General features: G+C 42.4%; 1 protein-coding gene across 1 annotated transcript; it reads left to right on the forward strand.

The window, feature by feature from the left end:
• The first annotated feature begins 1252 nt into the window (after nt 1-1252).
• GNA12 (G protein subunit alpha 12) lies at nt 1253-117368 on the forward strand. The gene is made up of 4 exons (XM_038762272.1): nt 1253-1546; nt 37455-37670; nt 109190-109240; nt 110306-117368. The coding sequence occupies exons 1-4, from the start codon at nt 1253-1255 to the stop codon at nt 110873-110875; spliced, it is 1131 nt and encodes a 376-aa protein (XP_038618200.1). The 3' UTR covers nt 110876-117368.
• The last annotated feature ends 10491 nt before the right edge of the window (nt 117369-127859 follow it).

Below are 127859 nucleotides of genomic sequence, written 5' to 3' on the forward strand. Positions count from 1 at the left end.
CGCGCACAGCGGGCCCGCCCCGCCCCCTAGCAACCAGCGATCCAATCAGAAGTCGCGAGCGATGACCCTTTTAGACTGTGAGCCCACTGTTGGGTAGGGACCTTCTCTCTATGTTGCCGACTTGGACTTCCCAAGCGCTTAGTCCAGCGCTCTGCCCACAGTAAGCGCTCAATAAATACGATCGATTGATTGATTGATTGATGATTGATTGATTGATGTACGTATTTATTACTCTATTTATTTATTTATTTATTTATTTGACTTGTACATTTCTATCCTACTTATTTTATTTTGTTGGTATGTTTGGTTCTGTTCTCTGTCTCCCCCTTTTAGACTGTGAGCCCACTGTTGGGTAGGGACTGTCTCTATGTGATGCCAATTTGTACTTCCCAAGCGCTTAGTACAGTGCTCTGCACATAGTAAGCGCTCAATAAATACGATTGATTGATTGATTGATTGATTGATTGATTGATGAAAACGTCGCGCACAGCGGGCCCACCCCTCCGACGCCCCGCCCCCTAGCAACCAGCGATCCAATCAGAAGTCGCGAACGATGATCCTTTTAGACTGTGAGCCCACCGTTGGGTAGGGACCGTCTCTCTATGTTGCCAATTTGTACTTCCCAAGCGCTTAGTACAGCGCTCTGCACACAGTAAGCGCTCAATAAATACGATCGATTGATTGATTGATTGATGTAAACGTCAAGCACAGCTGGCCCACCCTGCCGACGCCCCGCCCCCTAGCAACCAGCGATCCAATCAGAAGTCGCGAGCGATGATCCTTTTAGACTGTGAGCCCACCGTTGGGTAGGGACCGTCTCTCTATGTTGCCAATTTGTACTTCCCAAGCGCTTAGTCCAGCGCTCTGCCCACAGTAAGCGCTCAATAAATACGATTGATTGATTGATTGATTGATCGATTGATTGATTGATGAAAACGTCACGCACAGCGGGCCCACCCTTCCGACGCCCCGCCCCCTAGCAACGGGCGGTCCAATCAGCGGTCGCGCGCGACGACGGGGGCGTCCCTCCTCGGGGCCCCGCCTCCCTTTCGTCCTCGGCTACTCGGGAGAGCCAATGAGAACGGCGGAGAGGGGAGTGACGCGCGGCGGGCCAATGGGAGGGCGCGGCGGGGGATGGACGGACAGGCCGCCGGCCAATGGGGGCGCGGCGGGGTGTTGCAAACCGCTCCCCGTCCGGAGCTCGGAGGAGTGCGGAGGAGAGGCGGCGGTGGTGGTGGTGGTGGTGGGAGCGATGTCGGGGGTGGTGCGGAGCCTGAGCCGCTGCCTGCTGCCGGCCGAGGCCGGCGGGCGTCCCGGGGGGGTCCGCGGGTCGGAGCGGGAGGCCCGGCGGCGCAGCCGGGAGATCGACGCGCTGCTGGCCCGGGAGCGCCGCGCCGTGCGCCGCCTGGTGAAGATCCTCCTCCTGGGCGCCGGCGAGAGCGGCAAGTCCACCTTCCTCAAGCAGATGCGCATCATCCACGGCCGCGAGTTCGACCAGAAGGCGCTGCTCGAGTTCCGGGACACCATCTTCGAGAACGTCCTCAAGGTGAGCCGCCGCGGGGGGGGAGGGGGGGGGTCAATCCCCCTCTTAATCAATCAATCAATCAATCGTATGTACTGAGCGCTTACTATGTGCAGAGCGCTTGGGAAGTCCAAGTTGGCTTGGGAAGTCCTCGTCCCCCTCTCCATCCCCCCACCTTACCTCCTTCCCTTCCCCACAGCACCTGTATATATGTATATATGGTTGTACAGATTGATTCCTCTATTTATTTATTTATTTTACTTGTACGTTTCTTTCCTATTTATTTTCTTTTGTTGGTATGTTTGGTTCTGTTCTCTGTCTCCCCCTTTTAGACTGTGAGCCCACTGTTGGGTAGGGACTGTCTCTATGTGTTGCCAATTTGTACTTCCCAAGCGCTTAGTCCAGTGCTCTGCACATAGTAAGCGCTCAATAAATACGATTGACTGATTGATTGATTGATTGGCAACATCTACCCAACAGTGGGCTCACAATCAATCATCAATCAATCGTATTTACTGAGCGCTTACTATGTGCAGAGCGCTTGGGAAGTCCAAGTTGGCTTGGGAAGTCCTCGTCCCCCTCTCCATCCCCCCATCTTACCTCCTTCCCTTCCCCACAGCACCTGTATATATGTATATATGGTTGTACAGATTTATTCCTCTATTTATTTATTTATTTTACTTGTACATTTCTTTCCTATTTATTTTATTTTGTTGGTATGTTTGGTTCTGTTCTCTGTCTCCCCCTTCTAGCCTGTGAGCCCACTGTTGGGTAGGGACTGTCTCTATGTGTTGCCAGTTTGTACTTCCCAAGCGCTTAGTCCAGTGCTCTGCACATAGTAAGCGCTCAATAAATACGATTGATTGATTGATTGATTGGCAACATCTACCCAACAGTGGGCTCACAATCAATCATCAATCAATCGTATTTATTGAGCGCTTACTGTGTGCAGAGCGCTGGACTAAGCGCTTGGGAAGTACAAATTGGCATCACGTAGAGACGGTCCCTACCCAACAGTGGGCTCACAGTCTAAAAGACTCACAGTCTAAAAGGGGGAGACAGAGAACAGAACCAAACGCACCCACAAAATAAAATAAATAGGATCGAAATGTACAAGTAAGATAAATAAATGAATAGAGTAATAAATATGTACAACCATATGCTGTGGGGAAGGGAAGGAGGTAAGATGGGGGGTGGAGAGGGGGACGAGGGGGAGAGGAGGGAAGGGGCTCAGTCTGGGAAGGCCTCCTGGAGGAGGTGAGCGCTCAGCAGGGCCTAATACTTTTAGACTGGGAGCCCGCTGTTGGGTAGGGACTGTCTCTATATGTTGCCAGTTTGTACTTCCCAAGCGCTTAGTACGGTGCTCTGTGCAGAGTAAGCACTCAATAAATACGATTGATGAGGATGATCAATCATCGATCAATCGTATTTATTGAGCGCTTCCTGTGTGCAGAGCGCTGGACTGAGCGCTTGGGAAGTCCAAGTTGGCAACATATACCCAACAGTGGGCTCACAGTCTAAAAGGGGGAGACAGAGAACAGAACCAAACGCACCCACAAAATAAAATAAATAGGATAGAAATGTACAAGTAAGATAAATAAATGAATAGAGTAATAAATATGTACAACCATATGCTGTGGGGAAGGGAAGGAGGTAAGATGGGGGGATGGAGAGGGGGACGAGGGGGAGAGGAGGGAAGGGGCTCAGTCTGGGAAGGCCTCCTGGAGGAGGTGAGCTCTCAGCAGGGCCTAATACTTTTAGACTGGGAGCCCGCTGTTGGGTAGGGACTGTCTCTATATGTTGCCAGTTTGTACTTCCCAAGCGCTTAGTACGGCGCTCTGCGCAGAGTAAGCAGTCAATAAATACGATTGATGGGGATGATCAATCATCAATCAATCGTATTTATTGAGCGCTGACTGTGCGCAGAGCGCTGGGCTGAGCGCTTGGGAAGGACAAGTTGGCCACACTGACCCACACCCTACCTCTGGACTCCAGCGCCCTCCCTCCTGAAATCTGCCAGACAATTACTCTCAATCATCATAATCATCACCATCAATCGTATTTATTGAGCACTTACTATGTGCAGAGCACTGGACTAAGCGCTTCGGAAGTACAAATTGGCAACATATAGAGACAGTCCCTACCCAACAGTGGGCTCACAGTCTCAATCAATCAATCGTATTTATTGAGCGCTTACTTTGTGCAGAGCGCTGTGCTAAGCACTTGGGGAGGACAAGTTGGCAACACTGACCCACATCCTACCTCTGGACTCCAACGCCCTCCCTCCTCAAATCTGCCAGACAATTACTCTCAATCAATCAATCAATCAATCGTATTTATTGAGCGCTTCCTGTGCGCAGAGCGCTGTGCTAATCGCTTGGGACTGACCCACATCCTACCTCTGGACTCCAACGCCCTCCCTCCTCAAATCTGCCAGACAATTACTCTCCATCAATCAATCGTATTTATTGAGCGCTTACTGTGCGCAGAGCACTGTGCTAAGCGCTTGGGAAGTACAAGTTGGCAACACTGACCCACACCCTACCTCTGGACTCCAGCGCCCTCTCTCCTCAAATCTGCCAGACAATTACTCTCAATCAGTCAATCGTATTTATTGAGCGCTTCCTGTGTGCAGAGCACTGTGCTAAGCGCTTGGGAAGGACAAGTTGGCAACACTGACCCACATCCTACCTCTGGACTCCAACGCCCTCCCTCCTCAAATCTGCCAGACAATTACTCTCAATCAGTCAATCAGTCATATTTATTGAGCGCTTACTGTGTGCAGAGCGCTGTGCTAAGCGCTTGGGAAGTCCAAGTTGGCAACACAGGCAGTCCCTACCCAACAGTGGGTTAAGGCCGCTCACTCAGTCCAATTTGCAACTGTGAGCCCGCTGTTGGGTAGGGACTGCCTCTCTATGTTGCCAACTTGGACTTCCCAAGCGCTTAGTACAGTGCTCTGCACACAGTAAGCGCTCAATAAATACGATTGATTGATAGGGACCGTCTCCATATGTTGCCCCCCACGCCTTACCTCCTTCCCTTCCCCACAGCACCCGTATATATGTTTGTACATATTTATTACTCTATTTTACTTGTTCATACCTATTCTACTTATTTTATTTTGTTAGTATGTTTGGTTTTGTTCTCTGTCTCCCCCTTCTAGACTGTGAGCCCGCTGTTGGGTAGGGACCGTCTCTATATGTTGGCCCCCCCGCCGCCTTACCTCCTTCCCTTTCCCACACCACCTGTATATATATATTTTTAGACTGTGAGCCCACTGTTGGGTAGGGACTGTCTCTCTATGTTGCCAACTTGTACTTCCCAAGCACTTAGTACAGTGCTCTGCACACAGTAAGCACTCAGTAAATACAATTGATTGGGACCGTCTCTATATGTTGTTCCCCCGCCTTACCTCCTTCCCTTCCCCACAGCACCTGTATATATGTTTGTACATATTTATTACTCTATTTTACTTGTTCATATCTATTTTATTTATTTTATTTTGTTAATATGTTTGGTTTTGTTCTTTGTCTCCCCCTTCTAGACTGTGAGCCCGCTGTTGGGTAGGGACTGTCTATGTTGCCAACTTGTACTTCCCAAGCGCTTAGTCCAGTGCTCTGCACACAGTAAGCGCTCAATAAATACGATTGATTGATTGGGACCGTCTCTATTTGTTGCTCCCCCGCCTTACCTCCTTCCCTTCCCCACAGCACCTGTATATATGTTTGTACATATTTATTACTCTATTTTACTTGTTCATATCTATTTTATTTATTTTATTTTGTTAATATGTTTGGTTTTGTTCTTTGTCTCCCCCTTCTAGACTGTGAGCCCGCTGTTGGGTAGGGACTGTCTCTCTATGTTGCCAACTTGTACTTCCCAAGCGCTTAGTACACTGCACACAGTAAGCGCTCAGTAAATACGATTGATTGATGATTGATTGATAGGGACCGTCTCTATATGTTGCCCCCCCGCCTTACCTCCTTCCCTTCCCCACAGCACCTGTATATATGTTTGTACATATTTATTACTCTATTTATTTTACTTGTTCATACCTATTCTATTTATTTTATTTTGTTAATATGTTTGGTTTTGTTCTCTGTCTCCCCCTTCTAGACTGTGAGCCCACTGTTGGGTAGGGACCGTCTCTATATGTTGCCCCCTGCCTTACCTCCTTCCCTTCCCCACAGCACCTGTATATATGTATATATGTTTGTACATATTTATTACACTATTTATGTATTTATTTTACTTGTTCATATCTATTCTATTTATTTTATTTTGTTAATATGTTTGGTTTTGTTCTTTGTCTCCCCCTTCTAGACTGTGAGCCTGCTGTTGGGTAGGGACCGTCTCTATATGTTGCCCCCCGCCTTACCTCCTTCCCTTCCCCACAGCACCTGTATATGTGTATATATGTTTGTACATATTCATTACTCTATTTATTTTACTTGTTCATATCTATTCTATTTATTTTATTTTGTTAATATGTTTGGTTTTGTTCTCTGTCTCCCCCTTCTAGACTGTGAGCCTGCTGTTGGGTAGGGACCGTCTCTATATGTTGCCCCCCCGCCTTACCTCCTTCCCTTCCCCACAGCACCTGTATATGTGTATATATGTTTGTACATATTCATTACTCTATTTTACTTGTTCATATCTATTCTATTTATTTTATTTTGTTAATATGTTTGGTTTTGTTCTCTGTCTCCCCCTTCTAGACTGAGCCCACTGTTGGGTAGGGACCATCTCTATATGTTGCCCCCCCTCCATCCCCCCCGCCTTACCTCCTTCCCTTCCCCACAGCCCCTGTATCTATGTATATGTCTTTGTGCATATTTATTACTCTATTTATTTATTTATTTTACTTGTACATATCTAGTCTATTTTATTTTGTTAATATGTTTGGTTTTGTTCTCTGTCTCCCCCTTCTAGACTGTGAGCCCGCTGTTGGGTAGGGACTGTCTCTATATGTTGCCAACTTGTACTTCCCAAGCGCTTAGTACGGTGCTCTGCACGCAGTAAGCGCTCAATAAGTATGATTGATTGATTCCCAAGCACTTAGTACAGTGCTCAGCACACAGTAAGTGCTCAAGAAATACGATTGATTGATGATGATGATGATAATAATAATGGCATTTGTTAAGCGCTTACTATGTGCAAAGCACTGTTCCAAGCGCTGGGGAGGATACAAGGTGATCAGGTTGCCCCACGTGGGGCTCACAGTCTTCATCCCCATTTTACAGATGAGGGAACTGAGGCACGGAGAAGTTAAGTGACTTGCCGAAAGTCACACAGCTGACAAGAGAAGCAGCGTGGCTCAGTGGAAAGAGTCCGGGCTTTGGAGTCAGAGGTCATGGGTTCAAATCCCTGCTCCGCCAACTGTCAGCTTTGTGACTTTGGTCAAGTCACTTAACTTCCCTGGGCCTCAGTTACCTCATCTGTAAAATGGGGAGGGGATTAAATTTGTGTGACCCCCCTGTGGGACAACCTGATCACCTTGTAACCTCCCCAGCGCTTAGAACAGTGCTTGGCACATAGTAAGCGCTTTACAAATACCAACATTATTATTATTAATTGGCAGAGCCGGGATTTGAACCTATGGTGATGATGGCGTTTGTTCATTCATTCATTCAATCGTATTTATTGAGCGCTTACTGTGTGCAGAGCACTGTACTAAGCGCTTGGGAAGTACAAGTTGGCAACATATAGAGACGGTCCCTACCCAACAGCGGGCTCACAGTCTAGAAGGGAGACTAGACTGGGAGCCCCTTGTTGGGTAAGGACCGTCTCTTTTAAGCCCTTACTATGTGCAATGCACTGCTCTAAGCACTGGGAGGGGATACAAGGTGCTAAGGTTGTCCCTCGTGGAGCTCCCAGTCCTAATCCCCATTTTACAGATTAGGTAATTGAGGCCCAGAGAAGTGACTTTCCCAAGGTCACCCAGCTGACAAGCGGTGGGGCCGGGATTAGAACCCACGACCTCTGGCTCCCAAGCCCGGGCTCTTTCCACTGAGCCACGGGTGCAGAGCACTAGGCGAAGCACTGGGGAAGTAAATCAGTAAGCTGTCGGTCATAGAGATTGGAGAAGCAGTGTGGATCAGAGTCAGAGGTCGTGATTCTAATCCCGGCTCCGCCGCTTATCAGCTGGGTGACCTTGGGCAAGTCACTTCACTTCTGTGTGCCTCAGTTCCCTCATCTGTAAAATGGGGATTAATAATAATGGTACTAATAATCGTATTTGTTAAGCGCTTACTATGTGCAAAACACTGTGACTGGGACAACCTGATCTGTGTGCCTCAGTTCCCTCATCTGTAAAGTGGGGATTGACTGTGAGCCCGACGTGGGACAACCTGATTACCTTGTATCCCCCCCAGCGCTTAGAACAGTGCTTGGCACATAGTAAGTGCTTAACAAATGCCATCATTATTATTATTATAATCCCGGCTCCACTGCTTGTCAGCTGGGTGACTTTGGGCAAGTCACTTCTCTGTGCCCCAGTTCCCTCATCTGTAAAATGGGAATTGACTGTGAGCCCCACGTGGGACAACCTGATCACCTTGTATCCCCCCCCCCCAGCGCTTAGAACAGTGCTTTGCACATAGTAAGTGCTTAGCAAATGCCATCATTATTAATAATAATGGCATTTATTAAGCTCTTGCTATGTGCAAAGCACTATTATTCATTCAGTCGTATTTACTGAGCGCTTACTGTGTGCAGAGCACTGGACTAAGCACTTGGGAAGTACAAGTCGGCAACAGAGACGGTCCCTACCCAACAGTGGGCTCACAGTGTAGAAGGGGGAGACAGACAACAAAACAAGTAGACAGGTCGTATTTATTGAGTCATATTCTCCCCCTTCTAGACTGGGAGCCCGTTGTTGGGTAGGGACCATCTCTGTTGCCAATTTGTACTTCCCAAGTGCTTGTCCAGTGCACTGCACATGGTAAGTGCTCAATAAATACAATTAAATGAGTGAATGGAGTGCCGAGTGTGTGCACGGCACTGGGCTCAGCACTTGGAAAAGACAAGTGTCGATGTCAACTTCTAGTTCACCATTAATTGTAGTTCTTTCTTCCACTTCCCTCATGGTTTATGGAGGTAGGAGCGGGTCCAGTGACTGAGTATTTTAAAGCCAGTAGTAAGGAGTTTTTGTTTGATGCGGAGGTGGATGGGCAACCACTTGAGGAGTGGGGAAGCATGGCCTGAATGTGTTTGTAGAAGAATGATCCGGGTAGCAGAAGGAAGTATAGACTGGAGTGGGGTGACACAGGAGACAGGGCAGTCAGCAAGGAGGCTGGTACAGTAATCAAGGTGAGATAGGTGAAGTGATTGAATAAACATGGTAGCAGTTTGGATGGAGAGGAAAACCTGGATTGTAGTGATGTTGTGAAGGTGGAACTCATGGGATTTAGTGATAGATTGAATATTTGGGCTGAATGAGGGAGAGGAGTCAAGGTTATGGGCTTGTAAGACAGAAAGGGTGGTGGTGATGAGAAAGTCATGGGGAGGACAAGGTTTGGGTGGGAAGATAAGGTGCTCTTTTTTGAACGTGTTAAGTTTGAGGTGATGGGAGGACATCCGCATAGAGATGTCTTGAAGGCGGGAGCAAATGCGAGGCTGCAGAGAGGGAGAGAGATCCAGGCTGGTGATGTAAATTTGGGCATCATCCACACAGAGGTGGTAATTGAAGCCGTGTGGGCGAATGAGTTCTCCAAGGGACTGGGTGTAGATGGAGAATAGAATAGAACTTCCGCGTTTACAACAGTTTTTGTATCCAGCAGTAGTCGGCTTTTGTTTTTACCCCTTTCCTTTCTTCAAAGTATCCAGAAGTCCAAGATTGATAGAGAGGTTTAAGTTATGGATGAAGTTTGTCATTCCGAGGAACCTACCTGAGACGCGGTGGCCTATGGATTTCGGGTTGCGTGCCGCGGGCTTCTTATTAAGGGCTAGCTTTTAGTAAGTATGGTATTTCTAGGACCTTAGTTGGTAATCAAGAAACGATAAGCAGCCAATTCTTCTCTATCTCCTCCTTCAGCATATTGTCAGAGTCTAGCAAGTGGTTAAATGTAGAGGTTAGGTGTCTGACCCAACTGCCACGATCTCTACTGTAGGTGGTATTATTGGTATGAATTAACACAAGTGCTCTGGGGTGACTGGTAGAATGATATGACCAAGGGAGATGAGGATGTCTTGGGAAATGCCCTTCAAAGGAGGGAAGGAACAAATCCCAGCTCCAGCGTTTGTCTGCTGTGTGGCCTTGGGCAAGTCACCTCACTTTTCAGTGCCTGTTACCTCATCTGTAAAATGGGGATTAAAATTGTGAGTCCCGTGCAGGACAGGGACTGTGTCCAACCCGATATGCTTGTATCCACCCCAGTGCTTAGTGCAGTGCCTGGCACATAGTAAGCACTTAATAAATACCACAATTATTCTAATTATTTGGTGCCTTTGACGTGGGAGGGAATTCCAGGTAAGGAAGGGAAAGGTATGCAAAATGGGTCAGAGGCGAGGAAGTTGAGAGAAGGGGACAGTTGGGAAGGAGCCAAGTGTGCCTGGGGGTATAGTGGGTGAGTAGAGTGAAAAGGTAAGAAGATGACTGACACTTTAGGAAGTTAATCCAGGCAACTTAATGTAGGATAAACTGAAGAAGGAAGGGGCTCGAGGCAGGGAAGCCTACAGTAGATGGTTGCAGTAATCCAACCCTTGTCCCCAAGGGTTAAGAGGAAAGGGTGGATATGGGAAATACTGTAGAGGAAGAATTGCCAGGATTTAGAGACAGATTGAATATGGGAGAAAAAAAAGAAGTCAGAGGGAAAAGTTTATCTTTGGTCTCTGACTCTGTACTATAAAACTACCAGATTTTAATTTTGTTCCTTTTGTCCTGATGTGCTGATACAGAAATATGTGATTTGGTTTATTGCTGGTAATTGCCCATCTTCCCAGTCTCTTCAAAATCAGAAGCTTTTTGACAGTGTTTTAGATCTTCTTGTAAGTTGAGGAGAGCCAGCTAAATGAATTTCATCTATTTTTGAGAGTCCAAGCCTATGTTTATTGACTTGTAGGAACCACCAGTGTTTGCTTGGTCTTTTCCAGCTTTGCAGTTGCAAGCTAACAGAGCAGTCTTGACTTGATGTGGATGAGATGCTCATCCTGAATTATTTAAGAAGCCATAAGCAAGTCTCCTAGAAAAAGTAAAGTAGCTGCAAAATGGGTGTAACTTCCTCCTGTGACATATCTTCTACTTGTGGAAAGAGTGTTTTATTCCATCTGTTCTGTGGCTTCCTAGAAGTAGGTTTTATTGTTCATCAAAGTAGTGATGTTAAAGATCTCAGCAAGATTATTTTTCCCTTCTGTTTTGATCCCTTTTAAAATGTGAAAATGAGAACTTTCATATCTCTGGGAAGAGCACATTAGAAGTAAAATGGACAGAGGAAGTAAATGAGTACTTCAAAATTGATTTTTAGATTTTTCAAGAGGATTTACTAAGTTTCTTTGGCTTCTCTAGTATTTGTGAAGAACCTTAAAATTCAGGTTGGATGCCATTGGCAGTGAGTTGCCCCTGTTTGATCAGCTTGCTGCTGTTAGGTTTCAAAGCAAATTTTGTCCATTTACCTTTCAAGCCCAGAAAAGAAGCTAAGGGAAGCTTTGGAGGTTCTTGTTACCTTTGATGGAATTCATCCACTACTAGCTGGACCAGTCTTTTTTTAAGATTGTTATTCCCCCACATGTTGGACAGTGTAAATGTGATCAGGTTAATATATGCTTTTGGTGTCATAAGGCCCTGGTGAAATCAGACTCTGCCTGAAACCTTTGTTATCAGAGGTTTCTAGCCTTTCCTCTATTAGTGACAGTCCCTTATAAACTCTGATTAAGGACTGGGGTACAGGAAGCTTTGTTTATCAGACTTTCTGAATCTAAATGGTATATTGTCATCATCATGGTATATATTGAGTGCTTATTATATCTTGTATATCTCTACTCTCCCATGTGCCTAATATAGTGCTCATCACACAGTAAGTACTCAATAAATATGACTGATATCTGGAATATTTGAGTCATAACACCAAGAATGCCTCTAAACCTGTCTTATAGCATATTCAAATGTTTTACTATTTAGAGAAACCTTTCATATTTGCTCTGGCTGTTTGAATGGAGCTCCTTCCAAATTTAGTCTCCCCAGGCCCATCTATATATGGAAACAGTTACAGTAACCCCTAACACTAAGACTAAACCTGTGCCAGCATGCTCCCAGATCACTTCAGAAAGAAAAATCTGTAAATTAAATAGTGCTATTAAAAGCAACATCGGTGGTAAGCGGATGCTGGAAGACTTTCTGACCAATTTTCCTTGTCTGAATGGGAAGTGCAAAACAGCCAATAGTAGACCTGTGGATGGAGAGACTGTGGTGTGCTTATAAAATGGGGCTTTCTAAAATGCTCATCTCTTCTGAATTGTTGAACCAGGTGAAAGGTATAATAATAATAATGATGGCATTTATTAAGCGCTTACTATGTGCAAAGCACTGTTCTAGGTTTTACCTCTTCTTAAGAGAATATAAGAGGAGGATTTGCAGCAGATTTTTCTGGGTATTTGAAAGCGTAAACCTCATTGCCGATTTGTACTTCCCAAGCTCTTAGTACAGTGCTCTGCACACAGTAAGTGCTCAATAAATACGATTGAATGAACGAATAAATTGCCCTTTCTTCTGTCAAACGTGCATACCACTTTCTGCTTGAACATCAAGAATCAGGGCAGACTGAAGGGGTTCCCAAGCATTTAGTACAGTGCTCTGCACACAGTAAGCGCTCACTAAATACGATTGAATGAATGAATAAATTGCTCTTCTGCCAAACATGCACACCACTTTCTGCTTGAACATCAAGAATCAGGGCAGACTGAAGGAGTTCACATTTATAGTTTTGGAGCCTGGGATCCGTAGGGCTTTTTAAAGTCCTTGCCACAAATTGCATTTGTGAGCAAGCTAATTTTTCTACTTTGGCACACTTAAATGATTCCCTTAATACATTGCCAGGCACATAGTAAGTGCTTAACAAATACCATAACTATTATTAAGGAAAGATTATTTTCCAGAGAGAGACCACAGTCAGTATAGGAGGCTCTGTAACAGATTTATGCGTTAGATTTTCTGTGCAGCCTTTAAGTTGGTATTTAGGTAATTTCAATAATATTAATTTCACATTAGCAATATTTGATTTCTGTTGTCTGTCATGTTGAGTTGTGAAAACTGCATTTGATGCTACTATGATCTGTTGCCAACAATTCATAATTATTTTCTCTAGTATTGCATAGCTGGAATGGATAGGATCATTTTAGTGGAACTGGAATAAAAACCTAAGCACTAGATTTAATTACAGGGTGATCTTTGAACTAAAAAAGCTAATGTTGCATAATAGACTTAAGTGCTAAACTTGTATTACTACCTGAGGCAAAAGCATATCTTCCAGCCCAGCGTGTATTTTATTTCTCACTAAAAATATTAAAAGTTCTGATTTTTCAAAAGTTCCAGTTTATTCATTGGAGGTCATCGTTTTAGAAAGTCAGGGTTTTGAAATAAAGGAAAAGAATGCTCTGACATTTTCTGCTGCAGCAAAAAAGTGTAAAACAGTGTTATCTTAATTTAGTGGAGTTGTCCTTCATTCCAGTGTTGATCTGCAGTCCTGAGAATGAATGCCTTTGAGAGAGTCACTTGCACACTTTGTCAAAGAAAATGCACTAATGCACCTTTTCTGGCCATGGTTAAGACGGGGCACTCGCTAGAGACGATTTACAGCCATGGTGATGATTTGCAGCAGTGGTCATTCGATCAGTTCTATTTATTGAGCAGTTACCGTATGCAGAGCCCCGAACTAAGCTCCTGGGAGAGTTCACTTGAACAATATAACAGAGTCAGTAGCCGTGTTCCCTGCCCTCAGTGCGTGTACAGTCTACGGGGGAGTGATGGGGATGATTTGCATTGAGTCATCCACACTCTTGCCTGGTGGCTCTGTTCCCAGTGGCACACAGGGAATAATATTATTATTATTGAGACCTTTCCCGACTAAGCTCTCGTTTCCTCTACTCCCCTTGCCTTCTGCCTCACCTATGCACTTGGATCTGTAACCTTTAAGCACTTGATAGTCACCCCAGCCCCACAACACTTACAAACATATCTCTAATTTATTTTAGTGCCTCTCCCCTCTAGATTGTTAAGTCCTTTTGGGCAGGGAATGTGCCTATCTACTCTGTTGTGCCTCAGTTCCCTCATCTGTAAAATGGGGATTAAGACTGTGAGCCCCCCGTGGGACAACCTGATCACCTTGTATCCCCCCAGCGCTTAGAACAGTGCTTTGCACATAGTAAGCGCTTAATAAATGCCATTATTATTATTATTATTATTATTATTACACAGTGCAGGGCACCTGGTAGGGAGTCTGTGGTTCAATCTGGAGTCTCAGAACAGCTCTTGGGATCTCAAGAGCAGCAGGCACTGCGGTGCCCTCATACATTTGCAAAGACATTATTGAGTATGTTAGCATGGTCTACTAAGGTTTGAGGGAGAGAGGACCTTTCCTGCCAACTCGGGAAAATCAGGGGACTGTGAGCTCATTGTGGGCAGGGAACACATCTACCAACTCTCTTATACTCTCCTAATCGCCTAGTCCAGTGCTCCGCACACCATAAGGGATCAATAAATACCACTGATTGAAAAGCCCACATGCATGAGAGAAAACAAACATGGTTTCCACCATTTAATGGGCTTGGGGAAAATAATTGTTTGTTGGGTTTTTTCCCCCTTCTGGGAAGCACTGAATCATCACAAGCCCCTACAGTAGCTTTGGCTGAAGTCATCTTTTTCACAGTATCAGTAACAATTCCTTCATCCTTCAATCCTTCCCATCTCCACCACTCCTCAAAAAGCTGGGAGAGGACAAGAAGTGGGCAGACCTGGACAGTGATGGACTCTCCTTAGGTTTTAGTTTTTCGGTTTTTGTCTTTTTTTTTTTTAAAGTTCAGAGTTCGGCTAAGACTGTGGTGTTTTTGCTAATGCAACTTGTAAAAAAACCCCAAAACTATAGAATGGCCTAATAGCATCTGTTTCAGCGATGGTATTTTTTACATTCCCATATGGAGATGGCCCTTTTCGGTCAAAAACAGCACATTTTGATTGCATCACTGCACTTGATGAGGTAGTTTTGTGAAAATTTTCTATCAATACAGTATTTTCATGTTGTCAGCCTTTTAGAATGAGGCTTAGGTTGTGGATGGAACTATTTGGTTATATCCATCTCCAAAAATCAGCATTTTATGGGTTAGTCCATCTGCACTTGGAAAAGCTGGCATTGGTTTAATTCACCTGGCTGGATCAATATGGAAGTTGTGGTTTGGAAGTATGCAACCTACTCTTGGTAGAGATAATAAAAGAAAAGTTTGTCAATTGTTTGGTAAAACAGAAAGATTTGAGCATGTTGGAGAAGCTTAATTAGGGTCATCCTGTATTTCATACATAAAAGGTTTTTAAAATTTACTGCCCACTGTAGTAATGTCTTCAGATTCTGCTGGCTCAGAATAAGTGGAGTTATCTAAAATGTATTAGTCTTCAAAGAAAAGTCAGAGTGTTTACCATTCAAGGTGATGTAGTTGGTTAAGTAGTAATCTAGAAATCAAATAGCAAAGTTTACATTTAATTTTTGCCTCTTTTAAAAATAATGAGAGATGATGGCTCAGAGTTCCTACTAATGAAAAAACTTGTTGACCTTCCTCACCTGGTCTTGTTAAGAAAGAATGTAAAACAATTAACACCCCATTGCAATGCATATTTGCTAATCATAAGGCTGTCTGAATTTTAAGTAGTCTCCTCAGATTTATGGTTGATAAAACTGTTCTTTCTATCTACTAAATGGTTGTCTTCATGTTTGTGTGCATGTAGGCTGTTATGTGCTTTTTGAAAGTGCTGAAAGTGGTATTTTATTGTAATTTTCCTTTGATTTGTTCATCTCATGTGTGTATGTAATAGTCTAGAAACCAAGATAAGAAAGTTTAGATTTTAATTTTGCCTCTTAAAAAATTCTAAGTGGTGATTTATATATCCATAGATATTTATATATCTGTGTATACGCACACACACACACACACACACACACATCTACTCACACATATAAATGTCTATTATACACACACATATCTAAAGTTGGAGTTTCTCAGCAACAGCTTGCTGGCTTGGGTTCACATGAGGAATCTGGTGGGGACAGGTTTAATAAACACTCCCTTTGAGACTTCTCTTTGGCTAGGTGTGGTTGTTATTCTCATCAAAATATTTAATGAACATCCACTTTGTGCATGACACTATCCTGTACTTTTAGTATAAACCAAGATTTAAATACTTTATAGCCTATTTTAATAGAACGCTGTTGACGTTTTCTGTTGCAGCAGAGAAATGTAAAACTGTAATACACTAGCTCTGTCTCAAAGGTTTGATCCAATTTCTGAAGATCATCAGGGATGAAGATGACACTTCCTCCAGTCTGTTTAGCCTTTGGTTTCCCTGACAATCAGTAAATTGCTTCCTTATTTCTAAACTGATATTTCTTGTTTAAATTTAAGGCCAATTTCTTTAGTTTTATCCTCCGTGGAGATAGAGAACAAGAAGTCATTGTCTTCCTTCCATTGTCCTTCAGATTATTAATGATGGTTACTGGGTCAGCTTGCCTTTGTAACCCTCTATTGCGGGGTAGGGAGCAAATGGAGTTTTGTTGAAAGCACACTTGCTTGAAAGGATGATGAAGCACTGTTGCCTAGCAGAAAGAGCATGGGGCTGGGAATCAGAGAACCTGGGTTCTAATTACGGCTCTACCGAGTCTGCTGTGTGGCCTTGGGTAAGTCATTTAACATCTCTTTGCCTCAGTTACCTCATCTGTAAAATGAGGATAAGACTGTGAATCCCATGTGGGACATGGACTGTGATCAACGTGATTATTTTGTATCTACCCCAGTGCTCATAGTAAGCACTTACCAAATACCGTTTTAAAAAAAAAGGTAAATTCCATGTCATATAATGTCATACATTGTAAAAATTAGTATTGCATATTCCGTCTTACCATAAATGCCATGTCCTTGAGGAAGTATAGTCCTAACTTTTCCTAACTTGTTCTGAGGAAAAAATCAATAAATTATAATTTTGACTTGTCAGGAATCCCTTTTGACAAATTGCATAGCACGTTTCTCCCAATGAAACAATCTTTTGGCAAATTAAAGTAGGATCCTCTCACTTAAGTGACCATGCTACTGTAATTTACATTTGTTAAGGTCCTGGTGTTTATAACTCTGAGATGTAACTAAAAGCGTTGCTCATGGAATTTATAGTTCTGTACTTGTCTTTGAGTCCACTGACTATAAGTCCTTTCAATTCAATTTCCTTTGTGGTTTTTAGATAAACTTGACGTAAACCGAGGAGTCTGCAAAAGAAGGACGTCTTTTTTGCCAGTTATAAGGTCAATTTATGCATTTTCTAGTCCAAAATTTATGGATGAATTGGCCTATTTTATTCCCCTGTGTCTCTTTAAATGGGAATGTTACACGCATATGAGGAAGCTCTTAGATCAATGGCTTCTTACCAGAGGGCTGTACTAAAGCGGTCGGGTCTGGCAACATTTGATGGCTGCTGAAGATGAAAACATTAAATGTGGGGGAAAGATGATGATTCCTCATCTCATCTTCCCTTTTCTCAAAACCCTCCAATGGACCCATTTCCCTCCACTTCAAAGCAAGCACTCAGGAAGACGAGCTACTAAGCTCTCCCTCAACTTTCCCCATCTCACATACCAGCCCACTTCACCCCAGCTCCTACTCACTCTCTCCATTCCTCCGGAGCTGCCCTTCTGCCTGCATCCCACTCTTCATTCATTCATTCAATCGTATTTATTGAGCGCTTACTGTGTGCAGAGCACTGTACTAAGCGCTTGGGAAGTACAAATCGGCAACATATAGAGACGGTCCCTACCCAACAACGGGTTTATGGTCTAGAAGGGGGAGACAGACAACAAAACAAAACAGGTAGACAGGTGTCAATACCATAGTGGCTCAGTGGAAAGAGCCCGGGCTTTGGAGTCAGAGGTCATGGGTTCAAATCCCAGCTCCGCCAATTGTCAGCTGTGTGACTTTGGGCAAGTCACTTAACTTCCCTGTGCCTCATCTGTAAAATGGGAATTAAGACTGTGAGCCCCCAGTGGGACAACCTGATCACCTTGTGACCTCGCCAGTGCTTAGAACACATAGTAAGTGCTTAATAAATGCCATCATCAGAAGAATAGAATTATAGCTATATACACATCATCAATAAAATAGAGTAATAAATATGTACAAATATACATAAGTGATGTGGGGAGGGGAAGGGGGGTAGGACAGAGGGAGGAAGGGGGACGAAGAGGAGGAGAGGAGAAGGGGAGGAGGAGAGGAAAAGGGGGGGCTCAGTCTGGAAAGGCCTCCTGGAGGAGGTGAGCTCTCCACTCTTGACTAATGTACCTCTGTTCCCTCACTCCTGTTGTTCCACCAGCCTGGAACACCTACCCATCCACAATCCGACAGACCCCCCACACTCTCCCCACCTTCAAAGCCCTCCTAAAATCCCAACCTCTCCAACAAGCCTTCCCCGAAAAACTCGCAACACCTCAGGTCACCCTGTCCTGTCAGTAGTCTCAAGGACATGTATTTCTTTATACTTTCCCTCGGCACTCAACTTATATATGTGTAACAAATTGTGTAGTCTTCCATTAGCATAGAAATTCCTTGTGGGGCAGGTCACATGTTTCATGCTTCTAATGTTCTTTCCCAAGTGCTTAGTACTGTACCTTGCACCAGGTGAGTGCTCAATAATCAATCAATCAATCAATCGTATTTATTGAGCGCTTACTGTGCGCAGAACACTGTACTAAGTGCTTGGGAAGTACAAGTTGGCAACAATAAGTATCTTTACTACTAGATGTGTGATAACGGGAATCTGCAATCAATAATCAATCAATCAATAAATGATGTCTTTATGGCTTTCATATTATAACACATTCTGAATAAGGGAGTGTAAGATGATTCCTTTTCTGTTAAATCCCATTCTAATTGCCCAGCATTATCATCTGTGAATTTGTGGATGTTTTATTGTGAACTCTGTTGTGGTTTTAACCCTGTCTCAGATGCCAAGTAAAATGGCATATTCTCAAAGTATGTAAAAATATACCAAGCTGGCCACAGCATCTCCAGCTTACTCATTAGAAACACATCCTGACTATTAATTTCCCCTCTCTTAGTTGCCCTGGGCAGTCAGAAAGAAATCTATTAGCTGTTTCTCTGAAATGGTAGACTGAAATGTATTCCTATTGAAGACTGAACTTTGCTGACTAGAAAACTTTAACAAATATAAAATTAATTCAGACTTGGCTAGAATAAGATGACCTACATTAACATCTTATTTACAGTGCTCTGCAATAGTAAGCGCTCAATAAATGCGATTGATGATCTTATTTCATCTCTTTACATCAAGTTTGATGTGACGATGTCTGGGTTCCCGCCCGCCTGTGCTCTGACCCTGTCCCACTCTCTCTTTCCTGTCACTGTGGACAACACCACAGTCCTCCCTACCTCACAAGCCCATAATCTTGGCATTGTCCTCAACTCATCTGTCTCATTTCTACCACATATTCAATCTGTCACTAAATCCTGTGGGTTCTACCTTCTCAACATTGCTAAAATCCATCCTTTCCTCTCCATCCAAACTGCTACCGTGATGATCTAAGGACTTAACCTATCCCGTCATGACTACTTCATCTGCCTCCTCACTGACCTCCCAGCCTCCTGTCTCTCCCCACACCAGTCTGTACTTAACTCTGCTGCATGAATCATTTATCAACAAAAACATCCAGTGCAAGTCTCCCCACTCCCCAAGAACCTCCAGTGGCTTCCTATCCATCACCATATCAAACAGAAACTCCTTACCATTGGTTTTAAAGCAGTCAATCAGCTTGCCCCATCCTACTTCACCTCACTAATCTCCTACTGCAGCCCAGCCCACACTCTCTGCTCCTCTAGCACCAGCTCACTCACTGTACCCTGATCTCATCTGTCCTAACGCCGACCCCTTTCCCACGCCCTCCCCCTGGCCAGAACTCCCTCTGACTCCATATACACCAGACCACCCTTCTGTCCACCTTCAAATAATACTAATTATAATTATGGTATTTAAGCACTTACTATGTGCCATTCAATTGTATTGAGCGCTTTCTGTGTACAGAACCCTGTACTAAGCGCTTGGGAAGTACAAATCGGCAACATATAGAGACAGTCCCTTCCCAACAACGGGCTCACAGTCTAGAAGTGGCAGACAGACAACAAAACAAAATATGTAGACAGGTCTCAAAATCGTCAGAACAAATAGAATTAAAGCCATATGCACATCATTAACAAAATAAATAGTAAATATGTACAAGTAAAATAGAGTAATAAATCTGTACAAGTATATATACAGGTGCTGTGGGGAGGGGAAGGAGGCAGGGTGGGAGGGATGGGGAGGAGGAGGGAAAAAGGGGGCTCAGTCTGGGAAGGCCTCCTGGAGGAGGTGAGCTCTCAGTAGGGCTTTGAAGGGAGGAAGAGAGCTAGCTTGGCGGATGTGTGGAGGGAGGGCATTCCAGGCCGGGGAAGGATGTGGGCCGGGGGTCGACGGCGGGACAGGCGAGAACGAGGTACAGTGAGGAGGTTAGTGGCAGAGGAGTGGAGGGTGCGTGCTGGGCTGTTGAAGGAGAGAAAGGAGGTGAGGTGGGGGGGATGAGGTGATGGAGAGCCTTGAAGCCGAGAGTGAGGAGTTTTTGCTTGATTCGTAGGTTGCCAGGCAGCCACTGGAGATTTTTGAGGAGGGGAGTAACATGCCCAGAGTGTTTCTGCCAGGCACTGTACTAAGCGCTGGGGTGGATACAAGCAAATAGGGTTGGACACAGTCCCTGACCCACACAGGATTCACAGTCTTCATCCCCATTTTACAGATGAGGTAGCTGAGGCCCAGAGAAGTGAGCATTGACAAGGTTGCATCTCCTCCAAGAAGCCTTCCCTAATTAAGCCCCCTTTTCCCCAGCTCACTCTCCCTTCTGTGTCATCTGCACACTTCAATCTGTGACCTTTGAACATTTGCTATTCGCCCCACACCCAAACCCACAGCACTTATGTATGTGTCTTTAAATCATATAATATAAATTACTTATATTAATGCCTGTTTCCCCCTCTAGACTGAAAACTCATTATGGGCCAGGAATGTGTCTGCTTACTCTTTTGTGTTATCTCCCAAGCACGTAGTATGGTGCTGTGCACATAGTAAGTGCTCAATAAATACGATTGATTGATTGACACTGGTTACCTTTACCTCCGATTACTGCAGACCGAAGTTCATTCATTCAATCGTTTTTATTGAGCGCTTACTGTGTGCAGAGCGCTGTACTAAGCACTTGGGAAGTACAGGTTGGCAACATATAGAGACGGTCGCTACCCAACAGTGGGCTCACAGTCTAGAAGGGGGAGACAGACAACAAAACAAAACGTATTAACAAAATAAAATAAATAGAATAAATATGTACAAGTAAAATAGAGTAATAAATATGTACAAACATACATACATATATACAGGTGCTGTGGGGAGGGGAAGGAGGTAAGGTGGGGGGGGGGTGAGGAAGGGGAGAGGAAGAAGGGGGCTCAGTCTGTGGTTCCAATCACCACCCCCACCTGCACCCACTGAGGAATGCCTCAGACATACACACACACACACACACACACACACACACACACGCATGCCCACACACCTTCAGACACGCATACTCACACAGGTGATCTTGTAACGTATCTGTGGGTGTCTGACCCTTTCTAATGTGTACCATTTGTCTTAATATCACCTCTCTAGAGTAGTTTTTATGATACTAAAGTTCTTTGCCTTTCTAGCCAAAGCTTGAGGAGAGGTACACTAAACAAAGTATGATTATTGAGGGTTTTTTAAAAAAATGCATTACTTCTCAAAGCTGACCATCAATCATTTAGACACTCTCAGGTAATGTGTAGCTTAATGTGTATCTACTGTGGTTAATTTATACTATGTTATCATTGCTTTTTAATGTTTTGATCAGTGCTTGTTTTTTCCTTGTAAGTAATCATATTTTATGAACTCAATCCTCTGATTTATTGAAATGTTTGTGAAGATTACATAAACAGTTAAATTTGCAAACCTACCTGCAAATTCAAAGTGCTCATGAAAATTTAAAAAGTGACCATTGGAATAGAAAAGAGGAATATTCCTTGGGTGTTCCTTGTGAGCAGGAACTTCCTTATTCTGTACATCCTCAGCAACTAGTGTAAGGCCCTGAACCAAGGGGGTCCTCAATAAATGCTATCACTAGGAATGGCAATATAAAAATCTAAGGACAGGGAGCAATTTTCAGGTTTCACTTGTCCAGAACGAATTGACACAGATGATTACCAAGTCTACCTCTCCAGCCCCAAACTCTCTTTTCTGCAGTCTTGCATATTCTCTTGCCTTCAGTACAGCTCTACTTGGATATACCACCAACACCTGATATTTAACATGTCCACAACAGAGCTCCTCATCTTCCCGAACTCCTCATCTTCCCATCAGGTTTCAGGTTTAACTTGTCCAGGACGAACTGACACAGATGATTACCAAGTCTACCTCTCCAGCCCCAACCTCTCTTTTCTGAAATCTTGCATATTCTCCTGCCTTCAGGACAGCTCTACTCTACCACCAATGTCTGAAATTTAACATGTCCACAACAGAACTCCTCATCTTCCCATCCAAACTCTGGCCTCCCCCTGGCTTTCCCATCACTGTAGACAACACCACCGTGCTCCCTGATTCACAAACTTGTGACGTTGGCATTGTCCTCATCTCGTCTCTTTCAACCCTCATATTCAATCTGTCACCAAATTCTGTTGGTTCTATCCTCACAACATCTCTAGAATTCACTCTTTCTTCTCCATCCATGCTGTAATCATGCTGATCCAAGTACTTATTTCTTACCTTGACTTCTACATCAGCCTTCTCTCTGGCATCCCTCCTTTGTCTCTCCCTACTCCAGACCATACTTCACTCTGATTCCTGGATTATCTTTCTAAAAGTATTCAGTGTATATCTCCCCAAAACCTCCAATGGTTGCCCACCCACCTCCTCATCAAACAGAAACTCCTAACCATCGACTTCAAGGCACTCAATCAGCTCCCCACTCCTACTTTACCTTGCTGGTCTCCTGCTATGATCTAGCCCACAGACTTCACTCCCTTAACACCTGCCTAGTCTCTATACCTCAATCTCATCTATTTCGCCGCCAACATCCTCCCTCTAGCCGGGAACTCCCTTCCCCTTTGTATGTGACAAGACCACCAGTCTCTCCGCCTTCAAACCCATCTTAAAATCACATCTCGTCAAGAGGCCTTCCCAGACAAAGCCCTTGTTTCTCCTACTTGTTCTCCTGTCTGTGGCATTGTACTTGGACCTGTACCCTTAAGTACTTGAACTTGATATTCACCCCACAACCCTTTTGTGCATACCCTTATCCTCTGCCATTTCCCCTATCTACAGTTTGTTTTAATGACGGTCTCCTCCTCCTCTAAACTGTAAACTCCTTGTGGGCAGGGAAGCAGCGTGGCTCAGTGGAAAGAGCCCGGGCTCGGGAGTCAGAGGTCATGGGTTCTAACCTTGGCTCCGCCGCTTATCAGCTGCGTGACTTTGGGCAAGTCACTTAACTTCTCTGTGCCTCAGTTACCTCATCTGTAAAAAGGGGATTAAGACTGAGCCCCACATGGGGCAACCTGATCACCTTGTATCCTCCCCAGCACTTAGAGCAGTGCTTTGCACAAAGTAAGCGCTTAACAAATGCCATTATTATTATTGTCTACTAACTCTATTTTATTCTACTCCCCTACACACAGTAGCACTCAATAAATACCAATGAATTATTGATCCATGGGTATAAGATTGAACTTCTGTAAGAATCAGAAAACGCTACTGTGCTGGCTAAAGCTACCTGGAAAATAAACTGAACCTACTTTTGATCAGAACATGCATATACATACACCACTCCCCCTCACCCCCCCAGATACCCTCCTTGCTGCCCATTCAGTGAAATCCAAAAGGAGCCAGAATTTCCCATCATATTTTTAATTATGCAGAATTTAAAAAAACACCAGCAATAAGTAGAGATAATACAATAAAAGCTATAAACAAAAAACTTGAAGCAGTTTAATAGTGACCTTAGATTATAAATTAATTCAAAACAAATAAGAAAGTTTGAAATAAAAATACTTCAAAAATTGTGTTCTCTTCATTTTGCCCTATTGTAAGTCCACACCAATCCTCTTTATAGACAACAATGATTCTCCATATATTAACTGCCCATCAGTGGGTTAAAGAAATCCCTTTTACTTGTTATTTTTGTCCATTTTTTTCTTTTGTGTGTGTGTGTGTTCCTTGAACCCCACTTTCCAAATAAAGATTTCCTACTCTTCTGTTAATATCCCCATTTGGAAGGCAGCCCTTTACCGTCACTGATATCTTCTGTTAATTATACCAGTAATTATTGTTGTGATGTTTAAGCAGGCACAATGTGCTGAGTCCTGGGGTAGAGACTGTATAGTTAAATCACACACACTCCCAGCCTCCCTTGAAGGGCACAGTCTCAGGAATTGGTTGGTGAGAACTGGTATTTAGTTCCCATTTTACAGATGAAAAAACTGAGAAACGAAGTAGGTAACTTACCCAAAACATTGGGCAAGTGGTAGAGTCAGGTTAGAACCCAGATGTCCTGGCTCCCAGTCCTGTGCTCTTTCCAGTAAGCCATGCTGCTTTTCAGTGAGTGATATATTTACACCTTTCCTTTCTCTGAATATATATAGGAAAATGAGACTTCGAGATGCTCATGCTGCACTGAGAAAAAGTATAGTTTGTTATATTGTAAAATGTTCTGTGTTTACAGTAAGCGTAGATGTCCCCCCTAACAAAGTCAACCTCAGATGCCTAATTAGGAACCAGGTATTTCACTCCTTACAAATAATGGATGAATAATAACTGAGAAGCAAAATTACTTCAGCGTCGTAGTAGTGGTTGGTGGCTGTAGTGTTCTTGAAAGACTTATTGTGTTTGATCTCTTCAACTGTAGTGAAACTCATAATATTCCAGTAAATATGAAGTCAAGGAGTACACATAAAGAATTTTGAAACCATAAATTCACACGGCGAATTTTGATCATTTGTATCCTATTAGTTTTGCTCAGTGGACAAAGCAGACCATGCTGGTATTGTGTATGCTAAACTTTGGCTAAACTCTTTGATCTCAGCCAGGTCTCTCTTCTCTGCATGTGTCTTTTTCTGCTCAACAGGAGAAGGTCCCTTCCAACTCAGAAATTTATGAGGCAGAGTGAGATTTAGCCACAATAGGAGCTTTTTCTAAAGCTAATATATTTTTATGTGCCCATGGCAAGTCTTCAGTAGCCTGACCAAAGCAGGTAGTTTGTCCGAATAATTTGAACTTAGTTGGCACTTTGAGTAACATATGGAAAGTGAAGTGTATCATTGAGGTAATTGTCATAATAAACTAAACCAAAATATGCAGTCCTGAAATGCCTGAATTATAATTTGAGATAGAGTATATTTTGGGGCAAGAATAACCCAAACACAGTCTGTTCTCCTACGATGTAAAGGTAGTGTTCCTAGAGACCCTCACATTAAGAAGTCACACTGCCATAGTAATTACGTGGTATCTGATGCAGCAGACGTGCTTAAATCCCTTTTCATCCAACACTATGGCATTGTATCCAGACAGGCTCACATTGTTGGAAGAACGTTCTTACCAAAACATGGAGAGAAAGCACACATTATGGCAGAACAAATGTTTTTTATAAGACCATCCTTCTCTTGAAGCAGTCCTGTGAATTGAGTGGAGACCCGAAGAGCGGGTGATCGTATTCCCATTGTCAAATGGGGAGCTTTTCACTTGTGAGTTGCCTTGCCTTTAAGGCCACCCAGTGTGGCGAAGCTGTGTGTTTTGTTTCCTCTTGTAAATCAGTCATGTAATTTGGAAATTTCATAAGGAGGTGGCAAAAGCAATTTTTTATTCACTGTACTGTGCAGCTGTGGGCACTTGAGTATAATTTCTCTCTGCCCTCAGATGGAGGTCTTACAACTCTTATTTTCTCACATCATCCCAATACATTTAACACAGAAAGGAATGCTAGCATGGTTAATTCCTTCACATGATCTTCCTTCATGGGTCAGCACTGAGGCTTGGGCACTCAGCCACAAGAAGCAAAGTTTCTTACCAGTGACAGGACAAGAGAGCTCCAATGCTGAAATTAAGCTGTGGTCTCTAGCCAATTGATTTCATCCGCCCATCTTTATAGGACAGCTGTAATCCCCAGAATCTCACAAAAATCTTTAGAAAGCAAAGCATCCATCAATAGAACCACTGACCATTCTGGCATACTTTATCACTTTTAAACAATAAGTGTTTTCTAATGTAAGAAAGTGATTTACGAGGGCCTTGGTTCGTGGGAATTAAAATGTATTAAAAAGCTATTTCACCCTAAAGGTATTGGAAAGAAGTTGTGTTGTGACTAAAAGGAAGTCACAGGAAAATAGGCAATCAGTAGATTCTTTGTTAGTGTCTGCATCTCTTCTTTTAGCACTTCTGATCAGCTTTGGGTGCCATTTCTGAATCCAGCATTTTCCTGCCTATTAACTCTTTATTTTTTTATGCTATTAATATATGTGGAGTTCTTCCATCAAATTAGCCAAAGAAACTATTGATCCTGAGGATACTACCCCCCTGCCCCCCCAGCTTTCCTCTCTGTCTTTAAAACATGCACCTCATTTGTTTGATTTTTCCAATCTGTGAGCATGTGCAGTTTGCAAACAGGAGTTTGTGCCAAAGGCATGATTAGTAAATGTGGAGCACCATATGAACATATTAAGGAACCAGTCAGTGGTATTTGAGTGCCTACTCTGTGAAGCAGTGTATACTAAGCACTTGGGAGAATACAACATAGCCTGTAGACACATTTCCTTCCCACAGGGTGAAGGAGAGGGAGGGAGAGAGAGAAAAAATATTTTGATTAGGTACGTAAGTGCTGAGGTGCTAAAAGGGCACAGATCCAAGTCCACAGGTGATGCAGAAAGGAGAGGGAGTAGGGGAAAAGAAGGTTCAGTAAAGAAAGGCCTCTTGGAGGAAATGTGATTTTAAGATGGCTTTGAAGCTGGAGAGAGTGGTGATCATATATGGTTTGTGATATGTTTTGCTTTGACCACATATTTTCGGTACCTAGACACAGCACGTGGTTCTTTGCCTGTAAAGATGGATTAGCATCAGAAGACAGCTCTGTCAGTAGGCATGAGGTGAGAACTTTGTCTTAAATAAGGAGACAGTGAACTTCAAAGACTGGACCCGTTTTGTTTCTTGAGGAGAGTTTGAGTCAGTGGCAGTCAGAGTCTGAATCCTGTGTAACATTTGGAGTTCAAACATCCAGTTGCAACTAGAGGACCGTATAGCCAGTTGGAGCATGCATTCTTTCATTTTGAGGGTTCAGTTTTTCCTTAATGGTGAGCCTTTTTTAGCTGATGTGTGAAAAGCAGCTCTAGCGAGGATGCTATGAATCCAGATTCCATGAGACATTGCAGCAAATGAATGCACAGTTGTTCTGGAAGAGTGTTGGGTCTTGTATGAGGATGATATTTAATGAACAGGTAATTGAGCAGAGGTGAATTTTTTTCAGACAGGAGAGTACATTTTGATTTTAAACTTCCACTGGCTGGCTTTGCCAAATCTGCATTTTCTATCTGGGAATGATTCAGGAAGTTAAAACTATTCCTGTGCCTTCAATTACTCAATATGAGGGGCTACCATTTCCCTACTCCATTTGTCAAATAAAAACTCCACTCCATTTTGTAGCCCAGTATGTTTGACCCAGGTCCCTTTTGGCAAAGGAGAGAGGACAGTGGAGGAGAAAAATAAGGAAGAAGGATGAGAAGGGCTAAGCAACAGTTGTCCCACATCAGTCAGTGCTATATAATGAGTGCTAACTGGGTGCAGAGCCCTGTACTAAGTGCTTAGAAGACACAATCCCTGCCCCCAAAGAACTCACAGCCTTTTCTTCATCCTAATGGTATTTATTGAGCACCTACTGAGTGTGAAGCACTGCACTAAAGATTTGGAATATTACAACAGAAGCAAGACACATGATGACTGCCCTCCAGGTGTGTAAAGCCTCACTTATCCCAGGTCTCGGACAAAACCTGGGAGTTCCAAATCAGGTCGAGAAGACGTAAAGTGGTGGGTTTCTGGTCTATTTGGTCTTTGGTCAGTCAATCAGTTGTATTTATTGAGCACTTACTGTGTGCAGAGCATTGTTCTAAGTGTTTGGGAGAGTACAATATAACAGTTGGTAGCAACAAGTTTACAGTCTAGATGGGGAGACAGACATTAATATAAATAAATTACAGATATGTACAGAGGTGCTGTGCAGCTGAGGGAGGGGTGAGTAACTGGTGCAAATGCAAGAGCCACGGAGAATGGCGTGGGAGAAGAGGAAATGAGGGCCTTGTTGGGAAAGGCCTCTTGGAGGAGGTGTGCCTTCAATTTGACTTTAAAAGTGGAGAGGGTGATCATCTGTTGGTTATGAAAAGGGAGGGCTTTCTGGGCCAGAGACAGGACATGGTCAAGAGTTTGGCGGCGAGATAGAGGAGATTGAGGTACATTGAGTAGGTTGGCATAAGAAGAGTGAAGCGTTACAAGCTGGTTTGTAGTAGGAAAGCAGTAAGGTAAGGTAGACGAAGGCAGAGTAATTGAATGCTTTAAGGCCTTTGGGTTAAGGAGTTTCTGTTTGATGCCATGGTGGATGGACAGCAACTGGAGGTTCTTGAGGGATGGGGAAATATGGGCTGAATGGTTTTGTAAAAAATGATCTGGGCAGCAGCATGAAGTATGGACAGGAGTGGAGAGAGACAGGAGACAGGGAGGTCAGCAAGGAGGCTGATGTAGTAATCGAGGCAGGATAGGATAAATTCTTGGATTAACGTGGTAATGTTTGGATAGATAGGAAAGGGTCAAGTTTAGCTGTGTTATGAAGGCTGACCCAATAGCATTTGGTGACAGATTGAATATGTGAGTTGAATAAGAGAAATGAGGAAAGGATAACGCCAAGGTTAAGGGCTTGTGAGACAGGGAGGATAGTGGTGTTGTCTACCGTGACAGGAAAATCGGAGGGAGGACAGGGTTTAAAAGGGCAGATAAGAAGTTTTGTTTTGGACATGCTAAGCTTGAGGTGTCAGTGGTACATCCAAATAGAGATGTCCTGCAGGCAGGGAGAAATATGAGACTGCAGAGGAGAGAGAGTTTTCTAAAGGAGTAGGTGTAGATGGAGAATAGAAGGGCACCCAGAGTCTGTCCTTTCCCAGTCCCCCTTAAGTCTGTACCCCTTTTTCATCCTGGCACTGAAAAGTAGGCACTTTTTGGTCAGGAATAAAGTTAAGGGGACTAGTGAACAGTCATAAGCAAATAGAGGGTAGAGCAGGGAGTCCACGGGAGAGGCACTTTCTAATCCAGAGTGGGGCAAGGTCACAGATTTGCAAGGTGTGGCGGTGGGGAAGGAAAGAAGGAAACATAAGGTGGGGGATAGAGGAGAAGGTGGAGTCAAAATTGGGTGGGAAAGGCAAAGAGAGAGTGGGTGGGAGAAGTTTGAGAGAGCCCAAAGACTGGAGAAAGAGAAGTGAAGGGAAAGCATGAAGGACCGACAGGTATTGTCCCTCTACTACCCTTGCAGGTGGAGGAATTAGTCAAAGGAATAGAAATGAGAGGGGAACACTTTCCACATCTACAAAGAGATAAAATTACATCTTAATGATTTTTTTTTTTGGTACTGTTGTTTTTTCAAGTTGCTGAACCTGGTCAATTTCAAGGCCACAGTTGAAGGTTCAAGATCATAGTAGCCTAATGATACTAAAGCTGTGGTGCTAAATTACAAGGTTAGTTTTTGCAGTAACTGTCTGAAATGGTAGAAAATTTTGGTCATTTTAGCTGTGGGTTTTCCAGATATCACTTTGTGATCTAAGACCTCCAAATTTACAGCAAAACTGGAAGGCTGGAGTTGTATGCCATTAAAATCCAGGGCAATGATATGAAAGTTTTCTAAAACCATCCTTCTCGCCTAATCCATTTTCTATGGTCCTAGCACCTCTACTCAAAATTCCTCCTGAACTCTTATTTAGTTTATCACAATCCTAGCTACTTGTTTGATTTGGGCTGTAGAAGGTACACAAAGTTGGGGTTTGAGCAAATGCTTTTTCAAGAATCTAGCCTTTGGGGACATATTGGCCGTCACTTGTATTTTTGATGAAGACTTTTGGCTCATAGTATTACTTTATTCTCAAGTTTCTGTAACTCTTTTTCCATAGCATTTTGTTGGTGGTGGTCCTTTTCCATCGGTACCATTGGACTGTTTATATAACCTTAAAGCATGTAAATGCTAAAGCAGTTTTTACACCCATTCTCGACCCACTTGCTAAAATTGACAGTATTCTCAGTTGTATTTGGATTTCTTTTCTTTAATTTTGGGATATTAACGAAGGCAAATCTTTAGCATTGACCTTTCTATAGTACTGTATGGTATAGCATTTTGGGACTTGGTTCTAGAGTCACCTTCGATTATCCATACTAATGTGGAGTAGAGGTAGCATAGGTCACTGAAGTTCAGAGATAATCTAATTGTTGTATTTTATCCAATAATTTCCACCTCCTCTCCCACCAAGCACTGCATCAGAGCTGCTAGTTTGCTAAATCAGTCAATGGTATTAAGCGCTAACTGATACGAGATACTGTACTAGGTGCTTGGGATTCTCTGCCTTCAAAGAGCTTACAACTTTATGGGAGAGACCAATCAAAATGATGTACAAATAATGAAAACTGGAGAAAGAACAAGGATAAAGCAGGAGAACACATCAGGATGAGACAGCTGAACAAATAAGTGAATTTACAGATAATATATAATTAGGGTCTGTAAAAAACTGCATATATGTAGGATGCTTGGCACAAGTGCTAGGAGTGAGTGTTTGGCTGCCTTAACTAGGTTATTGATGAATTAATCAGGAAAGAGCTCCTCATTCTCCTATCCACACCCAGTCCTCTCCCTGACTTTCCCATCACCGTAAACAACACCGTCTTCCCTGACTCACCAGCCCATAATCAGGCATTATCCTTGACTCATCTCTCTCATTCAATCCACCCACTGTCACCAAATCCTGTCAGTTTTGTGTTCACTACAGTTCTAGAATCTGCCCTTTCCTCTCCATCCAAACTGGTACCAAGCACGTATCATATCCTGCGTTGACTACTAAATCAGCCTCTTCATCGACCTCCCTGTCTCATCTCTCTCCTCCACTAGTCCATACTTACCTCAGCTGCCTGGATCATTTTTTCTAAAAAAATTCAGTCCACATTTCCCCACTTCTCAGAAACCTCCAATAGTTACCCATCCACTTCCACATCAAACAGAAACTCTTTACCAATTGGTTTTAATCAAAGGTAAGTATTGAACACTTACCATGTGCAGAGTACTGAACTAAGCTCTTGGGAGAGTACAGTAAAACAAAGTTAGTAGACAGGTTCCCTGTCCACAAGGAGCTTACAGGTAAAACGCACCCCCCTCCTACTTTACTTCACTGGTCTCCTACTTCAACTCAGTCCATACACTTCACTCCTCTAGTGCCAACTTCCTTGTTATTATTATTATTATTATTATTATGGTATTTTTAAAGGGCTTACTATATGTCAAGCACTGTTCTAAACACTGTGTAGATCAATCAATCAGTGGTATTTGAGTGCTTACTGCGCGCAGAGCACTGTATTAAGCACTTGGAAGAGTATAGCACAACAGAATTGGTAGTCCCATTCCCTGTCCACAATAAACTTATAGTCTAGAAGGGGAGACAGATGCTAATATAAATAGTGTTGGGGAAAAGAGGGCTTAGTCAAGTCAGATTCCTTGTCCCTTGTCCCTCAAGTGACTTACAATCTAAGTTGTAAATCTGACATATTTCCACTTTTCCCTCCTTTAGAGCCTTCCTAAAATCCCATTTCCTCCAAGAGGCCTTCGTGACTAAGCCCACTCTTCTCCCCTACTTACCCTTTCTTCCGCTTCGCCTGTGTACTTGGATCAGTACCCTTTAAGCACTTGATACCCAACCCTCAGCTCCACAGCACTTATGTACATATCCTTATACTCTGCTATTTTCCATAGCTGTAATTTATTTTAGTGTCTTTCTCCCCCTCTAAACTGTAAGATCCTTGTGGGCATGGACTGTGTCTGCCAGCTCTGTTGTACTCTCTGAAGCAGTACAATGTTCTGCCTGGCATAAGAACTCAATAAATAACATCAATTGGAGAAAGCCTTCCTGGAGTGTGAAGGTGTTGATGAGCAAATGAGATGTTCCTGGGCAGGCAGCAGAAGTCAGAAATGAGGATAATTAAAAAGCTGGTATTCTGCCCCTGAATTACCAAGAGTAGACTGTATAAAATAGGTTCAGTTTATCCAGGCTGGAAACTTTCACTCAGGATTGTGTGAAACAGTGCTTAAGATCTCAGGTGCAGGGTAAAAGAGGAATCCAAAACAAAGTATTCTGCTGTATGTGCTTCCTTTTAGTTTTAAAATGTTTCTAGTTGGGATGGAACATCATAATAATAATAATAATAATAATAGAATTTATTGAGCGCTTACTATGTGCAAAGCACTATTCTAAGCACTGGGGAATTTATTGAGTGCTTACTATGTGCAAAGCACTGTTCTAAGCGCTGGGGAGGTTACAAGGTAATCAGTTTGTCCCACGGGAGGCTCACAGTCTTAATCCCTTTTTACAGATGACGGAACTGAGGCACAGAGAAGTTGTGATTTGCCCCAAAGTCACACAGCTGACAACTGGCAGAGTTGGGATTCGAACCCATGTCCTCTGACTCCAAAGCCCGTGTTCTTTACACTAAGCCACACTGCTTCTCTAACATAATCATGAAGTGGCAGAATACTGTAAACAAGCACTTAGTACAGTGCACAGCACACAGTAAGCGCTCAGTAAATACAGTTGAATGAAGAAAAAAACAACAACAGAGCAGGCACTGCTTCCCAGCTTTAAAAATCACCCCATTCCATTAGGGGCTAACGAAATTTTTACTCTGAGGCCCCTCTGGAGAGCGGTTGTGGGTAGTCCTGCTAATCAGAGCAGGGAGTCTGTAGGCCATACTGAAGCTGTAAGCTGTTTTTAGGTTTACATAGTTCAGTATGCAGTGGAAGAAAGATGAAAGCTCGTGTCAGTGTCTTGAGAGGGACAGCTTCAGAAAACTAGAGCTCAAGTAGGTAAAAGGTCAGGATGAGAGAGGCTAGACTACTCCAGGCAACCCAAGTTCCCAGGCATGTGGAAGAAGGGAAAACACTAACAATTAGTTGTAATGTGATAGAGGTGGCTTCCCTGAAAGGAGTTTAGTGAGCTGCCATTTATATTTAAAAGGTACCTGTTTTAAAAGGGTTGAGGTGGAAAGCAAATTTCGAAAACCGTTCATTGTATTAAGCCTGAGAATCTTGGCTGTTAATTTGTCTCTTTATAGCTTCCTTTCCTCACTTCTTTCCCCAAAAGAATGGCCTTTCATATTGTAGTTAGCACCTCAGCTTTTAGAGAAAACATTAGAGCAAGCTGTTTGTCTTTAGTCTTTGAATTCATTAATTTCAAGGAATATATCCTGTTTACATTAATGACAGCATATCTTGTATTTGGATGATTGCCAGAGGAGTACTGCATTTAGGCTAAGTGAATTTTAAAGAATATGGCTGCCTTCCTACCACACTGCTTCTGTGAAACTGTAAAATCTTTTTATTCTCTGTCTAATATGGCACTTTTTTGTTATTCAGTAGAATGTAAAATTATGGCTTAAAGCCTTTATGTCTGTCCCTAGCCTAGTTAAGTATTTATTATGGGAAAGTTTTAACAGAAAGTGACAGCTATAGAAAGATTTAGTTTGATTAGGGGCTAAACTAACAAAATATATTTTGAAATGAGATAACAGAAAGAACTTGCAGTTTTTGGTCACCATCCAGTAAAATGGAAAAATCCCAAGTACATAGCCTCAGTAGACAGGACATCTATTCTTTGATTAGAAGTTTAAACTGTTCAGTTGTTCCACTTTATTCTTTCTGTTTTCAAAATGTGCTCTTTGTTCTATTTGAAATTTACCTTGTAAGTGAAGTAGACTGCTAAACAGTTTACTTAAGGAAACAATTCTAAATGTAGGTTATTTTGTTTTTAAATTAAAATGTCTTCAGAAACAGCATTAGGAGAAAGTGTACATCATTTAAAGACATTTCAAAGCCACTTGAGCATTCTTAAATTGTTATTTTCCAACCTGAAATATCTTATACTATTTTGAATCCAGAATATGGGGGTTGTCCAGTAGTAGGGGAGAGGATGTAGTTTAGACTTTTTTAGGCAGCATTTGGCTAGTTAAAATTACTGAAAGAAAGAAAAGAAAGCAACCATTCAGCTTTAAGATTTTTTAAATCTGATTGACGATTGTTGCCTTTTTCAATATTTTGCCTTTAAAACCTGAGCATTTCTAGTAGTGCAGGGAACTAAACACTTTAGCATAGTAACTTTAACATATGTAGCAAATGTATCTGATTGGATTGCTTTTAAATAAACGTTAATGCTGTTAAACTAAAGTCCCTGCATTGAGGAGTTCGGAGCTTACTCTCGGCATCTCAAACCCTTCTGATTTTGAGCTGTGTCCTAAAATAGAAGTCTGCCTTTGACTTGAAGAATCAGGGCAGAGTTCTTAGTTGGCAGGGAGAGTTTCAGACAACCAGAGTAATCTGAAAAGTTTGTTTTGCTTAGGTTTTTAGGCAAAAGAAGAAAAAGAAGAAAAATGTCCTTCTGTCACTCTGATTAGTTCATGTAAGGCAGAGTTTGGAAATGAAGCGGTCCTGAATCTACATCCGTTCTTGAAAACAAGGAGTTGAAGTCTCTTCTTCCTTTTTGGGAGAAGTTGGTTTTTTCTAACTTCAACAGCTTAGCTGGCAGTGTGCCAATTGAACCTTGATTGCTTTTTGGACCAGAAAAGCCACCTGGTAGCCAAATTGTATGCACCCTAAAAATTGAAAAGGTTGGGTTTTTGCAATCCTGTTCTTGGTAAACGGTAGATGAATATTCATGTCTCCCATGCTCCATGTCAGTACACTACCTTCTCCTATGTTTAGTATAAACATACAACTCCCAAGGGATCCCCAGGGGCAGTTTAATTTAAGAACGAGGGTGTGTTCTCTGCAAAGCAGGACTTCAACATGTAAAAATAGCACATGAAAAGATGTTCCTTGTCTTTCAGACGCTATGTACAGTGTTCATGGTGAATGGCACTAAAGGAAATTTAGTGTAATAAACCAGTTCTTTGCTCAGATCAAGGTGAAATGTGATTTGGGGGGCGGGGTCATTAATACTCTGGATAATGTGTGACCTTGTTGGTTCCCTCATTTTGAGGTAAGGGAATGAACGGTTTTGCCGTAGAGTTGTCCATTTTGAGACTGCTTGAGACTTGCCAGTGCACTGAAATGGAGTATATGCTGATGTCTGATGAGGGAATCCATTTAATAATCTCTAATTCAATATTCCCAGTTAGGCCCAGGAATTTTTGCAATTTCCTCTGGAGTAGGTAAGATGTAGGCAGTAACAGCTCTGGCATGCAGTACCCCTAAGTGGCTCTAAACCAAAAGTGAAGAAACTGGTTTCCAGCTGAAACTATGGTAAAGGTATGAGGGAACAAAAATCTAAATTGGCCTGGATACACAAGGCATCATGCTGAGCCATTTTAAGGCACTGATTAATCAGGCACCATCACCAATGGAAAATAATTACATAACATGTTACTTGTACTGTCTTGGGCCCTTAGGTGATAGTGAATAAATTCTTCTTACATGTGTCTACATTATTTACATACAGCCTGATATTCATTCATTCATTCAATTACAGTTATTGAGCGCTTACTGTGTTCAGAGCACTGTACTAAGTGCTTGGGCAGTACAAGTCGGCAACATACAGAGACGGTCCCTACCCAACAGCAGGCCCACGGTCTAGAAGAGGGAGACAGACAACAAAACAAAACATGTAGACAGGTGTCAAAATCGTCAGAACAAAAGAGAATTAAAGGTATATGCATATCATTAACAAAATAAATAGAATAGTAAATATGTACAAGTAAAATAGAGTAATAAATCTGTACAAATATATACAAATGCTGTGGGGAGGGGAAGGAGGTAGGGCGGGGGGATAGGGAAGAGGAGAGGAAAAAGGGGGCTCAGTCTGGGAAGGCCTCCTTGAGGAGGTGAGCTCTCAGGAGGTGAAGGGAGGAAGGGATCTAGCTTGGCGGATGTAGTTAGTGTATTTCCGTCAGACCTTCAAAATATTTTGTAGCTATCAATCAATTTCAAATTGAGAAGCAGTAGGGCCTAGTAGATAGAGCATGGGCCTGGGAGTTAAAAGGACCTGGGTTCTAATCCTGGCTCTGCCAGTTTGCTGTGTGACCATGGGCAATCATTTCACTTCTGTGCCTCATTGGGATCAAGATCATGTGCCCTGTGTGAGACAGGGACTGTGTCCAACCTGATTAACTTGCATCTACCTCAGCGCTTAGAACAGTGCCTGGCACATAGCGCTAAACAAATACCATAAAAAAAAATTTTGAAGCATCCCACTGAGCTGGACAGACCCATAAGTCAGAGAGACATCCCCTGAGAATCCCTCTGGGTGAGGCCGGGAAGAGGATTTGGGGATAGCACTATGCTGAGAGAGAGAGAGAGAGAGAGAGAGTTTGAGGGGGAGAGCAGTAATCCCTCTGGTTTGTGACTTCTTGCACCCTCCCCCTCATTTGCCCTAGGCCGACCCCAACTGTGCTAAGGAAAGGGGAGATATCACTTGCATTGTGTTTGAAGATAGAGAAATTAAGCAGAAGATTTGAACTTTCTCATGTTCACTAAATGAGTCCATTGTGGCGCCAAGTCTATAATATGATTTCCTGGCTCTTGTTTCATCAAAACTCCACTTCCCGATTGGCTGCCTTGTATATGGTCTGTTTTTTATTCAATATGACTGTTTTTCTATTAGAACATCAACTTTTCTTTCCATCTCCCTGCATTTCAGTCTTTTTGTTTCTTTTAGTTGTAAGGTCCTCTAGACTGGACGGTCATTATGGGCCGGAATGTGTCTGCCAACTCTGTTGTATTGTACTCTACCAAGCACTTAGTACAGTGCTCTGCACACAGTAAGCACTCAATAAATGCAGTTGAATGACTTATTACCGTTGATTGATCCAGTTTCTCGCTTTTTTAGTGACAGCAGAGGTTTTGTGTGTGTGTGTGCGCACACACACACACTTGTGTGCACAAATATACACATGCCCACTTTGAGAACAGTTTCAGGAGTTGGTGAGGCAGCATAACTTAGTGGATAAAATACCGGACTGGGAGTCAGGAGACCCAGGTTCAAGTGCTGGCATTGTGGCTGGTTTACTGAGTGACCTTGGCCAAGTCATTTAACCTCTCAGGGCCTCTGTTTTCTCCTCTGTAAAATGAGCATAAAGTAGGCTCTGTTTCCTTGGGAGGGAGAAGAGCTGGGTGTGACCTCATAACCTTGTATTTACCCCAGTGTTTAGCACATAGTAAGCACTTAATACATACCATAATTATACTTAGAATTTCTCAGAACAAAGCTAGCACAGAAATACAAAATAGAAAATTCTGCATCTTAGGCCTGACTCTTACTCCTTCAGTTGAAGCTCCTTAAAATAATCTTTGATTTTTTGAATCATTGCTGTGTTTCTTTTGTCCTACAGGGCTCAAGGGTTCTAGTTGATGCACGAGATAAGCTAGGAATCCCCTGGCAGTACTCTGAGAACGAGAAGCATGGGATGTTCTTGATGGCCTTTGAGAATAAAGCTGGAATGCCCGTGGAGCCTGCCACATTTCAGCTGTACGTCCCTGCCCTGAGTGCTCTGTGGAGGGATTCTGGCATCAAGGAGGCTTTTAGTCGTCGCAGTGAATATCAACTGGTAAGTGTACCTCGATCCAGAGAAAATTGGTGGGGAACAGATTTGTCTCCTTGGGGCTGGGCGAGTTTCTTCTGATTGACTTTCGTTTTCAAGTAGAGCTCCATTAGCCCTGTGTGTGGCCATAATAACACAAGCAAGCTGGAACAGTGCTGCAGATCTGAACATTAGAGCAGCAGGAATGAGCAGTAATTGGAGCCAAACTGGAAAATCTAAAAGGCTGGAGGAGGGAGTGGAATGAGTACATGTAGGCTGGAAAAATCTGTCTCTCTCTCCAAAGAATAAGATGTCCCCAATCCAAAAGCAAAGACTGAGGAAACTCAAGATAAATAAAGCAACTCTGAAGTTTGGTTTGTAGTGGATGACGGATTAATTTTTTCCCCTTTTGCTACCTTGAGATGAATTGTTCCTTGCAGATGATCCTGCTTCCAGATCAACACCTTGAAATTGATCTGATAGCCTTACAAATTGACCCTTTTTGTGTGCCTTCCCTTCTTTTTTTAGATTTTTTTTTTAGATAGCTTCCTTTTTTAGATTTAGAATTTTTTGAACGCATGGGGCAGCCACTTGAGTGGCAGCCTAAAAATAAAATTTGCTACTAATTTTCCTGTTTGCCCTCTAGTTGCTTTTGAACTATCGGGGTTTCATATGCTCTATTTATTGATGGAATAAAAACTGTTTGAAAATGGCCTTTTTCGTGGCTGGGGCAGTTTTGTAGAGATGCTCTTCAGGAATTGTTAAGAGTAACCCCACATTTCTCTTCCCCTTCCTCAAGCTGTAAAACTGAAAGCTGTAAAACTAGAAACCATAGCTCATTAAGTTAAATGTAAACCTGGAGAATTAGCTGGGCAATCATAGTCATAATATTGGAGTGCAGGTATGAATATCTGAGGTTATATTTTAAAGTGATTTAGCAGCACATGGGAGCCATCCCAAGTAATAGCTTGGACACCCATCTTCCCTTTGTATAATAATTTTTCTAAAGCAGTCATTTTAAAAATAGTTTAGAATGGATTTATTTTAAAAGAGTTTATAGAATGTGCTTAAACTAGTGTTTCAGCAGAGACTTACAACTTCAAGCTTTCCTATCCCTCCCTAGAATAAATGCTATGGTTTGCGTGCAAGGTGAGAACTCGTATCTAGTAATTATAGACTCACAAGGCTAGAAGGGCTTCGTAGTAGACCCGGATCAGTTAGATCTAAATCATTCCATACAGATCAGTGGCTGACAAAGAGGGTCTCTTGGTAACCAACCCATTTCCATGAGGGCAATCTTTATTGGAAAATTTTTCTTTTTTCCTATCTGAATTTCTTCATGCTATAATTTGTCAGCTCATCATGATTCGTCCTCAGTGGACAAATAGCTGATTATCAGAGGCAGAACAACGTCCTGTCAGATTTTTAGACTGGAACTCCTTTTTCCTCGATTTTTCCATGTGGTATGAGATCAGAGGAATGAAGGTCATAGTCCCAGGCAGGGCTTAGAATATGCATATTGGAAAATACACTGATGCTCAGGCTAATTATAATAGTAATGATAATGATTGTAGTATTTGTTAAACGCTTACTATGTGCCAAGCCCCGAACTAAGTGCTGAGCAGATACAAAATGATCAGGTTAGACGCAGTGCCTGCCCCACATGGAGCTCACAGGCTTTAAGGGCTAAAAACTCAGAGTGCGAAAATGTGGGACTTGTTCCTCACTGAGCCAAGACTATTTTACAGCTCTATGAATGAGTCTCCTTCAATCCTCAGACAACCATCCCAGTGTAGTTTCACCTCTGCTAGTTGCCATCTTTTAGTTAAAGTAGCCTTTCTAGCCTTTAGTGGTTAGATGAAGCATTAGCAGTGCTTGATCAATATTTAGTTCCAACTCTGTTTGAGCCAAAAAAATGCCATTTAGAGAGACAAGCAAAGACATTTTTCTGATTGCAAGGGGATGTTCTCAGATTGATATGGAAGTCTGCCAGTATAGTAGTGAGAAGTCCGAGACTGGAAAGATGTCGTTATTATTAAATATGTAGTAGCTGCTTGTCCTTGTATTGATGACTCAGAGAGATGATTCCAGGATGCGAAAATCTGTGTTTTAGGTCTGATTTAGCTGATCAGGAATGTGATAGATTTTACCTGTAATTTTGAGGGTAAACAGGAGAGGTCTACTCCACTCTGGTGGATGAAAATCACTGCTATCAATTGAGAGTGACCAAAGAAAGAACTAGTTTTTACAGCTAACTGAATACAATTGGCTTTTGATTATCTGTGCTTTGCATTATTTATTCCTTCATTCAATCCTATTTATTGAGCACTTAATGCATGCAGAGCACTGTACTAAGTGCTTGGAAAGTACAACTCAGCAAAAGAGACAATCCCTACCCAGCAATGGACTCAGAGTCTAGAAGGGGGGGAGACAGACATCAAAACAAGTAAACAGGCATCAATATGAATAAATAGAATTATAGATATATACACATCATTAATAAAGTAAATAGAATAATAAATATGTTTATACACAAGTGCTGTGTGTCTGGCAGACTTTTAGTTTCATACAGCTTCTCCCATTATATGATCTCCGAAGTTCTCAACAGACTCCCCTGACTCAAAACTGCTTCCCCCACCACCACAGGCAGGTTTTGGAGGACTCTCTCCCCTTTATTGGCATTCACATCGCCTCCCTGTTTAATGTCTATTGGTGGCTTTATCCAAGGCATTTCTCCCCTCCATTAGCTAATGGAGAGTATAGTCGAACCTTATATTAAATGAATTTATTGTGCAATTTAAGGCACATGTGGTTTATAGTTACCTCAGAGGAAATGCAATTACTTTAGCCCTTCTACTTGCAAAGGAAGATAGGTTTGGATTTCAAATGGAAAGCCTTTGTTCTGTGCTGTGGTTACCAAAGCCATAGTGACAATTGTTCCTGTGGTGGAGAACAGGAGGGAACAGCGGACAGGAACATAGCAGCAGTGCAAAAGGAAGAGATAGAAAAGGAGATGGGCAGAGGAGACCCCAGGAAGACAAAGCTAAAGTGAATATTCTCACCGGGATCTACACAGGGCTCCCGGCAGTCATCAAGAGCCCAACAGCCAGGGATACAAACTCAGAGAAAGGCAAAAACAGAGCCACTTAAGAACACAGAAACAGAGATGCACATATGCACATGCATATTTAGACCCATTTTACCTGGTTTGTAAATATATATCAAAGTAGTGTTTATTAATTATAAAAAAGTTGATGCCATTCTTCCCTCTAATAATGGTATTAAGCACTCTTTACGAGTCAGTAGGAATTCAAGAAAATCAGATCAGACACAGTCTCTCTCCCACACGGGACACTCATTCTGAAAGGGAAGGAGAACAGAGCATGGCATGAGGAGCAGCATGGCATAGTGGATAGAGCACAGGCCTGGGGGTCAGAAGGTCAAGGATTCTAATTCCAGGTCCACCAGTTGTCTGCTGTGTGACCTCAGGCAAGACGCTTCATTTCTCTGTGCCTCATCTCGTCTCAAAATGGGGATGAAAACTGTGAGCCCTGTGTGGGATAGGGACTGTGTCCAACCTGATTTTCTTGTATTGACCCCAGAGCTTAGTACAGTGGCTGGTACATAGTAAGTGCTTAACAAATACCATAGTTTTAGTTATTGTAGTCTATCATAGTTATTATCATACTTATTATTATCCTCATTTACAAATGAAGAAACTGAGGCACAGAGAAGTTAAGTGACTCCTGGCTCCCACTATGTCATGCTGTTTCCCTAGTGCTCGTACAATTTAGTTTTTTGCTACACAGCTTTATTGTAAATGGTAAGAATGGCTAAGATGGTTATTACTCTCGCAACACAGTTGAATAATCAAAACACTGGATTGTTACCACTGTTTCTGTGGGAAATGGGTCAAGAGGGAGGAGGTTTGGAAAACAATTTAAATAGTACGTAGCATCTTTCAACCAGGTGAAAGTGAAAAGGTTGGCTCCTTAAAGGACAAAAAGCAAGCATCTCCCTTATCATACTCTTGCAAGTGCTAAGTAAAGGGTTTTTCACTCTGGCCCTCAATACATATCATTTATGTGGAAACTAAAAAGCTTGTTTGAGCCATCTACATTATCTGACATTTTCTCTAACATTTTATCAATAGTTCATTAGCTATTTAGTTATCCTTCATTATTGTTACCTTGTAGTAACAATAATAATGTAGTATTAGACACTTACTATGTGCCAAGCACTGTGCTAAGCCCTGGGATAGGTAGAAGATAATCAGGTTGGGCACACTCTCTACCCCAGTGCTTAGTTCTGTGCCTGGCACATAGGAAGCATTTAACAAATACCATTGTTATAATAATAATGTCTGTTATTATCATTATTACTATTATTATTATTACTAGTGTCCCACTTAGGGAACTAGTGGGTTGAGGTGAGCATAACTTGAATGCTAAGTAAGTGATTTCATTCCAGAACTTCATTGTTAGTGATCCCATCTTGCCATTTGATATTGAATATCACCCAAAAATGGAACTGATGGAACTGCTCAAGGGGTCAGTTGTGGTGTTTGGGGTTCATTGGCATGAAACCTAGAACCACTCTACTGCCCTTTTATTGGATAGTCTCCCAGAGGATGTACTGGCCTTTCCAATCGGGCTTGCTATAGTTTTGTCTGTCCTGTCATTGTTGACAGTGTAGCCTAGGTACCAGAATTCTGGTCAGTTTTTAACTCTGTTGCCAATGTCCATTTTTGGTTTGGAGATTTGCTTCCCTGGTACAAGTAGTAGCTGTTAGTAGTAGTAGTAGTAGTTTTTAATATGTGTCCGCTTGGTGCAGGGCATTGTACAAGGCACTTGGGAAATAGTGACAAGCCCCCTGCCCACAACTAGCTTAAATTATAATGACTTGATTAAACTAATTGTCAGCCTGGCTGATACAATGAAGTAGATCACAGTCTTTTGCAGGTCTTCTTGGATATGTCTTTAGGGTGTAGTCACATGCTTAAATCAATTCTTGAATGACTGACTCTAGCACTTTGGCCCGTGCTCAAAGTCTCTTTAGTTGAAAGAGCTATCCAGAAGTGCGGAAGCATATTCTAACCCTAACCCATATTCTAACCCTCCCTTGACCCCTTTGTTCCCTCCAGTTATTGCCCTATCTGCCTCCTATCATTCCTCTCCAAACTGCTTGACTGAGTTGTCTGTACCCACTGACTCAAGTTCCTCTCCTCCAATTCTCTCGACCCCCTCCAACCTGGCTTCCATCCCCTTCATGCCACAGAAATCTTCCCCTCAAAGGTCACAAACAATCTCAGCAGCGTGGCTCAATGGAAAGAGCATGGGCTTTGGAGTCAGAGGTCATGGGTTCAAATCCCAGCTCCGCCACTTGTCAGCTGTGTGACTTTGGGCAAGTCATTTTACTTCTCTGGGCCTCAGTTACCTCATCTGTAAAAATGGGGATTAAGACTGTGAGCCCCCTTGGGACAACCTGATCACCTTGTAACCTCCCCAGTGCTTAGAACAGTGCTTTGCACATAGTAAGTGCTTAATAAATGCCATTATTATTATTATTATTATTATTATTATCTCTTTCTTACCAAATCCAATGGCCTCTACTCCATCCTAATCCTCCTTGACCTTCCTTCGACACTGTCGACTACCCCCTTCTCCTGGAAACATTTTCCAACCTTGGCTTCACTGATACTGTCCTCTCCTAGTTCTCTTCTATCTCTCTGGCTGCTCATTATTAGTTTCTTTCAAAGACTTCTCCTCTGCCTCCCACCCCCTAATGTGTGTGTCTCTCAAGGTTCATTACTGGGTCCCCTTCTATTCTCCACCTACACTTCTCCCTTGGAGAACTCATTCAGGCTTCAGCTACCACCCCTATTCTGATGATCCCCAAATCTACATCTCCAGCCCTAATCTCCCTCCCTTTCTGCAGTCTTGTGTTTTCTTCTGCCTTCATGACATCTCTACTTGGATTGTACTTCCCAAATGCTTAGTACAGTGCTTAGTACAGCACACAGTAAGCGCTCAATAAATACGATTGAATGAATGAATGAATGTCCTGCTGTCACCTCAAATTTAACGTCAGAAACAGAACTCCTTATCCTCCCCCCGGCAAACCCTGTCCTTCCCCTGACTTTCCCATCACCGAAGACAGCATCACCATCTTTCCTATCTTACAATCCCATTACCTTGGCATTATCCTTGACTTCTCTCTCATTCAACCCACATATTCAATCTATCGCTAAGTCCCATCAGTTCCACCTCCACAACATTGCTAAAATCTGTCCTTTTCTCTCCATCCAAACTGCTACCATGTAAACCCAAGCATTTATCCTATCCCTCCTTGATTGTTGTATCAGCCTCCTTGCTGACTTCCCTGCCTCCTGTCCCTCCCTGCTCCAGTCCACACTTCACTCTGATGCCCAGATCATTTTTATACAAAAATGCTCAGGACATGTTCCCCCACTACTCAAGAACCTCCAGTGGTTGTCCATCCACCTCCACATCAAACAGAAACTGCTTACCATTAGCTTTAAAGCACTCAATCACTTTGCCCCCTTCTCATACCACAACCCAGCGCAAACACTCTGCACCTTGATCTAGTCTCTTGTCAACACTGATGTCTCACTCATCCTTCCTCTGGCCTGGAATGCCCTCCCTCTTCATATCTCCCAGGCAGTTACTCTCCCAACCTTCAAAGTCTTAATGAAGGCATATCTCCTCCAAGAGTCCTTCCCTGACTAAGCCCTCATTTCCTTTATTCCCCCACTCCCTTCTGCGTCATCCTGTTAACTCCCTTTATTCACCTCACTGCCCCCCTCAGCCCCACAGCACTTATGTACATTTCTGTAATTTATTTATATTTGTGCTGTCTCCCCCTCTAGACTGTAAACTCTTTGTAGGCAGGGAATGTGTCTGTTATAATCTCTCCCCAGCACATAGTGTAGTGCTCTGCATACAGTAAGCTCTCAATAAATAGGATTGATGGATCTAACCCCCACAGACCCTCTTGTTCACTTTCCCAGCATGGCTTTGTGGCCTAAATGGGACAGAATTGGGCCCTCCTAAGCATCCACTGGTGATGGAGTTCATTAGCACTACACAGTGCTTACTAGCTTCATGTATTTGTACTGCTTAAAGTACACTGCTTCTAGTGAACAGAAAGGTGAACTTGAAGCTTGTAACAAATTGATCCCTATGTAAAAATAATGAAATACTGAGCTGACATTATGTGATTGGTGATACTGCTTGAAGTTATCTTCAAAAAGCATTCCTGGACAGAACCTCTTTATGTTAACTACACTCCCTATTCAGTTGCCTTCTAAAACATCGTGTTCTGGCAGAAATGCCTGAACTCTTTCTTGGAAAAATTGTTTTTGTAAAAATAGATTTCCTCCTTTCCATTTTAGAAAATGGAGGAACAAGTTTATGTAGACATCACATCCCCTGGTTCTTGGAAATTAAATGTCTCTGCAAACGGTTTAGAAACGTCTGTCATACACATTCCAAGGACTAACCTTTGGACCATTAATAAGAAGTTATGTTGCTATAAAAGGCTGGGATATGTAGAATGAATATTAGATGCTGAGAAAATAATTCACTGAGATAGATAACCAAGTAGACTTGTGTTTTTGGATATGGCTTATTGTGCATTTTCAGGAGAGAAATTACCTCATGGCTTGGATATTGCTATACTTGCTCTAAATCACCAGAATGAGTAGAATGGCACTTGAAAAGCAACTCTTGACTTTTATCGACCAGCTATTAAGAATTAAGCCAGGCTATTATAATTTTAGCTCTGTGGCCCAGTGCAGTCAGTCAGAATTTCCATTATGATGTCTTTTAAAAGAAAGTTGCAAGGACATATTTTACTAGCATTTAGGATTGGAGTGCCGCTTAGACAAAAAGCTAAAAATATTACCCCAAATCCTGTTCTACATTCCTGAAACAAATATCAGTTCATCCTGCCTGGCAATTTCTTCCTTTTAGAAAAGACAAATCAATCAAGAACCAAAAAGACTGGCCTCTTCAGGTTAAAGGTTCATTGGGAAACTTGCTGTGCTTTGGCTGATCTTATTTTAACTGAGTTTAAAAATACATTTCCTGAACTTTCTAAGCTTTTCAAGCACTTAAGGACTAGATTAGATTCATTCAATCGTATTTATTGAGCGCATTCTGTGTGCAGAGCACTATGGATGAAACAGTCTGTAGAACTTTTCAAATTTCACTTTGGTGTCACATGCCACACAAGATGAACAGTATATCAAGATGAGAAGCAGCATGGCTCAGTGGAAAGAGCCCGGGTTTGGGAGTCAGAGGTCATGGGTTCTAAACCCAGCTCTGCCACACGTCTGCTGTGTGGCTTTAGGTAGGTCACTTAACTTCTCTGAGCCTCAGTTACCTCATCTGTAAAATGGGGATTAAGACTGTGAACCCCACGTGGGACAACCTGATCACCTTGTAGCACCACCCCAGTGCTTAGAACAGTGCTTGGCACATAGTAAATGCTTAACAAATGCCATCATTATTATTATTATATTGAAATGTCAATCAGTCCATGCTGTTTGAGTGCTTACCATGTGAAGAGCACTTTATTAAGACCTTGAGAGAGTACAGTAGCATAAGTAGACTTGATCCCTGTCTTCAAGGAGCCTACAATCTAGTTGGATATAAAAATTAATGCTTATATCCAGTGTATGTAATTGCGAAACTGACACCACTGATGATGAAGTTTACCTGTATGGCTGGATGTTATTGAAAAGAAAGATCATTCTTTCCATGCTCTGCCCCCCAACTATTGTCCTTTCCTGAATTATTTCACTTGCTATTGAACACACCAGTACTCAGAAGAATTAATGAAAAATTATTGTTATTTCTATATAATTTTATATCTATGTGTAAATATGTCACCATCTATACTGCTGTGTTGAAATTCTGTAATTGGATAAGAAACAACTCCCAGCAGGAAATATTTGTTGAGATTAGAGTTTCACCTGGGGAGGGTGGGTATATGCACTTTATGTGCAACCCTAGTGCCTTAAAGTCAAACCAGTGCGTAAAATTGATCTGCAGGGTCAGCGAAGAAGCACTTTCACACAGTAGGAACTCAATAAAATGCCACTGATATGATTTCCGTGGAAAACTCGACAGCCATCTGAGAAGGTGCAAACTAGCACAGCTGCAGCTCTTATAGGACTGGTGTAGATCAAATCTCAGGAGGAGGGTAGACCCCTGTGGTAGCCTTCCTCCTTTAACCTACTCACTGCCGAGCGACCACAGTCTTCTCCTTTCCCCTCCCTCCTGACCCCCGCTCCAATCTCAGCTCAAATTAGTGCATGTGTTGAAGTACCCAAGTGCTCTAAAGCCTCTAGACTGTAGGATCATTGTGGAAGGGAACATTTCCATCAACTTTGTTATCGTTGTACTCTGCGCACGGAAAGTGCTCAATAAATACAATTGATTGATTGCTCACAGGAATGTCTGGAGCAGCTCAGAAGACAGGAGAGTATAAGTGAAGCAGCGTGGCTCAGTGGAAAGAGCACGGGCTTGGGAGCCAGAGGTCATGGGTTCTAATCCCGGCTCCGCCACTTATCAGCTGTGTGACTTTGGGCAAGTCACTTCACTTCTCTGGGCCTCAGTTACCTCATCTGTAAAATGGGGATTAAGAATGTGAGCCCCACATGGGACAACCTGATCACCTTGTATCCCCCCCAGCGCTTAGAACAGTGCTTCACATATAGTAAACGTAAACATTACATAGTATAGTAAACATACTGTACTATGAACTATGAAGACTGTGAGCCCCCCATGGGACAATCTGATCACCTCTGCACATAGTAAGCGCTCAATAAATACGATTGATTGATTGTATCTCCCCCAGCGCTTAGAACAGTGCTTTGCACATAGTAAGCACTTAATAAATGCCATCATCATTGTTATTATTATTATTATACTATACTATGTTTTATAGTATAGTAAGCATTATTACTGTAAGTGGTTGATGCTGCCACCTGTTAATGAAAGCTGAGCTGAAAATCCCATCTTGGATCCTAAAGGTTCAGTCACCACCACAGAACGCAACAGCCTCATAAACAGTAACCCCAGACTACCATCTGCAGCCAGTTTCCTCAGCCCACTGCATACTAACCAAATTTCGGCAACAGCTCATAGGATTTGCACCAGGATTGTAGCCTAGCTGGGAGTCATGGTAGCCCAGAGGGAGCAGTCAGTCAGTCTTATTAACTGTGTGCAGAGCACTAAGTGCTTGGGAGAGTACAATATAACAGTATAGCAGACATTCCTTGCCCACAATGGACTTACAGTCCAGCAGGGGAGGCCGACATTAATATGAATAAATCAAATTACAGATATGTACATAAGTGCCGTGGGGCGGGAGGGGGAGTGAATAATTCTATTTGCTCTAATTCTATTTGTTCTGATGATTTTGACACCTGTCTACGTGTTTTGTTTTGTTGTCTGTTCTCCCCCTTCTAGACTGTGAGCCCATTGTTGCGTAGAGACTGTCTCTATGTGTTGCTGACTTGTACTTCCCAAGCGCTTAGTACAGTGCCCTGCACACAGTAAGCACTCAATAAATGCGACAATGAATGAATGAATAAAGAGATCAAGTCTGGGCGACGCAGAAGGGAGTGGGAGAAGAGGAAAGGTGGGCTTAATCATGGATTGTAAGCTCCTTGAGGGCAGCAGTTATACCTGTCTAGCACCTAGTACAGTGATAGGTGCACAGGTGCTCAGTAAATATTTTTTATTAATAGAAGGCACTTCCTTCTGTTTGAAGGGGACACTCATTGTTGAGAAGGTCTCAGTGGTGAAAATTTCTGTCCTTACCAGTGTGTGAATTTTGTGGCTCTAAGGAAGGGCAATGGAGGGAATGTGTCTACCAGTTTCTGTTATTTTGGACTCTCCCGAGTGCTTAGTCCAATACTCTGCACTCCGGTAACTCTCAATAAATATGATTGATTGATTGATTAACCTGAGAGAGTGGGTCAAGGAGAGAGGTTGAGGAGGAAATGGACCCAGGAGCATGAAGGTGGAGAATATTCAAGGTAATGAAGGACAGGACATGGATAAAAGAAAACTCTTCCTTGAAACATGCCAGGTTTTTGGCAAAATAAATTAAATTTCTGACTATCAACTCTTTTATCAGAGCTGTCTATGTATCAAAACAGGTAGAATTTAAAATTCCACTTGCACACGTATTTTTATGTTCACCCTTCATTGGAGGCACTGCTTAGTAATAGAAAAGAAATCACGGGAGAGAGGAGGAAAAAGAGAAAGGCAAGCATAATCAAGGGTAAAATAGAGTGGCTTGATTTACAAAGCTTTAAGGTGGTAATTTGAAAAAAGCAAGGGCTACTCTATTCTTAAATTTTTTCCAAGAACCGTTAAAGTGAAATAAATGAGTATACTTAATAGCATGTTCCACTTTTACAAATCTCAGTGGTCACAAATTCCTCCACTGGTGGATATTTGTGTTGTCATGTATTTTGTCAAAGGCTGGGTGGACAGATCTTATTCATTAACGTTATATTTCAGAATATGGAGGATGAAAGATGTATGGACCCCTTTTTATGGTATTTGTTAACACTTACTTTGTGCCAGGCACTGTACTAAGAGTTAGGGTAGATACAAGCTCATCAGGTTGGACACAGCCCATGTCCCACATGGAGCTCACAGTCTTAATCCCTATTTTACATATGAGGTCATTGAGGCCCAGAGAAGTTGAGTGACTTTCCCAAAGTCACACAGCAGACAAGATTCAGAGCCAAGATTAGAACCTGGGTCCTCCGACTCCTAGGCCTGTGCTCTGTCCACTAGACCATGGTGCTTCTTATTTGCAGTTGTGTTTGGGGGGTTTTGCCCTTGTGAATAGTCCTTTGCTTGAATGAGCATAACCTTTGGTTCAGTTGATGCAAACTGACTTGAGGAAGCATGTTAAAATAATAGTTGCTTGACCAAATCTGACCAGACCCTTACCATGGCGTCAGGATTGGTCTCTGGGTATTTTGTTAGCATTTTCTGCTTCATTCCTAATGTATTCAAGAGCTAGGAGTAAATCTCTGCCTGCGTCCTTGGGCCTTTCAGAAGTGAGGGGGTGGATTCCACAATAGCAGCATTTTCCTTAATATCTGTTCCTCCTCCCCCTCCATCTTTTTTATCTCCTAAAGGCAGACCAACCAACTCTTCTCCCTTTCTTCTATACCCAGTGTTTCCTTGTTCTGTGTATGCAATCTTTAGGTTGTGACAAAAGCTTCATTGTATTTTTGGTTACATTGTCCAATCTCTATCCTCATTTTCAGTTTCTGGAATAAGAATTCCTTTGTAATAGAGTCCTCTTTTCCACCCTTGAAATTTTCTGGCTGCTATATATTAGAAGGAAATATATGATAAGACTAATTTCATAGATTTAAAAATTATTCACGGAACAAGAGGGGGTGGGTGGGCAGAGGGTTAGTGACCAATCACCCCAGGGATTCAAATGTAGGGCATACACTTAGTTCTTCTATTATGTAGGGGTTCTGTTCTTGATGAAACTCTCCTCAGTGGGTGCTGTGCACACAACCATTTCTTCTGACATGGCATCATGGTATATCCAGATTGTCATACATTGTCAGAAGCACATTCTCTAATTGCTCCTCTCCTCTCCAGCTCTTTTGTCACTCTGCTTCCCAAATCGTTTTCCTAAACTGTACCTGTCACCCTACTCCTTAAGAGCCTCCAATGCTTTCCCATTCTGTGCATTATACAAAAACTCCTGACCATCAGCTTTAAGGCATTCCATCAGCAACCTCCCTCTGCTTACCGTTGCTTTTCTTCTTCCACTACACTCCGGTTCATATATTTCATTTCTCTCATATCCACCCACCTACTATGTCTTGTTTTCATCACTCTTGCTGCAGATTTCTTGCTTGTGCCCTCCCTTCTGCCTGGAAGTCCCACCTCCTTAACATCCACCAAACCACTCTCCTCCCCACCTTCAAGGCCCTTCTGGAATCGTAGCACATCTTCCCTGATTATTCTCTCATCTCCACACCCTATTTCTGTACCAAATCCTATTTCTCTACCATCACCTAAGTACTTGGGTTCACCTGCACTGGGCTGCAGTGGCATGGGAAAGAGTCAAAGGCGATTGATCAAATGATTGAAATGTTGATCAAAGACAATGGCAGAGACTCAAGTTTTTACTGCGTGGAAGAAGGCAATGGTAAACCACTTTCATATCTTTACCAAGAAAGCTGTATGAATACACATACCAGATTGACTTTAAGAATAATAATAATAATTATTATTATTATTATTATGGTATTTTTAAAGCACTTACTATGTGCCAAGCACTGTTCTAAGTGTTGGGGTAGATACAGGGTAATCATGTTATCCCACATGGGGCTCACACTTTTAACAGACTTTATAACAGAAGATGGGATGTTCTGAAGAAGGTGTGTCCATGGAGTTGGTATGGGCCGGAAACGACTCGACGGCATTTGAAGAAGTAATAATAATAATAATAATTTTGGTATTTGTTAAGCGCTTACTATGTGCAAAGCACTGTTCTAAGTGCTGGGGAGGATACAAGGTGATCGGGTTGTCCCATGTGGGGCTCACAATCTTAATGAGGCCCAGAGAAGTTAAGTGACTTGCCCAGTGGTATTTGGTTATTTCCTCCTCTTTCCCCTCCCTAGTTGCACTTAACGTATGTGTAATTACACCCTGTGCTTTCTCCTATTTGTAAATTCATTTTAGTCACTGTCACCCCTGCTGGATTGTAAACTCCTTGAGGGCAGAGATCATGTCTACTAACTCTGTTGTACTCGCCCAAGGGCATAGTACAGGACGCATTGAAAGTTTCTAGTAATGCCAGTAGTATGGCGACTTCAGGTAATTCTATTTACTGTTTTGCTTCCCACCCACCCCCTTGTAAAGTTTTGTATGATGTGAACAGTGGGTGTGTCATCTACCATTAGTAAGTGGGGTCTATCTTTTAAAAACTTAAGTTCCCTTTTATGTGGCAGTAACTGCATGCCCTTTCCTTGACCCAGTCTAATTATAAAGTTCTTGGACGCAAAACTGATAGTGGATTGTAGGTATGTACATGTGCAATAGGCTATCGGTTTTGCTGGAACTTGTTTCAGTGAACTTTTGATCTCTTTCCTCAAATAGCTTTGTTAATATACAGAATAGAAGTTTTGGCTTCTGTTTCAATTGGTATTCTAAGTTCAGTTGTTAGTGAATTACTCTGAAATCTGCTGCAGAGATGAGATTTATGACTGTGCCCTAATGCCTCTAAAAGCAAGATGTTGATCTCATAAGGCTTTTGCAAGGAGCATTAATTAATAAACTTATGCTTCTAGTGTTCTCTGTGAATTGCTTCACATTGTAGTATTCTAATATTTGTTAAATATCTGTTTGGGCACATTATTATAATACAAAGTGTTAGGGCCTAGGAGTATTATTTCATGTCTTGTATCCAACTGGAAATATAATAATCCTAGCTCACCAGAGGTGAATTTGACCCTGCTCATTTGAGATTGTTCATTTGTATTGGTATTTGTTAAGTGCTTACTATGTGCCACACACTAGTAAGCATTGGGGTAGATACAAGGTAATTAGGTTGGACAAAATCAGTCTCCCAGCTCACGGGCTTACTCCCCATTTTATAACAGATTGTTACACTCCCCAGAGGAGGGAACTGAGGCTCAGAGAAGTGAATGACTTTCCAGGGTCAAACAGCAGACAAGTGGCGAAGCCAGGATTAGAACCCAAGTCCCCCTGACCCGCAGACCCTTTCTCTATCCACTAAGCCACAATGCTTTGCATTCGTGCCCTCAGTTCCCCTTTTCCCAGCTGTATTTTCTTAATGTTTTTTAAAATCCAGAATGGAGATATCAAGCCTGGAGTATAAAGTGAAAATAACTTTCATTCTCCTCATTCAGAAACTGAAGAGCTGTACCTTTTTGCTGTTTCATTTTTGCTCTAATCATTTTTTCTTCTTCTGACAAATTAATTTTATGATCCCGTATATATCAGAAACATTTTTCACCGATCGTAAAATGGTACGGGAAGCCGCATTGGCAAGCTGAGCTGTGGCAAGATGATGGATGAAATGGAATTTTGTGTTATGCTTAGACATTTTTGTGCTTTTTGCCCAGTGGCTTTTGTGCACCTTCTCCTCCTGAGCTGTTTTTGGAGTTGTGTTATCTGGCTGGGCTAGCATATTCAGCGGGGAAGAGAAATGAGGACATACTGGTGCTAGTAGCCTCTTGCTGTCTGTCTTTCATATGCCCCAATGACATTTCTTTACTATACCCCTACCACCACAGAGTACACACTTGTCTGCCCTTTTTCCCCCCAACTTCCCCCCATAGCTGAAAAAAAAAGGAAAATAATTTTTATGCTCCATATGAGGTAGTAAGAGTGGTATTTACTGTGATTGTAATACTGTAACTGGGGCTCTGGGGCTTACGTTCAGCACCCAGTCAATCCCAAGGGCCAAGGCTTTGCTCAAAATATTCAGTAAATAATGTTGTTAATGAGAATGACGAGGTTCTCAGTTGTCCCATGTTACTCTTCACCATTAATCTGTAAGATGCCCTCAGGAATTAGCACACTCTTATTTGTGGAAACTTTTGAACTGATCAGTTATAGTTTAACCCTAACGGTTGCGTCTCAATCATGGGAATAAAAGAACATTCCAGGCGAAGTCCAGTGGTGACTTGGGTAACTACTTCCTACTTCTTTTTTAAAGGGTAGTTAAGGGTAAAATACCCTCTGCCCTGCGACCAGACATGACATTCTGGGAATACATTGGGTATTTGACTAGCAGCCTTCCCTACTCCCTCAAGAGTTCACCTGCCTTCTTCCAGGAAACCAAGGCAATCAAGAGTTTTCCCCCAGTTAAACCATCAGAGTGTTATAGTAATCCCAAGGTCCACATCCTTCTACACCCCAAGTTTATTCAGATAAACTGCTGCCACCCACCTGTGATGTAAAGCTATAACCCCCCAAAAGGCATAGGAATAATTTAGATTCTGCCATCCTCCTCCTTGCTAGGACTGGCAGTTGTACGTGGAAAGCTGTTTGAAAACCTTAATCCTTCCTTCCCTTGGTACAAGTCCTGAAATGGACTTGTGTACCCAGAATACAAAACGCACAAGGGTTATAACAAAGGGATAGGTAGTATTTATCTATGTCATCTATCAGTATTCAGTCTCTTTTGCGGGCTCCTCCTCCCCCTCCCATCCCCTTACTGTAGGGGTTCCTCAATGGTCAGTTCTTGGTCCCCTTCTGTTCTCTATCTACACTCACTCCCTTGGTAAACTCATTCGCTCCCATGGCTTCAGCTATCATCTCTTCGCTGATGACACCCAAATCTACATCTCTGCCCCCGCTCTCTCTCCCTCCCTTCAGGCTCGTGTCTCCTCCTGCCTTCAAGACATCTCCATCTGGATGTCTACCTGCCATCTAAAACTCAATATGTCCAAGACTGAACTCCTTATCTTCCCTCCCAAACCCTGCCCTCTCCCTGACTTTCCCATCACTGTTGACGGCACTACCATCCTTCCCGTCTCACAAACCCGCAACCTTGGTGTCATCCTCGACTCTGCTCTCTCGTTCACCCCTCACATCCAATCCGTCACCAAAAACTGCCGCTCTCACCTCCGCAACATCGCCAAGATTCGCCCTTTTCTCTCCATCCAAACCGCTACCCTACTGGTTCAATCTCTCATCCTATCCCGACTGGATTACTGCATCATCCTCCTCTCTGATCTCCCATCCTCCTGTCTCTTCCCACTTCAGTCTATACTTCACATGGCTGCCCGGATCATCTTTGTGCAGAAACTCTCTGGGCATGTTACTTCGCTCCTCAAAAATCTCCAGTGGCTACCAGTCAACCTACACATCAGGCAAAAACTCCTCACTCTTGGCTTCAAGGCTGTCCATCACCTCGCCCCCTCCTACCTCACCTCCCTTCTTTCCTTCTACAGGCCAGCCCGCGCCCTCCGATCCTCTGCCGCTAACCTCCTCACTGTACCTCATTCTCGCCTGTCCCACCATCGACCCCTAGCCCACGTCCTCCTCCTGGCTTGGAATGCCCTCCCTCTGCACATCCGCCAAGCTAGCTCTCTTCTTCCCTTCAAAGCCCTACTGAGAGCTCATCTCCTCCAGGAGGCCTTCCCAGACTGAGCCCCCCATTCCTCTCCCCCTCCCCATCCCCCCCGTGCTACCTCCTTCACCTCCCCACAGCACCTGTGTATATGTTTGTACAGATTTATTACTCTATTTTACTTATACATATTTACTATTCTATTTTATTTTGTTAATATGTTTTGCTTTGTTGTCTGTCTCCCCTTTCTAGACTGTGAGCCCGTTGTTGGGTAGGGACCGTCTCTATATGTTGCCAACTTGTACTTCCCAAGTGCTTAGTACAGTGCTCTGCATGCAGTAAGCGCTCAATAAATATGAATGAATGAATGAATGAGTATTCATTCATTCGTTCAATTGTATTTACTGAACGCTTACTGCATGCAGAGCACTGTACTATGAGCTTGGGTAAATACAACAATAAACAGACACATCCCCTGCCCACAATGAGCTTGCAGTCTTGACTCAAGGTAAAGAGCCATAGTTCAACTAGTAAAATTCAGTCCTATTTAGGGCAACTAGAATTGAACAGGTTTGCATCAGTACAAGGCCAAAAGAGCATGCAGGCAAATCCGGCTACAAAGCACAAATCTCTCCTTGGTTCAGTACTGCTTCCTAAACTAGAATCTGGGTGCTCCCAAGTGTTTCCAAGATCCTAATCAGTCCATTGGTTTGAAACTTCTCAGTCAATCAAAAAGTGGCGTTTCTTGAATGGCTCATCTCAAGCAGTTGTTCCTTGACAGTCAACCCTCAAGGCACCTATCCCTGTGGTAGAACGCCCCTCACTTCCTATTCCTGGGGTATCCCCTCACCTTCCCCTAGCTCCCTAACACCTGTCCTGAGCTGGCCCTGGTTCAGCTCCTGTGATGTCATCACGTCCACTTTTTTTTTGATGGCATTTATTAAGCGCTTACTATGTGTAAAGCACTGTGCTAAGCACTGGGGAGGTTACAGGGTGATCAGGTTGTCCCACGGGGGCTCACAGTCTTAATCCCCATTTTACAGATGAGGTAACAGCCTCAGAGAAGTTAAGTGACTTGCCCAAAGTTGCACAGCTGACAATTGGTGGAGCCGGGATTTGAACCCATGACCTCTGACTCCAAAGCCTGGGCTCTTTCCTACTGAGCCACGCTGCTTCTCTGTGCATATACAAATGAACCTCCCTCTAACCAACTAGCATTTTTTAACAGGTTAGTCCTAGGAGATTTTCAGGACAGTATAGCATTATGGCTTGGGTCTGCCTTTTTTTATATTCTAGAAACATCAGCTCATGGGTAGGCAGACTGTTAGCCCTTAGAGACCTGACCAGGCTGCCACACTGAAAACTTTGCAGAATAATAATAATAGTTATATATGTGAAGCACTTACTATGTGCCAAACACCATACTAACTGCTAGTGTATATACAAGATAATCCCTTAAGACACAGTCCCTGTCTCATATATAAGGGTCACAGTCTAGACAGGAGGGAGAACAGTTACTTAGTCCCCATTTTCAGACAAAAAAACTGAGACACAGATAAGTCATTTTCTCAAGATCACACAGCAGGCTCTGGGAACAGAACCCTGGTCCTGTTACTCCCACCCTTGCTTTTTTTCACTTAGACCCTTTAAAGCAAAGTGAAATTCATTCTTTATTTTGCTTTGGGTTTTTTGTGGCCTGATGCCTTTCTTGGTTGTTCCTTAATGGCTTGGAAACTGGGCTGGTGCCTTTGAGGTAGTGTTTTGAACATTTATCTCACAGTGATGATCATTAGTGGTTTTACGTCTACTGACTTTAGTTATTTTAATAAGAGAAAATGAGTTTAAACATTATTTCTGTGTCTAATTATAAAGGGGTATGTGAGCACTTATCGCAAGAAGAGCATTCTGTCTAGGCTGTTATGTTAAACAGGCAAAATACACCGTGTTCTGTCAGAACACGTGTTTTCGGTATGCATTTTGGCTAGAAACTGTCTAGGGAAGTAGGGAATGTTCATGTTAGGAGAAATGGTTTGAGCATGTGCAGATATGCATGACGTTAGCACTGGGAGAAATGCAGCCCATTTTCCTAAATGTGCTGTTTTATGAGAGCTCTCTCCCACTTTTAGGAGACCTGGGTGGCCTAGGGACAAGGTTCGGGGTCTTCTGGGTAAATAGGGACTACTTTTCTGGAGAGTTCTGTTTTTGTTCGGTGCTCCATTTAAAGAAAAAACAATTTATTGGATATTGGCTGGGTATGAGGTCTTCGCTTTTGATTCTTAGAGAGGAAAACAAACAGACTGTTCTTCCTTCATGGTTTTGTTCCCTTCTCAGTGTGTGTGTTTTTTTTTTTAAAAAAAAACTTCTTTGAAAAGGGTTTATACAGAGAGAACCCAAATGTTCTCTATACCTAAGGGAAATAAAGAGATAACAAATAGACTGAAAGATCCTTGAACCCGGGGACTTTGTGTCAAGTCACATCTGCGTAGGGCGTTCTGAAAATGAAGCCAAAGCCCACTCAGCACACCACTGTACAAGTGGCTCTCGATATTATGAACATGTAAAGAAAACAGATTGTAGGTTAGAAAACATTCATTCAGTCAGCCGTATTTATGGAACATGTAGCTTGTGCAGAGCACTGTCCTAAGCATTTGGGAGAGTACAGTATAACAATAAACAGACATATTCCCTGCCCACAATGAGCTTAGAGTCTCGAGGAGGAGACAGATGTTAATATAAATAAATTACAGATATGTTCTGTGGAGCTTGAACAAGTTTGTGTCTTAATATTTTCATCTCACCTTTTGACGAGATTTATCAACTGATGTCACAAGTAATACTAGTTTTGGATAGTATCCCTTTTTGTGCGACTCAGAAAGAAGACAATTCTGTCCCTGAGAAGGCATTTAATGGAACAATTTTGTATTCATTACCATTTATGTGGTTAGAGAAAGGCACATAAAGGGATTCATTTTAATGCATTATTATTTGAACCTTAGCTTTCAGGTCACAAAATTTGCCTGGAGCAAAACCTATAATAATAACAGAATAAAGGGATTTTTTTTCAGGAAATGTACTCTGCAACTCTTTTCTTTGGCAGAGAAGACTGAAAAGCAACTGTAATGGAGTCCGTCACCTTCTGAAGGATGTTATTGCATTAAGGATTGTATCATCCAACACCTTTAAGTACCTGGGGTTGCTGAATGCTCACTTTGGGTCCCTGATTATTTCTCCTACCTGAATCTTTAGCTTTGTGTTCTCCCCTAAAAATTAGCTGAATATGACTCCGAAAGATTTCCCTTTGCCCTTCTGAATATCAAGAAATACTGCTGTCCGAAGGTGACTACTGAACTAAACCATCACATTTAGTTTCTTGCCTTTTACCGTGATAGTGCCGGCTGAGTCCCAGTTCCTATCAGCGGGTCCTGATTGACTGGCCAAACCTAACTGCTTCCACACTGCAGTGTCAAAGTCAGAGGGTTGTCTCCCTAAGAGAAAAAATGTTCTAGGGAAGTATCATCATCATCAATAGTCTTAATTGAACACCTTCTGTGGGTAGAGCACTGTACTAAGTGCTTAGGAGAGTATCCAGTTACTTAACAGTAACTGGTGCACTTGGGTCCTGGGGAAACTAAATAGGATTCCGTAATTAGATGATACTCTTAAAACTTGTTGAGGTTTTTAGTCTTCCTTTTGTCTTCCCTAGTATTTCCTCCTTGTGCATTCAGTATTCCTTTCTTTCTCTACCCCCACTATTCTAAGCCTGGGTTCCTTCTTTTCCTTCCCTCCTCTCCAACTGTTGCCTTCTCCCTGAAGACCTTGGATGTTGGAGTCAAGGAAATGGTTGGATCCTGTCTCTAAACCTGCAGTGGGCTTGAGGGGACCTCGTCAGAACCCATCCAGGATCAGAAACAGGACCCTTGTCCCCTGACCCCTCCCGACCCCTATTTCTCTCTCTGTCTCTGCCTTCCTCATTTCCCACCCTACAGTGTTTCTTGGCTGCAAAAATGCATTACATGAGTGGATAGAACAAAATAATTCACTCCCATAAATTCCATTCTTTGTGGAGCTTCTCTGAATATTTACTAACTTTTCCACTTTGTATTTTTGGTGTTAGCATACTATTCATGCAATTCCGAGAGTGTTTGCATATCTCAAAATATTTGTATCAAGTTTAGCTCTTTAGGGATCATCTGAGGCTCTGTTGTATTGATGTATAAGAACACTAGCCAAATCAACAGACCTGTGTTTTCTGATGCATAGTAATCAAGTCTAATATGTCCTTTAATTTGTGTTTAAGGTGTTTAAAATTAACATCAGTCATGTCAAAGTGTAGAGGCTGGACTAGTGTCCTGTGTGGGCTGAAAGTCAGAAGGATCTGAGTTTAATCCTGGCTCTATCACTTGTCTACTCTGTGACCATAGGCAAATCATTTCACTTCTCTGGGCCTCAGTTACCTCATCTCTAAAATGGGGATTAAGACTGTGCACCCCAGGTGGGACATGGACTGTGTCCAACCTGATTACCCCAGCGCTTAGTTCATTGCCTGGTACATAGTAAGCACTTAACAAATGCAATAAAAAAATTATGGATCCCAAACAAGAAGAACAGGCTAGCCCACCATGAACTGAACCCAGTTGACCTTTTCACAACCTGCCATGACCCTTGGCCTTGCAGGCCTTTAGGTGGAGACCTTCTGCCACCAATCTGTTAAGCTCAACTCTAGTAGCAGCCCTGAAATCAACTCTCTGTGGCTGATGTCCATGTCGCAGGTGGGGGTAAGACTATACACTAGTCTTGGTTCCTTTATTAGGGAAGTTGATCCATCCAGTTGATCATTTAGATAGTGAATTAGCCAGAAAAAAATTTTCCCAAGAATTTTGTTAGCCATCAAATTCATTCAATCGTATTTATTGAGCGCTTACTGCATGCAGAGCACTGGACTAAGCGCTTAGCACTGGACTAAGCGCTTGACTTCAGACTTCAGAGCTTCTTCAAATGGCTGTTATCCAAATATCAGTCAGTCAATTGTATTTGTTGAGTGCTTGCGTGCAGAGCACTGTACTAAGTACAGTATAACTGACACATTCCCTCTCTACAAAGAGCTTACTTACAGTCTAGAGGGGAAGACCAACATTAATATAAATGTAATTATGGATTTGTACATAGCTGTGGGGCTGGAGGGGGGGATGAATAAAGGGAGCAAGTCAGGGCAATGCAGAAGGGAATGGAAGAAAGGGAAAAGAGGGATTACTCCATCTCTTGGAGGAGATGGGCCTTCAGTAAGCATTTGAAGTAGGGAGAGGGTAATTGTCTGTTGGATATGAAGAGTGAGGGCGTTCCAGGTCAGAGGCAGGATGAGGGTGAGAGGTTGGTGACGAGATAAAAGAGATCGAGTTAGTGGGTAGATTGGCATTAGAGGAGCAAAGTGTGTGGGCTGGGTTGTAGTAGGAGAAGAGTGAGGTGTGAGGTAGGAGGGATAAGATGATTGAGTTGCTTTAAAGGTGTTAGATACAAAGGTGGATGGGCAACCACCGATGGGACACATGGACGGAATATTTTTGTATAAAAATGATCCGGGCAGCAGAGTGAAGTATGGACTGGAATGGGGAGAGATAGAAGGCAGGGAGGTCAGCAAGGAGGCTGATACAGCAATCAAGTTAGGATAGAACAAATGCTTGGATTAACGTGGTAGCAGTTTGGATGGAGAGGTAAGGATGGATTTTAGTGTTGTGGAGGTTGAGCCAACAGTATTTAGTGACAAAATGAATGTGTGAGTTGAATGAAAGAGAGGAGTCAAGGATAATGCCAAGGTTACAGGCTTGTGGGGTAGGAAGGATGGTGGTGCTTTCTGCAGTATGGGAAAGTCACCGGAAGGTCAGGGTTTGGGTGGGAGGGTAAGAAGTTCTGTTTTTGACTTAAGTTTAAGGTGACAGCAGGACATCCAAGTAGAGATGTCTTGAATGCAGGAGGCAATGCGAGACTGCAGAGAGGGAGAGAGATCAGGGCTGGAGTTGTAGATTTGGGAATCATCCGCGTATGGGTGGTAGTTGAAGCCATGTGAACAAAAGAGTTCTCCAGGGGCGCAGGTGTACATGGAGTATAGAAGGGGACCCAGAACTGAATCTTGAGAGATACCCATAGTTAGGGGGGTGGGAGGCAGAGGAGGAGTGCATGAAAGAGGCTGAGAATGAGTGTCCAGAGAGACAGGAGGAGAACCAGGAGAGGACAGTGCCAGTGAAGCCAAGGTTGAATAACCTTTCCAGGAGAAAGGGTGTGGTCGGCCAGTGTCAAAGGCAGCTGAGCACACGAGGAGGATTGGGATGGAGTAGAGGCTATTGAATTTGACAAGAAGGTCATTTGTGACCCTTTGAGAGGGCAGTTACTCTGGAGTGAAGGGGATGGAAGTCAGATGGGAATGAGTCGAAGGGATGCATTTGAGATGACAAGTGTAGGCAGCTTGCTCAAGGAGTTTGAGGAGGAATGGTTGGAGGGAGCTTTGGGGTCAAGGGAGGGTTTTTTTAGGATAGGGGAGACTTGGTCATGTTTGAAAGCAGTGGGGAAGAAGCCATTGGAGCGCTAACAGTTGAAGATGGCTGTCAGGGAAGGAAGAAGGGAGATTTGCTTTTTCTTGTCACTAGCCAAGAATTGATTTTAATTTCTCTTCTTCTTACACCAAAGAATGGTCACTCTGTTTTGTTTTTTTAAAACATATTGGAAAGATATTACCCTTGGAACAGTATGAACTGTTTCTGCAAGTTCCTCCTTGTGTGAATAATTCATTCATTGGACAGACCTCTGCCATGAACAAAATTTGCACTTGGGCTAGTCTGCAGTTTTTTTCCTTTCAAGTACTTGCAGATTACTCAAACATAATACTTCTTATACTGCATCTTTCTACTTGTTCGTACTGGTTTGATTTGCTACCTCCACCTTTAATTGGACATTAGATATGCAACTACTGAGACGGAGTTTGCAGATGAACTTTTCTCAAACGCATCCACCACTACTTTGGGCCTGTCGGCTTTTAAGCTATCACTCCTGTACATTTGGCAATGTGTTTTCCTCTGAAATTGTGGATTAGATGATGATAAATTTTAGGGGAATAAGATTTCAAAATTGACACAGGTAATCTTTGTACTCCTAGGACTTTGGATCTGTTGTACCCCTCTTCAGAAAGACACTAATCTCCTTGTACCCAAAAATGAACCACACCAGACCTACCTTAACACTTAGTGCTTAGTCTTAACTGCAATATTTTAAATAATTAGCATTAATCTAAAACTCTGAGGATTTTCTTGAATGAAAGGATTTGGCTACAGCAAATCCAGATGTAATTAATCCTTCCATTCCCATCAGGATTCGCTGGCACATGCTGTGAGAAAGGAGGGAGGAAACTTCAGATCAAACTCTTGCTGAGCCAGTACCCAACTTTGGCTGGAAACCACTAGGGTAATCTCAGCTCCCTTCCAGTTTTCAGAAAAACAAAGGAAAGCTCAGATGCATACAGATGGAACTCTTACTCCGGGGGCGGACCTTGGCTTTTGATTAAACTAGCTATTTTGTACATTATTACAAATGTTTGGGTTTTTTTCCCATAGTAAGAATATCAGAATTTTTTAGTCCCCTGAATTTTTGCAATTTTTTGGGGCCATTTACAATAATATATATAATATATGGAGTATATTATATTATCTATATATACATATAGATGTAGTTTCTTGGCATAAAGCCAAGTTAAATTGTGGCTTTAGTTCCTTTGCCTATCAGCTAGCTTTGCTAGAGGCGCAAAACAAAGTATGAAAAATAGTCCATTTAATATTGAAAAGTCTGCAGCCGAGGATTAATTGCCAAAAGAGTCTTGGTGGAAATATATTGAAAGTTAACCTTTTCCAGCTCAATAGCTGGAAAGTATTATAGCTTTTGAAAAAAAAATAGAGGATTAAAATCAGCAAACAACTGCCTATGGTCTTCCATCTAGAAAATGGTTCCAGAAAAGCTCAGACACAGAATACATTGATTGTGCAGTTCACCTATAAAAGCGTTCTCCTAAGAACTTGGTACAGTGCTCTGCACACAGTAAGCCCTCAACAAATATGATTGAAAGAATGAATTCTTAGGCCATGAGCCACATGTGGGACAGGAACTATGTCCAGACTGATTATCTTGTATCTCTCCCCTAGTTCTTAGTACAGTGTTTGGCACATAGTAAGCCCTTAACAAATACCATCATTAATTCATCATGTTTCCCTGAAAAACTTCTTAAATGATCAAAATTTGTGTTCACCTGGAAATCTACATTTGGGTCCAGTGAAGGAAAGGGTAAGAAGAAAGGGAGTAAGATGAGGAACCAAAAGTATATGAGCTCTAAAATTGATAGCTGTCATGTGAGAGGTGGCTGTTATGGGGCAAAGTCTATCAGCAGAGCTTCTTCAAATTACCCTGCTTGTTGATAAATAACTACTCCACTAGAGTAATTTTCCACAATTTTTTTAATCTTGGGGCCACTGTGGACTTCCTTGGTGAGGTGGGACGTTTCCAATTTCTGCTTCCAGCAGCTGTAGAGAAGCAGCATGGCATAGTGGGTAATTCAGGGTCTACGAGTCAGAAGGTCATGGGTTCTAATCCTGGCTCCGCCACGTGTCTGCTGTGTGACCTTGGGTAAGTCATTTCACTTCTCTGTGCTTGTTACCTCATCCGTAAAATGGAGATTGGGACAGTGAGCCCCATGTGTCCAACCCAGTTTACTTGTATTCACCCAATGCTTAGTTCATTGCCTGGCACATAGTAAGCACTTAACAAATACAATAATTATTATTAATTATTAGGCGGCCCCATTCTAAAAATATCAACCATCAGGGCACTTTTTATTTTGTGTTCATGGCCAAGAGCAAAAGAGACTCACCCTTCTTGGAGCAGGGAGGCTAAAAAATCAGTTTGAGGTGCACTGGACCCCATCACTACCTTTTTTCCAAACCCCTATGAAATCTATAGCTAAGTATATAAGATTGTTGTAACCTGCTTTCCAGTACATTTGGGAAAAAAAGGCATACCTCGCTGTCATGATACTACAGTGTGAAACTTAGGTAAGAGGCCAAAACTGTATTTAAGATAAACCATAGTTTTCTTCTTTTTGATATGTCATGTATTACCCATGATAGGGAAAAAAATGATCTCTTTTGGCATTTCCAAAAGGACGGGACAGGCAAATCTGCATCCTGGGAAGCATTCGTAGTCTAGGCTCCCTCGAGTATCCAGCCCTTCCTTGTGGTAGCCCTCTCCAGCATTTTTTTAGCATTCTATTTCTTATTGGATATTTTTGTGATCTGAATGGGTCGAAAGGAAAGTGGTATTCTAATGGCACTATCAGCCCTGAAAGCTCCTTAGCTGGCATTATATATATATATATATATATATATATATATATATATATATGTATGTGTGTGTGTGTGTGTGTGTGTAACCACCTGGATGTGGGAGGGAGGAGTCATTTTGGCCTACTCCAAGAGCTACTGAATACAGGCTTCACATTGATTTTTGGCTCTGGTCATGAGCAGCTCCTGTGTTGAGACACATGTCACCCACCCCAAGAGCCAGCACTCACTTCCATACAAGGTCCAAAAATGCATTTACCCACTGTGTGGCTGTAAGAAAATGATCTTTTTCTCCCCAGTTAAAATTGTGAACAAACTGGTTTCTGTTCTGAGCCGAAGCATTAAATAGAGCATATAAAAAATAATGTGCTTCTTTCGTCCCTTGTATTTCCCAGGTCCCGTAGGCTGTCTCTGTCCATTAGAGCCGGGGTAGTCATTGGGGAGGGAAGCATCTTGGCAATGTGCAGTTTGTTTTTTAGAGCAACTCACTGAAGCTTGCCTTCTCGGGTGTTTGGGTGACCATACCGTATTATTTGCCTTTTATCAAGGTAGTATTAAATAAGGACTGTACTAACTCACGAAATGGCTTCTTCTCCTAATGTGTGTCTTTGTGAGGGCAGCAATAAGGCTTGTTGGTCTTTAAAGGAGAGCATGCAGCAGCATGCAATTCCATTTAAGGATGTTCACTTGGATACTGTTTTAATTGACTTTTAGAAGGTGTGTAACTTCCTGGTGCTATTTTGTTAAATGTCTGTGGTCTGGTACTGGTGAAAATAACTTTTTAGCAGGCCTTTTATTTGGAGCCCAATTCGTGCAGTGTCTTGATCCCATGAAATAATTCTTCCTCTACTTAGTTCTATCCACTACTAGAGCCCCAGAGATAGTATTAAATGGAGCCGAGTTTTCTGAGGCTTAATTAAACAGTACCCGGGTTGCAGAAGTGAGAGTAGTAACACTTTTCAATTGTTTATCTGTTCCCCTCGTGCTTACAGTGGCTTGCATTCATACAAGAGTTTTGCTACAGGCAAGTGAATCACTCTTTCCCTATTGGAAACTAAAAGAAATTGTTGAAAGGCAAATATCTCAAGATATTCATGAAGTTTGTGAGAATCAATGTCCCCTTACTACCTGTCTTAATTTTAATTATCTTGCAGTCCATTTTGTAAGCAGTGAGTGATAATTAGCGATCTGTTAAAACAAACTCAATCCTCAGAGCTCATCATCTGAAGATAACAAGCTTTAGAAAAGTGAGCTACTTGAGGGTAGAAAACTTGCCATGCTTAGTAGACTCCCAAGCAGGGCCTAACATAGTATCACTCAGTCTTTCATTTCCAAGTCTGAAAAGTGATTTTCTGTGAAAGCTAGTTCTCCTTATTTAAAGTCAGTTCAACCAAATAAATATTTAGGGGTAAAAATTCAACCCTAATGGAACTTCAATCCTCAGGATTTGTTTGGCTTTTAGAATTAGATTTGTTGCAATAGTGGGGAGAAAAATGAAAAGGAATAAGGGATTTGGGATGTGGGCAGTCCTAGCTGATTATGAAGTATGATAAAGTGTCTTCCTTTTCCTGCAACTATCCTTCCCTGCAGCTTCTGAAAAACAGCGGCTATGTGAAGTAAATATATAATTCACTCTTGTTATTTACTTAGCATTTAAAAGAAAAAACAAAACTTGGAAACATCATGCAAAGTTTTCTGTTTGAGAAGGTGGAAAACATGTTGGTTTGAGTTGTAATTTATTGACACCTTTCAAATGTCTCCTCTGTCCTAGAGGTTCCTGCTGTTCAGACTGTGGTTGGTGGGTTTATGATGCATTTGGCTTTGCTCCTAAATAAGCCATTAATGTTAGCCTTTGAAAACCCCCAAAAGAAGTTTGTGTGTTTTCATTGATTATTTCATTCAGTTTCACAAAATGAGAATTATTTAATTCATTCTTTAAGGCAGGGGAAACCCAAGAGTTTTCATTTTAAAAATTATTCCCTTGTGGCTATACCCTAATATTCAAAGTCTTTTTATGGAAACATGTGCTCCAATGAATCAGTCCCATCTTGAGTTTATAAAATATGTTGAGGTCTCTCTCTTGTGGTTGTCCATCTGTCTGTCTGTCTACCTCTGCAAATTGTGACCTCTTTTTAGATGTTTCCTGCAGGTTGACTAACTGATCACAGTTACTGTGAAAAGCTTATCTGTCTTTGCAGAGCAGTTGATGCAGTTGTTTGAGTGCTAAGTGACTTTTCTGATAGGCTTTCAGAGCTACCACACTTAGAAATTTTCTTGTCTTGCATAAGTAATTTCTCAGTATGAGTGGCCCATAATTGTATAGTTTATAGAGAAAAAATATACTCTGCACAGTTACTTTTATATCTTAAGCATGAATCCTAGTGGCTTCCAAATTTTTCCCATGAGGAACACTAATCTCACTTTTCTTGTTCTTGCAGAGATTGTAATATCCTCCACTGGATTATAAACACCTTGGGGGCAAGAATTGTGTCTCCTAATTCTGTTTTCACAATAACATTAATTGAGCACTTACTTTGTCCTGAGCACAATATTTTAGGCACTTAGTGCTCTGTACACAGTAAGCTCTCAGTAAATATGATTGAATGAACAGTGCTCATTGCATAGTAAGTGCTTAACAAATGCCATCATTAGTAGTAGTAGTCATGATTCTTGCAGTCAAAGAGTATACAGTCTAGTGAGGGAGATAGAAAAATCAATTACAGTTAGAGAGAAGGACTGTTCTTTTAATGGTATTTGTTGAGTGCTTACTGTGTAAAGCACTCTTCTAAGCCCCTGGGTAGATACAAGTTAATCAGACTGGATATAGTCCCTATCTCTCATGTGGCTAATGGTCTAAATAGAAGGGAGAGCAGGTATTAAATCCCCATTTTGCAGTTGAGGAAACTGAGGTACAGAGAACTTAAATGACTTGCCCAAGGCTGTACAGCAGGCAATTGCTGGAGACGAGAGTAGGTCACTTGGGAGAGGTCACTTGGGAATGATACCAAAAAATATAAATTCTTAAATTACTGATAACCAAAAAAATGATCCTTTTAATTAGGCTTTTAATATGATTCATGGGATTGAGAAGACCTGCAGGTATCACTTAGCCTCTCATTTCTTTGACTCTCAGTCATCTACCTTAATGGAGTGACACCACATTATTGTCCATTTTTTTTTCTTAAAAAAAGATCTCGGATTGTGCTTGAGATGGTACAGTTGGCACTAACTTAGCATCTGACCAAACTCCAAAAGTGTGTTAGACCTTAATAAAATACTATTTTAGTGAACCTCTTCCTTAATCTAATATAATCTATTATTTTCACTGCTTCCTTGGAAATATTAAAGACTTTGTGGTGCTGGGGCACCCAACTCCACATTTAACTGTTTGGAAAGGAGGAAGGGGAGTTCTTTTCTAAATATTCGATGGAAACCAGTTTGGGCATTGTCTGCTCATGGCTCACTTAAAGAATATCCATATCAAAATGTCTTGTTTTTGTTTATCAAGACATCAGGTTGTGGTCTTCAAAGCAAGTGAAAAATATCCCAATGCCTCTGTCACACATGTGTGCATTGCAAAACATTTGAAGACATTTTGAGCTTTCTAACTGGCATTGTGCCATCAAATGGCCAAGTTCAAAGTAATCTAATGACTGAAGTTTGCCCTGGTTTAGTCCTAAAAGGGGGAGGGTTGACCCCGGATATTTAGTTCACATCCTTCTGTCTAATGAAAGGCAAATGAAAAAGGAATTGATTAAAAAGCTTAGTTGCTGTGAATTAGGCTTGATCTCTAAATTGCTTGTCAAATCAATTTAGCTGAAATAATTTCATAAGGCTTCTATTTTTGCCCTGGGTTATGCATCTGTTTTTGCGGGTGACATTTGGTGGTATATTAGTGCATTGATGCTGTACCTTGTGGTCATAAATTGGACCTTAAAGGAAGGGATCAGTTCCCAGGTTCTCTCACTCTGCTTTATTCAAGTTGTGTTTAGAGAAGGAAAGAGCTGTACTTTCTGATGCTCCCTTAATGTCCTGGGTCTTTTTAAACTAAGGTAAAAATGCCCAATTTTGTAATTCACCTATTTAATACTTTAGTAGGAACATCAGGTGTAGCTATTAGCCACAAAACAGCACTTATCTTGGCCCCAAACTGGATGTCTCATTCTCCATTCTGAAGATGACCTCCTGTGCTTAAGGTGAAAGAGTTCTTTTAAACTTTTATGGTATTTATTGAGCGCTTACTCTGCAGAGCACTGGACTGAGAACTTGGGAGAATACAATACAATAGAGTTGGTAGGCACAATCCCTGCCCGCTAGGAACTAAAGTCCAGAGGGAAAGACAGATGTTAAAGTAAATTATGAATGTGTACGTAAATGCTGTGTGGCTGAGAGAGTGATTGGCAAGTGCTTAAGGGCTACAGACCCAAGGGACTAGGCAACACAGAAGGGAGGGAGATTAGAACAAGTAAGAGCTTAGTCAGGGAATGTATGAGATGGTATGATTTTAGTAGGGCTTGGAAGATTGGGAGAGTAGTCTGTTGGATATGAAGGGAGGGAGTTGCATGGTCAGAGAGGACGTGGGCTAAGGGTCAACAAATGAAATAGACAAGATCAAGATAAAGTGAGTTGTTTGGTGCAAGAAGAGCAAAGTGGGCCATCTGGGTTGTAGTAGGAGATCAGCAGCGTAAGGTAAGGTGGAACAAGCTAATGCGGAGCTGGATAGGCAACCCCTGGAAGTTCATAAGGAGAGGGGAGATGTGGACTGACTTTTTTTTAGAAAATTAACCCGGGTAACCAAGTAAGGAATGGAGTTGGGAGAGACATGAGGTAGGGAGGTCAGCAAGGAGGCTGATGCAGTAGTCAAAACTGGATATAAGCACTTGGATCAGTGTAGTACCAGTTGGGATAGAGAGGAAGAGGCTGATTCTAGAAATGTTGTGAAGGTGTAACTTATAGGATTCAGAGACAGACTGAATACATGGAGTGAATGAGAGAAATGAATTTAGGATAATGAGACAGGGAGGCTGGTGGTGTTTTCTACAGTAATTAGAAAGTCTGGTTTGGTTGGAAAAATGAATCCAATTATGGACATGGTAAGTGAAGTGTGGGTGAGACATCCAAATAGAGCTGTCCGGAAGGCAGAAAGAAATGTGAGACCGCAGAGAGAGGTCGGAACTGGAGAAGATTTGTAAATCATCCATGTAGAGATGGTAGTTGTAGCTGTGGGAGTGAATAAATTCTCTTAAGGAGTGGGTATAGAGAATAGAAGGGGTCCTAGAACTGAGCCTTGAGGGACTCCCACACTTGGGGGTGGGAGGCAAGGAAGAGCCTGCAAAAAAGACTGAGAAGGAGTGGTCAGAGGGATAGGAGGAGAACCAGGAGAGGAAAGTGTCAGTGAAGCCAAGGTCAGATAGTGATTCTGGGAGGAGGGGATGGTCCTCAGTGTCGAAGGCAGCTGAGAGGTCAAGGAAGATTAAAATAGCGTATTGGTCATTGGTGACCTCAGGGCAGTTTCTATGGAAGTCAGATTAGAAAGAGGTTTGGAAAGGAATGGTAGAAGAACAATGAGGCAATGGATAATTGGAGGGTGCTGTAGAAGTCAAGGGAGGGGTTTGGGGTTTGTTTTTTTGGATGGGGATACGTGGGCATGTTTGGAAACAGTGGGGAAGGAGAGCAAGAGGTTGAAGATGGTGGTTAGGGGGTTAAGAAGGGAGGAGTCAAGTGTTTAAAGATCTTTTAATAACATTGTGTGTTCAGACAGTTAGTGTGGCCTCCAGGAAACCTCCTGAAACTAACCCCTCACCTTGCCACCCTATATTCCCTCCCTTTTATGTTGTGTCCTCCAAGCACTTTGATATGCGACAATCACTCAATCTTATTTATTTATTGATTCAGCCCTCCCGTCCCCCCCAGCACTTGTATTTGCAACTCACCCTGTCTGTAATATATTAATCATATAATATATTAAGAGTGGGGAGCTAAATTTCCTCTACAACTCAGTTTTTGCAGCCCTGCCATTTCACAAAACAGGAAAAACAAAGCCCATGCCACAGAAAACGTATTTGAGAGAGGAAAAAATGTTTTGATCACTGAATCTGGTCTGCAGAAGATAAGGGAAATGGACATGACAGTGGAAAAGAAGATTAGCAGCAGCTGCACTTACTGAGAGCCACTGAGTGTAAAACCACACTAAGTGCTTGAGACCATATAACAGAAGTAAAAGACATGGGCCCAACCCTCCACAAGCTTACAGTCAGAGGAAGGAGTTTACAAGGTGCTGGTTTATGAAGATGAGAACTGAATTTGGTGCTTGTAAAAACTAAAAAAGCAGCAACAACAAAAATACTTGTCACTGCTTAGCCTCTGTGATTATAGATTAGGATTCTTGTCATACAAAATAAATCATTCTGTAATATGTAAGACATTGAATCCTTTCCACTTTTCTCATTCTCCCAGAACAATTTCTAAACAGATAATTAAAAAAGCAAGAACTATTTTTAGCAAGGGTAGTCTCTGCTCTTACTACAGGATCTTGTTTTGGGGTGTCTTTGCCTCCTTTTTCTCTATTTGTGGTAAAAGTTGGCACTGAGCTAAGCAAGCTCCATGACTGCTTTCCTCTGCTTACTTCAGAGAGCCGAGCTGCAGAGGAACCACTGCAAATGACTCAACTTTTGGCAGATTCAGTATTGCTTTGAGTACTTTTTTTTTTATTCGTTCCCTTTTGTACAGCTTTGGGAGAAGATGGGGAATGGTAAACATACAGCTTGAAACACTTTAACCCCTTCTCTGTGGTATTCATCTGCAGCAGTGTAAGAAGCTAGTAGTTTTGCTCAGATGAAATGACTCAATTTCTAAATTATGTAGCTTTCCCATACCAACCAGATATTGCCAACCGCAGTTGGAGCATCCGCACTTAATATTTTTTATGCAGTTTTGGCTGCTAAGTACACAGTTTTGAGTAACCATGGTTCTCTTGGACTGTGCATCAATTCCTATTTTAAATCCTCTGCCTACTCCTTCACCACCCAAGAAGTTCCCATTGCCACCCACTTTCAATCCCATAGATGGATGGATGGATAATAATAACAATAATAATAATAATAATGGCATTTCTTAAGCGCTTACTATGTGCAAAGCACTGTTCTAAGCGCTGGGGAGGTTACAAGGTGATCAGGTTGTCCCCCGGAGGGCTCACAGTCTTAATCCCCATTTTACAGATGAGGGAACTGAGGCACAGAGAAGTTAAGTGATTTGCCCAAAGTCACCCAGCTTACAATTGGCGAAGGCAGGATTTGAACCCATGACCTCTGACTCCACAGCTTGTGCTCTTTCCATTGAGCCACACTGGATGTAGAGGGTCCTTCACTCCTCCCATTCAGCCTCATGTTAGGCTTCACAACATTAAGATCTAGTTACAGTACTCTGCATTTTTCCCAGTTTCATTGTAATGTTTGCCCATTATCATGGTCTGCAGCCAAAAGTGAGCAACTGGGAAAGATAACAAAGAAAATTCATTTAATAAGGAATTCATCCTTCAGTGAAGTTATTGTTGTTTGTCAAGAGTACTAGAGGCAAGTAAAGTATTTATGCTATTCCTCTATTAATCTTTATCTTGTTCAGTTCAGGTAAAAAAAAAACCCTTATTTTTGACTATCACAAGCTTTCTCAGATTTTTTTTATTCCAAGTTTGAAAGTCACAGGTTTCTTAATCCCTTTTGCCCTTCAAACCTTGATTTTGCTTACCCTTGGGATTTTAAGGAATTTAGCCTTTGTGGTTGGCAAAGGAGAGAATTCACAAGGATTGCCCTATTTTTTTTTAATACCAATTTTAAAGTACACTTTGAACTGATATAGTGATATGAGAGTGGCTGGTACAGAAACGAATAACCCCAGTGAAATGTTGGGTGGTATTCACTTGTTCATCATGGCAGTGTTCAGATATTTTGTATCCAGTAGTACATTTTGGCAGTTTACCCATCACCTGGCACTTCTTAGAGGAAATTAATTCTGATACTGAACTTAGAGAAGCACTATGGCCTTACTGGAAGGAGCATGGGCCGGGGAATCAGGGGACCTGGGTCTTTATGCTGACTCCACCACTTACTTGCTGGTGGACCTTGGACAAGTTATTTGATTTCTCTGGGCTTCAGTTGTCTCATCTTCAGAATGGGGTTAAAATAGCTGTTCACCCCCATGTGGGACAGAGACTGTATCCAAACTGATTAGCTTGAAGCTGCCCCAGTGCGTAGTACAGTGCTTGGCATATAGTAAATGCATTACAAATACTACATTCATTCATCATCATCAATCGTATTTATTGAGCACTTACTGTGTGCAGAGCACTGTACTAAGCACTTGGGAAGTACAAGTTGGTAACATATAGAGACAGTCCCTACCCAACAGTGGGCTCACAGCATTAGTAGGTTTATTTTGATAATAAAAACAAATAGGGTGCCCCTCTGATCTATAAATCTGAAAATTTATCAGACACTTTGTTCCTTGGAGTAATTGTCTAGTGGATTTAGACATAAATAGTAACGATCCAAATAAGGGATCAATTTATTACCATAAACGTCTTCATTCTGTTGGAGTCGAAAGATATTTATGCTTCCCTATGCTTCCCTGCTTCTTGGCTACCCAGATATTGCCAGTAAAACCGATAATCGACCGTGTGGGTAAAATGGGCCTTTAGCCTCTTGGAGCTGTGCTGTAGCAGTTAGTTGGTGGTAACCGTATTTTTCCCCCTGCACAAATTCTAAGCTTGAAGAAATCAGTTTTTGCATTTTTGGCAAAGTCATAATGCCAAATGCCAGGAGCTGGTGAGATGTTTGCTGTTTAGAGTGCAGTGTGCTGGGTGTTCCAATAAATTTTAAATTCCAGGCTTTGGGGACTTTAGTATTGGGAGAAGGTGTCCAGTAAACAGAGATTCAGGAGCTCCAGACCATATAAACCTTGTCAAATAGCATGGAAAGAATTTCATGCCCTCATTTAAAGCAATTAAGATTTTTATTCCAGAGGACCCAGGCAAGAAACCTCTGAAAAATTAATCAAAGGCTCATTAATTCTATGCTCATTAATTCTATGCAGTTTTTTGATTCCCCTTCAAGAGGTTTTTTTGTGAAATCTAGAGAAGCTGGAAACTAACCTGATAATTTTGTAAAAGTAATTCTGGATAGATGGGGTCTGTAACATCCCCAACAGATATACAAAATGATGCAGCTCAGCCTATCCCTTGCGGGAAATGTGTCTGGAGCCTGTAGGAGAGAAAAGAGAAGGAACAAGGAAGCCTGAAAGGACAAAAGTGGGTAGGGGTAAAAGAGACTTAAACTCTTTAAAAGAGGTAGCAGTTCTTCTCCAGAAAGCTGTTCTTGAAATATTAAGGTAAATTGTACTTGGGGCTCAGACCCCAAATTCCTTAATGTAGGTTATGTTGAGAGATAGTATTTATTTCACTTGGCTTTGTGCTGCCAGGAGGTAGTTTGGGATCATTCAACTGAGAAGCATTGTGGTCTAGTGGAAAGAGCATGGGCCTTGGAGTTGGAGGACCTGGGTTCTAATCCCCACTCTGCCACATGTCTGCTGTATGGCCTTGGGCAAGTTGCTGAACTTCTCTGTGCCTCAGTTGCCCCATCAGCAAAATGGGGATTAAATCTTATGCCCTGTGCGCCCCATGAGGGCCAGAGACTTTGTTCTACCTGATTTAACTTGTATCTCCCCGCAGTGCTTAGAACAGTGCTTGACACTTACTAAGCACTTAAGTAACCTGATTATTAATTACAATACACCATGCAGAGGTAGGCACACTGCCTCATTTTGGTTGATGCAGTCGTTCCCAATACATTTCCACTGGCAACATGTTCTCCTCTGGTGGGAGGAAGTGTGGGAGCTCCACCGCAGAGATCTTCAAGGGATCCAGTAGCCTGGAAACTGAAATCCCAGACTTCCTCCGTCACTACCTACCTACCCAATTGTAGTAATTTAAAAGGGGCTGAAGTTTAGACAACTCTGAGCCGTGTACCCTGAAAGTGTCCCACCACCACAAGCAGATTGGCATTCTGAGGCTTGGGACAAGGAGGTTGAGCCAGAGTAGCCACCCCTTTGAATTACTACAATTAGTCGATCAGTTAATTTTAAAAGGAACTCCAGGACTTGGGGCCATGGAGCCTCTTTGACTTAGCCAGGGATATAGCCTCTCCCTATGTGGCAACCAGTGGCTTGATGTTTGAAGAAACATGATCCTCACTCTCTGAAGTACCTTATATTATGCTCTGGTGAATGAGTCAGCAGGGTTGAGACTTGTATTTACTCTCAAATTAGTGATAAGCTTTTGCAGATAAAGTAGATACCCCTTGAGCTTTGTGTTGGTTTGAAAGGTTTTGTAAGATATGCAGATCAGAGATGAGATAATAAGGTGCATTTGGGCTAATTAAGGGCCACACTATTTGAAAAGAGGTTTGAGATTTGGAACCTGTGCAAATGATCTCATTCTCCCCCCTCCCTCTTTAAATCCTAAAAGATTCAGAACTCACCTTTGAACATTTCAACCATCTTTTGTTGACCCTATTATCTGTCATCCATATCTCCTTAGACAAGGAAGGAGGTAGATAAAAGGAAAAAAAAATTACAGGGAGGAATTTTAAAACTCTTTCCTGGCATTATGGGATGTAATATAAGTGTTTAACACTCTATGTAAGTCCCTCTCCAAGTCTCACTTTAAGTTCACACCCAATCTCAAAATGAAAAATGGCACTCCTGGCTGTAATGAAGCATTTGCCATGTGCAGTTCCTAACCCTTTTTTCACTTTCAGCCTCCTTGCTGACCTCCCTGCCTCCTGTCTCTCCCCACTCCAGTCCATATTTCACTCTGCTACCCGAATCATTTTTCTACAAAAACGTGCAGTCCGTGTTTCCCTCTCCTCAGTCACAATAATTAATAATTATGGTATTTGTTAGGCACTTTCTATGTGCCAGGCACTGTACTAAGTGCTGGGGTTGGACACAGGCCCGGTCCCACGTGGAGCTAACAGTAACTGAGGCACAGAGAAGTGAAGTGACTTGCTTAAGGTCACATAGGTGGCAGAGCCAGGATTAGATGGCTCGTACCTCGATCTCATCTGTTTCATTGCTGACCACTCGCCCATGTCCTGCCTCTGGCCTTGAATGCCCTCCCACTTCATAGTCCACAGACAATTACTCTCCCCCCCTTCCAAGTTTTTTTGAAGGCACATCTCCAACAGTCCTTCCCTCACTATACTGGCATTTCCTTTTCTCCCACTCCCTTCTGCATTACTTTCCTCCCTTTCACTCCACCCTCAGCCTCATGCACATAGGTACATATCCATAGTTTATTCATTTATATCTGTCACCCCCTCTAGACTGTAAGCTCATTTTGGGCAGGGAATGTGTCTGTGTTGTCCTCTTCCAAATGCTTAGTACAGCTCTGTATCCATTAAGTGCTCAGGAAATATAATTGATTTTACTCTGATGCAGTCCATTTCTGATTGGATAAAACCATCATCAACAGCAGCAGCAGCAGCATTTACTCAGAGCTCACTCCATTACCCAAGTGGTAGCATGCAGTCTAAATTAAAGACCTGATCTTCCTTTTACAGTCTTACTGGGGAGAGCAGCAGACATACATTGTCAAATATACAGTAAAGAGTAAGATCTTAGGTGCAAATGATAAAAAAAAATATTAGCAGATCTAATCATAAGGGCTAGGGGAGATGATGGGGTGACATGAGTAGGAATGTTGAGGATCTTGAAGGTGTTTTTTTTTTAAGAGAACTTTGAAGGTAGATGGGACATGTTTAGGAATATCTGGAGGAGGAGGGAGTGCTATGCAGTGGGAAAAGTGTGAACTCTTAGTACAGTGTATTACTAGACTGTAAGCTCGTTGTGGGCAGGGAACATGTCTAGCAATTCTGTTGTTTTCTACTTTCCCAAGAGCTTAGTATAGTGCTCTGCACACAGTAAGTGCTCAGTAAATACCATTGTTAAAATTCAGTTGATTAATATGAGTTGCCAAACGCAAGTTTATCCACAGATTATCAATTTCTGCATCATGAAAAGATGCCTGCCTAGTTCTATCCAGGTATTCGCTTACATAATTAGTTATTATGGAATGTGATGATGAAGTTTAAGCCCACGACAGGTAAAGTCAAAACCCTGGGATCTTTATTGCATAAGGAAACTATGTTAGGATATGGATTCTGATAGGAGAACTGTATTTATTAAGCAGTTCAGATTTTCTCTTCGTGTTTACACTGCTCAACACAATGCTACCACCAGATCCTCTTGCCTATGCCTGAATGTGCTCCATTTGGTTTATCTCAAAATTTGTTTGTTTGATGTCTTGTCTTACTACTACTCTGCTTCTCTTATGCATTTCTTAATTACACATTGGATTTCCAGCTTGTCTGTCATGATTTTTGTTGAGCCCTAATATTGACTCTATTGAAATTATCTAGTTTATTTTATAAATGATAGCCTCCATAATCTTCAAATGTGTTTTCAGTGCTCCTTTTCCATCCAAGGAAACTGCTCATTAAGTTAGCACGTCCTTTATTGGGATGTTTGAGCATCTAGCAGTCTGATGTCAATTCTCCACAGTGTTCTCAGGTGAAGGAGAGCATTTTATACCCAAATAATAATGACAAGACTGTCCTATGTGAATCTGCTTTAAGATTTAAAGCACGGTATAATACAGTATAGTAGTAAGGGTCTGACTACCGTTAGAAGAGCAAACTGGTTTTGTCTTGACTCTAGAACAGTGTTCTCCTTTTTCTCCATCCTATTACATGTTGGGTTTTTCTTACAATGACACTATGTATCTGGTTCCATATTGAAATTGTGATCATTTATGATCTGGGTTTTATTTTTCTTGTATTTTTGCCAGCTGGTCTGTCCCCATCTAGTATTTGTGGTGCTTGTTCTTCATCCCTAACTATTCTACACTGAATTTGTCCCTGTTGTAATTTCATCTTGCTTCTGTGGGACCGTTTTTCCAGCTTATCGATTGCTTGTAATCTTATTTCTGCCTACCAAAATTTTGTCAACCCAACCCAATTGAGTATCGTTGCAAAACTGATGAATCTGTTTCTTGATTCCTCTTATCCGGGCTGTCAGTAAATTAATTGAATTGAACCGAGCCCATAATATCACAGAATAATAATAATAATAATAATAATAATGGCATCTATTCATTCATTCAATCGTATTTATTGAGTGCTTACTAAGTGCTTGGGAAGTACAAGTCGACAATATGTAGAGACGGTCCCTACCCAACAACAGGCTCATAGTCTAGAAAGTGCTTACTATGTGCAAAGCACTGTTCTAAGTGCTGGGGAGATTACAAGGTGATCAGGTTGTCCCCACAGGGAGCTCACAGTCTTAATCCCCATTTTATAGATGAGGTAACTGAGGCACAGAGAAGTTAAGTGACTTGCCCAAAGTCACATAGCTGACAATTGCCAGAGCTGGGATTTGAACCCATGACCCCTGACTCCAAAGCCCGTGCTTTTTCCACTGAGCCACGCCGAACCATTATTAACTACGATTTGGCCATAGTCCTTGAACCTACTAGGCGCCCATCTCAAAATAGTGGGGTCAAGCATGTATTCTCATAGCATCTCAATGAGACTGTCATGTGGAACAATCAAAAGTTATTTAGAAGTTAATCAGTGCATTACTTTCCTTTGTCCAAATGATCTGGCAGTGTACCAGAAAGAAATTAAATTTGTTTGACTAAATTTGCTCTTCAAAAATCCCAATTGCCCTTTCTGAGTAAAATACTGGGGCAGAAGTTGCTTGCTCCTCCTTATTTGTTTTGTCAGCTGCAGCTTCAGCAATTTATTAGCTTTGGTATAATTAGAGAGTGGCTACCACCTTGTTGGCTTTGTGTGGGTTCTAGCTGCCGTCAGCAGGTAGTTCTTCCCCTTCAGGCTAAAGGAAAGGTTTGGGAGAATTAAGCTCTCCTTCTCATCCTTTTTTATCATCATGTTTTCCCTCTCAATGATGCAGGGGTTCTTGCATGTGTCTCACAATGGGGTGAATAAAATTACTTCAGTTGGGGCCAGGAGGTCCAGGGCCCTGATAAGTATATGAATGCTAAAAAAAACTGTAACAGCTGCTAATGCTGTTGAAATCCAGTCACTTGGCGTCTTCTTGTTGTGTTGTAGCATGTGATTTCTTTCAACTCCATGTTGAATGTATTTTGGGAGATTTCATTGCCAATGAAGTCAAATCAAAATGACCAAATTGATGTGCCTTGGGTGCTTGTCTGATATGCAAGCCGCCTGCCAATAATTGGCTTCCCAGAAAGTTTGACTTTTTATTCATGAAGTCCCCTCAGTACTTCACATTTTGAGCACTGATTAAGAAATTTGGTGTTGCTGGAAAAGGCAAGCTAAAATGTGAAATAAGAAGTGCTTCTCGTCCTGCTTCCTAAGTCATGAATAGCAAACCTGTGCTTTTCTCATGCATGTTCACTGTCGCTAGTCTAATGCTTAGTATGTAATGCTTAGTAATCTTGCAAACAGACTAGGTAGGGATGGAAAGATCTGAAGGAATAGAGGAAGAGAATATGTTTTTTCCAAAAGTAAATGAAAATGTCTAATCATTTGCATGGGTTCAGTAGGGAAAATAGTAAACTTTGTCATCTTAGTCATTTGCATAGATGGTGAGCTTTGGCTATAGCAAATAAAGCTTCCTCTTAATTTAGTTATAGAACAAACAGCTGTCCCCAAAATGTAATTACTTCAATAACATATTAGCTCAGCTTTACCAACATTTGAGACACATTTGCTGAGCTTTTTTGTTTTCTTGAAGAGAGTTATACAGGACCAATGTGACCTTTATTCCACTTGAGTAACAGCCTCTCAGAGATTTTATGATCCTGAAATATTATACTGTGCACATCTCTCCGACTTTACAAAGGCAAGGGAGAATGGTTGTCAAGAAATGGGAATGCTAATTCTTTATGGCCCCATATGGTCTTACTAAGTAATCTTAGGGTAGCTATTTACCAATTCTGTTTTCCACCTATCAGACTTGGTAATATATTTCCCCTTCGTTTCACTCGAACCTTGAGCAGTGTGGCCTAGTAGCAAGAGCACGGGCCTGGTTCTTTCACTTGATGCTGTGTGATCTTGGGCAAGTCACTTAACTTCTCTGTACTTCAGTTTCCTCTTCTGTAAAATGGAGATATATTACCTTTTCTTCCCCCTACATAGACGATGAGCCCCATGTGGGATAGGGACTGTATCTGACCTGACTATCTTGTATCTGCCCCAGTGCTTAGTACAGTATTTGGTACCTAGTAAGTACTTAATTACCACAATTATTAACCTTTAAAAAAGTAAGTAACATTGTGCCTTGAGCTTCTTGGGAAAGGGTCTATAAGTTCAAAGTACAGTCAGTTCTCATTAAATTAAAACAGAAGGAGCATGGCCTAATGGATAGAGCACAAGCTTGGGAGTCAGAAGGACCTGGGTTCTAGTCCTGGCTCCGCAACTTGTCTGCTATGTGACCTTGGGCAAGTCAATTAACTTCTCTGGACCTCATCTGTAAAATGGGGACTAACATTGTGAGCCCCATATGGAACGTGGACTGTGTCCAACCTATGAGCATTTATCTACTCCAGCGCTTAGGACATTGCCTGGCAAATAATAGCACTTAACAAATACCCTAAAAATAAATAAATAAAATAAAGCACGGGGATGAGTCCCGCTTTTGCAAAATTGGGGAGACATGTGCACAGTATTTCAGGGTCATAGAATCTCTGGGAGGCTGTTACTGAATAGCACTGGTCTAGGAGTCATGAGACCCGGGTTATAGTCCCATCTCTGCAAGTAGAGGTGGTCTAGCATGGTAACAGTCTGGAACAAGGGCTGGCTAGCATGGACAGGGAAGACCACTGAGCCTACCAGGCAGCCTCCTGTTGGACTTTTCATTAGCCCAGCCTTGGCACTTTGCTGCAGTCACTTTGGCCATCAATAGGTCCTGCAGAGAAGCAACCTCTGCATTCATCTGGCAGTGTCCTGCACCCCAGCCCCCCAAAATAAATGAAAGCTTGTTCCCGCAGAACTTACTGCATTGCTAGTTATTATTTTAGCTAGGTAGCTACTGAACTCTTTTGGTTCCTTGGGGTTTTAAGTAATAATGATAATTTGGTCGAGTGGTTAGATAATAGGGCTGCTGGGTGTCTCCACATCCGAGTTGAAATTCCAGTTTTGTCCTGGCCTGCCATTTGGCCTCAGGCAAGTCACTTAACTTCACCGTGGCCCATTTTCCTCATCTGTAAAATGGGGATAATAATCCCTGTCTCTCAAAGATGTTTTGAGGAGATAATTGATGTGAAAGCACTTTGGCAGGGGCGGGGGGAGAAATACCATCCTATGTTTGTGTAGCACTTTTATTTTTCCCCAACACTTTCTTAACAATTATCTCATTTTTATCCCCACATCATTCTGGGGATAGGGAGAGGCGAAAATTATTATCAGCACTTTACATATGAGGTACAGAGTTGGTAAACGACGTGCCTGAGGTCACCCAGCAAGCCAGTAGGAGAGCTGAGACCGGCTTTTCCGCCACCCAGTTCTTTTCTCTTTCTGGGAGACCATGCTGCCTGTCTCTGGCTGAAAGTGATGCTTAAGAGAAGTAGCGTGACTCAGTAGAAAGAGCACGGGCGTGGGAGCCAGAGCTCATGGGTTCTAATCCCGGCTCCACCACTAGTCAGCTGTGTGACTTTGGGCAAGTCACTTCACTTCTTTTAGACTTCTTCTTTTAGACTGTGAGCCCACTGTTGGGTAGGGACTGTCTCTTTGTGATGCCAATTTGTACTTCCCAAGCGCTTAGTACAGTGCTCTGCACATAGTAAGCGCTCAATAAATACGATTGATTGATTGATTGATTCTTTGGGCCGCAGTTACCTCATCTGTAAAATGGGGACTAAGACTGTGAGCCCCACGTGGGAGAACCTGATCACATTGTATCCCCCCAGCGCTTAGAAGGGTGCTTCACACACAGTAAGTGCTTAACAGATGCCATTATTATTATTATTATTATTAATAATAATAATAATAAACATGAACTTTTCCCCAGCTCTGACTTTTTAATGAATAGTGTTTCTGGCTCACTACAAGTTTTGGTTATTGACATCTGTCTTTTTAAACAGAGAAATGCAGCTTTGATAAGTTTCAGTGCTTCGCAGTAGAGTGATCGGTCATCCATTTTTCAGATGGTTTGTCCCTTGTTTGGTACAGATTCAGCATTGGATGCCTTTATGTCCAGTATTTTTGATCTCCACATCCAGCTTCCCTTCGCTTCGGCTTCTGCCACTGAGTTACGTTGCTTTGATATGGTGCCCAAGTTGAGAAAGACCTGAGAGGGGAAAATTAATGTTCTGGAGCAAGGGAGTTGGGAAGACCCATCAGGGTTCCCACGAGAGAAATGCTCTAAGTTCAGGGGGTTCTGACTGAACTTCTGCAAAATGAGACGTGTGATGTCATTTCATTACACTCCATGCCCATTGTGACACGTAATAACGTGTATGTCTCCTTGTCCAGGATTCATGAGGGTTGTCAGCCACCGTACATAAAGGAAGCAATAATTGTCCTTATTGAGCACGTACTGTGTGTAGAACACTGAACTAAGTGCTTGGGAGAGTACACCAAAACAATATAACAGACACATTCCCTGCCCACAGTGAGTTTGTAGTCTAGAGGAGGAGACAGGCAGTAATGTAAAGTATGGATATGTACATAAGTGCTGTGGGGCTGAGGGTGGGTGAATAAAGGGAGCTAGAGAAGCAGCGTGGCTCAGTGGAAAGAGCTTGGGCTTGGGAGTCAGAGGTCATAGGTTCTAATCTTGGCTCTGCCACTTGTCAGTTGTGTGACTTTGGGCAAGTCACTTAACTTCTCTGTGCCTGTTACCTCACCTGTAAAATGGGGATTAAGACTGTGAGCCCCATGTGGGACAACCTGATTACCTTGTATCCCCCTCTGTGCTTAGAACAGTGCTTAGCACATAGTAAGCGCTTAACAAATACTATTATTTGTATTATTATTATTATAAAGGGAGCTAATCAGGATGGCACAGAAGGGGGTGGGAGAAAAGGAACTAAGGGCTTAGTCAGGGATGGCCTCTTGGAGGAGATATGCCTTCAATAAGGCTTTGAAGGTGGAGAGAGTAATTGTCTGTCAGATCTGGGGGGCTGGGGGAGACGGGCATTCCAGGCCAGTGATGGATGTAAGCTAGAGGTCGGTGGCGAGATAGACAAGATCGAGGTACAGTGAGTGGCAGTAGAAACCTCGCAGTGGCAGTAGAGAAGGAGAAACCTCATATGCCGTACCTAATTGCCAGCCCAACTGGATGACTCTACCCTTGCTTGAGGGCAGGGATTGTATCTGTCAAACTCCACTGTAATGTACTCTCCCAAGCACTTAGTACAGTACTGTGTTCATGGTAAGAGCTCAATAAATATTATCAATTGATAAAAGGCAAAGTCAGTGTCAAATCTGCTGTATTCTGCCTGCTTCATAGGGAATTATATTTTAGAGAAGCAGCGTGGCTCAGTGGAAAGAGCCCGGGCTTGGGAGTCAGAGGTCATGGGTTCTAGTCCCGGCTCCTCCACTTCTCAGCTGTGTGACCTTGGGCAAGTCACTTCACTTCTCTGAGCCTCAGTTCCCTAATCTGTCAAATGGGGATGAAGGCTGTGAGCCCCACAGGGGACAACCTGAACACCTTGTATCCCCCCAGCACTTAGAACAGTGCTTGGCACATAGTAAACACTTAACAGATGCCATTATTGTTATTATTATTATTATATTTTTGTATTTTAGAACAATAGAGAACATGTCTTCTTTGATATTCATTTTCTCCTGATTATCACTTAAGAGTTCTGAACTATTTTTCTTGGGAATCTTTGCCAGGTTTTGTGAATCTGGAAATGTATTTCAGAGTAACATGGTTAGTAAAATTACTTAACTTCCTCCTCCCCTAACATACTAAAAAATATGTATAGTGCATCCAAAGCATCGCTAGTCTGTCTATTCCTGTTCTTTCTAGAAAGTGCAGAAGGAGCTTATAGCAGCTGTAGCTTGTTTTGCTCCATCTGCAAGTAAGTTATTTCATGTGGAAGCCAAGTGACCACTCCATGACTGGGAACCAGCAATAAGATGTTTAATTAAAACTTAGGAGTGACTTGATATTAAATGTTTATTCTTTAGCTTCCTTTAGGGCACTTTGTTTTGTTGAATAATTAACATTTTAAGCCTTCTTATTACTTGGCTAAGAAAATGGATGTGCACCTGGGGCTTATCCTTGATGAAGAATGAGAATTTGTGTATGTTTTGATGCTTGCCCCAAAGGCCAAGTTTTAAAAATCAGTTTGTTTGGCCAGGACAGGGAAACTCTTCCTAATCTTACTAAGGTAACCATGTGTAGCGTTACTTGTGTTTGAAAAAATACAGATGGCAAGATTATTTTAATTGAGTTTAAATTTCAAAAATGCTCAGTTTTATATGAGCTTCTATTGTGAGTCACATAGGTAACATCAGCATGGTAAGTGTTACTTCAGTAATGGGACTCCTTTACAACATTTGCAAATGGCTAAATGAACACTCATCACAGCTGCCTATTGGCATATATAATAATGATCATTATGGTATTTGCTAAAATGCTTACTAAATGTCAAGCGCTCCTCTGAGCGCTGGAGTTGATGAAAGGTAATCAGATTGAACACAGTCACTGTAGAAGGGAGAACAGCTATTGAATCCCCATTTCACAGTTGAGGTAACTGAGGCATAGAGAAGTTAAGTGACTGGCCCAGGGTCATACAGCTGACACATGGCAGAGTCAGGATTAGAACCCAGGTCCTGAGTATTAAGAGTATTAAGGCCCATGCTCTTAATACTAGGCCACACTGCTTCCCATATATAACAGTGATAAGACAATCTTGCTTAATTTGGGGTAATGGACTCCAACACCAATTCTGAATGTGTAACAATGTCCTAATTTAGATTTGAAGCGAGACATGACTTTTGGAGCAAAAAGAAGATGAGACACAAGAGAAAAGCAAAAGCAAATTGCAAGTTCCGGATTACCCAGGGAAACTCTGGAGTCTTTGTAGAGCTGGGGGGATTGGAATTGGGGTAAGGGAGGAAAGGGGAGAAGGAGGTAGGGAAAAAAATTACCTAGGAAGAAAAAAAACCATTGAAAACACATTTTTAAATAACCAGGCTTCCAAATATCATATTCTAAAATACACGTTGATTATTCATTGTTAATGACCATGAAGCTTCTGCCAGTTGACTTAAAATCCAGAAATGAACATGTCAGTGTGGCCTTAAATATAGTTTAAATTTTTAATTTAAAATTTTGAATAATTTTTGAGATTTGTTTTAACTTTAGTCTTTCTTATGATTTTGGTAGAAATTGGATTAACTTGGGTGAAACCCCCAAAAAAGCGTACTCTAATCATGTGCCATTCCACTAAATCAGCGCTTAGAACAGTGCTTTGCGCATAGTAAGCACTTAACAAATGCCATCATTTATTTTTTTAAAAAAATCAGTGGTGTTTACTGTGCACTTACTGTTTGCAGAGCACTGTACTAAGTGCTTGGGAGAGTACAATACAACAGAATTCCCTGCCCACAAGGAGCTATGTAGAGTACATTAAGGAAGGTTGGAGGAATTAGTATTTTGATGGAGCTGGATGGGGCAGTTGGGTGAAAGAGGAGGAGGAAACGTGTTACTCGAAGGAACTGGAAAAAATGGATTCTGATTCCGCCAGTTGTTTTGAGCTGGCCTCATTTTTCAAATGTTTGTTAAGCTTATGCTAATTGGGCTGTAGGAGGACCAGACGGCATAGGAAAGGCTGGAGAAAGTGGATCTCTTGGAACTACCAAAAAATCAGCCATTACTTTTCATAATTGTTGTTTACAGGGGACAGAAAGCAGTAATTTGGATAAGTCCAGAATGGGAACAAAGCCAGAAACTCAGCACAGCCTGTTAAAGAGAAAGCTAGCAATAGGCGAGATTTGGTACCGCTTTGAGAAGTGCGTGGCTTGCATGAACAGAATGGGTTACCCTTTGCCCAGTTTTCTTTCTTTGTTAGATTGTGCAAAACCCTTTGCTTCCCCTCATACTAATAAATCACAGATTTGCATACAGGAGGTCTGGAGGCAGAAGTAGCCTGAGGAAAAAATCATTGACAAACTCATTTTAAGCAATTTTACTTCTCCCTTCCTCAGAATAAAATGATTCCATATCTATTAACTAATTGCCCCACTTTTTTCATAATTTTTGTAACATTAAAACTAGAATGGGTCTTTTACACAGTTCTTGGAGAAGTTTCAATGTAAATCATTGAGATGGTGGAATGAAAAGGTTGAATATCATTGAACTTCCTCTCTTCTGGAGTGAAAATACTTCTGCTTCATTATGGGAAAACTGAGGCCAGTAAAAAACTTGTCCCAAATCCAACAATGTGACAGTTTTTGAAATAGGAATATAATCTTCCAGAACTCTGGGCTTATGTTTTCTAAGGTAAAAGGAGAACCAACTGGTTTACAGACTATAGCGTTTCCTCCCAAATTAAAAAGAAAGTTTGAGAAGAGACAGTCATTATTCCGACGATTAGTGAGACTTGATATGCTAATTCAGTTTTTATCTCAGATCTGAAAGTTGCTAGATTTTTGTATCAGCAGCTTCTGAAGTGGAACCCCACCTCTGTTTCTCCATATTTAAAGTCTGCAACCTTTCCAGAGTTATGGCTGAGAGTTTAGAAAAGATTTGAGGTGAGGGAATTTCTCCTTCCAAGAGGTTCCCACATTTTCTTGAATATGTTGTTCTGTTTTTGTTTTTTTTAGAATGTTGTATTTGTTAAGCACTTACTATTTGCCAAGCACTGTTCTAAGCACTGGCATAGATAAATGGTTGTCAGGTTGGACACCTATCCCGCATGGGGCTCACAGTCTTAATCCCTATTTTACAGATGAGGTAACTGAGGCACAGAGAAATGAAGTGACTTGTCCAAGGTCACACAGCAGACAAGGAGCAGAGCCAGGAATAGCACCCACGTCCTTCTGACTCGCAGACCCATGCTCTGTCATTTGATATTTGCCTCACTTCCAACCCCACGGCACTTATGTACATATCTTTAAATATATATTATAAATTACTTATTCTTATCAACGTCTGCCTTCCTCTCTAGACTTTAAGCTCACTATGGGCAGGGAACGTAGCTGCTAATTCTGTTGTACTTTCCCAAGCACTTAGGTGCTGTCTACATAGTAAGTGCTCAATAAATAAAATTGATTCTATCCTCTAGGCCAGGCTGCTTCTCGCTCCTTGTTCAAAATTCAGTAGGACCCAGGAACTGGAATGCAGAACCCCAGGTCATCGAGGCCATCGTCTTGACTAGAGCTGTATTTTTGCATTGCGTTTGAGGACAGGAAAAACAGCCTCCTGTGTTCAGTCTGGCAACGCTGCATAATATGCCGAGGGGCAAGGTGGGAAAACCTGTGAAAGGGAACAAAGTGATATAGTTTTCAGCCAGTGAGAGTGGTTATTCAGCCCAGAGTGTACTCCAGGGATCCATTCAGGGGGGAATTCTGGATTCTTCTTCTGCCAGACTTATGAGAGGGAGAAAAATGTGTATATGTATATATGTTTGTACATATTTATTACTCTATTTATTTATTTTACTTGTACATATCTATTCTATTTATTTTATTTTGTTAGTATGTTTGGTTTTGTTCTCTGTCTCCCCCTTTTAGACTGTGAGCCCACAGCTGGGTAGGGACTGTCTCTATATGTTGCCAACTTGTACTTCCCAAGCGCTTAGTACAGTGCTCTGCACACAGTAAGTGCTCAATAAATACGATTGATGATGATGATGATGATGACGATGAAAAAGCAGCATGGCGGAGTGGGTAGAGCACGGCCTGGAGTCAGAAGGTCATAGGTTCTAATCCCAGCTTTGTCTCTTGTCTGCTGTGTGGCCTTGGGCAAGTCACTTCACTTCTCTAGGAGAAGCAGCGTGGCTCAGTGGAAAGAGCACGGGCTTTGGAGTCAGAAGTCATGGGTTCAAATCCCTGCATCGCCAATTGTCAGCTGTGTGACTTTGGGCAAGTCACTTAACTTCTCTGTGCCTGTTACCTCATCTGTAAAATGGGCATTAAGACTGTGAGCCTGCTGTGGGACAACCCGATCACCTTGTAACCTCCCCAGCGCTTAGAACAGTGCTTTGCACAAAGTAAGTGCTTAATAAATGCTATTATTATTATTATTATTATTATTATTATTATTATTATTATTATTCTCTGTGCCTCATTTACCTCACCTGTAAAATGGTGAGCCCTATGTGGGACAAGGACTGTGTCCAACCCAATTTGCTTGCATCCACCCTAGTGCCTGGCACATAGTAAGTGCTTAACTAATGCCATTATTATTATTACTACTAATAATAATAACAATGGAGTAGGAGGAGCATGGAGCCCTGAGGCCCAGCAGAGAGCACCCTGAGTGGCCAGGTGAGCACTCATAGGGACAGAGCAGAAGGGAGATTGTGTTCCCCCGATATAAGTGCGATATAAGTGCACTTGAAAATTATAGGTGAGGTTTGTTTTAGGAAAATTGGGGTTTTGTATTTGCGACCTGGAATGAAGCTGACTTTTAGCACGTGCCAGTGTTCGTATTTGAGCTGCACTTCACTAGGGATCTGATCAGTATTTCCCAACATTGGGTGATGAAAACATGGAGATGGAGAACTGCTCTGGGCCTGCTGAACATTGACACAAACCTGGGGCTCTCGACTTTTTTTAGAGACTGTGTCCCAATGATCTTAAAGTCTCCCTTGTAACGCAGAGTAATGCACTTCAACCTGTCCTTTCATTCATTCAGTCAGTCAGTCGTATTTATTGAGTGCTCACTGTGTGCAGCGCACTGTACTAAGCACTTGGAAAGTACAGTTCGGCAACAGATAGACAATTCCTACCCAACAACGGGCTCACGGTCTAGAAGGGGGAAACAGACAACAAAACACAAGAAGTAGGCAGGTGTCAGTACCATCAAAATAGATAAATAGAATGCCGTCCTCCTACTCAGAGTTCTCATGGGAGCCAGCGAGGAAAAGGGCAGAGGAAAAACTGCTCCTGATCATCATTAATGGAATTTATTATGCATTTACTATGTGCAGAAAACTGTACTAAGCACTTCGGTGAATACAGTACAACACATTACAGTCTAGAGGATGATGATGAGTCTGATGAGACTGTTGCTGCTGTTGTTTCCAGTTAATAATAATAATAATAATAATAGTAATTCTGGCATTTAAGTGCTTATTATGTGCCAGGCACTGCACTAAGGCCTGGGGTGGATACAAGCAGATTGGGTTGGACACAGTCCTTGTCTCACGTGGGGCCTCACAATCTCAATCCCCATTTTACAGATGAGGTAACTGAGGAACAGAGAAGTGAAGCGACTTACCCAAGGCCACACAGCAGACAAGTGGCAGAGCCGGGATTAGAACCCATGACCTTCTGAATCCCAGGCCCCTGGTCTATCCACTACATCATGCTGCCCCTCTAGTGCATTTAGGGCTGTAGGAATTCTTCTTGCTGGCCTCTTGATGAGGCCCAAATTCCAGAGAGTTAGGAATGTCAGCATTGACAACTGAAGGATTTTCTGTCTTCACCTGCTCTTTTTCTTGCTGAGTTCCCCAGAGTTCTTGCATCCTAAGGATCCCAGCAAGAAGCAGCTCAAAAACAGGAGGAGCTGATGCTGCCACAATATTTTTGCCTCCTGTGAAACTTTCAGGTTTCCCCCAGGAGTTCTTATACCCCTGGATGGAAATTTCTTACATCAACTGTTATTTCCAAGATGGGAAAATCACTAATGGAACTGCTAAAAAGTAATTAATCACCGTGTAGATTGAAGAAAATTGTAGGCATGAAGGAAATGACTCCCAATGACCAAGACATTTGACTTTTATATCAGAAGATCAAGCATTGGGATCCTTCCTAATTACTGCTAGAGTGTTTCAGGAAAGAGGACTATTAAAACTAGTAGAGTTTAAAAAGGGCGAATTGCTCACGTATCTTTGCGGTCACATCTGTGCACTTTACCAGAAAAGAGCTGAATTGGAGGTGTGTCAGGGCTTGCCACACAGGCGCAGGGTGCAGAGAGCTTGGATCTGTTCTGAGGCCCTGACACCTTTGGGAATATATGGGACCTTTTTATTCCCGAAGAGGGGATGTTGACCGGGTTCACAGTCCTTTGGGACCAGCAAGAGCCCCGGAGCTAGTAAAAACTCTGGACCCATGTGTATCAATCAATCTTATTTACTGAGCGCTTATTGTGTGGAGAGCACTGCACTAAACACTTGGGAGAGTACTGTATAACAGTTGGTGTACTCGTTCCCTGCTCAAAGCAAACTGACAGTCTAGCTTAGTGTAAAAAGCTATTGCTCCGATGGTAAAGGAATGTATTTCTGATAAGAACTTCGTTTTCTCTTTTCTTTTTGATATGAGTTGTAAATGCTTGATATTGTCCCTTGTTTCCTCAGGGTAGGTGGGGTCCAGTGTGTGTGTAGGGGGGCAGTAAGCACTGAATGAATTTTGCCGCTGTTGAGAAGGAGGGAGTAGTGAAAGTAATAATTAAGTTTTTTTGTAAGCACTTACTATGTGTCAGGAACTATGCTAAGTGCTGGGGTGGATACAGGCAAATCGGGTTGGACGCAGTCCCTGTTCCTCGTGGGGCTCACAGTCTTATGAAAAGGAAGGGACTTCCAGGCAGTAGGAAGGATGTGAATAAGAGGTTAGTGGTGGGAGAGATGACAGCAAGACTCAATGTGCGGATTGGGTTTTAGTCCTGGAGAAGCAAGGTTAGATAGGAGAGCTGATTGAGTACCTTGAAGCCAGTGGTGAGGAGTTTCTGCTTGATAGAGAGGAACGGGCAAACATTGGAGGTTTGTGAGGAATGGGGAGAAGGATTTTTTTGGAAAATGGATGCAAGCGGCCGAATGAAGTATGGATTGGGGAGGGAAGAGGCTGGAGCCAGATGCCACAATCGAGGCCCAGGCTGAACTTAAAAGTGAAATGTCTCCTGGTTCTGCTTCCTATTGTGCTGGTGTTTATTGACAGTTCTTACCTTTCCTTATACCACCAAATTTCAGCCACTTATTGCTGAGCGATTCAGATGCAATGTGTGAGTCTACCCCCAAGTAATTGTGGCATTTGTTAATGACTTCTATGTGCCAAGCCCTTTACTGATCACTGGGGTAGATAAAATAGAAGACTGGACCCAGACCTGTTCCCACAAGGGACTTGAAGTCTAAGGGGGAAGGAGAACAGGTATCATATCCTTTTTTTTTTACAGATTAGGAAACTGAGACCCAGAAAGATTAAATGCCTTACCCAGGGTCACACAGCAGACAAATGGTGGAGCCAGGATTTGACCTAGACCTCCGTAGCTCAAACATGTTACTGCACAGTTTTCATCCAAGTGTAGTTTGAAGTCTGTGAACTCCCTCCCACCTCAAATCTACCAAACCCTTGTCTTGCCCACATTTAAAGCCCTCCTGAAGAGCCACCTCCTCCAAGAGGAATTTTTTTCACCAATCTCCACCTTCCAGGCAGTGATAGTGCCTTAACAATTATGTGTACTGTTAAATTAATTTTTTATTTTATTTGCATCTATGCTCTTACTTTTTTACCTAGTGTAGGTTTTGTAATGGTGTGTCTTCCTGTCTCTTCTATGTAAGATTGTAAACTCCTCAAGAACAGGTTTATATGCTCCTAAAGCACCAACTATGATGCACCCTACAAGGAAGACACTCAATGCTGTTGATAATGATTGTCTTCTTGCATCTCCAGTGCCTTGAAGAATTTAAGAAATCACTCACTTGAAGGAAAAAATTTCAGACCATTTTATATATCTGTTCAGAACTGCAACAGGGCATTGGTAATAATTTCAGTATTCTTCTCATGTACTTATTCATTCAATCGTACTTATTCATAAGAGCCAAACCAAGGTGAAGGACAAATACTGTTGTCCAGAGGAACAGAGAGTCTTACATGCCTCATTGACCAACACTGATAAAGAGCCAAATATGAAACTGAAAAACCCTTTCCGCATTGTGGGATTTTTCACTTAGTCCTTCGGGCTCACTGTTTGCAGATCTGGATTCCCTAGCTTCCAGATGGCAGATGACTCACTGCACTATTGAACAATGGGAACAACATCTCCTAGCTTTTCACTTGGTCCCAGTTGGCCCAGTTCTGACTCAGAGGCTATGTATTGCTGTGGAAGAAGAGTTTGTAACAACTTCAGTGAATCACCAAGGACTAGTGATAACTTTATTTCTGAACAGTTACACATCAAGGACAATTTATGGGCTGACTACCAAATATGCAGAAGTGTCATTTTTTTTCCTCAAATAACATGACCTGGATAATTATTCAGCCATGCATAGAGAATACTTGAAAATGGTAAATATTGATAATATTCCAAAAGTAATGTCGGTATTCATGCCCCTGTTAAATAAGGTGGCCGGAAATTTGAATGTTTAAATAGCATTTGGGAACTTCAAAGTAGTGCTGTTTTCTGAATTTGTTAGGTCCTAACAAGAATGCTGTGTTCAGTTTTGGACCCTACCACAGGAGAGGAATGTAGAGAAATTAAATCAGAAAGCAACAAAATGATTAAGGAGGTAGAAAATAGGACCAATGAGGAAAGAGCATTTGGAACTATTTAGCCTAGAGGGGAAAAAGGCAACCACTTAACTGTCTTTAATTATGTGAAGGGCTGTCATTATTGTTAGCCATTAGTATTCATTAAACCACCACCTGGCCTCTGCATGCTAATTCTAGGTACAATTCAAGGTCAGGTGAATGTCATCCCTACTCTCTGAAAGCCTTCAGAAAAGGAAAAGAACTTGGACTGCAGCAAATTAGATTTAGTTAGAAGGACTTCTTAACAAAGACTGTAAGTGCTAAAATGGTTATCCAAGGAGCTTGTACAATCTCCTTTCCTTTGAAGCCCTTCGAAAATATTTACTCATGTAATTGCCCCACACTTGCATAATTTTTGCAACCCCAAAACAGAGAAGGTGCTATTACATGGGGAATTAAGTATTAGCAATAAGGAAGGAGGGATTAAAAGTGGGGTGGGGGGGAGAAGTCAGAGAAAGGTAAGAGGGCACTTGAGACTGCTTCTCTTACTTCCAGTACTCCCCTCACCCTTTCCTTCCTTTCCTGAAACAGTCCCTTTTCAAAGAAGAAATTTGCCATCCCCCACCACAAGCCTGTATCTGTCGCTTTTTTGTGCTCTGAAGGTCTCAGAGAAGGAATTGCTTTTTCACTTCAGCTTGTTCGGACTCCTCTCTTCCTACTTTGCTGTTGCTTGCATGTTTAGAGGGAACACCCCACCATGAGCCTGTATCAATGGCTACAGATCATTCACCTCTTCCAGTCTTAGAGCCCATCTCATTGCTAATAAAAATAATCTCGTGTTTCCTCTTCAAAAATCGGGATGGTGGTGGAAGCAATTATATGAGCAAATTAGGTATAATGCGTACTCACTTATCTGAAGTGTCTTAGATAATAATAATGATGATGGCATTTGTTAAGCACTTACTATGTGCCAAGCACTCTTCTGAGCACTGCGGGGGTTACAAGGTAATCAGGTTGTCCCACATGGGGCTCACAGTCTTCATCCCCATTTTACAGATGAGGTAACTGAGGCCCAGAAAGGTGAAATGACTTGTCCAAAGTCACACAGCTGACAAGTGGCAGAGCCGAGATTAGAACCCATGACCTCTGACTCCCAAGCCCGTGCTCTTTCCACTAAGCCACGCTGCTTCTCAATGCATTCTCAATGTAAAGTAGTATGCACCCCTGCCAGGTGTCTGAAGGCCCCTTCTGTCTTTATTCTATAATTTCCCCTCCAAATGTTTGAGGAAACACATTGAGGTTGGTGAAGTGGCTTTGTGATATTGATCACTGTTAAATTTTGAAATTCTTGTATTAGTGGCTCAAGTCGCCATGATGCGCTGCCTCTTGCTTAAGTTGTTGAAGCACTGAACGTTCTGAATGAATATTTTTACGTTAAAATAATTTTGGAAAAATAAACTTTAGCTTTACAGGATTCAGTTTCCCAAAGATCAGTTAATATTCTGTCCAAACAAGCGTGCCTGAAAAAAATTTTAATGGAGTAATTTACCTAACTTTGAAATAATGTGGTTAAAAGAATAGTTACCCAGTTTTGTTTTAACACATATTTTCATTTCAAGATTTGTATATCGTATGATGGGGGACAAGTCTCCTGTAACACAAGTGTATTCTTGCAGAGCATGATCCACTAGTGGAAACAAGTAGATTTCGCATAGAAACAAGTAGATTTCAAGTAGAAACAAGTAGTTGTGCATATGTGCATGGCATGTCCTTCCCAACCTGATCTTCAGCCTTCCTGATTGATTTGCTTTTTGCATTTCTTTATAGTATTTATTAGAGCAAATTAGCAATAAATGGTATAGGCTAAAGCATTCCAATAGTATAGGAATCTTTAGAGAAAAATGTCAATTATTGGTGCTGTTGAACCATCTACCCCTTAGCCCAGTAATTCCCATCAAATCAGTGCATACTATATCACAATATTTCTGTTATCAATCAGTAGTGTTTATTTAGTGTTTATTAGGAAGCACCGTGGCTCAGTGGAAAGAGCACGGGCTTGGGAGTCAGAGATCATGGGTTCTAATCCCAGCTCCACCACATGTCAGCTGTGTGACCTTGGGCAAGTCACTTAACTTCTCTGAGCCTCAGTTACCTCATCTGTAAAATGGGGATTGAGACTGTGAGCCCCACGTGGGACAACCTGATCACCTTGTATCCCCCCCCCCAGTGTTTAGAACAGAGTTTTGCACATAGTAAGCGCTTAAAAAATGTCATTATATGATTATTATTATTTCACATTTACTCTGCACAAAACACTCATCTAAATACTTGAGAGAGTATAAAACAACAAAGTAGGAAATGTGAACAGAATTCCTGTGTTATAGAAGAAATCCATGTATGTGAAATGAATACATGAATTTGGGAAATCTGTTTTAGTGTACTGGTATATTTTATAATATGTAAAGATCTATATTCTCTTGAGATTATAAATCAAAATAATATAGATGTGCACATCATGGATTTGTGAATACTTTCCCCCCTCAGTTAACAGCTGAGGCATAAGGTTTTCCCTTCAACAGTTTATAATGTTTCAGTGACATAAAAACAGTGCAGGAACTGTAAGAAAGTGCTCCTTGTTCTCTGTTCCTGTTGCCACTGTCAAGGCCGGAACACTGGGCCAATGATTGCTATGGCCCAGGAATTGCATTTCTTAGGTTCCTGGTGACATTCTTGTTACAAGGAAATTAAAGCCTGAGTTAAGGATAAAGCAGGTAATTGAAGTGAAAACCTGCTCTTCAGAATGGCATAGGAATTTTAAATTTACTTGTATGGTCTAACAGACTTCCAGAATTTGTTTTCATTATACTAGTTTCAAGTGACCCAATTGGATTTTGTGGCATTTTGGCCGATTAAATTAAATTACTTTAGTTTATCGTCAACATTATGGTCTTAGACATAGTGTAACACTATTTTTAATAAATTTTAAAATCAAAAACAGCAGAGACTTTAAAGAGAAGCCTCGAACATTGACACTAGGAAAGGTATGGGTAGAGCTTAAAAATTTTCATGGCTATGTACTCCCTGATATCTAACTTCTGATATGGTGGTAGTTTTCTTTAAAACTATCTTCCGGTCAACCTTAACTCTTCCTTTCACCCTCTTCCCCCTCTCTCCCAAGTCGAGTGCCTATGTCTTTTAGCATTTGTGGTACAGTCTGAATTGCAATCAATCACTCAGTCGTATTTATTGAGTGCTTACTGTGTGCAGAACACTGTTCTAAGTGCTTGGGAGTGTACAACATTAGCAATATAACAGAGTTGGTAGACACATTCCCTGCCCACAACGACCTTACAGCCTATAAGGGGAGGCAGAAATTAATATAAATAAATTATGGTTATGTACATAACTGCTTTGGGGCTGACGGAGGTGTGAATAAAGGGAGCAAATCAGGGTGAAGCAGAAGGGAATGGGAAAAGAGGAAATGAGGGCTTAGTCAGGGAAACCTTTTGGGAAGAGATGTCATCAATAAGTCTTTGAAGGTGTGAAGAGTAATTGCCTATCAGATATGAAGAGGGAGGGCATTCCAGGCCAGAGGCAGGTTATGGGAGAAAGGTTGGCAGCAAGATGGACGAGATCAGGGTACAGTGAGCAGGTTGGCATTAGAGGAGCAAAGTGTGCCAGCTGGGTTATAATAGGATAGCAGTGAGGTGAAGTAGAAGGGGATAAGGTGATAGGTCCTCCCCTGGTTCTCCTCTTATCTCTCCGGTCGTTCTTTCTCAGTCTCTTTTGCAGGCTCCTCCTCCCCCTCCCATCCTCTTACTGTGGGGGTTCCCCAAGGTTCAGTGCTTGGTCCCCTTCTGTTCTCAATATACACTCACTCCCTTGGTGACCTCATTCGCTCCCACGGCTTCAACTATCACCTCTACGCTGATGACACCCAGATCTACATCTCTGCCCCTGCTCTCTCCCCCTCCCTCCAGGCTCGCATCTCCTCCTGCCTTCAGGACATCTCCATCTGGATGTCCGCCCGCCACCTAAAGCTCAACATGTCGAAGACTGAGCTCCTTGTCTTCCCTCCCAAACCTTGTCCTCTCCCTGACTTTCCCATCTCTGTTGACGGCACTACCATCCTTCCCGTCTCACAAGCCCGCAACCTTGGTGTCATCCTCGACTCCGCTCTCTCATTCACCCCTCACATCCAAGCCGTCACCAAAACCTGCCGGTCTCAGCTCCGCAACATTGCCAAGATCCGCCCTTTCCTCTCCATCCAAACCGCTACCCTGCTAATTCAAGCTCTCATCCTATCCCGTCTGGACTACTGCACTAGCCTTCTCTCTGATCTCCCATCCTCGTGTCTCTCTCCACTTCAATCCATACTTCATGCTGCTGCCCGGATTATCTTTGTCCAGAAACGCTCTGGACATATTACTCCCCTCCTCAAAAACCTCCAATGGCTACCGATCAATCTGCGCATCAAGCAGAAACTCCTCACCCTGGGCTTCAAGGCTCTCCATCACCTCGCCCCCTCCTACCTCACCTCCCTTCTCTCCTTCTACTGCCCAGCCCGTGCCCTCCGCTCCTCCACCACTAATCTCCTCACTGTACCTCGCTCTCGCCTGTCCCGCCATCGACCCCCGGCCCACGTCATCCCCCGGGCCTGGAATGCCCTCCCTCTGCCCATCCACCAAGCTAGCTCTCTTCCTCCCTTCAAGGCCCTGCTGAGAGCTCACCTCCTCCAGGAGGCCTTCCCAGACTGAGCCCCTTCTTTCCTCTCCCCCTCGTCCCCCTCTCCATCCCCCCGCCTTACCGCCTTCCCCTCCCCACAGCACCTGTATATATGTATATATGGTTGTACATATTTATTACTCTATTTATCTATTTATTTATTTATTTTACTTGTACATTTCTATCCTACTTATTTTATTTTGTTGGTATGTTTGGTTCTGTTCTCTGTCTCCCCCTTTTAGACTGTGAGCCCACTGTTGGGTAGGGACTGTCTCTATGTGATGCCAATTTGTACTTCCCAAGCGCTTAGTACAGTGCTCTGCACATAGTAAGCGCTCAATAAATACGATTGATTGATTGATTGATTGATTGATAGAATGCATTAAAGCCAATGCTAAGGAGTTTCTGTTTGATGGAGGAGGATAGGCAAGGATACCATCTCCTCTTCCCCTTTCTTCCTGTAAACAGCAAGGTATAGTGGATAGAGCACAATCCTGGGAGTCAGAATGTCATGGGTTCTAATTCCGGCTCTGCCACCTGTCTGCTGTGTGATCTTGGACAAGTCACTTTACTTCTCTGTGTCTCTTATCTCATCTGTAAAATGGAGATTGAGACTGTGAGCCCCATGTGGGACAGGGACTATGTCCCACCCAATTTGCTTGTATCCACTCCAGCGCTTAGTACAGTGCCTGCAACATAATAAGTGCTTAACAAATACCACAGTTATATTATTATTCCATTACTCCCTCCCGCTTTTTTTCGAGCAGTGCCGATGTAGGTCCTCCCTTGCGCCTCCCTTTTCCACTAATACATCCATTCTCCCTGGAGCTTTTTATCAAACAGAAAAGTATCCCTTGGGTCAGTATCCACTCCCCATTCCTCTCCCTTACACTCTGATAGCAGCAATGCAGAGGACTTCATAATAATAATAATAACTACGGTATTTGTTAAGCACTTACTATGTGCAAAGCACTGCTCCCAGCAGCCCTGGCCTTCAATTCCTTTCATTGCATACCACTTTTCCCAGGCCTTTCCAGGGCTAGGGACAGAAGAGTAGAACAGAGATCGACTGGACAGAGTTCTAGAAGTTAAGAATTTACTGGTAGCACCGGATAGCTGATACCAGCCCCCTGCCACCTCAGATTATCCAGTCTCCCCTCCACAAGCACGTGCCCTCCCGCTCTGCAGAAGTGGGAATGTCTTGCCCCTGATGGTGCAGTAACTGACATTTGCGACACCTATCACTGTCGTTACAACCGTGCTCCTAGCCAGTTCCAGCATTACGTTTGTTTTTTTTGTCTCATCCCCACATTTATGGCAGACAGTCCACCTAGTTCCTCTCTACAGGGCATCAGTCACATGGCTCTGAAATAACATGTCTACACATCCCACTGTGGGTGGGGCCATCGTGATTTTTCAGGTTCTGGTCTACCAGCCAAAAAGCCTCTAGCGGAATCCATTAGTGTTCCTAAAATGTAATAAGTGATAGAGAGAGAGGTACTCACGTGTACCAAGTTTTTCATATAAGGTTCAAAGTGATGCAGTTTTCCACATGAGGTTGAGCTGTGTGTTAGAGCGTGCTAATTGCTATCAAAGAGAAGAGTTTCGGGGAGTTGTAAGCTTTTTTTATTTTCCTCAGAAAATCTAGGAAGTTGATTTAAGAACGAGGAGCCTAATGCTCTTAAGCACATCCACCAGACTTTGCTCCCAAGTGTTTGTGATGGTTCTGAAAGTCAGACTTGTGTAATTGGGGCCTCAAACAATTAAACTGGACACTGGACCTAGAAATGTCCTAATCAACAACAGTGTGTGGTTTTGTAGATTTTTGTGCCCAAGATAAGTCTCCCTTAGAATGTCCTACGAGAGACAGAATGATGTGTGAAATCACCAAACTTGAAATGCAGGCCGTTCTCCCTTAATGTCAAGCAATCAGTAGTATTTATTGAGCACCTACAGTCATAGTACAGTGCCTGGCATGTAGTAAGTGCTTAACAAGTACCATAATTATCATTATCATTATTATTATTATGTGCAGAGCCTCTACTAAGTGCTTGGGGAAGTTCAGTAGAATGAGTAGATGTGATCCTTGCTTTCAAGGAACTTAGAATCTTTGTGTTTGTGGTTGGGGCCAAGGCAGGCACTAAAATAAGTTACAGGTAGGAGGAAGCAATAGAGTGTAAATATATGCATGTAAGTGTGTGGCAAGATGGGGGAACCCATTCCCAGGATTGAAGTGACAGTTGAGGAGAATGTAGGGTGGGAGATGAGTATTTACTGTGCATTTTGGATAGACCACCTCTTGGACGTTAGGGAATATTCTTTGACAACTTGTGTCTGACTAGATGAAATGCAGTGTGCTGTCAGAAAAAATGATTGTCGGGGAAGCAGCATGGCCCTGTGAGTCAGAAGGATCTGGGTTATAATCCCGCTCCGCCACTTGTCTACTGTGTGTCCTTGGGCAAGTCACTAAAATTAGCTGGGCCTCAGTTACCTCATCTGTAAAATGGGGATGAAGACCGTGAACCCCCTGTGGGACAAGAACTGTGTCTAACCCGATTTGCCTTGTATTTATCCCAGTGCTTAAAACAGTGCTTGGCACATTATAAGCACTTAGCAAATGCCATCATCATCATTTGTGCTTGGCATGCATGCCACAGTGCGAGCTTTCCTTTACAGTGGCCTGTTTAAGAATAGAGCCCCAGCGTTAATAGAGAATTCGACTGTACTGTTATTCTACTTTTAGTGACGTCTATTTTTTTCCCTTAAAAAAAGTTCTTATGAAACAGTGGTGCTTTGATACCTCAATCCAATCAAATTTGTTTTAAAACAAGTTATTCTAATTTACTCTCCCTGCCACAGTATATTATATACTTCAGTGTCTTCCAAGAAGGGGTTTGTGCTACATAGCTCCCCCCATCCATATGCAACATAGTAACAATTCAGACTTTATTGCATGCGTTTCTCTGAAGAGCTGGTGGGTTTACCACTCACTTGAACAACAACGAAAAGATCAAGACTATTGGAATCCATTCACTGTATGCTGTGGGAACTGTAAAGTCTTGCAGATGATCTGCAAGACTTGGGCTGACTGCCAAGTCAGGTGATGTTGCAGTCTGACTCCGATAATCAACCCAAGTATGTAAGGCAGACAGACAGGAACAGTGAAATAGCTGACCTTTTCTGTGGTTTAAATCTTTCCCTCCTCCCCCAGTTTCCAGGAGCCCTTACTGTGTAAGCAGTATGTTCAGTTAGTTTAGTGACATAGGTTCATGTGAGGCTTGATTAGATTTTCCATTTATTTGAGGCAGCGAATAAGCCGGACTAAGAATGGAGTTCCTTCTCCCTCCAAGTATGTGGTCCTTTCTGGAACGAACTGAGGTCATTGTCTAGGATGAAGAAGGATCACAGATCAAATTTTGTAGATTTAAGGTAATAAAATTAATTCCTAGGGTAAAGTAAATGCACCCAATAAATTTGCCCCCTCCGAAAAAGGAAAAATTTTATTGTCCTGATATTTTGAATGGTTTAATGAGCTCTCAGGGTGGTTGAAATTTCAATCCCAAGAGAGACTTACACTTCTCCTGCTACCTTGAAAGAGATTTTCCTCAGTCTCTCCCATCTAAGGAATCATTCTTTTCCTGTTCATGTCACTACTTGAAGATCAAAAGGTACAGAGACGGGAAGGGAATACAGGGGCTCTGAACTTTCAGATGCACAGATTTTTCCCCGTACTCATCTAGAGCCAGGATGTCTAGAATATTTTTGATGGGCATCAACTCTCAGGGATGCTGTTGGTACCGTGTTTGAAATATTACTTCTTTAAAGCCAACTTTAGACATTTCTTTTGTCATCCTGAACAGTATAAAGTTCCTACTCGGTGCAGAATTTTTTTTACCAGGTACTGTGGGGCATTAGAAAGGAGTTGGGTTGTTTGGCAAAGAGGAAGGGGAAGGACAGAAGGGTAATGTCATGTTCAGAAGCAAAACAGTTGTATGAAGGGACTGGGGAGAGGTACTGGTGATCAGGTTTGCTTGTGAGGAGCAGAATGCATCTAAACAACCTCTGTTTACCAATATAAGTAGTATTCTTCCTGTCACACAACCTTGCTGTCATTGATGCCTCTCTCTCATTTACCTTTCACATTCAATCTATCTCTCCAAGTCTGTGTCTCTGTCATTTCCTTATCTGTAGCTACATCTTCCTCTCCTCCTTTTCAGGCAAGTCCTCACCTCCTCCTGGCTGGACTGTCATAATGGCCTCCTTAGTAACCTCCCTGCTTCCAGTCTCTCCTTTCTAAAAATTGTTACATTTATCATCATCCTAAAATGCCATTTAGAGCCCATTACTCACCTCCTCAGAATCTTGAATGACTTCCCATTCATTTCTTAAATAAACCCAAAACTCCTAATCAACAACCTCAAGGCTCTATGTCAGATGACTCCATCCTCGTACCTGTCTGCTCTTTTCCTCTGCTACACCCCAGTTCATGTTTTTTGCTTCTTCCAAGCAAACCTAGCAGTCTCTACCTTTCCTATCTCCAACACCCCTCTCTTCCTCCAAAGCTCTTATAAAAAGCTATACCCTTCAGGATCACACTCCCCGATTACCAGCCCCATTCCACAGCGCGCACACACTTACACATCTTTCCAATCTTGCCTTACCCTCTGTACTTCTGTGTTCTCTTATTTACCTAACTGTTATGAATGTATTTGTCTGCCTATTTTTGTTAACTATATCTGCTCTCCTCCTGCCAACTGTTCCTTGGCTTGCATTTCCCATTAGACTGTAAACTCCTTAAGGGCATAGGTCATTTCTTATGTTTCTTTATGACCCTCAAGAACCAAGTTTAGTGCTGTGTACTCGGTAGTACTCAATAGGTAGTGGTGGTGGTGGTGGTAGTGATTGAAATGGAAGTGCTGTCAGGTTTGGAGAAACTATTTGGTGAAAGGATTTAAAAGCCTTTGATCACAATAGGGAGCACCAAAGTCTTTTGAGAAGGAAAAGACTAGAGTGTTCTATCTTAGTTCTCTAAGTGTTGGCTAGAGTGTTCTTAGTTCTCTGAAAGAAGCCTACTTCTATTAAACATAAAGCTCCTACAGTAGCATTTTAATGGTAATGAACCAGTGCCTTCAGTAGGAAGTAGAAGAAAGGGAGATTTCAAGGGATGTGTAAGTAATAAATCAGGTAGGTTTACTCTGTATCCCAGAAATTTTCACATATGCACAGCTGTTTCCTGTTCTTAGTGTAGGAGGAGGCAGGATGTGTGGACAAAGCAAGAACACTTAAAGCAACCAAAGGAAAGAGAATAAGCTGTCACAAAGTGTAGCAAATTACAATCCTCTTCTCATTCTGCAGCACTGTCTTGAGGGGAGTTGAAGGGGAAGAAGAACCTGATTAATCATATTGGAGGGCCCTCATATTCCGCAGGAAGTGGGATTTTTATCTGTGAGATCTTTGATGTGTTTTCTACCCCAGATCCAAGCCCTTAACAACACACAATCTCTTTAAAACGGACTGCCAGAAAATGCAGGAAATTACTTTTGCACTGAAAATGTGCATCTGAACAAAGTCTCATTTACCAGTTGTTCCTGGGGCTATGCCGTAATGGAAAAATGATATTCCTCTACCCTTTCTTCAACTCCTTGGGTGCGACCAAAAGTGGAGTCCATGTCAGTCTGAAGCGTTGAAATGTGATGGTTGGCATTCTTCTCTTGTTTTTACTTTTTTTGCACATCTTAACTTGTCATTCATTCATCCTTTCCCTCATGAAATCTCACTCTCAAACTCTAATGCTTGCTCGGTTTCCTCACCTGATCTGAATTGTTCATTCTGTGTATGTGTGTGTGCTACTTTTTAAGTTAACACTACCCATAAACCCTCATGCAGAATCACAAGACTGCTGTGTGCTGCCCTGCAGATGACCTTTATTCAGACCCAGAAATAACTTGAGTAATATGAACGAGCGCAAGAGGGAATCCTGTGCAGTCTGACAGGTAGCATGGCATCTGTCATTTGGAGTAGGGACAGATTTGGAGCTGAAAACCGAGCCTGCTGTAGGAAGAATTGGAGTGTGACTACAGAAAATCAACGATAGATGAGGGTAATAATGTGTAGCCATTCAGGGGAGATTAGTTTTATCTGTTTTCTGAGTGGAAACAGTATTTCCCTCCCATATTCAAACCTATAAGGAATTGTTTTGCCTTTTATGTAGCACAAGCCAATGTTAAATCTTCATTAAGAGTGTTTTGCGTTCCTGATCCCTTCCAGTCCCTTTCTGTTTTTGTAGTTGGGCTGCATTGATTTTTCCCTTAGCGCTTCCATTGCTCTCTTATGTCTAATCATTTCAATCAAAAAATATTCGCTGAATGGTAATCAGTTCAGATCACAGTACTACATGCTTTGGAGAGTAAAAATAAAATTAATAGACGTGATCCTGATTAGCTTGTATCTACACCGGTGTTTAGAACAGTGCTTGATGCATAGTAAGCGCTTAACAAGTACTATCACCATCATCCCTGACCTCAAGGAGTTTACAATCTAATGAGGTAGACACAAAAATAAATTACAGCAAAGGGGAAGTAAGAGTGTAAGAATATGTACTTAGCGTAGAACAGCATCGTGGCACAGTGGATAGAGATAGAGCATTTACCTGGGAGTCAGAGCACATGGGTTCTAATCCTGGCTCGGCCACGTGTCTGCCATGTGAACCTTGGGCAAGTCACTTCATTTCTCTGTGCCTCAGTTACTTCATCTGTAAAATGGAGATTGACTAACCCCATGTGAGACAGAGACTCTGTCCTACCTGATTGCTTTGTATCTGCCCCAGTGCTTGGCACATTAGTAAGTGCTTAACAAACACCATACTTATAATAATAATAATGGCATTTATTAAGCACTTACTATGTGCAAAGCACTGTTATCATTACTGATGCGTGGCCAGGAGGCAAGTCGCTGGAGTGGTCTGAGACCTATATAAGGAGAGGAGATGTGATTTTCATGAAGGACTTTGAAGATGAGGGAGAACAGCAATCTATTGTATGTGAAGAGGGAGGGAGTTCCAGGCTGGGGGTGGATGTGAGCAATTGGTCAGCAGCAGAAGAGATGAGAATGAGATATAGTGAGGAGGATAGCCTAAGAAAAAGGAAGCATGTGAGCTGGGGTGTAGTGGGGCAAGAGAGTGGATAAATAGGGGAGAGGGAGAGCTGATTAAGTGCATTAAAGCTCATCATCAGTTCAGAGAGCCCTGCATTTCCTCTTGCCTTCAGGATATTTCCACTTGGATTTCCCACTGGCACCTCCAACCTCACATGTCCAAAACCGAATTAAGTACTCATCTTCATTCCTTAAACCCTCTCCTTCTCCCAACCTTTGCATCTCAGACAATGACACCACCATTTCCCAGACCCCAAAAGCCCACAACCTGGGTGTCATCCTTAATGCCTTATCATCTTTCAATTGTCACATTCAGGCCATTGCTAAATCCTGTCAGTTCTTATTATGAAACATATCCCACCTCTTCCCCCAATTTCTATCCACTGTCCATCCGGGTTGCTACCACCTTAGTCCAACTCATTGTCATATCATGGTTGGACTATTGTATAAGCCTCTTCACTATTTTCCAAGCCTTCAAACTGTCCCCACTCTAAGCTTTACTGTATGCAGTTCCACGGATCGGCTTTTTGAAGCATCTGTCATCTAACATCATCCCCCTTTTCAAATCCCTCCAATGACTTCACGCGACTTCCACTACAAGCAAAAACTCCTAGTGATCACCTGAAATGCTCTCCGCCTACTCTCCCCATTTTACAAAGCAGCACATTTCACTGGCTCTTCTCCACCTCACTCTCTTCATTCCTCTCACTCCAGCCTTCTAGCTGTACCTCTCTCTTGACTCTCGCCTCCATCCCCTCTCTCATGCTGTTTCATTCCGTCCCCTCTCTCATGCTGTTTCACTCCTTCGCTGAACTTCTTATGAGAAGCAGCATGGTCTAGTGGAAAGATCTCGGGTCTGCGAGTCAGAAGGATCTGGGTTCTAATTCCGACTCCACCACTTGTCTGCTGGGTGACCTTGGGCAAATCACTAAACTTCTCTGTACCTCAGTTACCTCATCTGTAAAATGGGGAGGAAGACTGTGAGCCCCATCTAGGACAGGGACTGTGTCCAACCCAATTTACCTTGAATTAATTCATTGATTGATTCATTCAATCATGTTTATTGAGCATTACTGTGTGCAGAGCACTGTACTAAGTGCTTGGGAAGTACACGCTGGCAACATAATAGTAGGAGGAGTAATAGTAGTAGTAATGCTGTATCTACCGCTGTGCTTTTTACAGTGCCTGGCACATAGTAAGTGCTTAACAAATACCAGTATTATTACTATTATTCATCATTCCCCAACCTGACCTGTCAGACCACAGCTCTTTGCATCTTCAAAGTCCTACTAAAGTCCTACCCCCTTCAGGAAGACTGCTTTGAGCAACTCGCAGAAACCCAAAGTCACGTCAAACCATCAGTTGCCTCTAGAATATATATTTTTATTTATGAGCCTCGCTCAGCATTTATGTATAGATGTGAAGTCAGTTAACGCATTTATTTGGAAGTAGCTTTATATCCATCTTCTCCATTACAACATCTTCTCCATTAAAGTCCTTGTGGGCAGCGAATGTGTCTGCCGTATTTCTCCAAGCACTAGGTACAGTGTATTGCACCCCGTGGAAGCTCAATAAATACCTTTATTATGATTATTGCCTAAAGAAGCTCTGTTGTGATGAGCTTTGCTTCAGTGCTAACTGACAGGACTGCATTCCAGCATGGGCCTCTATTTGATGTCTAATGAGGCACTAAAGTGGTGTTGATGAAATGGCTCAAGAATAATAATAATAATAATAATAATAATAATGATGGCATTTATTAAGCGCTTACTATGTGCAAAGCACTGTTCTAAGCGCTGGGGAGATTACAAGGAGATCAGGTTGCCCCACGGGGAGGCTCACAGAAGATGATGATCTCTCCCCATCATCTGAACATCAACAAGAAGATGATCTGTTGTCTGTGGTGGGTCCAGATATCACCATTTATAGAAGATCAGACATTCTGGCTACTCTATAGGCCTTCAGAGTAGTCCTGAAAGTACTTTGGTACCACCTCTCCCCCACCTCATTCTTCCGTAGAGTGTGCTGGTCTTGATTTAGTTTTCTGCTTCTTAGCCTGTCTTTACTATAATAAATGATCAAAATAGCAGAATTTAATGCCTACATTCAAGTCTATTTTGCTGACTAAAATTGTGGATTACATTCAGGGTGTCTCAGGGACAGTCTTATAGATGGCCTCTGACTTCTCAAATTTGTTGTTAATCCATAGAGTCTCACTGATTTCCTAAGTATGGTTCCTGAGCCCAATCATCAGCATAGAGCAGTTCCTATCTTGACCTATTGGAAGACTTTTGGTGGTGCTCCCAACTTATTGATTTTTGAATGCTGTTCCAGCCCTTCAGGAGATTTGTCAAACTTAAACTTCCAAGACTTTTATTGATTCCTCAACCTTGCCTGTGTAGAATATATTGAATAAATCTGGCCCTGTTCCAGAACTCTGCTAAATTTCAATAGTAATAGTGAGCAGGTGATGATACAAGATGCAGCATGGCCTAGTGGATAGAATGTGGGCCTGGGAGTCTGAAGGACCTGGGTTCTAATCCCGGCTCCGCCACTTGTCCGCTGTGTGACCTTGGGTAAGTCACTTTACTTCTCGGTGCTTCAGCTACCTCATCTGTAAAATGGGGGTTGTGTCCAACCTGACTAGCTTGTATCATCTCCCACTCCCTTCTGCGTTGCCCTGACTTGTTCCCTTTGTACTTCCCCCCCCTTCCCAGCCCCACAGCACTTATGTACATATCTGTCATTTTATTTATTTTTGTTCATGTCTATCCCCCCACCTCTAGACTGTTAGCTTGTTGTGGTCAGGGAATTTCTGTTTATTGCTGTACTCTCCCAAATGCTTAGTACAGTGCTCTGCACACAGTACGTGCTCAATAAATACAACTGGATGAATGAATCTGTCCCAGTGCTTAGTACAGTGCATGATATGTTTTGAGTGCTAAACAAATACTATACAAAAAATAATCATTGTGGTGGTTAAGTACTTCCACTGTACTAAGCCCTGGGTAAGATGCAGTACGACCTGATTAGACACAGTTCCTGTCCCTCAGAGCTTACGGAGCTTATAGTCTAAGATGGAGAATAAGGGGCATCTTAAACTCCAGTGGAGAAACCTTAGGAACTTTTTACAGCAGCAACTTTAGTCAGTATCTGCTCTCAGGTCTGTAAAATGCTCCTTTAGATGACTTGCAGCAGAGATCTCATTTACTTTACCTCATTGTGGCCCAAAAAGCAAAGAGGGACTGGTAGTCTTCAGGATCTGGATTTTAGAATCTGGGGTTTGGCTCTGCAGTCCTTGAAGACTTCATTTGTTCTCCCTGTTTTATGTTGTTCCCCCATTAAAGACCTTGTTTTCAGTCAGTCGGATTTAGTGGGTACCCCCTGCATTCAGAGCTTTTTAGAAAGCGCTTGAAAAATTACAATAAAATCAGAAGACCTGATCCTGGCCCCTGAGTAGCTTACAGTAAACTTCTTTAGCCATTTCCCTCAATGTCTGGTTCACTGCAATGTACAAAGGAGGTGTTAAAGAAATACCTTTATTACTGATAAAGGAGGACACTGGTGAGGATTTTCCCAGCAAAGGATATGAGTGAAAAGTCAGCTTTCTTGCCTTCCTTCTTGAAAATGGTGATGATGAAGGCGTCTCTGTAATCCTGTGTTCTCTTTGCTGAAGGAAAGCCCAGGTAGTTGTCTGATTTCCAAATCCACTCTCTATTGAAGTGCCGGGCAGGTATACCATTACGTGTGAATTTTCCCATTCTTTAGGACTGATTATTCGTCATAGGACTTCATTCTCAATGGAAGAAATTATGTGAAGAGATTAAATAATTTGCTTCTTGTCAGCGTGCGGTTGAGTCCTTGTGTTCTTCAGGAAGTTCTAGGTTTAGTGGCCGACTGTGTATAATAGGATTCTTGGTCCTGTACAACTTCTTAGATTGTGAGCCCCTTTAGGGCCCGGTACTGTGTCCACTTCCCACCTTTGCATACATTCTCAGTCCTTAGTTCAATGTTCAGCACACAATGAGCACTTAGGAAATACCACTGTCTGTCTCAACTTGAAATGTCTATCATTTGACAGACCTTCCTGGGCACTCTTCTTGTCCAACAAGTGTAGTGCTTGCTTTATTGTAAAGAGACCTTTGATCTCTGAATTCCTTTCATTAAACCCAATCGCAGTGGCATCCCTTTAATAGTGCAGCCCTCTTGCAAGTATTCCTCGAAGTCAGTGTTTCAGAGACACCCAGTCCTCCTCTTGGTAGAGGCAGGCAGGGTTCGTTGCTTTGAGAATGCTCCAATAAGATGAATGCTAATTTGTGATGCCTTTTAATTCAGTGAAAATCAAAATGAGAGTAATTCTTCTCAGCACTTTAAGGTTTTAAATGTAAGGCTCCATCCAATTTTCAACTCTGGAGAAGACTGGACAAATTCTGACAGTCAAAGCCACCCCTTATCCTAAGGTCCCCCACCGCTCTGCGTCACCCCGACTCGCTCCCTTTGCTCTACCCCCATCTCTCTCCCACAGCACCTATGTATATATGTACATATCTATAATTCTACTTATATTAGTGTCTGTTTACTTGTTTTGATGTCTGACTTCCCCCTTCTAGACTCTAAGCCTGTTGTGGGCAGGGATTGTCTCTCTGTATTGCTGAATTGTACTTTCCAAGGGCATAGTAAATGCTCTGTACAAAGTAAGTGCTCAGTAAATACGATTGAAAGAATGAATGAATGAATGAAAGATCTCAAGCTATATGATGGACAAACTTCAGGCTACATTGGCCCTGATGAGCTACTTTGCAGTGGAGCATTGTGGAGAGGAAAAGGGAATCCTAGATCTGTGCAAACCTGAAGCACTGTGAGTGTCACTGTGGCTAGTGCAGTTTAGCTTTGCAGTGGGAGACTATATAGAGTTAAATTCTGTTCTGTAGCATACCTATGCTTTGAGTTTCAGAGACGGCATTGGGTAAGTAAATATGGCTCTCTGTTAATTTTATGGTATTCCTGAGTGCATTCTGTTTATAGAGAGACCCAAAGGGCATATATTTGAACTCTCAGTTGAATTTGACTTGGGAGAATTCTTTCATGGAGAGCTGTTGCTTTAAAAACATTCTGATCCCATGTTCACTTGTCTAGATAGGCTTGGGATTTAGAGGCGCTATCACAGGAAATGCACAGTCAGCGGTCCGTTAATTTTGTTTACTACCAAGGCTCCAGAGAAATTGTTAACAGGAGCCAGTTTCAAATTAACTCAGTGAAGCTGTTTTGCATTATGAAACGTGAGTCGTGGCTGTAATATAAAACTATCAGATTAAGTCCCAAGCTAGACATCATTTAAAACATTTATATACGTGTGAGGTTTGAAATATTTGACTCTGCTTTTTCCTTACAAAGGAGGAAAAAAGGAAATCCACTTTGTTGACCAAGTTCTTTCATTCACCATATTGGGATTTCTGAAGAAAGACTGAATTATCGATGTGTTTCTTTTTAACAGGGTGAATCGGTGAAATACTTCCTAGATAATTTGGATCGGATTGGCCAGCTGGTGAGTAAAGACCCTCTATCTTTGGAGCAACTTTGTGCTCCAAATTGCCCCACCTTGTAAAAGCTTGGAGGAACTGACCCAAATGACAGTGGTTGTTACTGGTAATATCAATCGGTCATATTTATTGAATGCTTGTTGTGTGCAGAGAGCACTGTACTAAGTGCTTGGGAGAGTATAATATAGCAGATTTGGTAGGCATGTTCCCTGCCCAGAAGGAACATACAGTCTACAATAGCCCATCTCTTTTAGGCCCAGATTCTCCAAAATAGAAGCATCGCTTTGTAGGCATTGCTTACATCTGTGTTTTGTGTTACACAGAGAGGGAAGTGAGAACACAGTGCTGAGGATTTCATCTTACAAATGGAGGAAATTCCCAGGTCCTTACCAAAAAAAAAAAATGTGCAATCATTGCTAAATTAAGAAAGGCCTTGCCCTCTGGGTAGGAGAAAGAGTACTTCTCTGAGAACTTCCCTGCCTGGGACACCAGAAGGGGAGATAAAGGAAATCTTCAGACACAAGAGGATTGTTTATAGTTCAAAACCAAAGTGGCTTGAGAGTACATATGTTTGCATGGGTTGAAAATTTATTAAACTCTGCTAGCTTGTTGATGTTGGATATAGCATCATTCTGAGGACAACATATGAAATACATCAAACTCTGAAATATAGCACCAAAAAAGAAACCTAGCTAATTCTTCTTTTTCCAGTTGATTGGAAACCTGAAGTTAAGAAAAAAATAACCGTGTTCAGAGTTGCCCAAATTTGCATGGTTTTCTCAGGGGAGAGAGAACAATAACTGATAAAGATCATTGACTTGGGGCTGGACAGTAAGGTAGTAATTTTTCAGAGTGGGGCGTCTCAGTTCGAAAATGCAGAATTTGATTTCTAAACATCACCCACAATCAGGTTTCTGGTAAATTGGTGCTACTAATGGTGTTTAATATTCTGCCTGTTAAAACAAAATAATGTGTGACTCTCTTTTTCTCCCTTTCTGTCCCATCTTCCCTCCCTTTCTGTCACTTCTGCTGTCAACTTCCCCACAACTCTCCGATCCTGTATTCCACAGAATTATTTTCCTAGCAAGCAAGACATTCTGCTGGCCAGGAAAGCCACCAAGGGGATTGTGGAACATGACTTCATCATTAAAAAAATCCCTTTTAAGATGGTGGATGTGGGTGGGCAGAGATCACAACGTCAGAAGTGGTTCCAGTGCTTCGATGGGATTACATCAATTCTATTCATGGTCTCCTCCAGTGAATATGACCAGGTCCTCATGGAGGACAGGCGCACCAACCGGTTGGTGGAGTCGATGAACATCTTTGAGACAATAGTCAACAACAAGCTTTTTTTCAATGTTTCCATCATCCTGTTCCTCAATAAAATGGACCTCCTGGTGGAGAAAGTGAAGACAGTCAGCATTAAGAAGCACTTTTCGGACTTCAAGGGCGACCCGCATAGGCTGGAGGACGTTCAGCGCTACCTGGTCCAGTGTTTTGATAGAAAGAGGCGAAACCGCAGTAAGCCCCTCTTCCACCACTTCACCACCGCCATAGACACTGAGAACATCCGCTTTGTGTTTCATGCTGTGAAGGACACAATCCTGCAAGAGAATCTGAAGGATATTATGTTGCAGTGAAGGAGAGAGCCCCCTTGCTTTTGTTATCTTTCAATGTGCTCAAGGGCTACAGGGCAGATTTTTTGGGTCCGTACTATCTATATGGCCCTCGTGTGTGTTTTTAGGATCCATGCCATTATTTACCCGGCTCAGGAATGCTGTAAAACTAGCCAGTCCAAACAGATGAGCTCTAGGCAGAAGTACTTTGAAACTTTGATGTTAGCTACTGAATCATTGGAACTAGTAAAACTACTGAAAAGCCGAGTGTTCGCTTTAACTTCTATAAGCCTAGTTTGGAATACTGAAAAAAAAAAAAAATGCAACCTTCTGCCTTCTTTTGAGAACCTGTTTTTTTTCTGACACTTTTCAAGATTCATTCTGAAGAAGGTGCTTGTTTTGCAAAGACGTTCAACCCGAGTAGCTGTAGAGATGGCCTTTCTTGGTAGCTTGCAGGTGCTCAATTAGGTAAACTATCCGACCTGAATTTTTGCCCAAATAGTAGTTAGGTTAGAGAATAAATTGCAAGCTGCTGCCATTAACTCAAAGCACGCAAACGTAACCTTCCGACTCGCAGCCAGATTCTGTACTCGGGCTGTCCATGCTGCATTTGCTTGGCACTCTGAATAGCCCTTTCCGACTTGGATGCACAGTTGCTTTGTAAAATCCCTTTTCGCCAGTTTCCAGAGGCATGTAAGCCTAGGAATAGCGAATGTATCCAAGTATTCAGGCATAAGAACGCCATCCTCTGGGCTTGGAAAACTAGCCAGAAAAAACAAAATCTTAGGCCTAGCTGACATGGAGTAGGTTTCATTTTGCACTATATGCATAGTTTTTAGTGTCTTATGAAGGTGGACCATCTCAGTAGTGCAAGAAGGGGTGAATGTGATGGGCTGAGACAAACTGCTGATGAACTTCCAGCTACCTGTGCGTTTATACCGTGGGAACTTTAACTTCTTGTTCGTCTCCTTGGGGTCTCTGCCTACTTCTGACATCAGCAGTTGACCGCTTTTGGAAAGTTTCCTTCCCCTGGAAATAACCGAGGACTCTATCTTCCCCCTGTAAGGAGTTCTGCAAACTGGTAAAAACTCCAGTGAAGCGTTTGTTAATGCAGCAGTTGCTTGATGAGTTCCTAACAGCTGACCTTACAGGAAGCCTGAAAGCTCTCAGGAGACATCCCAGCTTCACAGCTGCTCTGATGCCTTTGGACAATGGACCCTGCTTTCAATCCTCTTTAAAATCTGATCATTTGTAGGGGAGCTCTGACCTCCCTTCATGCACACACAAGGACAAGAAAACCAGGACAAAATCCGTGTTGCCCGTTTCAGACTGACGTCTATGTAAACCGGTTAAAGAGGCTGTGAATGTTGACAAGAACCGTTGAATCTTGTGCTCTCTAAACTTGTTGAGTAACCTGCTAGGTGCCTTTCACCATATTTAAAAGTATATGTATGTCAGAACTCGTTCCCTTTGGGGCATCAACTAAGATTTATGATGTTTTATTGAAGAGGTCGGTCTAGTGGAATGAAATTTCACTGTACATCAAGCACCAGAATTTCAGCACAAAGTTCTATCCTAAGGGCTCTCATTACTTAAGGTAAGAGAAGCACTGGCAGTCTTGTCCCCTTTGAGGCTCCATTCCAGCTCATTTTTGACATGACAGAGAATTAGCAACTTTTATTTTGACTGTTAACTTTGTGGTAGATATCAAAACGAAAAGGCAAAAAAAAGCCGGCCTCTACGTAACCCAGTTGACCAGTGTTTTAAATTAGCACATATCAGAAATTTTCTCTCCATTCCAATGTGTGAGGTTTTGTTTCAGTATTTGCTGGGTTAGTGGCCTTCTCAAATACAGAAAATAGTCCATGTCCCCGAAATGCTTCCTGCGGTATCAAGCAGACTCTATGTGGTGGGGATGTGGTAAAGGAAGAAATATTCCTGATACAGCACACAGGGAAGAGTCATATATTCATTACTTAACAAATGTATATATTAGCTAGTTACACAGTGAGGCAGGCTTTCCTTACCAGGACCAATTATTTGTGTTTAGTGTTTGTCAGGATCCAAAGCTGAACGGAAATACTGGCTGTCCCGCAATTAGGTTGGGGATAAGCTGTAGCAATTTTAACAGTGTCCATATTATGACTGCTCTCGTAATATTAAAGGCAAAGCTCTCCATCACTAAGAAATACATCTTTGAGTCATGTGGGTTGCCTTTGTACTGAGGCTGTCCTCCTCCTTTGGTTTTTAGCCCATTAGAACTTAAGCAGCTTTGCCCACAAATATTAACATCTCGAAAATCCCCCATAAATTGTTGTAAGTCCCCTCTGCCGTAGTACAGGAAACTGTAAGCAATCTCATCATCACCCTGCCAAAATGATTACTCTTTCTGATCAGTTGGGTAAGTGCCTCATTGCAAGGCTGTCTTCAATAGCCACATTTTCCTTCATTATAAACTGCCACAAAGCCTTAAGAACTATCGCTCATTTCTCAGCACACATTAGTTGTCGGATTCAGCAGCATCTTATCTACTTTGAATGATTTCAGATTAGGATGGGGTGAATCGACTAACACCACCACCAGTTCTAGAGATGTCAAGTTCTTTTTGAATGTAAGATTTTGTCCCAGACTGAAAATTCTAATTTTTTTTAAATGACTCCCAACCACCATTTGGCAATTACACCAGTTTATGGTAGATTCAGGTAAGTCCCATTCATCAAACCCATTCCAAATTAATGAATTTTCCAGAGCAAGGAAACACTTTTCCTTTAAATGTGGGTAAAATGGTATGCCAGAAGGTCACTTGAGTATCTACGCCCAGCTGCCCTCAGGACCTATTTCTACATGATGGGGAGTTGTGTCCTGTGCTCAGCCCATCTGCCCAGCCTTCCAAAGGTTTTTTGATTACAGCTTCTTTGGCCTGGGCAAATGATGTCACCAGAGATGGAGAGCAAAGATAAGCAAGCTGGCATCCACAGAAGTGCTAAAGAAAGGGGATTCATAGGGAAAAGTATTCCAGAAAAGCAGGGTTTACCTTATTTTTAAAAATGCCACGGTGGGACGGGGGGAGAGGAGGGAAATGCCAGTCAAAGGTAATGCAGCATTGTACCAAGATGCCCTCCTATAAAATGCATTTTGTGGCATTTGGTGCTCACAAAAATTAAAAGGGAGTACTGGCAACCTCCCGAGATCTCTCGCCAAGGAGCGAGCCGTGGAAACTACAACTCAGTTGACGCATCCTGGCAGATATCAGCAGGAAGCAAAAGAGGATCTTCCTATGTGAATCCAGCCTCCGGCTTCCCAGGGTTATTGTCACAGCCCACAGAATCAGGAAACCAGTCCACATGACAGGAGGCAGCAAGAGCCCTTGGCACAGTTTATATTTGAGGTTTTCGCATGGTCAGGGTACTTCTAAAAGACTGACTTCAGCAGATCTCTCTTCCTTCTCACTGCGTGTCACTGGAGAGGGAACTAACTATAGAAGAGAGATAGATCCTGGCAGTGTGAGAACCGAGGATGTGAATGTATAGGGAGTTTTCACAGAAATCACCCTGCCTGTAGCCAGGCCGAAAAGATGTGTAGTATGGTCATATTGTCCGGCCAGAACAGCAATTGCATCAAACAGCATAGTCATCAGTGGAAAGTCTGCAGTCCTTTCAAACTGTTAAACCTGCTCCAAAGACACCAGAGGAGCGGCTTCAAATTTTAGGCCTCACTGGTAACCTGAATAAGCACACTTAACTACTTAGGATGACTTTTCCCATCTCCCAGCATTTTTAAATGATCTGAGGTTGTGCTTAGCAACCCGCCTTTAAACAAATGAACGCTTTGAATCCAAGTAGTTCTGTAGTTGCAGGAAATGCAAGATAGTTTGGCAGAGAATGTAATCGAATCAACTTCTAACAGCAGTTTTGGTACAGACACAAGATGAAGAAAATTGTAGTTTGGCCACCTTCTGTCTGCCCTTATCTGTGCCGCTCATGGTTCGGATAAAACCTCAAAGGACAGAGACTTTGAGGTTGACCAACTTTATAGGAAGTTTATTACACACTTGTTTAGAAGTATGTATTCACGTCTGAGGCTTGGAGGTTTGAATGCCAAGGTGCAGGTGGCTCTGAAATAAGAGTACACACAATGCAGTGAAGAGTGACTACGTTTTGCTGATTGTGGCAGGCTTCTGTTGGACGAGAGCTTTTGTGCAATAGAATGATGGGGATGCTCCCTTGTGAAGTTGAGGTAAAGTTTAGAAGATTAATGGCACAGCCTTCCCCATATGAAGGATTGCTGTATTTTTAGAATCCCAGTGCTACGGTTTAGAGGAAGTGAAGAACTGACGTAGGTGGGGTGTAATTGAGAGAGAATTTAGGTCTAATACTGGAAATGCAACACCTAAAGTGAAAGCTAGAGTGGATAAAGTGGTTTAGGGAACATGAGATCCTGGGCTTCTGTAGACCTCCAATCTCTACTTCTTCTTTGGTGGATGTTAGTGTCAACCTAAAACAGGCAGTATGTAATTATGCAGTGCCCCGTACCTTTTGAAAATCTGAAGTGATCTTCCATCAGCCCAGAAGAGCCGAGGTCTTCCAACCAAAATACTTATTTCCCTGGTTGGAGCATTGCTATGATTTCTAAGGCACTTGCATTTGCACTATGCCATGGCTTCTGAACCAGGTACCATGGGAGTTGATCTTTCATTGTTTTTCTTAATATTCGATTTGAAGATGCCCAAAAGCAGAGAACTAGCCAGTGAAGGTGGGTGGGGAAACTTACTGGCCCAAATAAGTAATTTGAGGTCCCCTCACTTGCTTTGGCTTCAGTCTTATCCGTGGAGGTAGAGAAACTGAAGAGTTGGGAATAAAAGGCTACCCAGTGAAGGGATGCTGTTGCCACAACTCTGCAAGAAATTAGGCTGAGAACCCAACTTTAAACTCTTCTCTGGACCATCTGAAGTGTATTTTCCCTTGATCGGCAAGGCTACTGGGAAACAGTCCTAAGAGATTCTGATTTGGCTCTTTGCTCCACATTCATATTTGTTCTTTCAGGAATAATATGGACATTTAGCTGTGATATTCCACTTTGCTGAGAAAATCAGGAAGTCTTAGATCTTATTGAATTTCACATAAAGCAAGAAAAATCCCCTTTGAAAGCTAGGAAAGGTGCTGTATTCTTCTTTAAACTTAGAGTCTGTATCATAACGAACAATGATTTATGTTGTGGTCCAAAGCGGCTGCCGAAAGGACTAGCTTCTGTCCCTCAACTAACCAGAATTTTGAAATTTATGGAAACAAATTGAAATTGTTTTGTTGTCTCTGGGATTAAAAAAAAAAAAGTTGCCAGACCAGTTCTGGCTCCAGTATTTTAGAAAAAAAAGACCAATGAACCAGTCTCAGCGGAGTAGGGCTGAGGTGAATTGAGGATTTGGGGAGAAGCTTTCCCTATCCTGGACCTGTCCAGTAAAAATATAAAGGGCAGCTTTTCCCAGGACTGTCGATGTGGCACCTTTTATAAGCACTGAATTCACTTTTTAAAAAAAAAAAAAAGTCAATAAAAACATTGACGTGTTCCACCCAAATAGACATAATCTCAGCAATTCAGTCGAGGTGGATATTTTCCGGTGGAAACTCCCAAAGCCGTGTTTTCCTGAGGACACCCAGAAGTCCCATCTGTCTCCTAAATGGCCCCAGACACACACACACTCTCTCTTTCTCTCTTTCTCTCTCTCTCTCTCTCTCTCTGTGTGTGTGTGGATGTGCGTGTTTGTAAAAGTTAATACAGGACCCCTCTAGACCCAAGTAGTTAAGAGCTGTGGCCCTTTTTGAGTATGCCACATAAATAATGATTCCCGTCTCACGCCTGGCATGGGTCCAAGATGTACCTCTTTTCGCTGACTCCGGAATAACCCCAGAGAGGAAGAAGCACAGCTACCTCAGGGAACAGGCTTGTTGGTGAAAGGCCAAGATGAATGATGGTGGGGGAGGATCTGTTTTTTGAGCTGCGGTCATTAACGCCGCTGCTCAAAATTGCAGCCTTGAAACTGAAGCAGATTTCTGTCAGGCTAGTCTGTCTGTACACTTCACTGACAGTCAAGGAGTGCTTGCCAGCGAGTACGGTAGGTGTGCCAGTGTTTCCGACGAACCTCTCCCACCAGTTCTTATTAGGTCTTTCAAAGCTTTCCACCCACGCCAGGTGATATGACACCTGTGCCACAATATTTCACCCTTTTTTTTAAGCCCATTTAGTAGGAAAGGATAGTAAGGGCCGGCAGCTTGATCGTTTTGAGAAATTTTGAAATTGGAAAATAGCTCTGAAATTGGATTGTTAGAAAATTGAACCAGAGTTCAGAAATGGAAGTAAAAGACTAAATTGAAAATCAACTCCTGATCTAACTATTTTCTCCCCCCCCCCCCACAAAAAATAGCTCTGAAATTGGATTGTTAAAAATTGAACCAGAGTTCAGAAATGGAAGTAAAAGACTAAATTGAAAACCAACTCCTGATCTAAGCATTTTCTCCCCCCCCCCCCACAAAAAAATAGCTCTGAAATTGGATTGTTAAAAATTGAACCAGAGTTCAGAAATGGAAATAAAAGACTAAATTGAAAATCAACTCCTGATCTAAGCATTTTCTCCCCCCCCACAAAAAAAAACACAAATCTGTGCTATTTACTGTCCCATACACTTAGCTCTTCTACAAAGAATTTGACGATAACGATTGATATTTTAAATGCCCGGTGGATTGTTGTGAATTGGCTGATTAATTTTGTCTACAGAATTCACACCCAGCTTAAGGAAGTTTTTGTCTTGTAGGGTAAATGTGCATTTTCTAAATACTGTGGTGTCCTGTTGTGATTTGACCTGTTGATCTAGAATAGCTCCAACCTGACTTTTCGTGGAGGAATTAAAGCCTAAATAATTATTGCATGTGAGGTAATAGCATCCGTGACATTTTGACCTACTGTGTTTTGTGAATTATTTATACATTTTTGTAATGGGCTTTTTCTTAACTCGATTCAAACCAAATAAAAATTGACTGACCCACAGCTTCACCCCGACACGACCCTACCTAGGAAATTCCGTGTTAATATGCGCCGTCTTCTATACTTTGCCACTACATCGTCAACTCACCCTATCAGTGCTTTGATCTTGTAGCATATTCTATGCAACGTTGCACACTGCTCGGAAGCACGGTGGGTTATTCTTGAAAACAGGGTGAGTTAAAACTGTCATGTTAGCCTTAACACTTAATTATTCACAGGGAAAAGATAACACGTTTTTTTTTTTTAACTTTCTAAGTATTTTGCATACTAAAAGGAAATACCAAGGTAATTATGATAAGATGCAAAACAAGAATGCACCGTAGCTGACTTCTCTTTTGGAAGTGTCTATGTAGCACCAAAACAGCATCCACAATAGGTGGCTTATTTTGCTGTGATAAGGTCTCAGATTATGAATACTGTGTACTAGATCAAAATATCTATTGTGAAGTGTAAAAAGTGTACTTTATAGCTCTGGTGAATTAGTTTAATGTTTTTGTATATATGATTTTTATAAATCTATTAAAACTCACCATACATGATGCCTGTATTCTCATCGTCGATGACTTTTTGAAATGCAATAGGCTAGTGGCTTTGGCAACACTTGTACGTTTTCCTTGTTCAGGTCATCACCTTTACAGAGATATTTGGGTTGTTTCGACTACCACACAATGAAGCAGTGTGAGTATTCAGTGATGGCCATTGGCCCTTGCCCTTTGACCTGAATCCCTGTTTTCTTCCCTTTATTTGCCATATTCCTGTTTTCTTCTTACCCATTCATTCTGCCCTAGTCCCTTGATCTTCCTTATCATTTCTGCTCAACAGGAACCTCCTGCTGCTATTGTTTGTAGTGCCCTGTAAGTGTAGACAAAACTTTTGGGGGAGTGGAGAATTCATTTTTCACTTATTGAAGGTCCCTTGTGTATTTGTGCCCCGGGGTTTGGACAGAATAGCAATAATCAACTAACATATCTTTTAGACTGTGAGCCCACTCTTTTAGACTGTGAGTCCACTGCTGGGCAGGGACTGTATATGTTGCCAATTTGTACTTCCCAAGCGCTTAGTACAGTGCTCTGCACGCAGTAAGCGCTCAATAAATACGATTGATGATGATCCATGCAAATTAGTTCTGACCATATTGCCCGAGAGCTTTAAGAATCATGGTTCTGCAAGGAAGTAAGAATTTCAATAAAAAAATAACAGTATCATAACCAACCTGAATTTTGCACTTTGTTAATGTTCTGATTCTCATTCAAATCCAGTGTATCATGCCTGTGGCCCTGGGAAGCACAAGCCAGTAAAAATGTTGGCATTTACTGAATCTTTAAAACTGAATTAATGGAGCTCATTCTAACCTGGCAATTTTCAGCTCAGAAGGGAAATGAAACTCCAAAGAGTCAGACCTCTCCACAGAGAGCTGTGAAACTCTGAATCATTATCAACAGGGCTCTGGCAGATCTCAGCTGTCTGTTAATGCAAGGGGAAAAGGGAGTTTTTCTAAAGGGATCCCAATCTAGTTTATCTAGAGATTTATAGATTAAAATCAACACCCTCAATTGCATACAGAAGTGAATTGGTTGTTAGTCTTAAATAAACATTCTGGAGCATCTTGCCCTCCCTGAAGGGCGGTCTTCTTGGATTTTCTAAAGCAGAGAGGCTTGCAGTTCAGGCAGATTTTACTGACACAAACAATTTGGGAGAGGAGCAAAGGTCAGCATTTAATCCTTGAATCCTACTGGTCTGGGTGTACTGGGTGTTCTACTCTTGGTTAGTCAAGTTAAACTCTGTCCTTAGGGAATTGTCTTAGCCCATTTTTAGACGTTGATTTTCTACAATCTTGGATTGCTTTCAGTGATGCCAGTGAGGCAGATACAATAATAATTGTGGCATTTAATAATAATAATAATAATCAATCGATCATATTTATTGAGCACTTACTGTGTGCAGAGCACTGTACTAAGCGTTTGGGAAGTACAAGTTGGCAACATATAGAGACAGTCCCTACCCAACAGTGGGCTTACAGTCTAAAAGGCGGAGACAGAGAACAAAACCAAACATACTAACAAAATAAAATTAATAGAATAGATATGTACAGGTAAAATAGAGTAATAAATATGTACAAACATATACATATATACAGGTGCTGTGGGGAAGGGAAGGAGGTAAGATGGGGGGATGGAGGGGGGATGGCATTTGTTAAGTGCTTACTATGTGCCAAGCATTGTACTAAGCGCTGGGGCAGATACAAGATTATCAGGTTGGCCCACGTGAGGCTCACAGTCTTAAATCCCCATTTTACAGATGAGGTAACTGAGGCACAGAGAAGTGAAGTGACTTGCTCAAAGTCACACAGCTGACAAGTGGCAGAGCCACGATTAGAACCCACGACCTCTGACTCCCAAGTCTGGGCTCTTTCCACTGAGCCGCACTGCTTCTCTTGTTAAGGATGCTTGTTAAGGATGCAACTATGTGCCAAACACTCTACTAAGCGCCGGGGTAGATACAAAATAATCAGGTCAGAAACAGTTCCTGTCCCACTTAGGGCTCAAGGTCTAAGGGGGAAGGAGAATAAGTATTTAACCCGGATTTTACAGATGAGCGAAGCAGCGTGGCTCAGTGGAAAGAGCCCGGGCTTTGGAGTCAGAGTCCATGGGTTCGAATCCCAGCTCCGCCAATTGTCAGCTGTGTGACTTTGGGCAAGTCACTTCCCTTCTCTGGGCCTCAGTTACCTCAACTGTAAAATGGGGATGAAGACTGTGAGCCTCCCGTGGGAAAGCCTGATCACCCTGTAACCTCCCCAGCGCTTAGAACGGTGCTTTGCACATAGTAAGCGCTTAATAAATGCCACCATTATTATTATTATGAGAAAGCCAAGACGCAGAGAATTTACCTGACTTGACCATGATCCTACAACAGGAAAGTGGTGGAACCGGGATTGGTGCTCTGCTTCCCAGCCGAAGAGCCCTAACCCAGTTCTCCTCTAAAGCAAGGGTTGCATTCTTGTGAAACCTCGTGTTCAGGTAAATTTGCTTGGAGAACTCACCCATGGTAGTGCCACGCACAAGAAAGTTCAAGCCCAAATGTGTTTGTGGTGTCAGAAGAACATTACCTAATTCCCTAATTGCTTTCTAGCCAGAATGGGTATTGAAATTGCACATTATGGCAGAACTGAAAGTATTAAGTATATCACCTGTATATATGTATATATGTTTGTACATATTTATTACTCTTTATTTTACTTGTACATATCTATTCTATTTATTTTATTTTGTTAGTATGTTTGGTTTTGTTCTCTGTCTCCCCCTTTTACACTGTGAGCCCACTGTTGGGTAGGGACTGTCTCTATATGTTGCCAGTTTGTACTTCCCAAGCGCTTAGTACAGTGCTCTGCACATATAAGCGCTCAATAAATACGATTGATGATGATGATGATGATTAAGGAGCAAGCATAGGGAAGTGGCAGGTCAAAGGTTGGGGGAATCCTCGATGCATTTGATTTAGGTGTTTGCCTCCAGCGAAACAGGGTTTCTTCTAGCCCTACTCAAGTTAGTAATAGTATAATGGTTTAATTAAGACCTGACCCTGTTGTTTGTAACAATAATAATAATAATAATGGATTGCTTCCCCTTCCCTCAAATGCCCCCATTCTTGATCTTTCTCACGTAGCTTAGCATTGCCAGCGCTTAGAACAGTGCTTTGCACATAGTAAGCGCTTAACAAATACCATCATTATTATTATTATTGCCACTTCTGCGTTAGAGAAGCAGTGTGGCTCAGTGGAAAGAGCCCGGGCTTGGAAGTCAGAGGTCATGGGTTCTAATCCCAGCTCTGCCACTTGTCAGCTGTGTGACTTTGGGCAAGTCACTTAATTTCTCTGGGCCTCAGTTCCTCATCTGTAAAATGGGGATTAAGACTGTGAGCACCACGTAGGACAACCTGATCGCCTTGTATCCTTCCCAGCACTTAGAACAGTGCTTTGCACATAGTAAGCGCTTAACAAATGCCATTATTATTATTATTATTATAGGGGTGGTGTATAGCCAGTTAGCTTTCCCTAACTTTGGCTCTGCCTCCTCCATTCTATAACATCCTAACTCCACTTTCCTCTTGTTCTCTCTAGCTCTCCTGCTTTGTGCAGCAGGAGCAGCGTGGCTCAGTGGGAAGAGCCCGGGCTTTGGAGTCAGAGGTCGCAGGTTCAAATCCTGGCCCTGCCAATTGTCAGCTGTGTGACTTTGGGCAAGTCATTTCACCTCTCTGTGCCTCAGTTACCTCATCTGTAAAATGGGGATTAAGACTGTGAGCCCCCTGTGGGACAACCTGATCACCTTGTAACCTCCCCAGCGCTTAGAACAGTGCTTTCCACATAGTAAGCGCTTAATAAATGCCATTATTATTATTATTATTATTTATCCCTGCCCACTCATTCTGCCCTCTCAGATCCATCCCACCTGCCTTCCCTACTTTAAACTGTGAGCCAGGGGCAAGATCAGAGGCAGCACATTGAGCGTGAAAGTAATGCCCGTCTCACCTATGCCTATTGCCCCCAAAAGGGCAGTGCCCCAAACCCATTTTGAAACAGTGTAATGGGGAGTTGCTCCAGAGTGGCTTTATTTAAAGCTGTTAGGAGAGAGTGCGAAGCACCGGGTCCCACTGTCCAGCCGAGGCCAAGTGTATGATTAAGTTCAGGTGTTGATATACTTCCAAACGGGGCACCCTCTCTTGGGGAGACAGATTCCTGTTTGAATTCTACCTCCCTTCCATCAATCAATGGTATTTATTGAGTGCTAATTTTGTGCCGAATACTGTACTAAGTGCTTGGGAGAAAAGGGTAGACACAATCTCTGCCCACGAGGAGCTTTGTCTAGAGTGACAAGTCTTTTTGGGCGGCATCTAATTGCTCGGCTGACTGACAGGCAAGGTCTTAATTGCGGCCCATCTTCCAATTTTTTGAACTCCCGTTTTCAGTTGAACTTCAGTTTTGATCCCCTTCAACTAAGGACGTCTTCCCCGGTCGTCTTTCTGGGTATGGATTTGCTGCCTCATTTTTCTCCGAGCAGTGAATCTTGTTTTTACCGATGCTCTGACAATGTGATATCTGGTCATTCCCCTCTGTTTAGTGGTGCCCAGCTTCAAGGAACCCATGTTTGGGGCGAATCATGTAGAACAATTTGCTTCTGAGAAGCAGCATGGCCTAGAATCAGAGGACCTGGGTTCTAATTCCGACACTGCCACGTGTCTGCCGTGTAACCTTGGGTAAGTCACTTAACTTCTGTGCTTGTTACCTCATCTTTAAAATGGGGACTAAGACTGTGAGCTCCACGTGGGACGTGGACTGTGTCCAACGTGATTAGATTGTATATACCCCAGTTCTTAGTACAGTGCCTGGCACATAGTAAGCACTTAATAAGCTTAAAAAAAAATCCTCCCAGTTCAGCCAAAATCTAGGAAATGGGCTACAGTTGAGAAATTCCATTTAAAATACTGCACAGGACTCTGTGTCTCCTTACCCTCTTCATATGGACATTCTCTCGATTGTATATGCCCCAGTTCTTAGTACAGTGCCTGGCACATAATAAGCACTTAATAAGCTTAAAAAAAAATCCTCCCAGTTCAGCCAAAATCTAGGAAATGGGCTACAGTTGAGAAATTCCATTTAAAATACTGCACAGGACTCTGTGTCTCCTTACCCTCTTCATATGGACATTCTCTCCTGGAAGAGCTGGTTCTGAATTTCGGTCTTCAGAACTTCCTTAAATTCCTCTTTGGTGTGGTAATGTCCATTTTGTGGTTGTCAACTGTTGTTCCTGAGGTCTAATCAGCCACTGTGTGATGATGCCCCTTTACTTCCGGCATTTCTTTATACAGATTCAGGCCCCAGGGGGCTGGGGGCGGGATTAGTGGTTTGGGATTGATGTTTCTAGTTTATTTTTCCATTATAAAGTCATACACACACTTTCAAGTTGTTTTTTTTAAAAAAAGAGGAGTGAGACCTAAGCAGAAAAAGCACAGGCCTGGGAATCAGAGGACCTGGATTCTAATCCTGGCTCTGCCACTTGCCTGCTGCATGACCTTAGGGAAGTCACTTAACCTCCTTCTGCCTCATTCTTCATTGGTTAAAATGGGGATTAAATAACAGTTCTCCCTCCCCCTTGGTACATAGTACTTTACAAATACCACAACGGTGTAGTGGCTAGAGCATGGATCTAGGCGTCAGATGGTCATGGGTTCTAATCCTGACTCCGCCACTTGTCTGCTGTGTAATCTTGGGCAAGTCACATTACTTCTCTGTGTCTGTTATCTCATCTGTAAAATGGGGATTGAGACTGTGAGCCTTATGTGGGACAGGGTCTGTGTCTAACCCAATTTGTTTGTATCCACCCCAGCGTTTAGTACAGTGCCTGGGCACACAGTAAGTGCTTAACAAATACTATTATTATTATTATTATATTATGCGCTTACTATGTGCCAGGCACCGTACTAAGAACTGGGGTAGATACAAAATAATCAGATTGGACACAGTCCGTGCCCCACATAGGGCTCACAGTCTTAATCCCTGTTTTACAGATGAGGTAACTGAGGCCCAGAGAGGTTAAGTGACTTGTCCAAGGTCATACAGCAACCAAGTGGCAGAGCTGGGATTAGAACCCAGGTCCCTTCTGGGTCCCAGGCCCATGCTGTGGGTGCTAGGCCAACCTGCTTATTATTGCTCCCCTCTCTAATCAGGTGTTGGGGAGCATACTTCCAGGAATTTCCCCACTCACAATCTCCCCCAAAAAAGTATCAGATTTGTCATCCCCTTCCCAGTTTAAGATTCTTGGGAAAAGAGATGGGCCACTATTATTGTTATTAATAATTATGGTATTTAAGTGCTTACTAGAGAAGTAGTTTGGCCTAGTGGATAGATCACGGGCCCGGGAGTCGGAAGGATGTGGGTTCCAATCCCACCTCTGCCATATGTCTGCTGCGTGACCTTGGGCAAATCACTTCACTTCTCTGTGTCTCAGTTACCTCATCTGTAAAATGGGAATTAAGACTGAGCTCCATGTGGGACAGGGACTGCGTCCAACCCAATTTGCTTGTATCTACCCCAGGCTTAGTAGAGTGCCATAGTAAGTGCTTAACAAATTATCCTTATTATTAATAATAATAATAATAATAATAATAATGGCATTTATTAAGCACTTACTATGTGCAAAGCACTGTTTTAAGCGCTGGAGAGGTTACAAGGCGATCTCTCTTCTTCCCTTCAAGGCCCTACTGAGAGCTCACCTCCTCCAGGAGGCCTTCCCAGACTAAGCCCCCTCCTTCCTCTCCCGCTCATCCCCCTCTCCATCACCCCCGTCTTACCTCCTTCCCTTCCCCACAGCACCTGTATATATGTATATACATTTGTACATATTTATTACTCTATTTTACTTGTACATATCTATTCTATTTTATTTTGTTAATGTGTTTGGTTTTGTTGTCTGTCTCCCCCTTCTAGACTGTGAGCCCACTGTTGGGTAGCGACTGTATATGTTGCCAACTTGTACTTCCCAAGCGCTTAGTACAGTGCTCTGCACACAGTAAGTGCTCAATAAATACGATTGATTGATTGATTGATCAGGTTGTCCAACGGGGGCTCACAGTCTTAATCCCCATTTTACAGATGAGGTAACTGAGGCACAGTGAAGTGACTCACCCAAAGTCACACAGCTGACAGTCGGCAGAGCCGGAATTTGAACCCATGACCTCTGACTCCAAAGCCCGGGCTCTTTCCGCTGAGCCAAGCTGCTTCTCTGTTACGTGCCAAGCACTATACTAAGTGCTGGGGTAGATACAAGATAATCAGTTGGGACAGTCCCTGTTCCACATGGGATTTGCCATTTGAAGGGGGAGAATAAGGATCGAATCCCCATTTTACAGGTGAAGATGCTGAGGCCCAGAGAAGTTAAGTGATTTGCCCAAAGTCACAGAGCAGGCGAGTGGCAGAGCTGAGATTAGAACCCCGACTCCTAGGTCCTTACTCTTTCCATTAAGAGAAGCAGTGTGGCTCAGTGGAAAGAGCGCAGGCTTGGGAGTCAGAGGTCATGGGTTCAAATCCCGGCTCTGCCAATTGTTAGCTGTGTGATTTTGGGCAAGTCACTTCACTTCTCTGGGCCTCAGTTACCTCATCTGTAAAATGGGGATTAAGACCGTGAGCCCCTGTGGGACAACCTGATTGCCTTGTATCCTCCCCAGCACTTAGAACAGTGCTCTGCATATAGTAAGCACTTAATAAATGCCATTATTATTATTATTATTAAGCCCCGCTTCCCCCTAATTAATAATTGTGATTGTGAAGCACTCTGTGCTCATTCCCAGAGGAGATACAAGATCAGCTCTAGTATCTCTTGTATCGGCAAGTTCTTTTAGACTGGGAGCCCACTGTTGGGTAGGGACTGTCTCTATATGTTGCCAACTTGTACTTCCCAAGCGCTTAGTACAGTGCTCCGCACACAGTAAGCGCTCAATAAATATGATTGATGATGATCAATCCTTGCGAGTCTTTTAGGGGCTTTTCTGGGGGAATGGGGTCAGGGAGAGGCACTACAGCAAGAATTCTCCGAAAACAAAAACAAGTAGCCAAATGACTCAATTTCTTAAGATCCTCTGACTTCTTGGAAACCAGAGGCTGAGTGTGACCCCGAGTTCAGCTCCCATCTTCTAGTGCTCTGGCTGCAAATGCGGCTCATGCTTGAGGAACTTGGAGCGACTGGCGAACTGCTAACTAACTTACCAGAGAAGATACCATTCCTCCTCCGTATTGGCCGCTCTTTCCTGGTGGGAGTTTCACAATATCCTTAGCTGTCAAAATGAGCCGAAGCAGGAGTTCGTTCTGAGGGATTTGGGGTGTAGGCGCCAAAAGCAGTGTGGCTCAGTGGAAAGAGCCCGGGCTTTGGAGTCAGAGGTCAGGGGTTCAAATCCTGGCTCCACCGATTGTCCGCTGGGTGACTTTGGGCGAGTCACTTAGCTTCTCTGTGCCTCAGTTACCTCATCTGGAAAATGGGGATTAAGACTGTGAGCCCCCCGTGGGACAACCTGATCACCTTGTAACCTCCCCAGCGCTTAGAACAGTGCTTGGCACGTAGTAAGCGCTTTATAAATGCCATCATTATTATTAAAAGCAGTTCTCATTTAGAAAGTTGAATTAGCTCTGATCCCAGCGGGCTTACTAAAGAACCCCTTCAGTCAGAAGCAGACGAAGACTGCCGAGAGCATTTTAAACTGGTCACTCTGAATCGGCTCGTCCTACCCCGAGATTTTTTTGGTTAAGTGCGGCCTCAAGAGTACAGGTATATGCTGCTGTGTGAAGTCAAGGTGTCATGATTCATGCCTGTTGTCCTCTATTCCCGGGCTCTACACCAGGCTTTGTACGGTTACCTATAGCTTCTAAGGACGTTTAAGAATGGCACCTCCTCTTCCCCCTTCCCGCCCGCCCCCCCAACACACACACTTTGAAAGGATGGAAAGGAAATTGCCTGTCAGCAATGATTCTGTCGCCAAGCTAATGAAATGCCAGTCCGGGCAAGGTAAACCATGCCTCTGATACTTCTGCCCCAACCCTATCCCTGTCTGTTCACTATCTTCCCCAGACTCACTTGAGACACTCTTCACTTTCTGCCCTTAATTCTGCTCCTAAATTGGGTTACTCCAATACCTACCCAAGCTGCTGTGCCAAGAACATCGAGCATGAGAAAAGACAGTGCTGTTTCTGAGCAAATACCTTGTCCTTTATTAGTTCTGAAAGCCCACCCATACAGGATCGGCACTTTACTAGATTCTGCTCTCCCCACCTTCCAGAAAGTGATGGGGGCTGGGGGGAATCATTAGCTTTAAAAAGAGAAAACGACTCTTGGCCCATTTAGCTGTTTCTGGATTTTTGCTTTCCGAAAAAAAAGTGACTTCTTTCTCCTGTTCCAATTCCCTCCCCGCAAAGAGGATTCAGAACTGGTGA

Source organism: Tachyglossus aculeatus, chromosome 21, assembly GCF_015852505.1.
Source record: "Tachyglossus aculeatus isolate mTacAcu1 chromosome 21, mTacAcu1.pri, whole genome shotgun sequence".
NCBI classification, from domain to species: Eukaryota; Metazoa; Chordata; class Mammalia; order Monotremata; family Tachyglossidae; genus Tachyglossus; species Tachyglossus aculeatus.

Excerpts from the sequence above, each read along its gene's own strand:
- GNA12 (XM_038762272.1), top strand. The coding sequence starts at position 1,253 with ATGTCGGGGGTGGTGCGGAGCCTGAGCCGCTGCCTGCTGCCGGCCGAG. Across the intron at positions 1,547-37,454 it reads TCTTCGAGAACGTCCTCAAG|GGCTCAAGGGTTCTAGTTGA; the intron begins GTGAGCCGCCGC and ends TTTGTCCTACAG. Across the intron at positions 109,241-110,305 it reads TGGATCGGATTGGCCAGCTG|AATTATTTTCCTAGCAAGCA; the intron begins GTGAGTAAAGAC and ends TGTATTCCACAG.